The sequence below is a fragment of the Vigna umbellata genome, chromosome 6, assembly GCF_029865625.1.
Source record: "Vigna umbellata cultivar VRB3 chromosome 6, Vumbellata_1.0, whole genome shotgun sequence".
NCBI lineage: Eukaryota > Viridiplantae > Streptophyta > Magnoliopsida > Fabales > Fabaceae > Vigna > Vigna umbellata.
In genome coordinates this window covers 9,928,364-10,072,542 of record NC_142170.1, presented here as the reverse complement: position 1 = coordinate 10,072,542, position 144,179 = coordinate 9,928,364, and the positions used below count along the sequence as shown (strand labels likewise).

The window sequence follows — 144,179 nt, the reverse complement described above, 5'->3', positions numbered from 1 at the left end:
CTCGATGAAGTTAGAAGTGGAGGTTTCAATCTTCAAAATATTGGCGGTTTTGGAAGAGAGACCATGTAAGAAGTAACAATTCAATTGATTGTAACCCATCATTTTATAGTATGTGCATTAAAGACGTCCTCGACCTTCTCTTCCTCCTCCTCTAGTGCCACGTCTTCCTCTTCCTTGTGTGGCAACCATGACAGATGGTTCCACTAGTTCATGCGCTTCCTGAATTTGAGGTATCGGGACACGCAGAAGACGAGTGGTCAATATTTCCATGGAAGGGACCTCATGACTAGTCAAAAGTTGATCTCTAATATGATCAAAATCTGGATGTAGGGAACGAAGGATCAAGACCATGTAATATTTTTCTAATTTCTTCTTGTTATCCTCTAATGAGTATGTTTCCAAAAACATCCTTAGTTCTTCAACAATAGATTTGGCTTCAGTCATGAAGAACACCATATCATGGCCTGTCATTTTAAGACATGTGAGCTTGTTTGTCGTGTCATAAAATGTTGAATATCATTGCATAATTACTTTGAGCTTTCTTCCAAAAGGAGTAACAAGTTTTGAAAGCTCTCAAAGATATAAAAAGTTTGGGTTCCACTGATTGTCATAACAGGGCACACAACTGGAAATCTACTTGTTACCGTTGATCAACTTTTTTAGCAAGCACATGACTTCCATCTCGCTCAAGGTGGTCATAATGCCCTTGGCCAAGGAACCACGTTTCAACAGTAGTAAACCACGATAGATAATTTTTCCATTTAGCTTCTCGGAAGTAATTGACAGACTTCTAGAGAATGAAAGAGCACTGCCATCTTTGAAGAAAAAAAAAATGCAACAGCGAGAAACAAAAAAACCCTTTGGGTTTAGACCACTTTCCTCAAGGGAGGCTACGTGACCCTTTCGAAGAGGAGTTTTGAGGGTCAAAACTGGGAGAGGAAGGATTGACGACCGTTGTGGAGGTCTCGCGACAATGATTCCTACAGTAGAGGGCGCGACATGTACTGTTCACGTGTCTGTTCATGACGCACAAAAATGGAGTGTGTGGCGACACGTGGAGGAGAACTAGACCCCGACATCGACGGGGTGATCGTCGCTCGGAGAGACGAACCAAATTTGTTGGTCGTCGGACAAAATTGTAATGGCGACCGGCGGCAAACAACGACGGACAATGAAGAGTAGTGGCTGATAGCGTTGAAGAGGACGAACAACGATAAACAACACCAGTCACCAAACAGATATTACGAGACAGAAACCAAACCAAGATCAACCCGCTCTAATACTAACTTGAAAATTTAGAGGACTAGATTGATCTCTCAAATAATCTTAGAATAAATATACAAAATACGTAATAAATAAAGTAACCCTAAATATAATATAATCATATAAATAATATTTAATAAATATAATCACATTATAAATAAGGTAAATATATAAAGTTGTATTTTTATGAAAGAAATAGGAAAAAAAAGAGAATTTTTTGATAAAAAGTTATTAAAAAATTAAAATTGAATTGAAAGTGCTGCATTAAATAAAATATTAAGTAAAATATTAAAAAAACCTCACACCCAATCAATGAATTTTTAACTCCTGTTTTTAAGAACGGAAAGACAGAGGTGTGAAAATACTATGAAAGTGGGAAAATCGATGCTAAATGTACAAAAATCAATGCATAATTTTTAAACTTTCTGAGAAAAACTTGCGAAAAAAGGGTTACCCTTTTACCGTACCTACTAATATAATAATCATAATTAATTAAAATAATTAATATTGAAAATATTAATTTATTTAAATTTTTATAATTTCTTTTAATATTCTAACTTAAATTTATATTTTTTAAATGTATTTGTATATTTAATTTATTTTAAAAATTATTATTTAAATATATTAATATATTGATCAAATGATCTACCATCCTTTTTAAATTTTCTCTTCACTTCCTCACATTTCTCACTGTTACTCTCAATCCAAACAAGTATGGTTGTGATATTTTTATTTATTTATTTTCCTTCTCCGTTCCCTAAAATTTACTCTCTCGTGCCATTAGGATTCTGTATCGAATATGAAAAAATCATTTGTTATAAATTCTAACATTAAAAACATACTAAAAACCCCATTTGTATGAAAGACAAATGTCGAGTAAGAGAAGCTGGAAATTAGAAAGTAAAAGACAGGTGAACAGTTGAGAAATATATTGATAACATTATGAATTTTAAGTCTAGAGTTTTATGTAAAAATTTATGTTCGTCACTGAAGATCTTTGACCGTTGGGTTTTCCTGTGGACTCGGTTGGAACTGGATTCTTTCATTTGGAAAGAATTCCAGTTGAGGACCGAGCGTCTTCGTTCTGTAATATCTGTATATAAGCTTTCAACCAAGGATATTCGTTCTTTGGTGTTTGATGGTAAACTTAAGTATATCTATATGTATTTGTATATTTCGTTCGTTTGTGAACACTATTTAAATGATATCTTATTATATTTATCAAGCCTTTCTTCTATAAGTTTAGTAGTGCTCGGTCTTACACCAAGCGCTCGTACTAAGTGTTCGGTCTTACACCAGGCGCTCATTCTCGTTTCCGTAATCTATCTTTATAATAAGAGCGTTCGTCCAAACTCCATAGAGTTCGCTCTCTACAGTGCTCAGTCTTCAACTGACATTCGGTTTCCTTGAAGTTTAGCTCATTAAGAAGCTAAGTATTTATTGGCGATCGGTTTCTTCATATGATTCCGTCAAGTACTATTATTTGGTGTCTTATAGTACCTATCTCAATTGGTTTCGGCCTAGAGTCCTAGTACTCGGCCTAGAGTCCTAGTACTCGGCCTAGGCTTTACGGTGTTCGGTTTGAACTTTCAAGAGTCAGTTCATTAAATTGGCTCACTTGGTAAACAACATTCGATTATATTAGTCTCTGAGAAGTATTATTATATTCGGTCCTTTTCACAACTAGTGAGTAACTCTCTCAATTTGATTATGTTTGAGTTGGAGACATCTCGGCCTCACTCCAAGTGTTCGATCTTGTTCTGGATTAAAAACTAACGTGCGGTATTTGGTATCCTAAGGGATCATTATTCAAATTGGTTTAGTTGAGGTTTTAATAATGAAAGATGATAGAATACGATATGGATGAAATGACTTTGGTTATGGAAGAGTGTTCCGGGAAGGAATATCTCATGATTTGATATTGGAATGGTAAAGTATGAATGTGGGCACGCTAAGCTAGTGGTTCATCCTGATATTCCGTGATTACTCGTTTCTCACGTAGAGAAGGGTAAGTCATGTGTGGGAATGACAGGAGGTCCTCGTCCTTATGGTTAATTTGGACGGAACGGACTAACCTCGAGTGGCAGCTGTTGAGGGTATCCCAGTTACTACATCACCCGGGTGCACGAACGTCGTAACTACACAGAATTCATACAGTCCGGATAGTTAGAGGCTAGTATTAGGCTTTGCATGAAAGAGTTAATGAGTTATCTTGTTTAAATTGATTGAGTGAGATATATGTTGATAATTGAATTAAAGTACATAAGCTTACCCTATTTCTTATCTTGTCCGTTTTGTACGTTCGGTGGTTGTCCTTCTGTTGCAATGATCATCTGTGTGGATGTGAGCAGAAGGAGAAGCTTTGCTGGAAGAGGCGCTGAAGGAAGAAAATTTGGTCGAGGTAGAAGTTAAGACCGAACAGTAGAGTCGTTCGGTCAGTAGTTAGTTTTTTTGTGTGATAATCGTTCGGTCATCTGTTGTTTTCTTCTTTTGTAAGACTGTTCGGTACGTCTTCTGTAAATCGTTCGGTCTAGATTGCATATTTGTACAGTTTTAATTTCCTCGTTGTCTTGTAAGATCATTCGACCATAAGCGTACGTCTCATCTTTTATAAGACTGATCTGAAATATTATTAATATGTTATTATTCCCTTGTATAGTTTATATACTGTATTTTTTGGCATGTTATAGTTATCCACCAATAAAAATAATTTTAACAAATCTTATAATATAAAATTTTACGACTATAAATAATAACATAGTGTTACATTATTACTGGTTTAAACTATTCTTTTGTAAAAACTAATAGACGCTACAATTAAATGTTTAATTAAAACTATGTTACTTTTTAAATTACTTCTGTGAAAATTACTATATAAATGTAATTTTTGTTATAAAGTTTAAATTAAGGAGGATACACATAAAAAATCACCATTTCCCGTTATCACACGATATCATTTTGAGAAAAACTGTAATTGTGATGAATTAGGGATAAATTATGATTAAGGCCACTAATTGTTCTTTTCAAATATATGGTTTCACTTGTGGATTGGAATCAAGAACATACACAATCACTTGGTTGGAAGCTTGGAGGGTACAGTACAATTCCCATCCCAAAATTAAATTTTAGTAATTTCTGAAAAACATGTAAATAATTTTATATTATAAATATATAAAATAACTTGTATACTTAAAGTTTTATTTATTACAAACTATATTTATAACATAATAATAAAACCTTAGCAATTAAGATTCAGACGTGTCAATATTATTTTTCTACAAAAGTTCCTTTACTTTTAATCACTTAAAAGACATTTAAGGTAACAACATTTGAATTTCTAAAAATATATCATGCAATTTATAAAAATATAAAAAAAAATCATAAAAAGTATAAAATCTGTGAATGATTTCAGTAAAAAAGAATGAAAAAGTATTACTGAAAGAATTTGTTAAATCTAAAAAAGCATTCCTGGATGTCTGAACTTTGAGCATTTACCAAAAAAGTTGAAGGAGGATGAAGTGTAAGTGACACATATAAAAAAAAAGAAAAAAAAGTGGAACAGGAATAGGAGTATATGGACCAGGCGGTTCAATGGTGCCAGCAATGGCACAAAGTATTAGGTGGATGACTCAAAATTTTCTGAACGTTTTGAACTTCAATATAACAGTTATGCACTCTTCACATAACACCAATCTATATCTATATATATTATATATATACACCTCCACTTCCCCACAGCTTATACGATCACCGCTTCACAGACACACTCACTGTCACGTTCCCCACTTTCGAAGCAACATCGCCAGCCACCATCCATCATCCCCTTTTTCTTCCATATAAAACTTCCCCTTCATGATTTCATCGCAAACAAAAAAACCCTTGTTTTCCTTCTTCCTCCTTTTCCTTGTCTTGTTGCAGAAGCGATTCCAGATGGGTGTGCTCGACCGAGACTCTTCTCATTCCCAACCCAATCGGATCCTGATCCGTGAGGTCTGGGCCTCCAACCTTCAATCGGAGTTTCAGATCCTTCGCGACGTAATCGACGATTACCCTTTTGTGTCCATGGACACGGAATTCCCTGGAGTTATTTACCTCCCCCAAGTGGTGGCTCCGGCGGAACCCGCCCGCCGCCATCTTAAACCCTCCGAGCATTACAGCTTCCTCAAATCCAACGTTGATGTCCTCAACCTTATCCAGGTGGGACTCACGCTTTCCGATGCAGACGGTAACCTGCCCCACCTCGGGACCAGTAACCGTTTCATATGGGAGTTTAACTTCCGCGATTTCAACGTGGAGCGTGATTCCCACGCGCCGGACTCGATCGATCTTCTCCGCCGTCAGGGGATCGACTTCGGGCGCAACGCGGCGGAAGGCATCGACTCGTGGCTTTTCGCAGAACTGATGATGTCATCGGGGTTGGTGTGTAACGAGGCGGTGAGTTGGGTGACGTTTCATAGCGCGTATGATTTCGGGTATTTAGTTAAGATTCTGACCCGACGGAGCCTGCCCCATGGGTTGAAGGATTTCTTGAAGATTTTGAAAGCGTTTTTTGGAGAAAATGTTTATGACATCAAGCACATGATGCGGTTCTGTGACAGCCTGTATGGCGGTTTGGACCGGCTGGCGCTAACCCTGAACGTGGACCGGGCCGTTGGGAAGTGTCACCAGGCCGGGTCCGATAGCTTGCTGACGTGGCATGCGTTTAAGAGAATGAGGGATATTTATTTCTCGGAGGATGGGCCCCAGAAACATGCCGGTGTTTTGTTTGGATTGGAGCTTGCGTATTCCTCTAGTTGAGGGACTCAAAATGAAAAAAGAAAAATGATATATATAAATAAATATTTTATTCTTTATTTTATTTACTGGATAAATTAATTATAGATTCGGAAACTGCCAAACTCATCAATCTTGTCTTACACGGTTGATGAAGAGGATGAAATTTGACACTTGAAACGCACGCCATGCCATGCGTTGGCTCTTGGAACTTGGAACTTGAAACAAGCATGGGATGGCATTGGTTCACTTTTGTTTTCTTTTTAATAAATTAGGATAATTCACTTCAGTTTCTGAACCTGTGATTTAATTAATACTTTAACTCTGTATTTATTATTTAGTATGTATATATATAATAAAGATATAAGTGATACGTTATAGATCTCTTTTGTTTGGATTTGATTCTTGAAAAATTGGTCTACGATTCATATCTGTTTTTATTTGAGTCCTAGAAAAGTGAAATACATTTATATGGGTTGTTTTATTATGATGATGCATAGTTATAATATGGCTGAGATGTGAAGTGTAAGGTAGTAATTTCTGCATTTATGCATTTATGGATTGTTGTTTTTTGTTCTGCATGTATTTTATGAAAAGGCAAAGTCATTTTCAAAATAAATTTGATTTAGATATAGGATGATTTGAATCCTAGTTTTAATGGACTTTGTCATGCAAATAGTTTTTGAATATTAGTATCCAATCTACCAACAATATTAGGATCTCTTGGTATGATGTTTGGCTTCGCGTAAGAAACATATCCAATGTGGTCGGAGAAAAGTTTTATCTGAATCTCACTATAGACCTTAAATATTCTTATTGGTATGTTAAAATCAGGTCGGATGACCTAAAATAGCTAATGAATTGATAGTGATAACATGTCTCATTAATGAATTGAAAGTGTAGATGTCAGAATATTATTCATCTTTATCTTATAACTCTTTATTTTATGTTTTTCGTTGAGTTTCCTCCACCACCCTCCACCTTCAACCACCTTTCTCAACTTTCCTCCAATTTCTCCAATTTCAAATTCAAGTATAACAATAATTAAGTATGTAATTATTCTTTAATGATAAAAACAAATTCTTTAGTATTATGTATGCTTTTAGTTTCTTTTGAAGTAAAATTAAAATTTCTTCTTGTCCAAAACTTACACATTTTTGTTCTAAACTTTAAAAATAAATAAATTTAATTATTTTAACTTAATTACATAAACATTCACACTGTGCCCAACGGTGAAAAAATTTAAATGTTCACATAAAATACGTTTCACACATGAAAAAATTAACAAATTACATTAAAATAATATATATTTTATTTTTAAAGTTTGAAAATTAAAATTATCAAATTTTAATATTATATTAAATTTGATGGATTAAATATATTTAATTACCCATATATTATTGGAAAAATATGTATTAAGTGACGTAAAATAAATGTATAAGACAAAATAAAAACTAATTTCTTTCCTTTTTTTCTTTTCTCATACTCTTCATTTTAATCTTTGGAATTACAATGTAAACAAAAAATATTTTTTGTTAAAGTATTCTTTTAAATACAATTTATTACATTCATTACATCACTAACATCAGATCAAAATTGAAATTTTTATTTAAAATATTATTTAGGCTGATGTGAATATTATATAGTTATTGTTCAAGTATTTTTACGTGAAAAAATTATATAATTAAATTTTAAGTTTTTTATAATTTTTTTTTTTATTAATTGCGACTTCATTAAAAAGATTCATTATGTTATTATCTAAAACTTTCATATTTTTGAATGCATAAACCGAAATAACATTTAATTGAGTTTTTATTAAAAAAATATTATATTAAGTATCTAATTTGTTTATATTTTTTAATTGAGTTTCCTGACATTTGATTTTATTAGATAAAAATAAATAAACTTTGAAATCTTAACCAATTTTATCAAATGACATTATTTTGTATCTTTGTTTTAGTATTTAATTAAAAAATAAACAATGACATAATTTTATTGTGATATTGTGTTTGAAACTAAAAATCAAATATTCAAGTCACTTCACTTAATGAAAAAAATATTATATATATATATATATATATATATATATATATATATATATATATATATATTCGAAACATATAATGATTAAAAGATATAATGACTTTGAATACTCAATAAAAGAAATTAAAATAACATTAATAAAGATCGAGTATAAAAAATAATTGATTTTGATATTTTTAAATTATTAACAATTATTTTATGTCTGCAAAATTGTTGTATTTAGAAATAAATAAAATTGATTATATTTAAATTATTTTATCCAGAAAAACATTTAAAAATAATATAATTTTAAAAGAAATCAATTCAAATTTAATATATTAAAAATTGTTAAATTATCTATTCAGAGACAATATTTAACAAAAAAAATCAATACTTTATCTAAAAAAATTAAAATATAAACTATATTAGGTTTAAACAAAACGTTTTAAAAAATTAAAATAAATATAAATAATTTAAATATAATAATTTAAATTTCTTAAAATCAGAAGAATGATACCAATCTAAAGCTAATTATTTGAGTGTCTTACAAAAAATTTTATAACGCAAAACTGATACTGCGAAAGACGTGGTCACAGGAGCATCGTACTATGGGTGTAGCACCCACCCACGGAATTTTTCTTCCCCCTTTCTCATTTTCGTTTCAGTTTCAGCTCCCGCACTTCCATTTCTTTTTCTTTCCAGCTTTTTTTTGGTTTGAAAGCTTCCATTGCCGGTATAAAGGAGTGTCGCCGCTGTAGTGTGGAGGAGCGTCCAGAGCATCAACCAGTAGTGTGAGAAAGTATACATCAACAGGTGACATCTTCAACGGATGTCGACATCCGTTTTTCCTTAAACGGATGTCGACAACCAGCAGTGTGAGAAAGTATACATCAACAGGTGACATCTTCAACGGAAAGATGTTGTGTTTATTCGAATACGAGGAAGCACGACACACACTGCACCACTCCACGGCACTCTCTATAATGTTAAAATGAAAGAAAAGTATTTTACTCATGTACGAAGAAAGGTGTGGTGGTGGAAGGAGCAACACCCTCGTATGACTCGTGACATTTGATATTTCTCTTCTCATGATATCTCTCTAGTATCTTAAATTATATATAACTTCCATTAAAAAAAACTGAATAACTCTGATAAAACTAACTAATTCAAAATTCTGTTTAACAGACTAAATCTTTTCATCCATGCAACTAGAAGTGGATTGAGATATTAACTCGTAAGAAATTTAGAAAAAAATAATAAATTCAAAGTAAAATGAATTCTTTTAACTTTTTATTTTTGTAAATTAATTTAAACAGAAAATTTCAATTAAAACATCTAAAAAAGTTAATTTAACGTAAATTTTGTTTAAATATTATCTTTTTATTATTTTAGACAAATTTATAATATTATATATATATATATATATATATATATATATATATATATATATATTACAAAAATTAAAAACTTTAAATTTAAATTTTAAATTACAGAAAAAAAGATGAATCACACACACCCTTGTACAGCCCTAATTTGATAGAATATTTATAACAAGAAAACTACTTGGATCAAAATTTGAGATCTGTTTATTATAGTATTTTCAGGAGTAACATGATATATGAAAAAACTGTAACATTGATGCACAATGAATTAAATGAACTGTGGCATGACACAGATGAATGATAGGGTTACACTATAAAGAAGAAATGCATCAAATTTTGTTATTGAAAGAAGCAGCATTGGCGTCTGCGGCGTTGATATTCTTATTGGGGAACGTTTCGAGACAAATCTCCATGAAAGCTTGAACGATAACTTGGTGGTGACAGGCGGCGTTCAAGCGGAGGAAGCACTCGAGAAGGTCTTGAAGATCGGTTTTGGTGAAGATTTGTCTCTGGAAGATCATTTGGAGCATGGACTCTCGAAAATCCTTGTGCGGGTCCTTCGAATCCTTCTCAACCGCCACACTGTCAATGAGTTTTGAATTTGGTTTTCGAATGTTGTCGTTGTTAGGGTTTTCATGGTTTGTGCGAACTTCGAAGAAGAGTTTGTTGTCTTTGTCGCCGGAAGTGGTAGGGTTTGTGTTTTCTCGAATTGAGGTGTTGAGTTTTGGGGAGGGTTGGAGTACTTCATAGGATTTAGGGTTGCTACATCCACAACCTCCATTTGTTTTGAATAGAGCTCCCATAAACCTTTTTCTCTCGTTGGAACACATTGTGATTGCACTGAGAAATTACTCGCTAATTCTGGTTTTCTCTGCTAATCTTAATAAGAGGTTGCTAATCTCGTAAATCTTATTCTTCTTTTTCTTATATATTATATTTAACTTAAAGATGTAGGTAAAAAGATTTTTTTTTTCAATAGATCGAAAGTTAAGATAATTAAATTAAAAATATAGATAAAAGATGAAATTAGAGTGATTTGATATGGATAAAAGATTTTTCTTTTTAACTAATTTGTTGTGTGTGAAATGCAATTTCACAAAAAGATAGAATCTTATATCTCATAACTAATTAAAGAATCTTGATAATGTGAACCAAATCACAGTCACGGAACATTTTTGTTAAAGAAAATTTCACCTTGTTGGCAATAAACAGTTATTCAATATTTAAAGTTTATATTATTTTATTGGTAGAAAAATAAATAATGGTTTTTTTTCGCATCAAATCACATTCTTGTTAAATTGACCAATGTTGTTGGAAGTCAGACAAATAAATGATGCATACCTTATTTTATAAACAATTTTATGGAGTTGAATTAAACTTAAAGTCCTCTATTTTTTATGCGTATGACATTAATAAGATTATTAAAATAAATAGAAAAATAGTATTTAAAAGCATTGTCTTTTATAAGAAATTTTCTATGTGAAAATTTGCAGAAGTTAAACATTACTAATCAAAATCGGTTTTAATTAACTACCTACTAACTTTTCATTTTTTAGAAAAAAAGTAATATTTATTTATTTGTTAAAGTATTCTTTTAAATATAATTTATTAAATTCATTAAAGCACTAATATCATATCAATATGAAACTTTTATTTAAAATATTATTTAGGCTGACATGAATATTATAGTTATTGTTCATGCATTTTTACGTGAAGAAAATGACATGATTAAATCTTATTTTATTTTTATAAATTTTGTTTTATTATTAATTGAGACTTCACTAAAAATATTTATTATGTTATTTATCTAAAATTTTCATATTTTTTGAGTTCATAAACTGACATAACATTTAATTGAGTTTTTATTAAAAAAATATTATATAAAGTATCTAATTTGTTTATATTTTTTAATTGAGTCTCCTGACATTTGATTTTGCAATCTTAAGCATATTATTAGATATAAATAAATAAACTTTTAAATCTTAACCAATTTTATCAAACGACATTATTTTGTATCTTTGTTTTAGTATTTAATTAAAAAATAAACAATAACATATTTTTGTTGTGATATATTGTGTTTGAAACTGAAAATCAAATATTCGTGTCACTTCACTTCATGAAAAAAAAAATTCAAATATTAAATATATATATATATATATATATATATATATATATATATATATATTCGAAAGATATAATGATTAAAAGATATAATGACTTTGAATACTCAATAAAATGATTTTTTTTAATAAAAACTCAAACTAAAATTACTCATATTATTTACTACAAACTTAAAACTTAATTAACTAAAAAAAGTAACAACCTTTAGTAAGTGTATAAAATATTATATAATGTCGTTTGTGTGACACTAATAACATTTAATAGCATTATCTCTTTCAAAATATTAAAAGAAAGAAGTGGTATTTTGAAAGTGATGTTCACTAAATATTGATGTGAAGTAAGAGAGCATATAAAAGTTCATTGAAACGGGCTTATGCAGAATAGTTAGGAGAGACTCATTACGTTCAGGCCCATACACCAAAGCAGTACTTCATTCCCAAAGGAATAGTTAACTAAAACAAAATAATGGAATAAAATGGGATAAGAAATACATAGGTAGACAAATTTTCACTCCAACCACCTTTTAATTATTTCATAACGTGGATACTTATAATTAGATTACAAATTTTTGTTGTATTAAATATTTAAAATACTTTTTATTTTTGTCAGAGTACTTTATCATAAGATTTTACGTTGTTGTTACTTCGTCTCTTTTTGTGTTCAACTCGTCGATGAACTTTTTTTTAATTTTGTTTTGGTTTATCGATCGAAGTTAAGCTTTTTACAAAGATAATCTCTAAACTTTAAGGTCAAAGTTTTAATCTTTCGTCTTTAATATATCGCTGGGTGAGGTCGGTTATTATTTTGTAGAAAATACTCTGATGTTAAAGTTAGTATTTATTGAAATACTGTGATAATAAATGTGTGGTAAAAATAACCAATTACCTTAATATCAAATATATATTTATAGATTTTTGTAACGAATTTCTAGTTAGTATTGATTCAATTATGACTCATTCATTAATTTCTGATTTAGGATTAATTTAATTATTCTTATTTGTTAATCTTGTTTATGATAGAATCGATCTAATCGTTTTATCATTGGATAGAAGCTTTTGATGACTATTTGGTTTGTGTGTAACTGACGGTCATACATTACAAATTTAATTTTCATAGAAGAAATTTTGATAGCTTTAAGTATTTGTGAGAATATTTGGTGTCGAAATTTTGTTTTGTTTGGCCCACTTTTTTCTCTTGTATGTCTTAACTGTTGTTGTGGATTTAACAGTGGAGACAAACAGATGAATGCCTAATAGTTGAAGGCTCTGAATCTGTGATGACACCAAAACAAAAAAGAAGAGTGTGGTTTTTCTCAATAGCCATTGAACATTAGGCAACAAGCCAATTCATATGCTCCCTGTTCAATTCTTTCCAAACTCTGTCCAAATTCACTTTCAACCATTCACTCACTTTCATCAATTTTTAACTTCAATCACTTGATTAATCTGATTAATTATATCTTTTAGGCTCAACTAATATACATATATATTGACTTTAGAGTCATATAATTGTGTTTTAAACAAGGCAGAATAGGTAAATGGAAGAAAAGATGGACCAATACGAGTTAAACAGAGTCCAAGGAGACATTGGTCAACTACTTAGAAGACTACATCAATTCCATCAAATTCTAGTCAATTTACGATACACATGTTTCTTCTATATTCAAGTGCTGTCAAAGACCAAGAAGGAAGAAAGAAAAGGACACTTAAAAAAAAGTTTAAATTGAATACCAACACTGTCCTTAGAATATTATTTTAAAATATTATTCATATACTTTATAATAATATTTAATATATTTTAAGCTTTTTTTAATACGCCACACATCTTTCAAACATCGCTGGAAAAGTAGATCGGTAATCTCAATTTGAGTCAAAAATAAAAATGGCGTGCTAAAGTTAAACACAGTCGTAACACATGCATCGACCAGAGCAGTGAACAACCAAAACTATCATTTTCGACCATTCCTTTTCTTCTTCAGATTTACAGTTACATCTTCCACGAAAAACTCCTTGTCGTCATCCATTATTAAAAAAAAAATCATAACTAAAATCAAATAAACACTGTTACTGTTTTTTTGTTGTAAGAATGAAAAAGGAACGATGATATGTTCAGAATTAAATGATATTAATACGCATGCAACGAGTGGATCTATGACGTACAAAAATTCCTGTACAAATTCACGTAAACGTTTTCGTGTATGTAAAAGTTTAGAAGACTTTATCGAATATATTACTTGAAGAAAATGAACAGAGAAAGAAAAAGAAGGTACTTATGAAGAGGTGGTTGAGACTAACTCAGAGAAGGAAAGAAAATTTAACAGCTGCAGCGATGAAAGCAAATTACTTTGCTTTCGTATCACTACTGATTGGTAAATAATTAATAAACTAAACATCAACAATGCAACTTTGAAAAAGCTGAAACTTCACCGCCGGAGCCGCTACCCCGATGGCGTCCTCATCGTCACCGGCGAGTCTGATGTAGGCGGGGCAGTTCACGTTAATATGGTACCTTCCGGAGACCCAAGTCCCCACTTTCCACTTCACTCTGCCGTTGACTTTGACGTTGACCAGCACTCCTCCGGAGGTTTTGTCCTGCCGGAGAATCTCGAGGATGAAGGGGGAGACGGGGACGGCGGTGCCGTAGAGGAAGGGGGACCAGACGGCGGTGTCGCGGTGGCCCTGGTAGGTGGGGGGAAGGGCGGTGGCGAGGGAGACTTGCTGGCCGCGGTAGGAGGCGTAAGCATCGAGTTTGGTGTAGTAGACGCCGATGCGGTGGTTGGGGTTGAAGGCGGAGAGGGTGACCTGCATGGTGAGGGTTAGAGTGTTGGGGGTGGGGGCGGTGGGGGAGGGGATGGCGCCGCTGGAGGAGAGGTTGAATGCGTAGACGGTGGCGTCTTGGAGGACGAAACGGGGTTTGGTGGGGCGGAGGATGATCCAGATGAGGAAGATTACGAGGAGTACGAGGAGGATGAAGCCGAGGATGGCGGCGAATACGCGGCGGAGGAGCTGCTGCCGGTCCTGGTTGTGGTGGCCGCAGTCCTTGGTCATGGTGACGTGGGAATGAGTGTCGGGTTCGTTGGTATAACTAAATGTGAGTATGCAGTGGATTCAGCCTGAGGAGAATGTTTCATAAAGGGTGCATTATATAGGCAACGACAATAATTTAAGGGCTGCTACTAAATATGCAGAATAGTTTTCATCATAAATAGATAAATGTAATGAAAAAGAAAAGTGAAAAAGGAAGACATTTTAAGAAAATGAGATGGCATAAAAAAGAAAACAGAATTTGAGATTATAGAGAGAGTGATTTATTTTCGACAGAGACGTGATAACTTTGCTGTTGGGTTCAAACATGTGTCAAACCTTACGGAAAGTTGATTAATTTTTAATTTAAAATTAAGTTCAAGTGATATTGATTATTAGAGAAATTTTAATTTTGATTAAAGAGTAATATAAGATACATAAATGATTAATGTGGTATTAGAATGGAGGGTCCTTTGATTATTAATAAGTTAAAAAGTATGGCGTAGAGTTTAGAAATGCCAATTATATGACATAATCTTCCATACACCCACCGCCGACCAAACTATATAAGGGTTCTGCCAGCTGCTTCGTTGACCATCTAAGATACTTTTGTTCATAACAATTTTAGATTTTACTGATAATTTTTTCAAATATGATTATAGTTTTTGACATTTAAGATTTTCGTTCTTCACACGAAAACTTGTAGTAATGAAAACTGTCCAAATCTTATGATGTTTGTCACTGTGCTAAGCAAAAGAAACTATTTTACTTATTAAGTCTTCTATTAGCATGATTAAAACTCAATTTAATTAGGAAAACAAAAGATATAACATCTTACAACAGTCTTAATTAATATTAAACTTTAATATTTCTAAAATAACAGTCGGCATTCATAAGGTTAGTCATTCAGCTGTGTTAAAAATTACTTTTAGATTTCAAAATGATTCAGTCTATAAATTGGAAGATTATAACATTTAATATAAAAGTATATACATATATATATATATATACATATATATATATATGATTGAGTAAAGATATATTTTTTCTTGAAACTATTATTGTTTGGCGAAGATATAGTTGGAAGAATTATTGTAGATAAGTCTTTGAATACTGACAAGACTCATATTTACTAAGTGCTTTTTCCAAGTCTAATTTATCTACGTTCATACACTGTTACATAGGAAAATTATTCTATATTGACTTGGAGTCTCGGACACAAGTCTAAGTCCAATATGTACAAGAAATATATTTTCTATTTTATGTTTACCGACAGTTTCTTTTCCTTAAACAATTATTCAGATTTGAATTTCGATAAACTTATGTGAATTTCTGAAGTAAACATTATTTGAATCAAGAAACTGAGTTAATGTATAACTAAACTACAAAATTCAAATGCAATCATGTCAATCAGATTGGATAAAAAATAATAGATATGATTCAAAACAAGCAATATTTACAAAAATTTTCATGTATTATTCTAAGAAATGAACTTTAAATCAAACTAAATTCTTATGTAAAATGATATTTATATCCATTTATATATTTTAAACTATCTTTATATTTAGTTGATGTGAAATTTTCAATATATTTCTTATATTGAGATATATACATTTCGTACATGCAATTAAATATTAATGGATCGTCTGATAACGATCAGATAATGAATAAAATAATATTTCAATAAATCATAAATCTTGCTAAAATAAACTCTAATTTATAATACTAATATCATGTTAAAAAGTAGACTTTTAAGTCTGATTTAATTTCAAAAAATTGACTTATAAAATAAAATTTGTATTTATTTATATATTTTAAATTGATTTTATCTCTAATTTATACAAATTTTGTTCATATTAAATGAAAATCCTAAGATAATTTTGATATTGATAACAATTTTGTCTTAAGTTAAAAATATAATAATATAATAAGTTTGTTTGTAAAGTGAGCTAAAAGCATAGCATAAGACTAAAAAGTTTAGAGGAGTAGGGTGTAGCTAGAATCTCTAGATTTTAGACAAAATCAAATGAAATGGGTTGAAGAGAATTTTTATGGTACATTTTCATGGGAAAAGGAGAAAAATAAATTTAAGAAGGTTGTTTGGTAGGGAATAGAAGCAACACATTCCCACACCCACCAATAATTTTTATAAAGGTATTAGCATCGGATCTAGAGAAGAGTTAGTGGGGGCATTACTGTCACTAGGATTTCTCATGTCAAGGTTCATCTTTTTTATTTTTCATTTTTTTAATCTTATCATGGAAAAAAAAGTATTTTTAGTTATTTAACTTCTTTATTTTGTTCTAACCCTCACATTTTAGAATATTTTTTGCTAAATTTAAGAAAATTCTTTATCTATATTAATTATATATATTGTGATAACACAATAAATAAATAATTTTTACAAATACTTTGTTAAGGTAAAAAATTTACTACAATTTTAAAAGCTATACTTTAAAAAAGCAGAGATATGAATGTTTAATATAATTTTTATCTACTCCCTTCTATTATCTACTCCCTTCTATTCTCATTTTAGTCTTTCTAAAAATATCTTAATTGACTAATATTTTTATATTTTAATGAAAAGCTAATTTTTTTATAATCTGTCTTTAAATTAATTGGTCTATCTATCTTTGTCAACAGAATTTAATTATAAAAAAGTCCAACTACTTAAATAAAGTTGTTCCAAAAAAGTGAGCTGTGTATTGTTGCTTGTGAAAAAAACCACTGAACTTCAATGAGTAACTAATGATAAAAGATATACTTATTAAATAATGATGATACAAGTAAAAAAATATATATTGTATCTTAATACATTATTACGATGATATATAAAAAGTTTTCTTTAAATTTAAAGGTTAATTCAGAACCTTAAACTTATTATATAAACATAGAGGTTTAGTTTGATAATGGATAATGACATTTTGACAATATTTTTGTGACAATATTTTAAAATCATCTATGTGTCGTTCTGTGATTGATCCAAAATTACTCCACGATCAATAATAATAATCATAACCAACATAAACCAATCACAGAATGACAAATAGATGATGTTAAAATATTATTATAAAAGTGTTGTCAAAAGTATCGTTATTATTTGATAATAATCATAGGAAGATAATTAAATTTAGTGTACTCTTATTATAATCTAAGAGTGAAGAGTCATGTGTGTAAGGTCTTTTCGAAAGAAGCCACAAAGTTTGATAAGGTTATCTCTTATGCAGCCACTTCCCATTATTTCTTTTCGTTTTTGTGCTTGTTGTAATATTTGAAATGCAGAAAGAATTATGAAAGCACTTTTGTAGAAAAGTGATTTCATAAAATTACTTTGCCCATCAATCAGTTAATTAACTGTTGTCGAAGATGGTTGTTTTTCTGGTGCCTTTTTTACTTTAGTTATGGAGTTTTGGTTTTGACATTGAATAACAAAAGGGTTAAGACAAGGTGAAATGAATAATGGAAGTTGATTGAAATTTGAAGTCACATTCAATGTCAGCGTAGCCATTGGAGGACATGCAGAAAGAGATAGAATGGAGCAACCTTTTCAATGGATGCTAGGAATGTTGTAGCCTTAAAGGGGTGCCTTCTTCCAACACATGATGAATCAAAGCGTGAAACTCAAACTGTTTAGCTTTTTGAGATTGGATGTAGTGGATACTCAAATTCTAATATTTATTAATCTCACTAACAAACTTTGATTAGATGGAGGTAGACAGCAAAACCAACCTGTGGGACCTTGACAACCATATAACATGTTAGATTAGATTTCTGATGTTTTAGTGTTTTTGTGATTATTAGTATTATTGTGATATGATGATGAAAGTATTAGAAGGTGGTTGGAGGTGGGTGATGGATAAGTTTGGGAAAACAACCGCTTAGTCCCAGATTTCAGATTTGCCTTATCTTTGAAGGTACACATGTAGGCCTTTTCAAATTTCTCTACGCAAAAATCATCTCCTCCTAATGCTTACCCACTCTCTTCGTCATTTTTTAATCTTGTGTTCATAGTGAATTTTGTCTTATTTCTATTTAAAGTAAGATCTTCAACACATAAATACATCTTAAACATAGATTAAATATTAATTAATAATTCAATAACAATATAATAACAGGTCAAACTAAATTTAATAAATAATAAATCTTTTCATAAGATAAATTTATTGAATAACAAATCTTATTAAAATAAATTTAAACTCATGATTCTAATATTTAGTTAAGAGAGGTGAATTTTGCTTTATGTGAGATTTCCAAGAAAACGGTTGCATCTCCATTTCTATCTTTGTAGTCCCACCGCATTTTGGCACTTTTTTCGAAGAAAAAATAGTTTACAAAACGTTGTTATGCGTGGTGAAGGAGAAGGAGAAGGAAGAAGAAAGATCAAACGAGGAAGGTATTTAGATATATATAAATGGTTTAATAGCTTATTTCGTCTCCAAATTAAGAGATGAATTTCCGTTTAGTACTCGGTTTTAAAAATGAAAACATTGAGTCCCAAAATTATAAAAATTGTATGAATAAAGTCTTATCCTTTAAATTGATAATAACGACGTTAACTTCACGCTTACGTGGCTGAATTTTTTTTTTCTCTCATCTACTCTTTCTGCCAGCATTTTTTTCTCTCTCATGCTTTTCGTGCCAACAAAGTTCATCTTTTTCACCTACACACAGAGAACCCAGAAACCCATACACAAAAAACCCAAGAACCTACACACAGAAACCCTTCTTCAATCTTCATTCATCAATCTTCATTCATTTGTATTCACGAACACGGTCCAGTTTAATCCTACTCCCCATTCTCTTGTACTCATCCTCTGCAGCAGTGTGACTCTGCCGCTTCTTCAACTCCTCCGCCTTCCTCTTAGCCTCCGCCTGCTCCTCTTCCCGCTGTCACCAAATCTCGACTTCATCGCAAATCCAAGCCAAGGACAGTCTCTTCCATCAGGTTTGTCATTAATCCACCGATTGATTTCGACTTTGCACCTCATTCTTCCCTTAGATCTTCTTTCCTTCATCTCTGCCCGATTAGAATCTCATTTACATTCCATTTCACCGATTGAAATCGGATTCTAGCCACTTCCACCGTTTAAATCTTCCTTTGCTCCGTTTAAAAGGTTTTCCTCCGATCAATCTCTCCTTCCCACCGTTTAATCGGTCCATCTTATGGTCTCTGCTTTATTTAGGGTTTTGCACCGATTAAAACATCCCAAATCCTCAACCCTAGAAATTACACTGAATAAACCTTTAATCTAGGGTTCACCGTCGCGATTTGTCTTAGGGATTCTGAATGTAGCTCAGATTTGGGCGAATTGATTTATCTGGTTGCAGGTTTCTAAGCGCGATTTGGATGAAGAAGTCGCTATTGCATTATGTGGTGGAAGAGATTGGCATCGCGGCGGGGTAGTTGCGGCTGTTGGTGACACTATTGTGTTGGTTTCATGGCGAAGAAGATGATGGCTCGCGCAAGAGGAGGCTCGCGCTTTGAACTCACGGCGATTTGAGGGTTGCTTTCGCGATTTAATGATGGAGGTTGTGGATTTTGCTCTGGGTGATTCTCTGCGGTGAGTTGATGGCAGCGATGTGTGGTGGTGAGATGAACTCGTGGTGTTCCGACGATGGTGAGTTTTGCGGTAGCAACATTGACGATTGTGGATGGTGGTCGTGGTGTGTACGACAGCGGCTGCAAGCTCCCTAATGTAATTTTTTCATAACACATAATTTTTTCATTTTCTTGCCACGTCAACTACCCCAACTCATTGCCACGACCACATTTCTTGCACACCTCACATCCACACTCAAGTCAACGTTTTCAATTTTAACGCCGTTTAACGATGATGACTTAAGATACACAATTTTCGTAAAATGGGGATCGAATGTCTTCATTTTTAAAACCAGACACTAAACGGAAATTCAGCTCTTAACTTGGGGACGAAATAAGCTATTAAGCCTTTATAAATCATAAAAAAGGTGGAGAGATGAAAAGGGCTTATATCAGGATGGGCTATATAAGGCTCACTCAAACAGGGTCTAGGGCTACCCTCTTACACCTTCAATATCTCATTATGTACCTTCAAAAATTATAATTTTAACCTTCTAAAATCTCATCCTGCATCTCTAACTGTTTTTAAAATTTCATTTTGGATGTTTTATCTTGCACCTCCAACACTTAATTCTACATTTTTAATTTTTTTAGAAAATTTCCTTTTTAACTTTATTAAATTTTCTTTTAACTTTTTTTTATTAAAGTAACCATACATCTCTTTAACACTGCATCCTCTAACAAATTTTTAAAACTTTGTTTTTATTTATAATTTAATAACTATTTAATTTAATTTAAAAATCTAATATAATATAGTGTATATATTATATTTAAATAACTATTAAAATATAATTTATATTATTATAATAATAATAATTAAAATTATTATAAATTAAATTACATATTTATTAAATTTAAAGATCTAATATTACTTAATATATTTTCATATTTTAATATTTATTAAAATATAATTTGTATTATTATAATAGTTATATTAAAAATTTAAAGTTAAAATTAAAATAATTAAAATAAAAGTAAAAATAATAAAAAGAAAGAAACAAAAATAATAAAAATAATAACATAAATCTGATTTAATAATTATTTTTATTATTATTGCTTTAATTTTAATTTTTTAATATTATTATTATAATAATATAAATTATATTTTAATAGTTATTTAAATATAAAATATGCTAAATAATATTAAATTTTTAAATTAAATAGTTAATAAATTATAATTAAAAAATAAATTTTTAAAAACTTTCTTGTCGGAATCGAAAATCCGATAACTATGTTATCGGATACCGATATCCGACGATTATTTTTTTTAAAATTTTATTTTTATTTAAAATTTAATAATAATTTAATTTGATTTAATATTTTGATATGATTTAATATTTATATATATATAGTAAATTAGATTTTATATTATTATTTTGCTTCTTTTTGTTATTTTTATTACTTTTATTTTAATCATTTTAATTTTAATTTTTTTATATAATTATTATAATAATACAAATTATATTTTAATAATTATTAAAATATGAAAAAATACTAAATTATATTAGATTTTTAAATTAAATTAAATAGTTATTAAATTATAAATAAAAAACAGTTTTAAAAATTTGTTAGAGAGATGTAATGTTAAAGAGGTGTATGGTTACTTTAATAAAAGAGAGAAAAAATTAAAAAATATTTACTAAGGTTAAGAAAGAAAATTTCTAAAAAGACTTAAAAATATAGATGAAGTGTTGGAGGTGTAGGATAAAATATCCAAAATGAAATATTTGAAAAAGTTAAAGATATAAGATGAGATGTTAGAAAGTTAAAATTATAATTTTAAGAGGTACAGGATTGAGATATTGGAGGTGTAAATGAAACTCTTCACATTTAAACAAGCACAACTAATTTAGATCCAATTCATGGGTCCACGGATCTGCTTACTGAAGGGCCCACGTGCCTACTTTTTATATTTTACCAGCAGAATTCTTAATTTGTGTGCTACCTCAACCCAAGACAAGTCGAAACGATTGTTTTCTTTCATTTGCCTTTTAAATAACCTTTTTTTTTCCTTTCAAAAATTACAATTTTATATAAGTTAAACTGCAGAAATGACCAAATAACTTGGAAGAGTTGCAAACGGGTCCTACTTGGGCCCATACTAAAATGACCACTAATCTTGGACTTTTATACTCAATTGGGCTGGCCCAAGTAGGAATGTCCTGTCCTCTCCAAGCCCTTCAAAATTTTGTATACAAAACCTTTATTCTAGCTTAACATTTCTGTAGACATAGAAAACACTTCCTTTCCGTGATGAAAGAGCCTTAAGAAAAGTGTGTAAGCTGGTATTGTTAAAGAAACAATGGCAGATAAAAATGGACCAAAGTTATTCGGAACAAACAAAATGTAGAAGCAATATCGGAATAAAGAAAAGGCAATCGAATGATATTCCTTTATGGATGAAAGATTCCGATTGCCTGCTATAAAATTCAGAGGAAAAGCATATGACAATGTTACGGAACTTGTAGGAACAAACCAAAACCTGCGTGCGTATGCATGAATTAAGAAGCCAACCCTGTTTGTACTATACCAGATTACCTATTAATGTGGACACAAATGCATGTGCAGCAAGCATCCATATCTATTCGTAAATAAATGGGCCAAACACATCTCATCAACAAAGAAAGAAGTATGGGGAAGCCAATCACCACCAAAAAAATGGCAAGTCTTCAAGGCATTCAATAATTGCATCAGGACGAGACCGTTGCCAAACCTGCTAATCTTCAAAAATATTTTAAACAAACGAAAGAAGAAATCTATTGGCTGGTTTAACATTTCACTCCATTTGCATTTTTCTGATCCCCACTTCCAAACAAGTAAAACCATAAACAGATTTTTTTTTGTGCACAAGGGTCAACAGAATATTCACGAGTGTCTCAGTACATAAAAACTGCTTTGTTTTAAACTAAAAACTAGATGGACAAATATTGGTGAATGACAACGCAATTCTTGAGTCCTTGACACAATATCTAAGTGAATATGACCAAAACAAATAGCATCACTTTCTGCTGTTTCAAACAAGACACGTACATCAATTATGACACTTGCTGCTGTCAAGGCTCCAATGGTTCAAGAGGAAAGGTTAGGCCTACTCATATACAACATGAAAGGGGGCAAACTAAATAAATCATAAGGGCCCAGTGCACGCTATAATATAGTGTAAGTACTTTTGTGACAGAAGCGCAAATACAGGTTAGTTAGATTACATAAACAACGAAATTTTATATTGTATTTGTATGTATTGTAGTTTGTTTCAGTACAGGTTCGATATCTACCAACAGGAGATTAATCTCCCCTTTTGACCCTATCAGTCCACAGATCCAATTAGAACTAAACAAGACACAATTAGACAGTCATCCATTAGATTAGAAAAATGTCAATGTCAACAGTTTAATGAATCAACTTTATAGTACTAAATAAACCCAACACAGATCCAAAAAAAAAAACTCTATTTTTAACCCCTCCCCAATTGGCACCAGCCTGTACCACTTGCAAACCGGATCCAACAAAGTGAAATGACCCAGTCCTCCATGCCATGCTAATTCAAGCAGTTTCTAGACTTTAAGTAAATGACTAGCTAGCTTGTAACTTGGAATGTTGTCATGAACAATTTCTAGGATTTTTTTGATGAATACGATCTTTTCTTGGCAGAGAAACAACAAACTTGCCTCATTTAGAGTCATAAATTTCTTAAATAAACAAGTACTCAATGAAGAAAAGGTCTTAGGTATGGACTTTGGATACTCAGAAACACCTGTAAACCCCTAACCAACATATTTATATTTATCCAAGACATAAAAGGTGGAAATGTCATAGTGTTAGATTAATTATTATATGATCACAAATATACTAGGTACGAAAATATAACAAAAAGATTAAAAAAACACAAAAAATTGTGTTTCTTTCAGAATGTTTTACCATGGCAAATTACATTAGTCATTATAATATCATCAACCAGAATCTATGAAACAATATAAAGAAACAGCCAAACCAGAACTAGAAAGATAGACAAGCTGTTAAGCATTCTGTAGACTCCACAACTCAAAATGCCCAATATAGCACCTATTCAGAGAAAATACTGGATGATGCAGGCGTTTTGACTTGAACAACATTAACCAAGTTTGAATGCTCAAAGATGAATAAAACTCTAAAGCTTTTGTGTTGTCAGTTTGAATTGAAGAGCCTATATCATCGAGTTAGATATTTTAAACACCATTAAAGTGAAACATCTTAAAAACTATGCTTCAGTAAGACAACCGACTGACAGGTAATTTACTCGGAATCAGTATCTTCACAAGACTAGAGTTGAGTAAAGGTTTGTAAATGAATGTTGAGTAAGAAACAGATGAATGAATTCGTCACAATCTGAACAAACTCATTAACAGAAAAATGCGAACAAAAGCATCCGGCAGTAGTACTTAGTTCAATATTTGTCCTGTGTATAAAAAAACCACCATTTGTTTCTATTATGATTTTAAAAAGTGCAAACAACAACAACAACAACAACGTAGCTTTTCCTTGTTTAGCCCGATCAAAGACCAAAGCTTCGGAGATGTTTTTAAAAATCAACATTATTAATTAATTTGAAACATCTTTTCCTAGACAATATCCGTCATACTACACATATATTCAGTAGAACAAAGATCAGTGAAACAGTAAGTCAGTGATATCCAAAATAAGATTAATATCTGCCCTCTTTGATGCCTCCAATAATCATACACGTGCAAACTTCCAGCATCAAAAAATTTCAAATCTCCACTGATTTGAAGTCAGGTGTTCTAGAAGGCCAGGCAAATAACATAAGATGTGATGTGATGTGATGATAACTATCTACAGTCATACACTACCAACAAAAAATTCCATTCAAAACCTAAACCATATAGCATAAACATAGACCGTTGAAAGTATCAATTGCCCAGACAATCAGAAAACGAATCTCCAATCGAACCTAGGGTTTTTACAAAACATCGCCCTGACCAAATAATTCACGTCCAAACCTGACATTCCCGGTCTCCACCGACCAATTCGCCGGCACTGGAATTCGAGGAAACACTAACGGGAACTTTCTGGCAGAGAACCTTGAGGAAGCGCGTCCGGAACCTCCAGGAACCGGAACGGAAGGAGGTGGAAGCGACAATCTGGACGTCAAAGAGGACGGAATTGTCGGCTCGTTCGGCGTTGAGATTGTTGATGAGGGACGGTCCGAGGTAGGAGCTGGCAGCGACGAGGGTGGCATTGAGAGTGGTCTCAGATTTGGTGTCCTGTTTGAAGGGAGCGAGTTGGGAGTTGGCGACGTCGGTAGCGCGGTAGAAGACGAAGGAGCGGAGGGCGTTGTAGGTGATGGTCATCTTCTTGTTGCCGTTGCGGACGAGGAAGGCGAGGTGCCACGTGGCGGATAGGGATTGGGAAGTGGTGGAGAGGTTGGTGAGGGAGACGGTGTGGAGGGTGAAGTGTGGGAGAGAGGGGCGGAGGACGAGCCAAGTGACGATGAGGATGACGCCGAAGATGACAGCCAGGCAAATCATGGTGGCGAAGAAGGCGCGAAAGAAGGAGCGGGAGGCGTAGGATCGTGGAGGGGGGTAATTGGGGTTGTAGTATTGGGGCTGGGGGTAGGGAGGGGGAGCGGCGGCATATGGATATGCGGTGGCGGTCGGCGGAGGTTGAGCGCCGTTGGGGTGGGGGTAGGGCGGAGCTGGGTAGCCGGTGGCGGGGCGAGAGGGATCTTGCATAACGGAATGGAAGAGTAAGCAACGTAAAGCGTTGTTTGTGTGTGTGTGTGTGTGTGGTGGAGTGAGTGAGAAAGTGAAAGGTTGATGTTTGGATACGTTGTTGAGATTTGTGCTTGTCGCTTTTACTAATCTTCAATTTTGGCTTTCTATAAAGAATAATAATACCTTTTATTTTTCCTCAAATTCATTCATTCTAATATCGTTTTCAATCCATGCTTAAGGATTAAAAAGATTTTCATTGTATATTTTTTTATGATAAATAATTTATCTTTTTTTAAAGATAAGATTCCCTTTTCTCCATCCTCTAAAAGTATATTAATATGGTTTTATATTTTTATTTTTTATGATAAACAATTTATCTTTTTTTATTATTCATACCTAATTTGAGCATATGATTTTGACTTTAAGCTGACTAAATAGATTTGGGTGAAGAGCGAAATGCGTCTAACAACGTGCTCAACGTGGGCACAAGACAAGGGACGCAACCATGTTTCATAAGACACCAATTGTTGGTTGGGTTTGTTGTGCTGAGTTGGATGAGACACAAAAAGTGAGGTGCCAATGCTTAACTCCGTTAGACCAAGAAGGTGAACAACATTGGAGATACGAGAAAAAAAAATGGTAATTTTGACGGAAAACGTTAGTATAAGGTTTGACTAGGTTCCATGAGGATGACTTGCTCGCAAAGACAAACCTAAATTATCTCACCATCATCGTAAAAAGCAATGTCCTTTTATACAAAACATTTGCGATAGTTCAAAATTTATAATAATTATAAATAATATTAAATTATTATAAAAAAATATTATAAAAGTATATCATCTTTTAAAGAATTATATATCTTTTAAGGCACTTTCTATAATATTATTTTCCATTGTAATTCTTTTATTGGTAAAAATAATAAGACTTTCTTTAACGAGTGGTGGTGTTGTTGTTTCCAATTTATTGTGCCAGCTTTTAAACAACTTTGGTTTGAATGTTTTCTGATTTTTAATTGAAACTTATCGCTTCGTTTTTATTTGTTTGGGTTTTACTGTCTTTTGTAAAACCTTTTGAAAACATACTATGGTTTTGTAATTAGAGATGAAAACAAAAACAATATTTTTTTCTCAAACTAAACAGAAGCTAACATTGCATTATACTAACTTGATTTTCATTAACTTATTGACAACTTCTGGTTTATCAAAGTACGCTTCTTTATAATAATTAAAGTCCGGTTTATGTATCATTGATCAGTATTGACTTTTTTTTTTCTCTAAATGGTATTACTATATCTTTTTATTAATTTACTTAACTAGAAAATAAAGTAACTTTGAAATACTTTACACTTAACTTTAATTTTTCTTTGAAATTCCACTTTATCATTTTAAATTTTTTATGTATTTTATCATCTCAAATTTCAATTATATATATATTCTCATATTTTTATCTTTTAAAATTAGTGCTCTCCCTCTTCATTTAACTTCAAATATCTACTACATTTTTGTTTGTTTTCAACCTTTTAAATTTACTCAATTTAAAAAACCCACATATTACACAAAATATATACCTCCTCCACACGTAATTATAACTTTTAGAAAATTGTATATATCTATAAGAATCCTTATAGTTGATTTTTGAAGTACCTTTAAAAAAATAATTTTGAAAAATAAACAATAACATTAAAGATCAACCTGTTATTTTTAACTAACTTTCTTGTTTATTAACAGCTAACAATGTTGGAAAATGAATAAAACTTGAAAAACAATAAATAAATATTAGAAGAAATTTGATACACTAGCCTTTTAATATATATATATATATATATATATATATATATATATATAGATATAATTTATTGTGCACGAAAATATAATTAATTACATCTTCCGCATAACTAATTATATGGTAAATATTTTTTTAATCACTAAATTATTAATGAGATTTACACTATGTAAAAACATAGAATATAAATTATGTTGTTAACTCCTTACTAATATTTATGATTCTTATCATAATACAAAATAATTAAAATAACATTACTAATATAATTATTTTTTTTACTTTTTTTTCTCTTTTTATCTTTTCCACTCATACTTTCCATTCTCCAATTAAAACAAAATATTCTTAAATAACGTGAATTAGTTGAAAAGGTATTATAAACAGGGTTAGGGAGTAGTATTTTTTTTCTTTCTTCATAAATGAGTATTTGTTATAAGTTATACAGAGGAATCATCAAGACAAATATAGTATATTTTACCTGACGCTTTCCATTACTTAAAATAAGTATAAAACGAATTTTATGTATTTAAACTAATATGTTTTTAGTAAATACTTTGTACTTTTTTGTTAAAAAAATAAGCCCAGAATATTGCATTCGCTAAATTTCTCCATTGGGTTCTTATTACATCATAATTGGAGTTCACGACGTATGTAGAACACTGAAACAGCACATAAATTCTCAATATGGCCTGGCAAGAGCATGTCCACACAATTGATCGTAAGTTGATGTTATTCATTCGTATGGTAACTATTTACAACAGCATAAAAGAATTACAAAATAAGTGAAAGAAGAGATAAAGCCTGTTTGTTCTCTCAATTCAAGTGGCACTTGAAAAGCTATAAAGTAGAAAAGTAATTGAAAATATCAAACACAAGCAAACTTACCATGGATTTAAACACCCCATTAACTGCGTCCTCCACTTTCGTCAAGCATCAGTCCTTTTAAACTCTTGGCTAACCAAATGGCTGTTTCCCTTGGGGAAACTTTATCTTTTCCAAAAGGCTTTAGAACAACTGCAAGTTCCTCCAATCTATTTTGCTGCAGCAAATCTGCAGATAACTCTAACAGTCCTTCAAGGGCCTCAGCTCTCTGCCTTGAAGATTTAACATCCAAAACTTCCTTTGCTGGTGGTTCCCCTTCAGCTGTAGGAGGGTATCCGGAATACTCGGGGGGATCAAATTTAGCAACAAGAGAATCAGGATTTTCCACATCTTGTTCCCTGACACCAGGATTGTCAGAAAGACTTGATTTCATGCTCAACGAGTCGGTGAAACTTGAAGATTTTATGTTAGGAGGATTATTCAAGTTTCTAATTTCCATATTTTCAGAAATATTTGCCTTCAAACCAATAGCTTCTGAGCAACTAGAAGATTTTAGGGTCAAAGGAGTGTTCACGTTTCTCATTTCTATATCATCCCTTACAATGTTGATAAACTTACCAACATCTACATTTTGAACTCCCATCTCCACGGATTCCTTCACTGGCTGCTCACTCCCCACACGATAACTGCTATGGCGTATGACATGAATGACATCATCAAAAGCTGGAGGAAAATGACCAACAGCTGGCCTTTCTGGTGCCGAAACTGTTCCTTTCTCCTCTTGCAAAACTTTCTGGCTTGAAATTTTAGTAGAGATAATCAAAGGAGAAGTTTCTTCCGCTGATGACAGTCTTCCCCTCACCATAAATTTGTCATCACTGGAGAAGCACAGAAGTTTTGGCTGGCTAACTTTATCAAGCCTGTTATTTGGCTTGCTTGATGGACCGAATTCTTCACAAACAGACTTTTCTCCGGACATGGGGAGAGGCTGTTGAGGAGACTTGGTTGAAGACATCTCCTTAGAAACATCTTCTATTTCTTCTGTGATTTCAGCAGAGGATTCTACAGATGTATTGTCACACCTGGAGCCAGCAGATGTGATCCTCTGATTTATGGGAAAACTATCATCAGAAGCAAACATTACCTTAGCATCTTGAACTGAATGATCTGGAGATAAACCGGGACCTACTTTCTCGTCATTAGTCATTATCTTCTGAAAGTGTGGCGTAATGACAGGGGCTTCTTCAGACAATTGTTCAGACATCTCAAAATGCGAATAAGATGCAGGTGAACCGCTATCTCCTCGTGATTCCACATTTTCAGCGTGGTTTAAACTCTCTTCAACAAGAAGTGTTGTTTCACTTAAGTCAATAAAAGTGGTTGCAAAATCAGAAAGTTCGAATCCTTGAATAGAAAAAGAAGATGAGACAGAGTTACTGCTGTCTGTTTGCATTCCTTTGGAACTGCTTTCAAAAGTCTTTAAAGGCTCTCGAGTAATCTCTCTAGAAACAAGTGGTAGATGACTCTTGGTCAACTGGTTATGGCTTACCTTAGGCTCCCTAACCATTTTGTTTGGACTTGACTTTCCACTATTGTTTGCTGCATTGGGAACATCAAACCCAGCCTGCCTAACATGTCCTGGAAAAGAAGGTGGTTTAAGTAAGCTTGGAGGAGTCTTTTGCCTTGGCTTAGCAGGAACTTCACGACCTTCTACTTGTTTGGAAGGACCCAGTGGTGGAATCACAGTATGTCGAGGTTTAGTTTTTGGTGTGGATTCAATCATTGGTAACTGCCAGCATGCATCAGTGTACCAGAAATAAATTTCAATGCTACGAAGAAATCTTTAAAAGTAACTAATATTACACTAAAGCATTTATAACGGTAATGTACCTGATGCTTTGATGTATGTGATCCTTGAAATCTTTTAGCAGGATCAGGAGTTGCTTTTGAAGATGCAATAGTTGGCACCTCCAAATTCGGCTTCAAATCACAAGCACCAAAATTGGGTTTGGGCAATTTGGACAATGTCTCTGTATTTATTTTATGCGTCAACACACCACCACCCTTTATGCTATTGCCTCTTATCGGAGAACTTGTCTCCCTAAGTTTTCTATTTCTTAATGTTGTCACCACATTCTTAATTGCTATTGGTTGCTTAGGTACAACATTAGAATGATGTTCATTATTAAACTGCTTTGCCACCTCTTGATCAATGGTTTTGGCGTTGACTTTTATAGAGCCATTTCCTTCTTCATCAGGCTGGAGTTGTTCAGAGCCATCATCCTCGATTGAGGTCAAGTCTGGTTCAGTACTTTTGCTATCACACTTCTGCACTGCATTTGCAGTGTTTTTCATAATTGACATCAAACTATCTTTCTCTGTACTTGAACTACTACTGTTTTGACCTTCTGGCTTATTTTTTCGATGATGATGAACAGCAGAAATTGGTTTTTCAGGAGAACTGGCTGTTGGAGTACAGAAAGATGAACGATATTGGTCAACATAAGGTAATAAATAAGGATGCTTTAAGACTTCAGATGCCTGTGAAATTATATATTGAAATTGCTCGAGATTAGCAACAGTAGGAAACCAGTGTAACACATGAAATAAGATCATTTCTCACATAGAGGCTTACCGTTGGACGATGCTCAGGATTTTTCCTCAGCATGCCCTTTATCAGTGTTTTCCTGTATTTATGAACCAATGTTTAAGATTTCCAGTGAACATACATGAGAAGCAAGAAAAGAAATATATATATATATATATATATATATATATATATATATATATATATGCGTGGATACAAATGTATATGTATGTATATCATCCTCAAAACCTAGACAGATTTGAGCTTCTCTTATTGCCAGACAGAAGCCTTCATGCATTTCTATATGAATGGCAGCAAAAGCAAAAGACAACTTATTTAGCCTGAGTAGTCACTCGCTTCCTATCAACATAATGATACTAGCCTCAAAAAAGCAGATGATACTTACAAAGATGGGGAATAGCAGGGAGGCAAAGGGCCAATAGAGGAACGGTTTATCTTACTTATCAAACCTGCCATATCCTGAAACAATATTTACCATGCTTATTAAGGAAAAGAAAAAACACGATGACAAATTGCATTCTCACATATAACATATCAGACAAGATTGGGTCTACAACAAGCTTAAGTTTAGAAGTTCGAACTCCACTGATATCACAATAGCAACAACCTTAAAATAGGTCATGATAAGGATTCTGGAAGGGATAGTTCTTTGATCATGCCAAGGCTTTTATACGTTTTACCCTTCTAGACTACGTTTTACCCTTCTAGACTACTTACAATGATGGGTGGGCAAAAAATCTTCCAGGCCCAAATTTTTGTTTTACTGATCCAGTACATTATACATCGATTTAATTAGATCATATTTTAGTTCCGCTCAAATTTTTTAGTTGCTCAACCCAGATGCTGATTTTTTTCCATGTGGATTTTAGAAATTGGAGAACTCGTAATAACATTTCCCGCTAAGTTGGCGTTGAACGAGGAGACCAAATAGGAAATCTGATTCACTGAATCACAGTCCGTATTCTTCTTCACACTTCAATTCCAAAAGTCCAATCTCACAAACCCCAGTTCATGAAGAGGGGAATCTTATAATCTTCTTTCTCTCATCTTCATTTGCAACATTTCTTCAATTAATTTGGTAATAACTATTATTTTCATTTACTAATTCATTCTAGCTCAATTTCTCATACAATTCTCATTTTTCATTTTTTTTTTTGCATTAAAAAATTTCAAGTTGCTTCCAACGAAGCTTCTGATATGTTTGTAAACATTATGGCATGCACTCGTAATAAACTCAATTTTTATACTCCCTTTAAAGTAAATTTTCTCCATCGAGCTCTCCTTGTGTCAACCTCAAGTGCCTAGAGCATTAAAGCAAAAGCATTACACTCATGGAAATGGAATTATATCCTCAATACTGATCTCAGATTTGGTAAGTCCAATGCCTATCTTAAATTGAATATGTGCATTTGTTTTTTCTTTCATTTTGATGGAAAAATTAAAAATACACACTCCATTCTTTGATATGCATGTTATTATTATATATTATACCGGGAAATTTGTGGAGAATTTCTCAATGATCTCGTTCAATGGTTGAATAAATTTCTATATAATTTTATGGATGAAAAGCCACATCATGGAGAAACGCCGGCTACAACTTTGAAAATTTCATGTATTTTTCCCACATAGATTCCTTTGGTTTCTATATCAAGAGCCATTGGATTATGGTGGAATGATTACGAATACCAAATGAACTTCCTATGTGTCTTCACATTACAAGAGACATTCTTTTGGTATGTAACTCAACCATGTGAGATATTGTTCAGATCAAATTTTGAGGATAACATATTAAAAGAATGAACAAATGATTGTAGCATATCTATAAATACTTCGAAATAAGTAAAATACAATATATATATATATATATATATATATATATATATATATATATAGGAACTTCATAAGACCATTATGCAAATCAACACGTTATCCTTTCTGTTGAACAAAAATGCATCTTTACTATCTTTGTTTGATAAACAAATGTGATATTACATTTATGTGTGACTTCATGACCGTGCATTAGATTATAAGTAAAAAAGAAATCAATGGAAAACTTACAAAAGCTTTAAAAGCTGGGCGATGAGCAGCCATCTCATATATACAACACCCTGAACAACGAAAATGCATTTTAGCTATAGCAAAACGAATATCAGATATTCATTGCGTAAAACATATACCTAGTGACCAAATATCAGATTTGAATCCATAAGGAATATCCGCAAGCAGTTCAGGACACATATAGTTGGGAGTTCCTACCACCTGCACACAAATATTTACAGAAATTAACTTCCTCAACCAGTAACTTCACATTTATAAAACATGCAAAACTAATCACATAATACCGATGTCATATTATAAACCTATAGTAATTGAAAAATATTAAAACAAGGATTGTATCTTTCAAAAATGTGAAAGCTGATAAATACAAGCCCATTACAACATAGTCTTCCAGCTGAATCATATTGAAGTAGAAAATTCGATTAATCAAATCTGAAGCAAGGAAATTAATATATAATTCACTCATACAACATTCAATTAGTAAATGTCACCTTAGCCTATTTTATAGTATTTCCCATTACTACTGCAACCTTCTTAGTCATCCCTATTGAACTAATGTAATCTCACTTTGAAGATATATCACATCACATATGGATAGGTTTAAGTGTCTTGTTATCAACCAAGAAAATATTTATAGTAATTAGAATTAGACGAAAAAAAAATATAAGTTATTTAAAGGATTTCAAAGTTTATTTCACCTAAAACTAATAGACCTGCAAGTAGATGTTTTATATGAAACAAAAACAAATCCTTTTATGTCAAAAAACATAATTAAGCAATCTTATTTCTAGCAATCATAGCATAAGTGTTTTGCTAAGAGCGTACATATAATATCATCGTAATAACAAGAATGGGGAGTATGGTGTGATGTGAAGGAAGGAAAATCAACCGAACAACCAGAGAAATTTTAATTGAACATATTAGTGAAAGTGGTCTTTAGAGACGCTAACAAGCGTAGTAACAAAGTGAAGCTTTCTGTTCTCATGGAAAGATACTCTATGATACTAAGTTTGATAGGCTGATGCTACGGAAATTGAATGATTATAAGTAAACATGAATGAATATTCTTGGAGAGTAAGTACAACTAAATATGTCCAACTGAGGGAGAAAGCGAGAGTGATGTAAGGATGAAAAACCCCAAGCTCTAACTTGGTTTTACAGCTGCTCAGCTTATGATATGGTTCAACGATGCTGTAAAAACTTGAGAGAATTTCACATCATTCAAACAAAAAAATTGGATCTAAAGAAGAAAAAAAAGAGCAGAAAGTCCCATTTCTCACATACCGAAGAAGCCAAATCATCCGCTTTTAGTGTCTTAGCAAGCCCAAAATCCCCTATATAATTGTCAGGAAATTACAGACAAAATTCAGGATGAAAACATCATAATCTATCCCTAAATAAGTCAGATACGGTAGATGAACTCACCAAGTCGAACATCTTGATCCTTGGTAAGAAAGATATTGGAACACTACAAGCAGAGTTGAAAAAAAAAATTAATTCATTTTCAAATTGAACATAAAGGAGAAGAAAAGAAGCAGCACGTTTACATATAAATTTGTCTCATAATTAATACCTTTAGGTCGCGATGTAAAACAAAATTTGAATGCAAGTATTCCACTGCCAAGAGTAATTGAGTAAACCACTTGCAGAGTTTCTAGGCAATGCCAAAGACATCCAACGTCAGCAACCAAAATTCTCAAACGACAATACGTGAATTACAAAAACGGAATATATTTGTGGCAAAATACCTCCTCAGGAAAGCAAACCCCATTTGACTTTTTCATCAATGCAGCCCTGTTAAACACAACAAAATAGTAAGTAATCAGGCATACATAACTAGAACTTCACACGACACTAGTTGGAGTTCACACTTCAAAGATATTACTCACATGTCTCCACCTTCACAATATCCAGTAACAATGCAAACATAGCAACCCTGCATCACAACCAAAATATGCTTAGCCGAAAAATAAGTCATAATATAACAATTGAAATGGTGTGCTGTGTCTCACCTTCTCAACCCAAGCCTCTTTGAATTCCACAATGTAAGGATGCTGAATTCGAGCAATAAGTGCCATCTACAATTCCCAAAACAGTTAACAAAGGTCAAATCTCAGAGCACTTCACAAATCAACAAACAGGTAACCAAAATCCTACCTCCTGATGAGCAGATCTTCTGCATCGTTCAGTCTGCCGCGCGAGCCTGATTTTCTTCAATACGTACCTGCAATCCACGGACCAAACGAAGCCTCAGTTCTCAAAATTCAAACGAACACAATCCAGTTACACACTCAGTCAAACGCAAAAATCAAGGCGCAAAAACAGCGCGCACTTCTTCTTCTCCGCTTTGTGGTTCACCAGAATCGCGGCGCCAAACGCTCCGCGACCGATCTGCTCCATGATCTCGTAGTGATCCATCCGCGACTCCATCGTGCTCCCGATCCAATTGCGATAAACCGGTTACGCTCAGAACGAAATCCACCCTCCTAACTCCGGCGACGGCGCCTAAACCGTTTCTACATTGCTTCCGCAACCGAACCACGTGCGACGCTATCGTTCTCCGCTTATGACCATCCCTAACGTGTCTCCGCAATCAATGCAATAGTGCCTCCCCCACACTCACTTCTCTCTCACACTCTCACAACGCAGTAATGATAACAATAATGCGAATTACACAGCGCAATTATCTTGCGCAGAAACTGCAATGATGAGGTTACTTTTTTCTTGTACCGAAAATGAAAACGAAGAACAGGAAGAACTAAGAAGAAAGAAAAGAAAAACTACACACACACTCTCCCTCTAAGATGACGCGTCTAGAGAGAGAAAGAAAGAGCACACATACGCCGACAGTCACAGCTGGTCTACCACACCAACTTCTCCCCCTCGATTTTTGGTCTTTACTTGTATATAATAATGTAGTATATATACGTATTTATTAAGAGCATCAAGTGATGGGTTATTTTTCTTAATTTTGTTTAAATTAAACTAAAACCCACAATTACGTAAAGAATTAGATTAATCTCACTCTCAGGTTTCGTTAACTTCAAAAATCAGCATCCATTAACATGGATTACAGTGGAGTGTGTCGCCATCGTGGCGGAAGTACCAGTATCTGTTGCTAATTAACAAAATAGAAGACGCCAATTATGTGTAGAAAGTAGAACTCAGTAACAGCAGAAGCTACAATTGCAGGGTTGCAACAGTGCCCAAAGGAAATTTTTAGGACAAAATAAAAAATACCCTTACTTTAATATGATTTTGGAGTAATTTTTATTAACATCCATAAATTTATTTGAGATAATGCCTTTTTACTGGATGAGGGTATAAAATATTTTTCAGTATCAGTTAATTATTTGTTGTATTTTAAAAGCAATTAATTGATGATCATGTAAGAAATTATACTAAGTGTGCTAAGTATACATCAATATGAAACTCATAAATTTATATAAATTTATATTAGTAGTATAAATATTTTTATGATGTAAATCGATTGAAAAAATATCTTTTACACCAAATGATCATCCAGTCATAAATAGATTAAATGATCAATTTCAGTCACAAACTACTCGCAATTCTCGTAAATCAGCAGGTGATTTTGTATTTATTGCGTTATTAATACTTAAACTGCCGAATCATTTTTAATTTTAGTATCAAACTTAACAGATAACCTCCAAACATAACAAACGAACCCCAAAAATAAAAGTGAAGACACCCTTTACGACTTTTAAGATAATAGATTGTTGACTCTGATTCTACACCCATATTTTAATATTTTCCGTAAGATATACAAACTAACAAATGTATCATATAGTATATAATGTCAATGAGTTATTGTAATATTTCTAATTAAATAAAAGAACGACATATGATATATGATATAGTATATAGTATATCCTTCTGTTGTGCTCACCTAAAAAAGGTTATTGGGTTGTCGTTACACAAAACATACCTTACATGGTAAAGGACACAACCTTTGTCAATGAGAGGAGGCATTCGTTACATGTGATTTTTAAGTTTTTTTTTTTATTCCTATACTGTTTTCTTCTTCATCCTTAAGTTTTATCCGAAGTGAGGTGTTGATGTTTTTGAAACTTATAAGAGAAGTAGATAAGTTGCGTTCTGATACGAGGGTGAACTTTTTTTAAGGTTATTTTTCATATCTTATAGATTATAGAAAATAGGTATGATTTAAAAATGCTTTTAGTTTTATTATCAAAATAATTTAAAAGTTTTTACTTTTATTTGATGGGCTTAGCAGAACAGTAAAATTTATATGTATATAAACCACTAATATAGAGACAATGTTCTTTATCTGACGTATTTTTTTTACCTAAATTTATTAAGTAGAAGAAATCATAAAATAGTGAGTTAAGAAAAGTAAAACTTTGTATTTTCATAGCATTGAAGAAATATCGTTCATTAATAATAAAGGAGTAGAGTCATTCATTGGATCAAATTTTTAGAACACTAAAAAATAATCTCCCAAGAAAGATACTTAATACTTGTTAAAATCATGTAATTTTAAGAACTAAAAAATTATTTAATTGGTACAAATCCATAATGTTTATCTAGTTCTTGTTGAATAAGTTGATGAAAAACACAAATAAAATATATTTCTTGAAGTACGTAGATTTATTCTCCTTAATTATTTATAATTGATTTGTTGCTTAAGTTTCTTTCCTGAATATTCTTAGAGGATCTCAATTAGCAGAGAGTTCTAAAAAATTAAATAAATAATCCGAGATATTATAAAAGAAATATAAGAGAGAGAAAAAAAACAAGATAACGAGAGAGAATAAATGAAAGTGAGAAAGTGTTTTTTGAAAGAATCATAAAGCCTTCTTTATAGATGAAAGATGCTATTGTGATGGGCTAAACCCATGGTATCTCGAGGAAATTTTGCAACTAACCTAATGTTTAATTTACGAAGGAAAAATCTGATCAACAACAATGCAGTATGTTCTAACAAGTCAGCACCACATCCAAAAAGGAATGAGAAGCTTGTTATAAAGACCCTGATAGTTGTGGCACATCTCGATATGCAAGGATCCAAAGGTGAATCCTTATCTTTGCAATACACTTTGTTTTACAACTATCTCCTATGTATTGCAAAGGATAAGATATAAAAGAAAAAAAACATAGGTCTCATATAAGATATAAAGCATCAGAGCTGATATAACAAGTTATATGAGTCAGTCCTAGACTGAGAAATTTAATACACAATGTAGTTGGTATAACAGACTATATGAACCAGAAACATTTGGTGTGTGCTAACGGTTTATCGATTATAATCCACCCCCACAATTCTTATTGTCAACATTGTGTTGCACTTGATGGGTCATACGCATGCTCAGTATTCCTGAGTGTTTTAGAGATTTTGCAAGAATTTCATGTAAGCGGCCTCACACATTCATATAGGTGATTTTATCAAGTATATGTTGAAAATTAAACACTACTCGTAAGAGATATGAAAATCATTAAAGTTTTGTTTAAAAAAAAATCTTACACCACATAGAATTTTAATTATAAAGTTTAACTTCTCACTAATACAGTCTCTAGCATTTTCACACACATCATAGAAATGAACATAATTGATTTAAAATCAATTTAGTGCTAGCTATGAGAGCTACTAAGTGACTTCTTTTTACTCATAACTTTATTCATGATATCTCCTATCACAAATGTTGGATTACCATCACTTGTTTTTTTACAAGTGGCTAAAGTTTTATTCCCCTCCATGCTTCTTCCCAAGGGTTTTGTCATAGGATATGCTAGATTTCATTCTGACTTCACATTGTCAATGAAAATTGTTTCATTATTTAGTAGTTGCTTACCAAATTATGTCTCAATTGTATATGTTTGTTCTTTTCATTGTAAATTTTTTTAGCTATCACAATGTATTGACACAGATAAGATTGGTTTCATTCCTAGTGGAGTGTTTGCTAAGATGAATTAACCCTAACAATTCAATTTGATCTTTTACAGAGTGACAAGTTTTTTTTGTTAATTTAGATTCTACACATATATCACATTTACTAATATGTTTATCATGCTTATTAATTAATCATAGTCATTGCAATTTCATAATATACGAAGAACTTATATGTCCTAATCTAGCATATCATACATCATACGAATTAATAATATAGGCAGAAGAACAAGATTCATTAATAATTTTGTAAATATTGAGTATAAATAAACATTGATCACAATATCTCTTCTCCACAATCATGTTATTCTTTGTCATAATAATGCTAGATTCAAATGACAATTTAACCCCAACTTTTTGCAATAAGGTTATATATAAAGATTAGATTCTCATTAATGGCACAAGTAGAACATTACTCAAGGTTACAGTCTTCCCAATTGTGAGCTTTAAAAGAATTTTCCCTTTTCTTAGAACAAAAGTTATCTTGTAATAACCAAGATATACATGTTCTTCTCCATCCCCCACACTAGTGTAGGAGATGAAAACATTTTCGTTTGCACAAATGTGCCTGGTAGCACTAGAATCTACCATATATTTGATCACATTAGTCACAAGATTTATTTCAAAAACAACCACAATAATTATATATTCTCATTGGTTATATTTATCTTAAGAGGATTGTTGTTCCTAACTCTATTTTCTTTAAAAGTGGGGTTATATGCATTGGGATGAGATTTTTTAACGTTAACTTACTCATCAACCTTTTTCTCGTACCTTTTTGGAGCTTGAGAAGACAATGTCATAACCTTTTATAGTAGCATACTCCTTAATAGCTAATATTTTCAACTTTCAAAATATTTAGAAAATGTTCTGCAAACATTACCTGTATTTTGAAAACATTGTTTGACTTCTCCAATGTAGAGTTGATATTGTTGTTCATATCGTCAACCTCTAAGTCCATAAGATTATTGTATAAGCTGACGAAAAACACAAACAAAGTAGACTTCCTGATATGTGTAGATTCGTTGTCCCTTAATAATCTATCCGTAGTGTATTGCATAAGTTTCCCAAAATGTAACAAGAACTTCCCAAATTTTATGAGAATTTCAAAACTAACAAGAAATTTTCAAAAATTAAATAAATAACTCAAGATATTATAAGAGAAATATAATTAAGAGAGAGAAAAAAGAGGGAACAAGATGAATGAGAGTGAGAAAGTGTTTTTGTGAAAGAAGCGGAGAGTCCTATTTATAAATCGAGGATGCGGTTTGTGATGGATCAAACTCATAGCATGCAGAGAAAAGTTTGAAACAATATGCAATCTATTGCAACAAGTCAGCACCACATCCGAAAAGGAATGAGAAGCTTGCAAAAGACTTTGATAATTGTGACACATCTTGATCTGCAAGGATCCAAAGATCCTTATTTTTGCAATACACTTTGTTTTACAACAATTCTTACAACAAGATCACGATATTTTAAACACATAAAATACTCTTTGAAAAAAAAACTCTAATACATCTTGATTGTAAAAACTCAAATCAACATTCTTCCAATGTAAAAAATATTTCAAAGAAAAACATAAATATTTCTTTTTCTCCTATTTCAACCCAAATAATTAATAAAACTATAATAGTTTTTTCACATTCTTTTTTAAGAATGAAAATATGTTTTAACGGATTTGTTATAAAATAAATAGATAAGTACCAAAAAAATGTAAGTAACAAAACAAAGTGTAAAGATAAAAAGTAAAAATTCACATAAAACATATTATGAGTGATATATATTCTATTGATAAGAGAGAAAAAGATGTATGAGGTCTTTATCGCCTATTTTAGTAAGCTAAAAATTATTTTTCCATCTTCTTTTATTCTTTGTAACACATTGTTGTTTTCATTCTTTCATGTTCATGGGTGGAACACATAATTAAACACAACCAATTCAAGTTTATAACACTAAATTATGTTTTTCTGTATTTTAATAAGTTTATGGCAAACATATTTGTAAGGTAAAACAACTTTTTCTTAAAATTGTTTTATTGAGATAGACTAGAGATTGACCATATTCGAAGTATGAATTGTTTGTATAAGATATTTAGATCACTTTTAACATAAAACCTTTAAGATTTAATATTTATGAATCTTGCATTAACAACCTTATATTTTACTTTTATATATATTTTAAAAATGTTAGACCTATACTACGTACAGTTGCAAAATTATAGTAATCTCATATAATTTGAAATATTGTTACAGTGAGAAAACATACATAATTGTTCGACATACCAATGTTGTTATGACGAAAAAACATAGGTTCTAAACTTAGAAAGATTATACTCTAATATAACAAGCATATATTAATTTTAACGTTGAGGTGTTAATTTCAATGGACAACAGTAATGTGACAAAAAAACTTAAGAAAAAATAAAGAAATATCTAGATAAAGAAATCAATATACAGAGAGATGATTTATAAATACATTTTTTAAGAAAAATATAAATATAAAAGCATATTTTATAAATTAAAATTAATTTATACACAAATTAGTTTATAAAATCGGTTCAATCTTTAATTTTAAATATGCTCACATATATATATATATATATATATATATATATATATATATATATATATATATATATAAACAAATTCGTTTTTTATTATTTTTAATTTAAAAATCCTTAGTTCAAACAAATCCTTATACTTATACCAATTCCCGTAAGTTCTTTTAGGATAAAGAATACAAGATAAAATTAACTAAGTATGTCAATATTAATATACATACAAGATAAAAAGTAAAAAAAAAAACTAATATATATATATATATATATATATATATATATATATAAATTTTACTTTTTAAATTTATAAAATTACTTACATAACTAAATATATTAATATTTCATTCTAAAATTATATTTATATTTATTATTATATTTAAATGTAATATTTTGTCATTAAGAAAAATCTAATAATGATTAAAAGAGCTGATTAATTTTTCCTAAGATAACCATTGAAAAAAGGAACAAACAATGAATGCACTTTGTGTATTTCTTGTAAACTAGCAGCTTTGGTTCCAATTCCACAGTTTTGTTTTCTCTTCTGTTACTTCCTTTTCTTAACTCTTAGCATATGACAAAGAAAAAGGAAAATGAAAGACAATAAAGAGAGTATCAGTAACTTTAATCATTACCTGGTGGTGGTCAATTACAGGCTATATAGGGTGACCTTTATATTAACTGATTAGCTGATTGTAGGTCAATCACTGTATATTTAATAAATTATTTGTTTTCAATATGAAATTCTGTTTTAAAATCACGTTATAAAATAAGAGAGAATTAAATATTTAAACTGCGTTTATACAAAATATGTATATGAGTTCTATAATATAATATTATGTTTGGTCAGTTTAAACTGGAAGGTTAACTAATCTATAATTTAATATATAATCGATGAAACGGTCGGATTAAAACTGAAGTTAATTTTAAAAATAATTATATTAATTTTAAATTAAATTATTATTAATTAGATCATAATTAAATTAATATTATCTAAAATTTATATCGAACTCTATAAATAGATGTTATAATAGGTTGATTACTTGTTAAATATTTATTAATTTTAACACAAGAGCCTTCTGTATATAACTTCTTAATTCAACCTAACCATAAAAAAAACTGTTGTAAAAAGTAGACTTCGCCTCAATTCCTTAAACTTAAATATAAACAAACATATCTTAGTCGAATGGAAGGTGGTGCTATTACTTGTATTCACCTATCCAACAACGATTAAATGAACCATTAATTTGTCACCTAACGTAGCATCTCCAACAACGATTTAACGCCTGATTTTCAATTCAATGCGTAAGGTAAGTATACAATTATCGTGCAGGAATAAACAATGAGTAGGACAACGTTGCATGCATTGCATCTTGTTCTAGTTTAAGAAATAAGGCTGAACCAAAATTTTGTGTTTTCTTTTATTATCGGAGATTCACATTAAAGATGAAAAGATTTTATAATTATAAATAATGTAAATTTTATTTTGTAAATCGATTTTTAAAGATTTAATATTAATTTTTAAATTAAGTATATTAACATCATGGATCTAGGAAAAAAAAAAGGAAACGGAAAATATAGATGTGTATAAACTACTGCTAAAATGAAAATCAGAATTGTCTTGAATGCTCTGTTGCTGAAAAGTTGTGTAGGCACATTAATGCTTTGTTTGGTAGAAGGAGGGAATTGTGATGGAGAGTGATTCGAAGAAAAAGTGAATAGAAGTAGAGATGGTTTAGTTTAACGGAAAGATAGTGAGTTTGAGAAGAAATTGATTGATAAACATTAATTGATTTAATTTAATCGAGAGAGGTTAGTGAGTAGTGTAAATTCAAAATTGTCTTTTTAAAAATGTATACATTTTCTTGTTATAAAAATGATTATATAAAAAAGGGAAAATGAATTATTTGTTAAAAAATAATTATTAATATAAAAATATCATTTATTAACTGACAATAATAATTAAATAAAAACTAAATAAATAAATAAGTCCAAAAATCCCTTACTTTCTCATGTAATTTTCTCACTCCAAATTTTTTTTTGAAGTCCATTCAAAACACATCTACCACATCTTTAAAATCCTTTCATAAATAGTAAATTTATTGCACCAAATACACCATTAATGAAAAAAAAAGTTGGAGGGTAGGATGCTACTCATAGAGGGTAGAAAGTTACTTTACATAAACTCAAATACATAAAGTATATTGTTTTAATAAAATGGAAGGAGAAAAATAGAGCACAAAATATACGAAGGCAAAAACCTAACTACCCATTCTAAAATTTGTCTTATAAATTAGTTTGTATCTTGGGCTTGTTTAGGGTGGTAATAATATTTTAGACATCTATAGAGTTTGATTGAAAATTTTGGAGAATAAAAATCAGAAATAAATTTGGAGAGAAAGTTTGAAATAGAATTTTAAGTATTAATTTAAATACAATTATATATATATATAATAATTTTTATTTCAAAACTAAAAAGAAAAAAAAGAAAAAACCCCAAACCCTTACCCATCTCCTTCATTCCTCTCAACCCTTTCTCTTTCATTTCTCTCACTCCAACATTTTCTCGGTCATCCTATGGTAGTCCCAATTGAAAAAAAATAAGAAACACGGACTCTTAAACAATCTTACAAAAAAATGATTTTATAATGAGTTTTCATTTTATAATTTTTGTCTTATCTAATTTTATCCAATTTTCACAAGCATAAAGGAATTAGTAATTGACCTGGAAAAAAATCAGAAATACTTGCTGTTAAACCATTTCTTACAAAAAAATGATTTTATGAGTTTTCATTTTATAATTTTTGTCTTATCTGATTTTATCTAATTTCACAAGCACAATGACATCAAGGAATTGGTAATTGGCCTGGAAAAAAAATCAGAAACACTCGTTAAACAATTTCTTACAAAAAATGATTTTATAATGAGTTTTTCATTTTATAATTTTTGTTTTATATAATTTTATCTAATTTTCACAAGCATAGTGACATCATAAGGAATTGGTAATTGGCCTGGAGGGATTTTTTTAGAGATGATGATTCAACATATGAAATTAGAGAGGTTAGTGAAAATGATGAAATTGAAGAGATCTTGAATGAACCTTGTCTGAAGGTAAATATGTCAATGACTCAACTTTTTACAAAGGAAAATTGTTTAACGACAAGTGTTTCTGATTTTTCCAATTGGGACTACCATAGGATGACAGAGAAAAGGTTGGAGTGAGAGAGATGAAAGATAAAGGATTGAGAGGAATGACATAGGTGAGTAAGGGTTTGAGGGTTTCTTTTTTTTTTTTAGTTTTGGTAAATACCCTTAACCTTAAAACTTAGAAACCATGATATAAGGGTATTTTGTCTACTAAAACCCGGTACACATTGCTAAAATGTACCAACTGAAAAACAGACGTACGCGCGTTATATATATATATATATATATATATATATATATATATTAAAGAGAAAATTTTGGAGGAGAGATGACCTGACGCCTTAAAAAATATTATAGTCACTCGTTTACGTTGTTTTTGTATCGAGTGTTGATGCTGTTTGTTTTGACGAATTTGCAGCGAAATGCGAGTGCCAATTTGGAAGTAACCTTTACAGAGATTCTACGCACAATTGAAGAGATGGGAAAGGAAAGTTAAATCAGTCCAAACTAAATTACCTATATGTACTTGTGATTTTAACCTATATAAGTGAAATCATTTAAAAATATAATAAGAGAATCGATTCTCCTCTTTTATTTAAATATGCAGAATCGATTACGATTGTCCTCTCTCGTCAGTTACATATAACCAATTCAAAATTACTGGAGAATAATAGTAATAATGTAAATAAATAAATAAATTACTATTATTATTATGGTTAATTATGCTTTTTTTTCTTTAACTTTTAATGAAAATAGATATTAGACTCTCTTCAAAACTATGGAACAATTTAGTTTTTACTCTTTAAAAATGTATAAATTTAATTATTTCAACCAAATTTTCATTGAAGCATAAATGTGATGTTTCTTAACTAATATTTGAAGCGATATAAACAACTTAAATATTACTATGAAATAAATTTAAAAACGTCAAATAAACTTAACAAATTCCAATTAAAAAAAAAGTAAATTTACACATTTTTAAAATGAAAAGATAAATTAGACTAAATTTTCAAAGAATAACTAATTTCAAATTTTACTAAATTTAAGAAACAAAAATATATTTAACTTTTGTTATTATATTATCACGAAACTCAAATAAAACCACATTATGAGTAACATATTATCTCAAAATCGATTTTTAGAGCATGAAAATGTTTTTTTAGTTAGGAGGAAAGTAATTTCCACTTCTTCACATTTGTTACAAGAAGTTTCTATCGATAGATTCATAAAAAAGTTAAAAAAATAAAATAAAAATCCCCTTAAAAATTAAAAGAGTAATTGTTTAGATGAAAAACATATAGTAGAAAGTTTGTAATTACTTTGACATATATATGAAGAAATTTACCAAATCACATTCACTTTCTTCCGCTTCTTCTCATTTGATAAAAAAAAATCATATAGTCACATAACAGACTAATTTGTTATATTTGAATAAAGGAAATAATTGTTACTTGTTAATCAGTATTCTAGTTAAAACTTATTATATAAGGATAGTCAAAATTGATTATAAAGAGATAAAAAGAAAAGAAAAGAAAAAGAGTAATTGTTTAGATGAAAAAAAGATAGTAGAAAGTTTGTAATTACTTTGATATAATAAAATATTTTTGTATATTAACATATTTGTAAAATAATTTTTTAAAACTAGCTTTATATAGAAAATAATTTATAAAAAATTTAAATTAGATTTAAAATATAATTTAAATAAAAATAATAATACATTTTAATAAAAAAGTTATATTTAAAAAATAAATTAATTTTCTAAATATCAATATTTAATTAATTAATTAATTTTACTATGATCATAGTTTATTACTTTAAATATGTGTTACCATATATATTTTTTATTAAAATGTATACTTTTATATTTAATATATGACATTATAATATAATACAATAGTAATATAATTATTACAAACATTCTTTTATGAATGTAAATAATCAAAATAATATTTTTAACTATAATTAATTATGTTAAAAGTATTTTATAATTATTTACAAAACAATTTCAATAACTAATCACGCATACTTTATTACCAAATTCTTTGGAATACAACCAAGAAAAATTTATTTATTAATCTTATTAATAAATAAAATTTGGTTTTTTAACTAGTGGCAAATCTAATTGCTTAGACAAAATTTTTTAAAATTAGGTTTATAGACGAGTTGCTTGTAAAAGTAAAAAAAAAATCATAAAATTTAGATTTTGTTAACAAAAATTTAATCTTTCCATTATCTTTCAAAAAGTTTTATTTTTTATTTATCAGAAAAAAAAAAAAGAAGGTGATGTGATAGAGATTTTGCATGTTATGGTGCGGGAATGAATTAAAGATAATGATAATGGTTAGATCTTCAGAAGGTCTTGTTACTGCAAACGCATCTTCAGCCCAGCTCCATGAAAATCTCACTTTTGTGCCAAAGATGCCACCAACCACATCAATCAGTCATTTCATCTTTTCAAAAAAATTTCCTTTACTATGACTTGATCATGTTGTCATTGGATATAGATTATCACCCAATTCAATTCAAAACCAAAAATCATACTCAAAATCTTCCCTTCTCACTCTAATTCTGTTTCCACCAAATGCCAAAACCCATCATCACTACGTTTACCTTAAACTGCACACACACATACGTAAGTAAAAACTACATTTATACTAAGATTTTTTAGTTTAAAAAACAACTCATTAGTATTTCGATAAGAGCCATTAGATTTCTGTGTGTGTAGTACAGATTCTTCCCATAATAGACACAATGAGATAAATCTGTAGCAGACATATTCATATGTTTCGATTTGAATCTTATATTCTTAAAAAACATTAAATATTATAATTTTAAAAAATAATAGGAATAAAAAAGGAAAAGCATATCCTCGTGAGTTTATTTTGGCATGATGCATTAGATGGACACTTGCATTGTTGGCACCTGCCACCAGGTGATTTTCAGGTGGCTCGACAACCACACAAGACGGCGCTGTCACAGAGATAGCAGTGGTATCTATGGAATGTGTTTTTCAATAATTAAATTTTAGCTTTACTTTCTTTAATCATTTCTTTTTAAAATGGCTGCATGAGCCATCATTCTAAACTTTGAATCATACCACTATAAATAACTCCACACCATTCTCATCTTCACCTCACAACACACCTTCCTCTCCCTGTGCAAAAGTTGCACCCCTTCCTTCATTCTCTCAGGCTTTTTTCTCTTCAATGGCATCAAAGTTGATTTTTACCACTTTCGTTTTACTTATGCTTCTGTGCTTGCTTCTTACGAGGGAGCCTTCTGGTTTGTCAATGTTCTTTTTTCTTGTTAGTCGAGGAACAAAACAAATGCATGGAGTAATAACTGTTTTATTCATGTTTATTGCTATTGCAGGTTGTGGTTCTGCATATGAATGCTTTGGTGCTAATGCAGCTGGTCTCGGGGACATTCCAAACAGGAAGGTCTGTCACACTTAACATATATAAAAGTTGTTCACATTTCAAAGGGTTTTTCTCTTTTTGGCACTTAATTTTATACGACCATAACATATGAGAATGATGTTTTTGGAACATATCTTCTGGGATGCGTATATGTTGTTCTTCATTTCTGTAACTTTAATTGCGTTATGCAGGCGCTGACTCTTTTGAAGAATAAGAAAACTGCTCTAAAAGTTTTGCAAGGATCATCAAGCATCAAGTATGGTGAAAAGCCACTGAGTTGGGAGTTAAGGAAGGTTCCTTCAGGTCCAGACCCGCTGCATCATAATGGTGTCAACCCCAAAAAACCTCAAACTCCTTAAACTCACCACTTGAACCTGCTTTGCCCTAGTTTTTGTTATCAGTGTGAACATCTATGGCATATGTTTATTGAAAAAAAAATATATAAACATACACTCGTTTTCTTTTTTATTATCTCTTTGTATTTCTCGTTTTCCTTCACCTCAGCCACCCCATTTCCTGGTGTATGTTTATGGGTGCTCAAATGTATCAGTACTTTGACTTGTAGTAACATTAGTTATATATATCTATGTATGTCATGTTTTTGTACTTAGCTTTGTTGATTAAGTAGTATTCAAAGCATGCATCCTTCAAAGTTAACTAAAAGCAGTGAATATGATGGATATATACTTTGGAGTAAAAGGAAAGAGAAGAAAGCCAGTGTTATTTATGATGGAATATTTTTTACCTGCCAAAACATATCGTGCACACAGCTCATTCATGGATTGGACATGAACAACAGTGACATGATGTGCTCTGGCTCCTTTCACCCGAATACCACAAAAATATGTATATGCAGATATGCTTCTGCAATAACTAACCTTGAGCTTCTATTCATATCTATCTATGCTCATGCTGACGCTAGTCAGTTGGATATGACAGCAATGTCACAAAGATGACGAAAGCGAATCATTTCCATTTTCAAAAAAACACCCAAATATCTAACTTATACAACATAGTGAAAAAACCTAGTAATGGGAACAAAAAGTAACCGTGACCCATAACCAAATCCAGTAAAATATTATCGGACCGTGTTAGCGAAGGCATGCATGTTTTAAGAAATATATATAATTCGTGAAACATTGTTTATAAAGTTGAAAACAGCTTCGCTGCGTGCATATGGTGTACTTGTTAAGATGATGGCTAATCTTCGCGAACTCGTGCCTCTCTACACTACACTTCTCGACGCTTGCTCTTCCGCGAAGCACTTAAAGAATCTAAAACAAATCCATGTGATGACCATCACCTTAGGCATTTCAAGCAATGACTTCATTCGAAGCAAGCTTGTGTCATCCTACTCTTGTTGTGCCCAATTGCACGAATATCCTCTTCTCCTTCACCAATCGCCAACCCGTGTCCTTTGATCGTCACATGTTATCCGTGGTGCTGAAATCTTGTTTATCGGACTGCCGCTACATGTTGGAGAACAGAATGGTAGGACGGCTTCATGTGGAGGAAAGAACACCGATCATTGTGCCTACACGCCCCGGATCATTGTGTCTACACGCGCCGATCTTGAAGTAGAACGGGCAATTCACCGTGACCTTCCCCGTCCCAAATATCGATGGCAAGGGCTCCGCCATTGCCACAACCACAAGGTTCAGATGTGGTTTTACTTCCTCTCTTTGCAGAAATGGGGATGTTAACCTTTGTTTAAAAATAAGAGAGGGAATGTCTGAGACTGAAATAAAAGGAAAAGACGAAAATTAGAGTAAAATTAAAAATTTAGATTATTTTAACTAAATATGAAATAGTAAAAGGTAATATTAATAATTTCATTTTATATTTTTATATTATTTATAAAACTTTTATTGTTATAGCTACATATTGTGTTTGTAAAATTTTTATAATTATTTATATTTTTAAGTTTCTAAACTAAATCTTGGTGAAATTGGAATTGATAGCCTCCTCAAACTTTTATACATTTTTTATCTTTAAGTTTAAAACATAATAGATGTACTCATTTTAATATAATGTGATATTAATTCTTTTTTATTAAATGATATTTTATATCTGTTATTTAATTTGAATGGTTTTAAAGGATATAAATAATTCAAACATTTGACACTAATTTTTTTTAACACAATTAAATTAAAATGATTATATATTTTTTTAAATTTAATTTTAAAATATATGAAAATTTTGAAATAGAACGAATTTTTAGATGGTATAAGTTTAAAAACTAAAAATATATTTAGTTTTTTTTCTCTTGTTATTTTAGAGGTTATGTTTAATTAAAAATATTTATAATTAAATTGTATAAATTAATTATTTTATACTTTTTATAATTTAATACTATTTTTATTTTAATGATTCTCATAATATATTTTTATTTTTCATTATAGTAAAAAGTTGATGTATATATGTGTTACTAGTAATTATAATGAAAAATATACCTTTTAATAAAATATAAGATAAGAATATTTTTTATTATACATGAGATGTCAATAAGTAAGGATGGTTGTAAATTTTATTATTCCATCTAAAATCCAAAATAAAAGTTAATGGATTTGTCCTCCACCTAAATACACCTTTCTACTAATTCATATATAAAACGTGATGTTTTTAATTATTCAATAATTAAAAGAATATATATTTTTTATCCAATATCAAAATGGAGAAATAAATTATAATTATATAATATTAATTGAGAGTATCATTTAGACTACTGATGTCAATCTGACTCACCACATGTTCGGGTTAGGTTAGATTTGAAAAAAAATGTAATTTTTGATACGGGTCAATTTTCAATCCGACCCACTCAGAACTCAGTTCACTTAGCCAAATTGACTCACCAACCCATCTAATTTAATTTATTTATTTATTATTTTATGTTTCAATATATATTAATTAACATTTTTTATTGTATTGTAGATGAGGATAAAGAAGATGTTTCGAGAGAGAAAAATATTATGGGTTTATCCATCTAAGACTCTATAATCTTATAAACGGATAAATGACACAAATATTATTATTCGCTTTTTGTGTTTGTTTTTGGATTTCATTTAGATTGTATGGTACGTTTTTTTATTTTGAATTATTTTTTGAGTTTAAAATCATTTTAGAATGAAATTTATTTAGATTTGAATTACAATGTAATTTTTTGAATTTAAAAAAAACTTGTAATTAAATGAGTCGACCCGTTTAACCCATTAATCTGTGGTGGGCCGGACTGAAATTGAAATTTTTCGGCTTACTAATAAATGAGCTAGGTTTTGACAACACTAATTTAGACTTATAATTATATAAATATTAATTAAGAGTGTAACTCTTTTTTAACCAATGCATAAAAACATGAAAAAAAATGTAACTTTTTTTTAACTTGCAATCTCGTGAAGAAAGTGTTAAATTTTATATATAACTACTTATCTATGTTAAAACAATTAAATAGTTAATATTAAAACATTAAATAAAATATAATTAACTTATTTACATTTTTATAATTTATTTTAATATATTTTAACTTGAATATTTCTTTATAGTTTTTATTATTCTTCCCTTAAAATGACATAACTAATGGAAATAAACCATTTGGATTATGTTTTCCTTCTTTTCAATGAGTTGAACACAAATATTTTTTACCTAAACTTATAGCCTTTAATTTGAAACATAAAATGAATGTAAATGTTTAAAAAAAAGTAATTGGAATTAGGATTAGGTTAGCATATGGTTGACAATGATTTAAGAAGGGTAGATTCTTAATACAAGAGAGAGAGGTTAAAGGGTGATAGAAATTATTTCTGTGTGATATTGTATCTTTTAACATAAATCGTAATTTCAAATTGTTAACATGAGAAACTGGTTTGGTTGAGATGTTAAGGGGAAGACTTGGATCTTCTGCACAAAAGTACGCGGTGGGTTCGCATTACTTGCTGTTTTCAACTTTTAGCTCACATCATCTGCATAATATTATATAAAGTTCATGGTGTATTTGTTAAGATGATGGCTAATAGTCGCGAACTCGTGCCTCTCTACAGTACACTTCTCGACGCTTGCTCTTCAGCGAAGCACTTGAAGAATATAAAACAAATTCATGCGATGACCATCAAATTAGGCATTTCAAGCAATGACTTCATTAGAAGCAAGCTTGTGTCTTCCTACGCTTGCTGTGCTCAATTGCACGAAGCCAATATCATCTTCTCCTTCACCATTCGCCAACCCACTTTTCTTTTCAACTCTCTCATCAGAGCAAATTCATCTCTCGGCTTTTTCGCTCGATCCCTTTCCATCTTTCACGACATGGTGCTTGCTCACAAGCCCTTTGATCGTCACACGTTACCTGTGGTGCTGAAATCTTGCGCTGGTTTATCGGCTCTGCGGCTTGGGCAACAGGTCCATGGGGCTGTTTTGATTAATGGGTTTGGCTTGGACTTGGCAAATTCTAATGCTTTGGTAAACATGTATGCCAAGTGCGGGGATTTGGTTAGTGCGCGCAAGGTGTTTGATAGAATGTGGCAAAGGAACGAGATTACGTTTTCAACCATGATGAAGGGTTATGGAATGCATGGGAAGTGTGAGGAGGTGTTCGAACTGTTTGATAAATTGGTGGACGCAGGGGAGAGGCCTGATGGTGTGACTTTTACTACGGTTTTGAGTGCGTGTAGTCATGGTGGGTTAATAGACAAGGGGAGAGAATATTTTGAGATGATGGAGGTAAGGTTTGGAATGAAACCTGAGCTGCACCATTATACGTGCATGGTGGATATGTTGGGGAGGGTTGGTCAGGTTGAGGAAGCAGAGAAGTTAATTTGGAGAATGGAGGTTAAGCCTGATCAGGTTTTGTGGCGTGCCTTGCTGGCAGCTTGTAAAACTCATGGGAAGGTTGAGGTGGCTGAGAGAGTAGCAGAGAGGGTTTATGGAAAGGAACTTAGTATTGCATCTTAATTAAAAAATTTTGTACGTGGATTTTGTTCATCAGAGAATGCATGCAGCTTAAGGATAAGCATTTTCCAGTCTTGCATGGCCATACTTTAGATATTGTGTACATTCTTTCATATATATTCAATATTTTTTATGGCCTTTAATATGAGACGCAATAACCAGTGTCTTCCAAATTTTGTCCCAGTTTATAAACAGTTTGAACTGGTATATGTAGTTACAAAAGAGAGAGCACATTTGTATAATCGGTTACTTTCTTGAACTGAACTAATACGTCTGTTACAAAATTAATCGTCCTCGTAACATTCTTTTCCAGAGAAATCTGGAACATAGCCACATAATTGCAGCTCAAAAGACAAAAGTTTCAATGCTGCGTAAATATGATCTTTCTCTTCATGAGATTTATCTCCAGCCACAAATTTGTGAATGCTGGAGTCAATCTCAATAGAACTAAACCCTGGTATCTTTTGTATCCCACGTTCCTTCATTCTCCTCCTAACCTTGCTCGCGCCATCCCACTTTCCAACTGCTGCATATATGTTAGAAAGAAGCACATAATTGGAATCTTTCCCTGGGTCCAATTCAATAAGATATTTCATGACATTTTCAGCCAACCCAATGTTCCCCTGAGTCCTACAAGCTGCGAGCAGTGACCCCAAAACAACTTCATTTGGCCTCATGGGCATATTCTTCAAAACATTCCATGCCTCCTCTAACCTCCCAGCTCTACTATAGAGATCAACTAAACAACCATAATGCTCGATTCTAGGCGAAATCCTACGAACTCTCCTCATATTTTCAAAGATTTTGAGTCCCTCGTTAATTAAGCCTGCATGACTACACGCCGTTAGAGCACCTGTGTAGCTGACTCCGTCTGGTTTGAACCCTTCCTCCTGCATTGAATTGAAGTGATTCAGAGCCTCGTCCGCAAAACCATTAACTGCAAAACCCACAATGATTGAGTTCCACGTCACTAAAGTTCTATTGGGCATTCTATCAAACACCTGACGAGCTAACTCTATGCATCCACATCGAGAATACATGTCTATCAAAGAGTTGGAAACTCTAACATTGTTCCTGAAAGCTTGTGTCATCACAAGTCGGTGCACCCACAAGCCAAGACCGAGTGTGCCCAAGTTCGCACACGCCGCAATAACAGCAATAATAGTCACATAATCATATTCTACCCCAGCTAGCTGCATTTCTCGAAAGCACTCCAGAGCTTCCTCGTGAAAATCCTTCTTCACAAAACCACCAATTAGGGCAGTCCAAGAGACAGCATTCTTCACAGGCAATTGATCAAACAATTGGAGGGCATCTTCAATTCTCCCATTCCTCATATACCCATTAATCATCGTGTTCCAAGACACCAAATTTCTGACACCCATTTGATTGAATGCCAACCTTGCGAAATCTACACGATCACATTTACCGTACATGTCAATCAACGCAGTCCCAACCATGACATCGTTCACGTGCAAGCCCAATTTGCACGCATGTGCATGTACGGCAGTTCCAAAGGAAATACTACTCTGCGAAGGATGATGAGCGCAAACAGAGAGGAGTGTGATGAGAGTGATATGATTAGGTTCAATGTTAGCTTCTCTCATGCGCACAAACTCGGAGGCAGCTTTAACGAAATGTCCACCTTTGCAATACTGAGCTATGGAAGATGTCCATGCTACAATGGGGTCAGCGTATTTTGTAGTGTGTTTTAGAGACAGGCTTTGATTGGTGTTGAAGTGTGTTTGATTTGGAACTGAAATTGGTGAAGATGGTTTTGGAGGGTGGGGAAGCTGAGTTGGCTTAATCGCGCACGCAGGAAGGATCATTCTTCTTGAGGATCATCAATTTTTTGAACAGTGCTTCTTCAAGCATATAAATAGTAGTTTTAGCTGTTGCATAATTTCACATTTGTGTGGAATGTTAACATTTGGAGTGTCCAAGAAAACTGAGGCACATGGGTTGACTCGCCCTTTTTTGAGCTAAAAGACTGAATTCTTGTTTAGCTGCACCCACCACACTAAATAGGTAAGGTGGATTGAGTTACTCTCATTTATTGTTGTTAAAAAGAAAGTTGTTGGATGGAGATAAGGAACTTAAAATTTGTATACAAATTACTTTTTCTATAATCTAAAATTAAATTATGCCTAAAACGTGTAGTTTTCACTGTTTTTATTTTAATTTTAGAAAGAGAATCAAGTAGTTGCACTAGAATGTTGTGTCATTACATTATTTATGTGAAGAAAACACTTTCATATAGTGTGTTGTGCATTATATTATCAAATGACAGAATACATGAAGTGGATCACAAAAATACATAATTAACAAAGCTTCAGACACGAGTGTGCATTGAAAGAGAAAATGTATCAAAAGTTTGACAAAAGAAATTACGGATACTTCCAAAGAAACAAGCTCATCCAACTTAGTATTCAAACTTAAATCACCTCTGTAGTTGCTCCTTAAAACTAAAAACATACTAAAAATGTAACATTAACGTAGATAGTCCAAAAATTTCTAAGAATTCTGAACGTTGATGGATTTGGCAAGAATCAAATGTCATCAAAGAGAAAGAGTTTAAGTATTAGTATGGCAAATGAGTAAAGCTCAAATCATTAAAGAGCAGTTGCAGTTGAGTTCCTTAAAACCAAAAATAGTTTTATCTATCAAACAACTTTATCAATGTGATTCCACGACTGAAGGAGTCTGCTGTAACATTAAAGGAGAAAATTACCAGTAGAAAAACCAGGAAATTATCTTATCACATTAGTTAAGCAAGTTTTGATAAGAAAAACGTACGACTCTATTTTCTTGTGGCAAGTAATAGCATAACAGAGACTGGCCTCTATAATGAAGTTTATTAATTTCAAAACTTAAAAGAAGATTGCATAGCCAATGGAATAAACAAGGACTTTGAACACAAACCACAGTAAAGCAAGCCTATTATGAGGCTGAGAGAAACAAGGAAGTCGTGCTAGCCAGGTAGCTAAGAGATGCATTGCAAAAGTAGCAGCTGCTAGCTACAATAAAGACAGACAAGAAAATAAGAATTCTCAAGCATAGAAGCTTCTATGAATTCTTAAGTTATAGTTTGTTTTCACCATATTGTACATTTTAGAATTCAAGTAATTGAAAGTCACAGAAGAGGAATGATTGAATTTTCCTGAATTGAACTCTATTTCTCTCCCATAAAATCCCTCACTGTTGAAACTCAGTCTCTCCTCAGTATGAACACAACAAATTTCAAGTGACAAATCTGACAAATTCCTAGCCTTTTGTTATCTATCAAAAGGCTTCACCCCTCTTTGGATTGATATAACATAGGGAAAGATTCAATGAGAAGAAAAGGCACAAAAGAGGCTACCAAGACTTCATGTGCCTAAAAATGTGTCACCATATTTAATTTATCAATGCAGGTGGAAAATATCATGGATAAATTGTTCTGCTAAGCATTTCAATGATAACACCTCCCATAATAAGATGGATGGGATAACAACATAGATGAATGTGACTTGTTACACAGAATCATTACTATCACGTAGAAATTGGTGTTCTTGTATATAAGACAAAATAAAGAGAAAACATGTATAACTTATCTACATCTTCCTATGGTATTTTAATGTCCAAAAACAGAACAAAATCCAGAGACATGATTTTTGCCTCTTGGCTGAAGAAACAGACGTGGTGAATCCAAGTGAATTTGAATAAGGATACAACAACAGGATCCATAAATTGCACTAAATAAGCCTAAAGATCATCTTGCATCAGCAGAAGTAAAAGAGTCTGCAAACCCAGTAGGCCTGGCTGCAATACTGCTTCTGCTGTTGTCAAGACTAGAAGCATAGCTGAACTCTTTGCTTTCTGCTTCCTTCCAAATCTGCAACATCTGAGGAAGTGGTCTTGTGTAGTCGATGCCAGAGTAGCAGTCTAATTCATCATCAACTGGTTGCCATTTTTCCACTAATGCTGATAGGACATTGACTGCATGACCCATATCTGGCCTATGATGTGCTTCCCTTGCAGTGCAATGTCCAGCAAGTTCAGCTACAATAGTTATGCTGTCAAAAGTTTCTTCAGATGCTTCCACAACTGGATCAATGGCAGCCATAAGCTTCTCCTTGCTTGATTTAATTCGCCAAAACCATTCAGCCAAGTACCGGCTCTCCTCTGGTCGGCTCTCATCAAGTGCCACAAGTCCAGTCAGAAGTTCCATCAAAACCACACCGTAGCTGAACACATCAACTTTTGTGGTGATTTTCCCCATCACTGAAACACATCGATACATAGTATGAAAAGCTAGGCAGGCAAATCAAACACACTGATATGATAAAACGTCACACATTGCAATGGTATGACCAACTGTTAGATGAGTGACACAAGTACCGCATTGCTTACAAATTTGAAACATTATGACATATAATTAGACATCATTCCTTGTTAACTTTTACTTTTTCAAATACAGACAGAAAGAGAGACCTCTTGCACACTACTAAGATGTTTTCATCTAAGAACAATGTAACTGAATATAAATTAACATACAGAGAGGGTATAATGATTCCATTTGGCAGTTATGCTAAATTTCTACATATACATCATGGCCAGAAGAGGTGATTTTAAGCAAGTCATACCTGCATATTCAGGGGCAAGGTATCCAAATGTCCCAGCAAGCTTGGTAACTACAGACTTCTCACTGTCTGGGGCATGCTTCACCAAACCAAAATCTGAAACTTTAGCTCGGAAATCATCACCCAATAAGATATTAGAAGACTTAAGATCTCGATGAATAAAAGTCTGACGGGCAAGACTGTGAAGGTATTCTATCCCTCTGGCAACATCTAGTGCTATTGCAAGCCTCTTTGACCAAGACAAAGGCTCCAGGTTCAAGCTTTTCCAATGAAAAAGATGCTGGCTTAGAGCTCCACGAGACATATATTCATAAACCAAAAGTCTTTCATTGCCTTCAATGGAATACCCCAACAAGGATACCAGATGGCGGTGCCGTACCTTGGAAAGAACAGCTATTTCTGCTTGAAACTCCTCTATTGCCTTACTGGTAATAACCCCATGCTCCATTCTCTTCACAGCTATTTTTGTCCCATCTTCAAGTTCCCCCCTGTAAACAGTCCCAAACCCTCCACGACCTAGTTCATTTTCTGAAGCAAATTCATTGGTAACCTTGCGTAGTACTTGTATAGAGATGACAAGGTTTCCATCCTCAATCATGTGAGAGTTTTGAGTTTCACCACTGATGTTACTCAGAGAACTTGTACCAGTCTTTGTAGACAAACTTCCAGTGGCGGTCGAAACTGCAATTTTAACTATGTTGTCTGGATCAGATGGATTGCGAGGGTGGACCACAATGGAACTTGGAGCATCTAAGGAGGCTTTTTTCTTCTTCCTACAACATAGCAAGAAATAAACAACCAAAAGTGCTACAAGAGTAAGCAATACAACTCCAGCCACTATTGCTGCTGTTTTGAATCTTTTCAATTCATTAGGCTTGGATTGATTTGCTCTTGAACTCTGATCTGGAATAGGTGGCTTATGAGAGGATGGAGGCTGTGATGGATCTTGTGGTGAAGGTGGGCTGTTAATGGGCATAGGACTGGGACTTCCTCCAGTTTTATTCAGAAGAAGGGGATTACCCGTGATAATAATCTTCAAATCATCATGAAAATTTGGAAATGGAGGCTCAAGATTGTTATTACTTAAATCCAACAACTCCAAAGATGTTAATTTGGTGAAATTAGTAGGAACAGAGCCGGTTATGTTATTTCCTGAAAGCCTAATTTGACGGAGTGAATCTAACTTAGCAAGTGAGGGACTTAGTGTACCATTTAGCTTGTGTCTAGGTAGATTGATAATAGATATCTCTGAGTTGGAATTGCAGCTCAATCCAAACCATGACCCTGTGCTGCGCGTGCAAGGTTCATCACCAGACCAATCAGAAACGAGAAATGAAGGGTAATTCATCTTATCTAGAAAATCCAGCAAAATAGTAACTTGATGGCCACATTCAAGTCCGGGCTCATTTTGACAAAATAAATTGTAATCATAAGAAACATTGGCAGCCTTAAATTTTGGTATTGGACCCATTAGCATGTTGTTATTTAACACAAGGATATCAAGATCCATAAGTGCCAGAGACTCTGGAATCAAGCCAACAAGTTGATTGCTATTGAGATTGAGTTCCTGCAAGGAAGTTAGATTTCCAATATTCTGAGGAATTGACCCAGTTAATCGGTTTCCATGTAGCCAAACCTGTCTAAGGAAAGGCATTGAAGCAATAACATCAATAGGACCACTCAACCCACCACCTTCTTGATTATTCAACCACAAAACCTGGATTGAAGACTGTGCAAAAGTTGCAGGTATGGCACCAGACAGCTTGTTACCTGAAAGCCTCAGATTTGTGAGAGATGGCAATGTGCCGAGAAAATCCGGTAACGGTCCAACCAAGTTACATTGCACCAGAGAAAGGTTGGTTAACTGCACTGATTTTTCCAAATCCATGGGAAACAACCATCCACTACTCATATTCAGTGGATTTTCTTCCAAAGACAAGACTCTAAGGCTGCTAAGCCCACTAAAGAAATCAGATGGAATTGAATCAAATTTATTGTAATCCAAGAAAGCAAATTCCAATTTGGATAATCCACTAAAAGAGGGCAACACCCCACTGAGGTTGTTGCGTTGAAGACCCAAATTGTAGAGTTCTGAGAGTTGGTTAAAGTTTTGAGGCAATGACCCTCTAAGACCAAGATTCTTTGCCTGAATCTGGTCGACTCTGTCTCCAGAACAGTACACGAAAGGCCATAAAGGAGGACCACAGGGATCATCTCCGTCCTCCGGCCACTTCAAAAGCTCAGGATTCTCCAACCCTTTTCTGAAATCATTCAAAACTTTGACATCATTTGGGTTTGTAGCACCAAAACTCACTGTGGCTATCAGACAAAAACAAAACAAGACGAAGACTTGTTCTATCTGAACACCTTCCATGGTTAGCCTAGTAAAACAGAAACAAAAAACAAAAGAGAGAATCAGTATACGAACTTTCCCAGTAAAATCAGAACCCCATTATATCAGAGGCCCAAATGAGAGACACTAGCCACAAGACTTAGAAAAATGACTAATGACAAGCTTAGAACTAGAACATGAGTGTGAATGTGAGAGTGCCTGCTTGGTAGTTACTCTTACCTATAGGTATGCATAAACAAAGAGTCTTTTGTTGAGAAAACGTTGAACGGATCAGGAAAATGAAGTTCCCAAAATTGAGAAAAAGACAGGAAGGAGAATGTGCCAATGTGGAATGTCTCTAACTTTTCACATTTTACGAAGGAAGGAAGGAACCCTAAACAAAGTGTCAGGCCACTTCACAAAGATTGTCCCTCTCCAAACCCTCTTTTCCTTTTCTTTTTTTTTTCCTTTTTCTTTTTGCCTCTTACCATTGGTTGGCCTATGATTTCTATTAAAAATTTGTGAGGCAGTAAAAAAGAAAGAACTTCACAATGATTTTGTCCCCCATGTTTTGATTAACTAGTAGCAAATGGATGACATGTAGAATCATGTGGGCTTGGAATTTCATTCATTGAAAAAAGATTATCTTTCTAATATTTTATACATTTCCAGTCAACTGCATCGTATTTCCATATTTCATAAATAAATGAATTTAGTGCTCAAATTTTAAACAACAGACAAACTTATTTTTCCATCTTTAAACATTCCCAATATTTATAAAATTAAAAGATTTGATCTTTATAAAGTTTAAAGCTCAAATTCCATACAAAAAATAGAATCTTTGTTCTCATTTAACTGAACTACTAATCCAAAAAAAAAAAAAGCTTTTTTATCTGGTATTCACAGTTTTGTTGGTTAAATCATAGCAAAAATGTTAACACTGTGAAGGCAACTGAAGTTGTAGTGAGAGTAGAAACAAGATCTAAGGTTGAAGGTAACATATGCTGTGAGGTTTGAGGAACCTGGTGATGTTGCAGAACCAATGGTTTTGTTTTGTCGGCATGCAAAATTGAAAGACAAAACCAAAGGAGTGGGTCCTATATTTAGGAAAGTTCCATAGATTGTGGTGGCGGGTCAATTTAGGAAAGTGTTCCGCTAATGTCGGTATGTGATTTTTCTAACAAAGATCTACACTCATCCTTTCAAACATGAGTATGTTTGTTTGATTAAACTTTCCATATAAATTAGTTATTGAAAAGAACATTATCTCCTCTTACATAATTTTTTTATGAATATTTGATAGAAATATATATTTTTTTAAATTAAATATTTGAAGACTTATATACATTTTTCATTCAAATATAAGTATGTTCGTTTGATTAATTTTTTTCATAATAATTAGTTATTGAGAAATTTATCTCCTCTTATGTCATTTCTTTATGAACATTTGATAGAAAATATAATTTTTAAAATTAAATATTTGAAGACTTATATACATTTTTCAATTTCTTATTTATATAAATTTTCTACCTAAAAGTTCTATCATCACGTGCACTCATCTTTCAAAACATTACCCATAATTATTAAGTTTCTTCAAAAAAGAAATTCATAAAAGTTTCAAAAAAAAGTTTAAAAAAATGTAAAGAATTGTCTTGTCATTTCTTATGTAGTAAGACGAAACAATAAACTACATAGATGAAAATGAAAAATATTTTAAAGACTAAATATAAATATAATAATTTTTTTTAGTAAAAGTTCAACTTAAAAATATCTAGATTTATTAAACATTAAATATTTAATTAAACCTTTGTAGATGTCAATGATATGGGTGCATTATTGGTCATAGAATTAATTAGGACATTAACTTGCTAGGACTGAAGAATGACCCACTTACAATAAATTAACTCATGCACTGTTTAAATGTGTCTCTATTATGTTGTTTGGAATAAAGACCTACACATGCATATGCTAATGGAAGTTTATTCTAAGTGAGAAGAAAGAGAATTTTGAACCACAGCACATGATATTGTAATTTAAGCAGAGGTTGGAGTTAATTAGAGAATTTGCACATAAATATTGGAGAATGGAATTTGGGATTTTATATTCATTAGACATTGGTTATTTCAACTTTGAATTTGGTATTCCTAAAGCATATTACTTGACTTTGGTTAAGTTTTGGTATCTTATGCTAATAAAGCACTATTGCATAGCAAATAGCTTCAAAGTATAATGTTATTATTAAAAGAATGTTGGTTAAGGAATTTCAGCAACAATATAGATTTAAGCAAAATAAAGTCATACCAATTTTCACCCACTTTCCGCGGCGTCAATTGGCATAATTTTCTAAGCCTAACTTCAAATGTCTGTTTTACTTTACATTAAAGTGGACTTCGTTTGTTGATGCCTTTTTCATATTCACTCAAAAGTTCTTATGCTTATGTTTCTTTCTGGTGAATTTATCCTTTTTCTTTCTTCACATAATCATGTTTTATGAAATATTTAAAAATCTATAGATAAAATAATTTTATAATATATAAATGTGTGTAAAGTTTTTTTTAATGGTTAATTTTGTGGAATTAAATTATATTTTAAATTTCTTGAATTGAACCTCTAACATCAGATAGAAATAAAATAGATTTATAATATATTAATTTATAAGTGGGTGGATAATCAAAATCCATTTTTTCAGACATCATGTCAAAACAAACTAACACTACTACAGAATTGATCATAGATAGCGCTCAATAGATAGCGTTTTTTTAAATAAGCGCTATCTATTAATGCACGGAACAATAGATAGCGCTTATTTAAAAAAACGTTATCTAAACCTATGACCATAGATAGCGCTTTTAAAAAAAAACACTGTCTATAAATAATTAATATTATCTTTTTTATTCATAATTTAAAATAAGCTAAAAGATAGCGTTTGTTTTAAAAAACGCGGTCTATTTCAACACAATAGATAGCGTTATTTGAAACAGCTGCGTGCTCTTTTACATTTCTCTTTGGGAGCTTCTTTCAAAATTTCCCTCGTTTTCTAAATTTTCAGTTTCGCTTCGTTTAGATTCATCAAACCCATTCCCCCAAATTTGACTTCGTATTTGCCCCCAAATTTCAGTTCGTATTTGCCCCCAAATTTTAAAAAACCTATCACAATATCTCCTAAATCACATTTTCGCGTTCCCTCTACAACCACATTTTCCCTCTTCACAATTCTAATTTCTCTTCCCTGCATCGCAATCTCGAATCTCTCCAGAAGCTTCTTCTCACCAAAGCCATCTTCATCGACGAAGACACGTTCTCCAAAGCCTTCCTTACCGCTGACCAAGCCCGCTCCATCAAACTGCTCCAGCAACGAGTTGAGACATTGGAGAGAGAGGTTGACTCTGCCATCACCGCTGCCGCTCGTCCTCGCTCTGAGAAACGACAAGCTGAGGCCGCTCAGAAAGTCGCCGACTTGCACGCATTGGAGAGCTGGAAAGCGTTAAAAAATGAAAGCGCAATGGTGAGACCCACTCACATGGCTTTGGCATTTTCATATTATAAAGCACTCGCTCACTCCATATACAGACATCATCACAGTGACCTTAAACGACATTGTTTCGATCCAAGATGTCAGTCACGTCACGCCTAGATCTTCTCTTGTTCCACCATGCCAAACCCTAGGCTCCACCAAGCAATGCGGGATTTATCGGGAGAGGGTTAGCGTAAAGGTGCCAAACGAAGAAAATGCTTGTTTTCGTTTTCGTCGTTGTTGTCACCTTCATCTCCCTCTAGGAGTTTTGCTAGTGCCACGACCACGTTTACACGTTCACCACGACCACCTCTAGGAGTTTTTATTTAAATTGATTAATAATTTCTTTATAATAATTTAGTTATCAGTTTAATGAAGTGACAATGACTTAAGGTTTGAATTTTGAATGAGATTGGCCATGTTTAGAAAGAAGAAATTACTATTTAGATGTGAATAATGTTTGAGTTTGATCATTCTTTGTTAATGATTTCGGTGATGTTACGAATTTTTGTCAGTAATGTGTTTTGGAGATTGGTTTCTGGTTTTCTTTAACCTTTTCTTTTTCTTCTGGAGATTCATACGACAATTGAAATAGGACATCGGGAGTGAAGTTCATGGTGGCGCTTGATACCGGAAGTGACCTGTTCTGGGTACCCTGTGATTGCACAAGATGTGTTGCTACTGATAGCCCAACCTTTGCTTCGGTACGTTTTATTTTCCTTTTTTTTGTGACCGAAATGAAGTTGTTCCTATAGTATATTGTAGTTGATTGTAGGGTTTTTCTCTAATTGTCTTTTTAAGGGCATGTTGCAACCAGGACACTTCTTTAAACATTGCATTGAATAAATGATTTTATTATTAGAAGAAATGTATCTAGTTAGATGCGTGTGTGGTGTAGTGGGGTTTTGGTTGATCTATTTTTCATATCGAGTGTTTTGTTGCTTTATTTGTTTTATTTGATAAAGATTTTATTTGAGTGCCTTGTGTTTACGGTGGGTTGAAATGTTGATTGAAAACTAGAATGTCATTACACATTGGGTGATTGTATGTTTTATTGAAATGTAGTGTAAATGTGAGTGGTTTGAGTCGCACTTGATGAATTATGTAATTTATGTTAAATTCCATCAAGTTTGGTGTTGATGAAATGGTAAGTAGTTTGTGTTTGGGTTCTAGAAATTTTCATTATATGCTCTGTTTGGCCTGTTCATAAACTGATTTGGGAAAAGGGTATAGTGACGTTGAATCTATCAAGTGAAAGAGAGAGAGTGGGGGAAGTGGTTCTGTGATCTTGTTGGAAGTTTAGACGTCTTAGAACTTACTAGAATTTAAGTGCAATGCTTATTAATGGGTTTGAGTCTTTTTTTTCTTATTTCCTAGATGTTTCACGTGACTATATCTTTGGTTGTTTAAGTGCAGCCAGCATATGATGCCTTTATGTTTTCCTTCGGAGGAGTTATCTGTTTGGACTAAAGTATGGTTGAAAACTAGTAATAGGTTGGCGGAAAGTGGTTACAAGTCTGATTCATAGTATGTTGATTTAAAATGAATAATCTTATTATCCGATACATGCTTAATTGAACTAGATTAGGTTGTCTTAATTTATTAAATCTAAGAATAACAGTAATCATCTTATCTTCAATCTGTTTAATAACCATAACCTCAATGTGTTTTGATATGTGTTAACTGATTTAGATTTCATAAGTTAAGTAATGGGTTAATGAATTAGGTGCATTATTTTAAAAAGTTCAGACTGTATCTCCTGGTGCATGGGGAATACAATATTTTAGTACAAAATTGGTCACAATATCTCTACATCTTTACTATGACCGTGCATATAGGCCATGCTTCATAGTACTGCAGATCCTTTATGTTTTTCCCTTGAATCTTTATACCAAATCATACAACTAGCCTCAAGGTGCATCATTGTTCAACTTCAACATTTCGCTTTTTCTTTTCTTTAAAACAAAAATTCGATGGCAGAAGTGGGACAATCCTCTTCTCTTTGTTTACAATCATCTTCTCTTTGTTTATTCATTACAAGACTTTATTCTGACCAAGGCTTGGTCTTAGTCTAGTTACGGTAATAACTTTGTCCTAGTTCTAGCACCATTTCAATCAATTAAATATCTTCATTTAGTTACGGTAATAACTTTGTCCTTTAACATTTTTATATTTGTAACATACTGAATAATTACTACTGTTATACTAATAAAAGAACAGTATAAAATTATTTGTTTTGATGGAGTTAAATACATTAATTAAATTTATTGAATAACTATACAAATTGGAAATTATATGAAAAATTCAATTATTTATAAATATCAATGTTAATTGTGCTTACTTGTATAGTTATCCTCGAGTGAAACATTTTTAAGTGCTAGCTTTCTAATATGTGGAAGGTCAAAAACATTCTTACATTCTAGATATGCAAGTTTTGTGTCTTGTCCCCTGCTTTGTTTCTCAATTAAAAACGTTGTATTTGCAAGGATATATGTATAATTGTTACAGTTATTAGTTAATGGAGTTGGACTGAAAATTCACGTGCGGGTATGGTCTTTAATTTAAAAAAAAAATTGAATGTGTTATGATGTTAAATGCTTGATGGATGGATGTGGGGTGCTGTTGTTTAGTTAATTTTAAAGATTTTGGCATACTTTATATGTTATGTTCAAGTATTCCAGTTGTTCATATAGTTGTTGTGCATTCATTTCTAATATGTTCAAAAAACCATTGATTGTGTTTAAGTGGTTTAAGGCTTTTTGAGTATTGGTTGTTGATACATACATATATCCATTACCATGGGTAATGTGCTTAACTTTATATTAAACGCTGTTGTATATTGGAATAGAGCTATTTGGATTTTCATGTGTGGGTTAAACTGATTTGGTGTATTGAGTGAATGTCACGGTCTTGAATTTGATGCTGATATTTTTCAAAGGTTCTACTTTTGTTGGCAGCATTTGTAATGTGATGCTTTCTGATGGGATGCCTTTACACATTGTTACATTTTTTGTCAGGATCAAAATCAATGACAATGATTGTGGATATTACGTGTGTCGATGTATAAAAGAAATTATCACATACTGTGAAGGAGGAACAATTCCAACTGATGTAAGTTATCTTCATTATCATAATTAATTTGTAATAAAAATTTAATTGACTAATTTTATATTATCTTTTTTGTTGCAGTATTTTCATAATTGCATATATCAACCATATCGTGACAACATATTATTGAAGTTAGGGAAGAATGATGTTTACATGTAATTAGTACATGCTTATAGGTTGTTATGGTGATGTAAATGCTTATAGGTACAAGGATATATATGTTATGGTTGTATATATTGTCTTTTAAAGCAATGTCATGTCATGACACGTAGTTGACACTCAGATTATATTTTGAAATATTATTATATCAATAGTTTTTATTTATATATTGAAGTATTGTATATTCTTTTTGAGACCTTTGTTTTCATCATATTTGTTTTAATACTTTATATTTTTTTTTGAATAATAGAACTAATAAATAACACAAGTTTGTATATAATAAAACAAATATTTTATATTTTCTTTTAAAAGATAATTTCATATTTTTAAAATATTTTATTAAAAATTATTTTTTTTTATAAAATTTAGACCAATAGATAGCGCTTATTTAAAAAAGCGCTATCTATTGTCTGATACCAATAGATAGCGCTTTTTTAAATAAGCGCTATCTATTGTCGGACACCAATAGATAGCGTTTTTTTTAGAAGCGCTATCTATTAATAGATAGCGCTCTCATAGATAGCGCTTTTTTAAGCGCTATCTATGATAAAAAAAAGCGCTATCTATGCACTTTTTTGTAGTAGTGTAAAGTGTTGTGCAATGGAAGAATTTGAAGAAGGCTGTTTCTCTATCAGTTAATGTGTGGTTTCATGTGAGAAGTATGAGTGATTAAAATAGTGTGGTTATAGAAATAGAATATATACTTGTCAAGGAATAGATAAAGATAAATGGGGCAGAAAGTTCTAATATATCTTTCATAAAAAGGTGCAAAAGAAAGAATGAATGATGTCAATAAAACTGCCAAAATTGAATGATTGGAAAAATATGTCGTTATATAAAAGTGAGAATTTTATAATAACTATTTTTAATACAGATTTAAATAAGATAAAACTACAGACATACTTAAGAAAATATGAAATTAATTATAATTTAAATCACTAATTTCCAAATTAATGATTATTATTGTATTATATCATCTTTGTCACTTAAAAAAGCGTAATTTTTTAATGTAAAATATAAGTTATTAATATACCCATTAAACTAGCATAAAAAAATAAAATAAAAATCCAACAATAACCCTCAAACTCAACTAGATAAAAAATATTACATTTATAAGATAATTTTAAAAATATCTTCAGAATTATATATAAATCTTGAAGATATCGCTATAAATTTGACGTTTGAATTAGATTAATACTTCCAAATCTATTAATCATTTGTCATTATATAAAAATCACATAAAAATTTATTTAAAAAAATACAAAAATAAAAGACCATACCAGACTCATAATAAAAATAATTACCTGATAAATATCAACCTTTCTTATCTCTATTAATTTCTTTAACCAATCATTTACAGTTTTACTTTTCCCACATTTAATGACATAAAGTTTACATAGCCATATAATTAAATTGGATTGAGTAGTTGAATCAATTGATTATAATAATATATTTAGGTAATTTAAAATTAAAAAATGAATTTCTTTTCCTAGAATTGAAAAACAAGGAATTACTTAAAATGTGAGTCCAATGGTGGAATGTCACAAACACAAATGTATGTCCTAAATGGCATAATACATGTCCCAAATAATGCTAATAAGCATTTCATTATTTCTATATTACATACATTGTGCTGAAGCAGAATAATAGGATTAGTCAACTCAATTTTAATTGAGTCAAACAATATAAGTCCAACTCAATTTGCAGAAATATAATTGAATTGAGTTGGGTAAACAGAAATTTGGAGGTGAATCTCATACTCCTAGGAGGAAGAATCTTAAGAGTTTCTCCAGAAGGGCACTTTATCTTTTTGATAATTCTTAATGGCTTCTATAACTTTGACTGAAAATGTCTCGTCCTCTGGGTACCCTCGTCCTAGAGGATCTGACAGTAGAGTGATAGGAAGGTTGAGAACCCCCTCAAGTGTTGCATGTAAACAATATGCAGAATATGTGACATGATAACCACCTTCCTGAACAATTAGAAGCCGCCCATCACTCTCACTTTTCGCAAGAACATGAACAATCCGTCCAATTTCTCTATAGCCCTCCATTGTTAAGCACTGTCTTCCGTTGGGATCAAACTGAGGCACACCAGGTTATAACATAAGTAAAACACATATTTTTAGTACTGTAACCTGGATTCAACATTACAACATAGCCACATAAGGTCACTGTTGTAACCTTGGAACAAACAAGTGAGGTGATTAATGCAACGAAACAAATAATGTGGATCATGAAAAATTAGTGTAATAAAGTTGCAACTAGTAATTACAGTATGCAGATTATTTATAAGTGACATGCAGTCAATCTTTGAGTGATTGAAAGGAAATGGAGCATTTGATTATTTATAAGTTATAACATACTATAATTTATCAGAAAACAAAAGTCCACGAGAAACAGGCAACAGTGAATTTGAAAAGACCGCCTAGTTAACTTGTCCATTTGTCCAAGGGATAGTTCTCAGTGCAATGAGTGTGAGGATACTCAGGTCAAAGTTGTTCATAACAGTTTATTAAAGACTAAACACCCGAGGTAATGTCCTTTTCATATAATCAATTGATCACCCTGACATTAGAGCTTTGATTTATTAAATAAAGGGTTAAATATGTTTTTGGTCCCTTACCTTTTAGTGAAAATTGAAATTAGTCCCTCTTTAAAACTTTGGCCTAATTTAGTCCCCAAACTTTATAAATGTGTGAATTTAGTCCTTTTAACCAAATTTTGTTAATTTTATTTGATGTTTTCAGTGCGTTTCATGATAGCATTTGAGTTGTTTATACCGTTTGACACATTTTTGCTTCAATGTTAATTGAGAAATGCGTTTGAAACATCAAATAAAGTTAACAAATTTTGGTTAAAAGGATTAAATTCATACATTTTTAAAGTTTGGGGACTAAATTAGTTCAAAGTTTTGAAGAGGGACTAATTCCAATTTTCAGTGAAAGTTAAGGGATCAAAAACATATTTAACCCTTAAATAAATCATGAAGAAACTCACGTGTAATCTTTTCAAAACAAAGAGAGCCTAAAAGCTATTGACAGATTTGCTTCTGTCGAATAACCGCTTACTGAAACATGATCTTGGGATTCGTATTAGCACGAAAAAGTTTGCTTTTTTGGAGTGTACAATATTTCAAAATTCAGAAAAGTATTCGTTGGATTGATGGGGATATCAAACTCAAAAACTTGTTTCTACACTCATTTTATCTATTTCGTTCCATGCTACTGTCTAAGTTTTCAAACCATGGTTAACAAACTATGGATGTCCCTTGAAAGTCACGTGCCACTGCCATTATGTTACCACATTTTTATTTATCCGTGAGCATGAAATCAAGTTTATATAAACTTGGCAATAAATATTAATGGGGTAGAGAAGAAAATCATAACTTACTGCACTAGAGTCTTGTCCAGCAACCAAAACTATCATATCAGGTCCAAACTTTTGGATTGATGGAACAACCAACTCATTGAAGGCACATATATAACCTTTGTCCCCAGTTCCATTTGGTAGAGGTAAGTTCAAGTTATAGCCATAACCTTCTCCTTCGCCCAGCTCATCAACTGATCCATTTTGGGGATGAGATGGACCCCATGATCCATGATTCATATGAAGAGAGATGGTAAGAACCTTATTAGATTTATAAAACCCCTCTGCTGTGCCATTTCCATGATGAACATCAATATCTATAACTGCAACCTTCTTGCACCCAGAATCTAAAGCCAATTGCACTGCTAGACCTGCATTGTTAAGGAAACAGTAGCCATCAACCTGAGAAGGTTGAGCATGGTGACCAGGGGGCCTAACCAAGGCATAAGCAACTTTTCCATGGCCATCCAATAAATGCTTCATTGCAGAAAGTGTAGTTCCAGCAGCAAGAAGTGCAGCATCCCATGATCCGGGGTTCAAGAATGTCCCAGCACAAAGCTCCTTGCCCCCTTCTTTATCAGCTTCTAAGAGTTCATTTACGTATTCTAGAAAATTACAGCATTGCAAACCTCATCATACAGTTTCATATCAATCCCCAAAGTATCTCCAACACAGCTATATATATATATCTATATCTATTAGAGGATTAATTTAAGAAAGTATAACTCTTATTTTTTCATCTTCTTAAATATCTACTTTAGGTATTCTCTTGCTCTCTTGATAAACAATGATTTACAACATTTGAAAACCATTTCAATACATCGTTTCACACCAATCACCAAATTATCTCCAAAACAATTATGTATCTCTATTTCTATATTATAACTTTGCAACTCTTATTCTTCTTATTTTGTAAATTAACTTTCTTAGCCTTTTCTTACTCTCTCAATTAACTCACTTTAGGTGTTGTCCTGTTCTCTTGATATACACAGTGGCTAACGCCAAGAACATATGAAATTGAAATTGATTTTTCTAAAATTTTACAATCTTTTTTATAACTAATCATTGCTATAAGTATGCTATTATTTTTAAATATAAATTATGTAGCATTCTACTTTTAATTATAACAATTATTATTTTAAAATTTTAAATTAAATGATATGAATTATTTGTTGATATAATAAGTATGTTTTATTTATAAATTTAAATCAGATCTTATTATTTTAAATTCTAATAAAATTTAATTACTCGGTAGGTCCTTAAACATTTGTAATTTTTAAATAAGTCCTAAATCTATTTTGTTTTTCAATTGGGTCTCTAAACTAAAGAAAAGGTTTCTAAATTAACTTTTTTGACAATTTAAAACATACTACAAATGACACCTTGTGACAAGTTAAAAAAAATTCAGCGACCAGACATAAAAAATTTACATGATCAAATACCCAAGTAAAAAGGAAAATAATTTGGAACCTACTCATCAATAAGTCAGAGACTTACCTATTATTTATCCCCCCTAACAAATCCTGCCATCTTTAAATTTACATATATTTTTATATTAATTTCATGTATTAAAAATTATAATACAATTTTATTTTAATTTACATAATCAAATAACTATTGATATAAAAAAAAATATTTGCTCGACGTATATTTTCGCAGTTAGAATAAATAGAATACTAGTTTAAAAAGAGAAAACACATTTATCATCCCAAACCCAAGCCCTAAATTTTGTTTCTAATATTGTGTTTGGATTGTAGTCACAGCATCCAAACCAACTTTCACTTTGTATTAATCCGTGGATCAATAAATTTGACTTTTCTTAATCCAGCTATAAGTAAAATAATCTCAAACTCTGTTAAATTCAAAGCTATAACATCTCTAATTAAATTGAAGTAAACTTAACTTGTTAACCAAAATCCAAACGCACTTACTTCCTAAGCAAGAAGGACAAAACCAAATCAATGAAATCCCAACATTTCTGTCATGCAAAGCACGAATTGTTTACCAAAATCCCGTCTTAATCCTAAAATGAAAATAATAACAAGTAACAGCAAACTCAAGCATGTGTGAATACACTGAATTAAGGTGAAAATATAACGATGATGACGACGATGATGGAGAAAGAAAAGAGTACCAGGAGTGTGAAAGGAAAGAAGCTCAGAGATGAGAGCGGATCTACCAGAGTTCCAAGAAATGTAAGGAGCGATGGGACCCTTTTTCAGGATAGAAACCATGTTCCGAACTCTGTCGGAATTTTCAGGGTGCTTCTCCAACACCTCTAAGAACCCTACTTCCATTCCCGTGTCAAATACACCGATTCCAGTATCGTGCTTCAACATTCCTTCGTCCCAGAACACGTCAATTTTCACACCTGCACCTGCATCACCCATGCTGCACCCTCCTTCGTTCTCACTTCTCGTCTCTCTGCTTCACACTCGCAACTACAGTGTTCCTGAATGGCCAAGTGGGCTAGCCAGTACCTGCATTTGTCAGAAAAATTAAACCCACTGGATCTGTTATGGGCCTCTTTTCTTCTGTTACTAGTTGTTTTTTATTTGAAATTACTATTTGTCACCGTTTTTCGCTATGTATATCCCCTTGCTTTTCTTTAGTCTTGCCGGAGACACATTTCTAACTATTCAATAAGAGATCATGAGATGTTTTTTTGCACATTGATTTGTACTTATAATGTTTCTTTGCACATTGATTTGTACTTATGATGTTTTCTTGCACATTGATTTGTACTTATAATGTTTTTTTGCACATTGATTTGTACTTATAATGTTTTTTTCTTATAAAAAACTATTTGTTTATTAAAATACGAAGGTAAACAAAACCTCATCAGCAAATTGAAAAGCTTTCGTGTTTAATTTTGGTTGTACACATACAATTTGAAAAGACAATAAAAGTATGGTTTCGAGCACCCAAAAGCATGAAAACGATAGAATATTCCGTCTTTATATGTAATTTTTAGGCCAAAGTAAACATCAACTTTAATACTTTAACGTATTTCATTATTCTTCAATGCAGAAACTCATGTCACAAAATTTTATAGGTTTGTTAGTTCGTCAGCAACTTGACAAATATTATTAAAAATCGTTAATCTATGTCTATTAGAATAAAAGACATTAACTGAATCATATAAATAATAAGATTGTGCAAGGTTAACAAGTTTTAACAATTCAACATGGTCCTCTGTTTATTAAGCTGATGTGCATTAAATCTTGATTTAATTATATTTTGAATTTACTCTAGAATAATAATCAAATTTTTACTAACGATAATAAAAATTTTGGGGTTTAGGATTGTGTAACCCTCATCTCCTACTTGCGCCATGCTTCCATCTAATTCACCATTTAATTTTTTATCTTCTATTTCAGAATTCAAACAAATCATCATATACAATAATGACATATATATGTTTGAAGGTTCATCGAGACATTTTTAGGATTAATATACTATTTTTTTAAAAAACCGAAACTCTATAACGTTTTTAACAAGCGTATTGTCAGACCTCATTAAAACGCACCCAAAACTCATCTGCACGGACGCCAGGTGTTAAGCAATTAGGATTCTGAAATCAGATAGTGGAAGGCAGATGTCGGCAGAAGAGCGAACGCTCATTTGGACGTGGGAAGAAAATGATTGTTTCTGAAACTTCCGTCCCACTCTCCTCTACATGCACCCTTCTTCCCAAACTCTGATCTTTTCATTTTCTCCTCCTTCTCACTAGAAACTCTATCCTCTCTCTAAGAAAACTCACCCTTTCTCTTCTCCGATCATCATTCAGAAACCGTAGAAGCGTTCCCGGGGTCATAAGTTTCACTCTGAACCGAACAGTTCCGAGTTCTGAAACTGGTAAGTCTTTTGTCCTTAGTCGTTCGCTCTATAGTACATGCAAACCAAGTCTCGGTTGCATGCTGATATCTTGTCTGATCCACTTTTGGTTTTTGACTGTTGGTTAGTTTAAGAGTTGTGGAACGTAAGGGTAGAAGAGATTTTAGTCAGACAAACCATACTTCTGCCTCTAGGACGATCGCTCACACTAGAGGTAAGGGAAGCTTATTCAATTTAATTCGTATGTTTTTACTGTGATGCATGGACGTTCTGTAAGTTATATGAAGCATGACTTTGTGATAATTGATTATTTGATATATGATAATGATTATGAGTTGATGTATGAGGAATATGAAATGTGCTATGATATGAATGTATGAAATTATGAAGTTATATGCTGAGAAATGAATTTGAATGTAAATGAATACTGAATATGAAATTCCCCTATGATATTGAACGTTCGGCATTGAACGGTCCTTGACCGTTCGGTGTTTCTAGTAAACTTCTTTGAAATTGAATTCTTTCATTTAGGAAGAATTCTATTTGAGGACGAGCGCCTTCTTGTAATAGTGCTACGTTTGAGCGTTCGACCAATCGTAGATGCAGCTGAGTGTTATGTGATGAACTGAAAATCTCGTAAACTTGTATTTGTATATTTAGTTATTTCCTAAACTCTGTCTCCATCGTATCTTATTATATTATTATTAATGTTTCTATTATAAGTTTAATTAGCGATAGGCCTCACCCCAAGCTCTCGTAAAGAGTGGCGCTCGATATTATACCGAGCGTTTGTACTCGTTTCTAAGTGATCAACATTGATAAAACAGCGTTCGTCCAATTTCAGTAGAATCTCCTTTACCGTGCTCGGTCATTGACCGACACTTGGTCTTTATATATATATGAATTATTCTACGTATGGTTCTTTAAAGTCTTGACACATCTACATTCATTGTCTCCGACCTAGAGTTCCCGTACCTGATGTATTATTTGAGTGTTTGTTGGAGTTCACGAGAGTTAGTTCATTTAACTGATTCATGTTGTAAGTAACGTTCGTCATATATTGTATAATTGTACTCGATTTATTCTTAAATCTAAAAGTAACCCTTTCGGTCTTATTCTATTCTGGAACGGGAGATTTCTCGGTCTCGTTCCTAGTGTTCGTCCTCATTTTGAGTGAGGACTGAACGTTCGGTTTTTTTTTTTGTTAGTCGAATTGGTGTTAAAGATGAAATTGAAATGTTGGATAATAAGAGATGGAGAGTATATGAGATGGATAAATTGTTGTGGAATATGAACGAGCGTTCCGGGAAGGAACGACTCATGAGTGAATAATTGAAATTTGTAAAGTATAACTGTGGTAATGCTAAGCTGTTGATTCATCCTGATGTTTCGTGAGTACTCGTCCTCACGTAGAGGAGAGTAGGTCATGTGTGGGAACGACAGGATGTCCTAGTCCTTAGGGGTACTTTGGACATATAGGACTAACCTCGGGTGGCAGCTGATGAGAGTATTCCAGTTACTACATCACCTGGATGCACGAACGTCGTAGCTACACAGATTTCATACAGTCCGGACGGTCGGTCTAGTAGTAGGCATTGCTTGAAACGTATTGTTAACTTTATCTGTGTGTTGATGGTATGAATTGTATGTTTTGTAACTGAATTAAATTACATAAGCTTACCCTGTGTTTTCCTTGTGTTGTCTCGTCTTGTACGTTCGTCTTATCGTTGCAATGATCATCCGTGTGGATGTGAGCAGAAGGAGACGCGCTGCTGGAAGAGGCGCTGGAAGAAGAGAATTTGGTAGAGGTAGAAGTGAAGACTGAACAGTAGGACGTTCGGTTAGTAGTTTAGTTATTTTGTAAGGTGGTCGTTCGATCACCTTTTTCTTTCGTTTTGTATGACCGTTTGATGTTGGTTTTGTAAACCCGGTCAAATATTGCTTATCTTGTGCAGTTAAGTTTGTAGCTCTATGTAAGGCCGTTCGGCCGTAAGCGTACGTTGTTTAGTGTAAGACTGAACTGATATATTATTAAATGTAATTATTTCTATTATATGGTTTATTACTGTATTTTTAGGATATTACACGTATCAAAAGGAAAAATAAATAAATTATGTAAAACTATTAAATATAATAGAACAATAATATTTTCAAATTCATTGATATTACATCTGATATAAAATATCTTTTAATAAAATGAAACATAATCTTACAAAAAGTATAATTTTAATGTGTAATAATATAAATTAAGAATTGAATCTTTAATATCATATAATACAAAGATGAAATTATTTATTATTTATATTCTGAACAAATATTATAATACATAATTAGTTGGAAAACATTTGATTTCAATGCATAATCATTATACATTATCTAGCTATATATATATATATATATATATATATATATATATATATATATATATATATATATAAATTGATTCTTTTCAACATTTCTAATCCGTTTAAATTTTAATTTGAGTGAAAAAATAACACAAATTTTCACCAGTCAAAATAATATTCTCAATGATTTTATATAGTTCACAATAATATATTGAAACAGAAATGGAATACTTTCCAAAATATTTTATAGATACGAATGGTGACAATTTTCACTCATTAAGGTGATAAGAAATTTGATGAGAATATAATATAAAGGGTAAGTCTTGAATAAGTCTATTTTTATAGAATCATTAAATAAGTGGGTAAAAAAAGTTTCAATTTCCAAAATTTCTTTTGATTTAAATTATCCAGAAGATATTTCATCTTTTTATATAGATAAATATAAATATTATATAAAAAAATAGACTAATTAAACTTATTTATCCATTAAATAAAAACTCAATTAGATTAATTAAATAAGATCCTAAATAATGAAATGTATTTAAAAAATAGTTTTTACGTCTATTCCTAATCTAAATAGAATGAAAACAAATATCTATTCCTAATCTTAAATAGAACGAAAACAAATTTCTATAAGTAAACATAATATTTATTTAGACACGTTGAATGAACTCGTAATAAAAATGTATATAACCACGTTTGGATTAAATCCAATAAACTTAAAATAATAGAATCAACTCAATCACCAGATTTTTTATTCTAAGTTCATGATCCTAACACATTCTCATTTTAGACAGAGCATATCTACTTTTTTTTTTTTTTATTTCAATTAAGGTAAGAGACTATAAATTCCTCTAAATCAGTTCATCTAAATAAGTTTTACACCTCCTTTTATTTTCTCTGTTTTAAAGTGTATCATTTCAAATAAATCTAATCTTAAAATGAGTTATGTCAAATCAAAATAAATTTGATCCTATTTCACTATTTCAATTAACTTTTGAATATGATTGACATAAATACATGTAATAAATACATATAATGAAATTTTTATTTAATTTCGTACTAAAAATCCTTAATTTGTATTATAATTAAAAAAACTCATAATCTTATTTTAATTAAATAAGATTTTAAAAATGGACTACATTAAAAGAAGATATATATATCCTTAAACATCTAATAGTCTTCAAATTTATGTCCGTCCAAATTACTATCAAAATAATATAAGATAATCATATAAATACATTCAAGTGAGACAACTCCATCAAAATTCCATTTTTTGAAATAATTTTAAACTTAACCTTTTAAGTGGTCAATTTTCACAAACAGAATACAAATGTTTTAAATGCGTTCATTCATAGTTACTTGCATATTTCTTCTTTTTAATCAATATTCTAATATATGACCTAACTTATTAGGTGAAATAGTTTTTTTTTTATTATCTAAATAAAAGTAAAATGCAAGATACTTTAGAAAAGTTGGCATAAAGTAATTTTAACTTTCCAAAAATAATTTATTTGCATATAAACTATTAAAAGACTATTTATTCAATTTTCATGAAATAAATAAATAAATCAATATTTGTAAATTGTTGTAATATAGAAAATAACATAAGTAAAATTTTAAACATTTATAAATTTAATTAAATGTGCATCTACTATAATGTATATTCCCAAGTATACTCTTCCAATGAAAAACATTAAATATTATAGATTAATGTCACTTAATTCACTTTCAAAATTCAAAGTAATTACAAGTTATACTTAGCAAAAGTATTATCTTAAAATTTTAATATCAATATAAATACTTTTAAAAAATCATAAATTTAAATGAAAATTTGTATGTTTTTAAGACAAAAGCGATGCATATAACTTTTATTAAAACGTTAGCTAGTGAAATACATATATTCTAAAAAAAATATGAATATAGATGAGCTATGTTTTAAATTAATTTCACAATGATTTTTTTTTTAATTTCAAAGCATAATTTTAATTTTTTATTTTCAGCGAGTTGAAGTCGGGATGATTGATACAATTTCATTTTATTCGCATGCATTCTGTTTTCTTTACCATTGATAATGTAAATGGAATAGATACATTTCTTAAATATTTATTTTCAATATTTTTTATTTATAAAATAATTTTCTTTTTTAAATCTAATTTAAATTTGATTGATAAAATATTTTTTATTAATCGAATGAAATTTGATAAAATTAAAAAATTAAGCAAAATAGGTTGTTCTTCAACTAAAAGAAATACAAACTATTATTTAATATATATAACGATGTTAAACAAAAACTTAAAAATTTAAAAAAAAAGTATATTTGTGAGAGTTTTTGGTGCAATTTGGTCCTCTTATTCATTAAATAGGTTGCTTGGTTCATGTTAATTAAGTCTTTATATTATGCCTTGATTTTAATGAATACAACTCAGGACTCTGAATGCTATTTATGTAAGTGTCTCAAATTGAATTGCATGCATTCCTCTAAATAGATAGGGGACTACCGTATTTAAATAATTAAATCAATCACCAACATCTCACAGACCTACCAAATAACAACAAATAAAAAAAAATTAAAAACTTATGGTACAGAATTTTTACAATTTTTTTTCTATTTTTGGTTAACGTATATTAATTTTAACATCCTTCTTTACTTTTTCTTTATTTTCTCAAATTCCATATTTAATTGATAGAATATTTTAATTTATTAACCAAATTTAAAGTGCATACAAAGAAACATAAACTATATCAATCTAAAAAAAATTCTTTACTGCCAACAATTTTTAGTTAACAAGATGGTTGCATAAATTTTGTAGAAAGAGGCCCAGCTTATTATCTTTTCTTGAGACAACATCTATTAAACAAAATTTGGGGTATATCAAGAAAAATTGAATATTAAAAAAAATGAAATTATTGACGAAAAAATTTTATTAGTGATAACAAAATTTTATCAGCAAAACAAAATTTTTTATATAAAAAAAATTGTCAGTAAAATATTTGTTAGTAAATTTTATTAATAAGAAAGAAAATTTCTTCTCCAATTTTGTCACCACCTCCTTCGGTTTTGTTGTAGTCACTTCCTCTGACTTCACCCCTCTTTCTTCTTTTTGTCACTTATTTCTAATTCATTGATGAGACATATTTTTGTCAAATTTGGCATACTATTTAAAACTTATTCTATCGATGAATTTCTAAAAAAATATAAGATTTTGTCATGAAATGGTACAAAGATACAAAATTTGACATTTATTTTATTGATAAAATTTAACAATAAATTATTAAAACAATCAATTTCGACGTGTTACAGTGGCATCCCTTAAATTCATCACCAACGTCAATTGCATACATTCCTTTTTAATAGATAGGAAACTAACACATCTAAATAATTAAATTTGACCGACACCTCATAAACATACCAAATAACAACAATAATAATGAAAAATAAAAAAACATATTTTGTATCCCTTTTAGCTGAACATCCTTCTTTACATTTTTTTTCTCAAATTCCATGTTTAATTGATAAAATATTTTAATTTATTAATCAAATTTAAATTAGACACAAAAGGCGAAAATTCTCTCAATCCAAACTTATATGTTGTCATAGAATATTTCGAAGTCAATTAAAAAATAAATTATACTAAAAGGTTTTTCGTTTACAATATTTTATATTTTAACAAAATCATTGCATAAAATTTGTAGAAACAAACAACAAATAGAATAGCAAAATTTTGTTGGTAATAATAAAATAAATATTCATTACCAAAATATCGAATAGCAAAAGTTTGTTTGTGATAACAAATTTTTTCTAATATTTTCTTTCTACGAAAAAACAATAAATTTTATCACTGGGTAAGAAAGTTTTGTTAATAATTCATAATTTGTTAATCCTAATTTTTTTGATAGTTATGGAGTGTAATTATCAAATTATAGTCATAAGTAATTATTGCAATTTGATTTTTTTGTACATGCTCATATTTATTTTCTTTTTATTATTCTTTATATCCTCTCTTTTTATTTATCATTCGTCTCCAATTCATTTATATAATATTTTATTATTAACATATCGTTGCATAATATTTGTAGAAAATGTTGTTGATTGTCTTGTTTGAGACATCTATTAAAATTTCATAGACATAAAAAAAAAATTGTCCACTTAAAAAATAATAAAAGTATTCACAGACAAAAAATCTATTAGTAAGAGTAATTGTTTTTTGAAAAAACAATTTTCTTTTATGAAAAAATAATGATAGAAAAATCCATCCATAAAATGTTTCAGTAAATTTTATTGACAAGTACGAAAAAATTGTCTCATTTTTTTTCTTTTACCCTACTTTTATGGTTATTGTTACCTCTTTTGGTTCTTTCACCTTCTTTGACTTGTTTTTTTTTCTTTTTATTTTTAATCATCTCTAATTTATTTATAAAATATATTTTATTAAATTTAACAAAAAATTTAGTATTCATATTATCAACGAAGTTTATTGATGTTTTTTATTAACAAAATTTATTATAAAATGTTCAAAGTTCAAAGTTTGAACTTTAACATTGAAAATATTTACATACATATTATTAAAATATTTAATTACCAAAAATAATATATGTTCTTAACAAAAATTCTAATGGAACAAAGACCAAACTATTCTCGAAAAAGTTATAGGTTAAAATTCTAATGGATCAAAGACGAAATTATTTATTGATAATAAAAATTTTAATTTCTGTAAATAAAATTTGTTTTATTAATTTACTTTTTCTCATTAATAATTATTATATATGTTATCTTTATTTTGTCAAAGAAAAGATTTACTTGGAGCAACCTTACAAATTTGTTGCCTACGAAAGTTTTTTGGGTTGATATTTCGTTTTTTACGTCGTCTTGCAAATTATTAGCAATTTGGTGTCACTCCAGTGCAAAAGCAAATATTTTCACTAAGACTTGATTAATTATATTAGTAGCAAACTTGATACATATGTACCAGCTTGAGAGGGAGTGTTAGATATATTATCTTTATTTTATATTTATCTTTTATCTTTTGTTAGTTTGTTATTATTTCTTATTTGTATATTGAGCTTAGCTCATATTTCTTCTCTTATAAATAGAGAATCCTATGTGTATATTCAATATAAGAAAGATTAATCCAGTATATAGTTTTTCACTATATTCAACAATAATTAAGAAAATTTTCCCTTAATAATTACGAAATTATTTTATATGATTGCATGTTAATTAGAATTTACAAGCTCCTCAACCACTTATAAGAAATAGTTACCATTATCATGCTTAAGTTTTTAGATTTCCATATCTAATTACGTAGAGTTTTGAAGTCTCTTATCATGCTTTAAGATTTTAGATTTCCATATCTAATTATGTAGGGTTTTGAAGTCTCTTATCATGCATAGGTTTTTAGATTTCCATATCTAATTATGTAGGGTTTTGAAGTCTCTTATCATACTATCATGAACTTAAAGTTCATACGACATTTTTTTATTTATTTTAAATCTATCAATTTACAAGAAGTTGATTCAAAGAGCCGAAATAAAGATGATACAACACTTGGAAAAATTTTAAACAAGATCCTAAATCTTAATTTATATTTTTTTAATCAATTTGTATGTATTAAGTTTCTTTTGTTTTCCCGTTAAATACCTACAATGAAGATGACAACATTTTATAGCTTACATAAACTACATTATTTCCTCCGAGTAGATAAGGGACTACCACATCTAAACAATTAATGCATCATAACATCTCATAGACCAACAAAACAACAACAATAACGACAAATCAATAAATTTAACTTATGGTACAAACTTTCACAACTTTTTTTCCATTTTGGTTTAATATCATCACTAGTTATAAATTATCTCAATCCAATGGAATGTTGTAATAGAATATTTTGAATATTCTTCATTAACAACATTTTATTATTAGCAAAAATGGTTGTATTATTGTAGAAATAAGCGTTGCTTATTGTCTTTTTGAGGCAACAACATCTATTAAAAATTTGTCAGCATAAAAAAAAGTGTTCACTAAAAGAATAATAAAATTATTGATTGAAAAAAATATGTTAATAATACCAAAATTTCATTGTAAAACAATTTTTTTATGAAAATTTGTTGATAAAATATTTATAAGAAAATTTTACAAAACATATTTTGTTAGTAATTACTAACAACCAAAATTTATCAATAATTACATATTCTTCTTCTTGGTTTCTCCTTCTCTTCCTTTGAATTTGTAACATCCCATAATCTCACACTTGATAGTTTATAGTTGATATATTGTAGCATTACACCACCATTCACAATGAATATAAAGGATTTCATACATGATATATATATATATATATATATATATATATATATATATATATATATATATATATATATATATATGTTTTAAACTCAGATTTCAACTACAAACTCATAAATATAACTCGAACTCTTCTAATTTATTCTTCTATCACTTTTTTCATTGACACTGAATCGGACGACATTCTTTCATCTGCTCCCGTATAACGAATTATACGATCATCACACAAACACAAACACAAACAAGTAGGGTGAGCTAACATCCAACAAATCATTTATAAAACATGCATAATTACTTTGATACACTCAACAAACATCATATAATAATTATGTCAGACACCCTCATACCATCATACAACAATCGCACCATAGACATTCATCCCATCATACCACAATCCCCAATAGACACTCATCCTATCATACCACAGACACTCATCCCATCGTACCACAATCCCCAATAGACACTCATCCAGATGATACGTTGATGAGCGCTCACGGGAGGTTATGCATTTGTGATTACCTCTACTTCTCCTTACAAATACACTTTCGAAATACTCCATACCATCCACAAGGTTAGTCCTCAACACTATGTCCAAAACCGACACATAGACCAGGACCTCCTGCCCCTCTTACCACATAACTCATCCTTCTTTACTTGAGATCGGATGATTATTAGAGTATCAGGATAACCTCCAACAACAGGACCCTCAACATCAACATATACACTAATACCATGTCATTACAGAATCTCTCCACGAGACTCATATCATGCTCATATTCCTCAACTCATACTATACCATTACAAAATCTCCCCATAATACTCATATCATGTTCAGATACATAAATTCAAATCCAATATAATAAAATACAATCATCACAGAAATCATACAAAATGAATATATCACAAAATAAATTAACAATAATAAAATATCACTATAAATGGTCACCGGAGAAGAATCAAATGTTTGACGAATCAAACTCACCATAAACGCTAGTACATATGACTAGTCACAACTTACTAGATTTGACCAGGGTTGCTCTATGATAAGGGATGTACCAACTCCGGTTTTTAAGATTCCTCTATCCTACCATCACAAATATAACCTTAATATAAACGTTATGGGGAACTAAAAAGTTGAATTTGGCATAGCCGGTTAGACATCTTCTTATCCTTCCAGAAAGATGAATCTATCACATATTTTATATCAATTGAGTATATTGCATAATAGTTTAACAATACTTAATCTGTTCAATAGGATTTAAGTTAAAAACCTATCAAGTAGACTTCCAAGAAAGAGAGGTGTGTCACAATGGACAACTTAGTACCAAGCGTAATATAAAAGTTTAGAAAGGTTGAATTTTTTTTTTAAGAATTTTATTCACCTAAAGCTATTTTGTCTTCTTCTTCAATCACGAAAGTCTCTTGTCCACTTCTTATTTTCAATTCCATTTATTTATTATTTTTTTTATTAATTTATTTATTTTATAAAAATATATTTTTAGAAAAATGTATTTTACTAAGTTTGAACCCATATCCTAAATATTACAAAGTCTTTATCATCTGAACTACTGTAAATTTTTTTTAATTTATTACGTTTTATTTATATAAATTTATTAATTATATTTTCTATTAACTAATAAATTTATTATTATTTTTAAGGTGAATATTTTTCATGGTCTTACCCTAATCTATGCTATCTCATTCAGTGATTCAGTGATGTGACCTCCTTTTGACTTTGTCTGTAAAATTCGTTTTTTCCAACTGGTTTCTTTTCCATCAATTATTGTGAAAATTCTTATAATGGTTGCACAGAATTTACAAGCTCTTCAACCACTTATATTATCATGCTTAAATTTTTAGATATCTATGTGTAATTAATGTTTGGAAGTCTCTTATCAAACAGTAATTAACCTGAAGTTCATAGCACATATTTTTTTTATTTCGAATCTATCATTTACAAATTCATTTAAAGAGCCCACATAAAGATGAAACAACACTTTGAACAAAGTTTAAACAAGACCCTAAATCTTAATTTACATTTTTTAATCAATTTGTATATATTAAGTTTCTCTTGTTTTCCGTTAAATACCTACAGTGAAAGAAAGCATTTATAGCTTCTCCTAACAAGTTAGTTTAAAGAAAAATAATGGGTATTTATTTATTAAGATATTCAGTTGATGCATCATTTGTATTTTTAACAATTAATATAACTAATAATATGTTACCTTTTCTTAATATCCAGACAAAAGTATTGAAGATGTGGATTCAAATGACAAACTTTTTTTTCTTTCTATATCCGTTTAGATCCCACTAACAAATTTCCAAGAAATTAAAATATCTCAATTTCACCTTCACAGCTATGAAGTCATTGAGATATATGATAGTAAAACATCTTTAAATAAAATTGAAAACAAGTGTGATAAAATTAAGAAATATGATACTATTACACATATTAATCTTTTATATTTATTTGACATTATTATTGTTTTTTAAAATATAATTTTTTATAATATATAATATAAGTCAAATAAATATAAATATGTATTATTTTATCATTATTTTAAAGTTAAATCACTTGAATAAAATCAATATAAATATAAGATTGAGACATATTTAAATAATTTTAAAAAATATAATAACAAAATTATCTCATACACCACGCAACTGTGTTACTAAGTGAAAGTAATAACATTATCTGTTGATTATCTGCCTACAGCTTTGACCAATTTAGTTAGCAGGTCTTTCTTCTTAATCATTGTGACGACTGTCATTCAGCAATGGTGATGACATGAACCGCACCATCAGTATCGGGAATAGGTTGAACTGTTCCTCGATGGAGTATCTCAGAGGGCTCAAAATTTGCAAGGTTTGCAAGTTCCTCAACAGCTTCACAAATTTTCTCAACACAGAAAACTATATCAATCAGAAGTGATGCCACTGTAGCTGCTGGTATTATCTGCAGATGATCAGCTCCTTCCCACGGGTTTGTTCTCAGAACAGATTTAAGAGATTCAGAAGCATTTTTAGCATTCGCCACATGGGGATTTGCCATTCCTGACTTTGCAAACTGTTTAAGCATCAATGATGATTCCTTAAGAGCCTTCCCAGATTCCATTATGATGTTTGCGCATGGCTCTTCAATCCTGCTTCGAATTTCATATGGGGTCTGAAGGAAAAACACAAAAAACAGTGTTCTTCAATGATCTTAAACTATTATAGTCCCAACTGATCTTTACTTGAAAAATCCAGAGGATTTGAAGAAGAAATGTGAAATGTTGTACGTACTTGATCAGAACGTAAGAGGAAGACACTGAGAGCTTTAATTTTGTAAGCACACAACCGAATTTGGTTTCCGAGCTTCAAGTATTGCTTCCATGGATGGCGAAATCTGAACCTGCCATGACGAGGTTCCCATCTTGCCAAAACAGCCTATGCATTCCAAATCAAGTCAAACATAGCAGATAGTTAACGTGACAATCTTAATTTTCTGGACAAAAAACATTATGTGAGAAAACATGATTAGTATAGTTATTGGTGTTCACCATTGTTTCTTCATTAGTTTTTGAAGAGAGGATACTTTCATATCTGTGGAGAAATGACTTATCATCCTCAGCTTCTGCTGTCTTCCCTAAATTGTTGAAGTATTCATCTCTAAATCCTGCGGATTGCCACTTTTTCGTTAGTTTTTAAATTTCATCAGCAAGAACATTCATAATTAGTGAAAAATTATTAAATGAAGTATGATGAGTGTCCACATATTAGTCAAAAACTCATAATTCTATTACGCATCATTCACAAAGACCAAACCTAGGTATTAATTACTCAAGAGTTGGGAAAATATCGAGTCAAGATTTAGGCATGAAAATGAATACCGGTAATTATTAGGTTTGATTGAAGGGAAAATTAAAGCAGATAAATTACCTTCCAAAAAGTCGGCGATCTTTACAATATTGGAAGCAATTTGATTGTGAAGATCCTGTCCAATCCAAACGGGGCATATACATATACATACCGTAATAGCTATGCAAGTCCCAATTATGATCGTTAATAACCTCTCTTGTGCAACTTCCAACAGTTCATTCTCAGTAGTCTCCGAAAGAGCTACTATACAAAAGGTCAAATTAAAAATAATCATCCCGTAATCATACTTCGCCTTCAGTCGCGGGGAAAATCTCAGAAACGTCACCGTTCCAGCTGTGAAATCAAACGCCTTTGTAAATTAATTAACTTCGTCTCATTCTAACTATTGTTAAACTAATTAATTAGCACTGTAATTACCTACGAAAAATACAGAGACCGTAATCATTACGACCTTTCCCTTATCTCCAAAAAAACTCGCTATTTCGCGGAGTGCAACAGCAAGACCACCAGCAAACGCCGTCGCCAACACCCGGTTTAAACCTTTTCCGAGTGTTGCACCTGAAAAATGTTACATTACATATCACATTTGTTAACAAAACGTTTACATTGATGATAGAAAAATAGTTAAAAACTTGGTTAATTACTCACCCACAGAAAATTCCAGGACAAAAACGACAGTGATAACGGCCCACATTATGTTGTCACCAAGAACATAGAAGGAGGGACGAAAATATTGAAAAATAGTGATTAATACCAGTGCGAATCCGAACTTAAGGGAGTGAGTAATCCTTCTGGGGTCATCTTTTCCAAGTTTTACAACCATGTTTTTGAAGTTAACTAACATGGTTTGTGGTTTCTCGTACAAGGTTCGCCATGTACAAGTGCAACCTGGGTTCTCCATTTTTGCTGTTCTTCCAATGAGCTACGTAATGAGATTGGAAATAACAAAAGAATGCACGCTTGGTATGGTAATTCTAGGTTCATATATATATTGTGTGTGCGTGCGTTGTTTTGGAAAAGTGAAGAGAAATGGACAGTGGTATAGAAGGACAATAATCATGTTCCATGACGTTAGCAGAGTCATATATTTGAACTGTGATAAGAAGTTCGTGAACCATACATGTGATGCACATAGGTAGCAATTGATGCCTACTTTTACTAATTTTATCTGTCATTAATATTGTTTTTAATTCAAGGGAAAGAGTAAAGAGAGTGAGAAAATGATATATAATATATATGGTTCAGATTAAATTAGCACAGTCATAATTTATGACCCACAGTTAATCATAGGGTTCATTTTGGAAAAGGTTACATTTTTTATTGGATAATGTGTCTATTTCTACATCGAAAACTTATTTTCAAAAATATAAAAGCTGATGTAGTTTTTCCTTTTAATTGCTGATAAAAACTAAAAATAAAAATGTCTATTATTTTTTTACTAGAATAAGAAGGGAAATGACAACTTAAACATTCCTTACAAAGCCATAGGTATTTTGTAAAAAGTCTTCCACTTTACAAATTTGTAGTTGGTCTTGTTTTCTAACTTTTCTTTGTCTTATTGGTACTTGTCTTTTATAGAAGGAATAGGTGTTGTATATGAAAAAGATTCTTTGACACTCAAGTCAGTGCTTATAGTCAAAGATTTGGTTAAAATGTGATTAAAGTGAAAAATAGTCAAAACTCATTTAAAGTTAAACGGTTCGTTTCGATTGACATGGATAAATGTCGATAGGCACCAAGTTCTGGTGGAAAATATTTAACACACGGTTGGAAGAACACATTTATCAACAAACAATGATTGGTTTTTGGTTGGAGGTATACAATACTCGACACCCAACACTTGGCATCAAGTACTAGACACTTATCATGTAGCATATTGTGCTTACTATTTTGACAGACATGTGTTAACCTTTTGGCAAGCAATCATCAGTTTTTGGTAGGCAGCTTAACCTTCATGAGGTATCTGATAATCAACATGCAACCTTTATTGGATACAAGGTATACGATATCTAGTATATGTTGAGCAAACAATTGTCTTTAGAGATCATAGTTGACATGGTCAAAGGGCCACATACACTACAATTGTCCCCAGTCTTTTTCATGTCTCAAAGGCATGCGAAGAGTTTCAGTAGTTGGTCTTTAGTTGAATTGTAAAATTACGATGTCAATACTTAGTAGTCGGTGTGCGTGGTTTTGCAAAGAAAATTTGTTATCTTTTGTCATAACCTTATAGATGTAGTAGCCCTCAACCTCGAGAAGTGTAGCGATGAAGAAATTGGAATGATGCAGTGTGAGATCTAACAAGGTGTGAGTAAAGAGAGTAAATATGGTGCAAAAATCGAAGCAATAGCTTGGAAAGCGAGAATAAGGTTCGAAAATGAAGAGTTGTCTTATAAGGAAAGATGTGACATGGAAGGTAAAACATTATTTTCGTAGAATCATTTTATGGATCAATTGAAATAGATTTTGGTCCATTAGGTAAGAGGTGAATCGTCATCCAAACATTATTTATGAAAGTTAAAGTTTATTAATATTGTTTTTAATTCAAATGAAATATTTAAAAGAATGAGAAAATAACATATAATATATAAGGTTTAGATTGAATAAGCACATTCATAATTTATTACCCGTTAAGTGAATCATAAAGTTACGTTTTTTATTAGATAATGTGCCTATTTCTATATCAAAAACTTATTTTTAAAAATATAAAAGCTGATGTATTTTTAGTTTTATGCTGATAATAAAAAAGTCAACATTTGTTTTTAAACTAGAATAAGAAAGGACAGCTTAAATATACTTCTATAGACAGAAATATGGGAATTAAAGTGTAGATATGTTTCTATACATTGTGAATATGTATTACATGGAACCTATAATTGTGGATGAATTTCTTAATTTGTGGATGAGAATTAAGTATGAAAATTAGATGTGGGTGACCTTTTTCGTCGTTTTGATGTAGGATAGATATGGAAAGATCCAATTGAAGTTCAATGTAAATTTAGATAATTAGACTGAATTTAATTTAATTTAAGTTGAAATAGTTATATTTACATTTAGCTAAACTTATACTTTTAAATAATTGAATTTTAAATTTAAATTCAATTTTTATATAAAAAAAAAAAAGAAGTTGTGTGTTTATTTGTTAACTTTTTAAAATATTAATTTTAAAATAATATCATACTTTGTGAACATCATATATATATTAATATCACACACACGCACACACAAATTTGGATTCCAAACCAATTCTTTGGATTTAGATTTAATTTAATCCATTTATTTAAATCTATAATGGGCTAAGACAATTCATTAATGGAGCATATTGAATTTAATGGATGTTTGGTCCAGCATTTTGGGTGTGTTGAAATCAAGAGCATCTCCAATGGCAATCTTTTAATGGATTCCTTAACTTGAAAAAATAATTCTTAAAGATTTTATCATTGGAAATTTTTTCCGCCACACATTCAATTTTTTCAACTTTAAGAAAAATAAATTGTATAAGAAATTATTCCTTCTTAGCAAGAAAATGAATTCTCTTAAAGAATTTTCTACATAAAATTTATTTGAAACGTAATTAAGTGAAAGTAAAAAATGTAAAAATATGAAATTTTCAAGATTCTTAAAAGAATTCTACCACTTGGTGCAAAGTTAGGCACAAGTTTCTTAAAAATGATTTGACAGGAAGAACACTAAAAAATGTGGTTTGAGAAATTTTGCAATTTAAAGAATTTGGTGAGAAATCTACGTTGGATATGGCCTAACTAAAACAAAAGGAGAAGGTGTAGTGTGTGCTTCGCTTCGCACTTTTCTTTATTTTTTTTTTCAGAAATATTTTCGTATTATCCATTAATCATTTTCTTATTCAAAATTTGTTTTGTTTTGAAAATTATTTCAAAAGAAACGTTCCAAAACAGAAAAGAAAAATAAACAAAAAGATAGTCAATTTTTTTTTGCCTGTTTTAATTAATCTATTTATCTTTTTTTATTTCTTTTTTTTTCATAAATTAAACATTCTAGTTTTATAGTTTTATGAGTTAAATATATTTTTAATTATTTGACACAAAATTTTGATTATTTTCGAAACTTTAATACATTATAATCTTTCACATTTTATAAAGAAATTGGTATAATCCTTTTAATTTAATTATATTATTTTTTTAACTTACCAAAATATATTTTATATATTAAGTTTTGTTTATATTGTTTCACACATCTATTTCAATATTAATTAAAAAACACATTTAATATGTAAAATTTAATATAATTAAATTAAATAAATTATATTAATTTAATTTTAAATTTAAAAACTAAAATATATTAAAATTTTAAATAAAAAAAATTCAGATACTAAAAACATATTTAATCTATAATTTTATTATACTTTCCAATACAGTCACTAATTTCATTCACTCTAAAATCACGTGCTATTTATTTATTTATTTATTTTTGTCGCATTTTCATAACTTACACTTTAAAAAATTTAGGGCAAGTTATAACCAATTCTTTAAATGAATTATATATATATATATATATATATATATATATATATATATATATATATATATATATATATAATTTTTTTCATTTTAGATATAATTTTGTCATTTATGAAAAATAAAGAAACTTCAGTTACGAATCTTAATATTTTATACAAATTTATTGCTTTAAATGATAAAGAATTCAATTTAAATTTTTAGTATTATAAAATAATAATATATTTATTTAATACTATTTAATTAACATCAATAAACCACATTGTAAGTAATTATAACAGGTTGAATCAGGGGGAACTTTAATGGACCTTGACTCCCAATTTTTTTATATATATTTATATAACTTAATATATACTTTAAATTAATTTTTAATTTTAATATATTTTACATATTTAATAGCTTCAAAAAAATTATATATTTATATAGAAATTTTGAATCTCCTAAAATAATTGTCGAAGATGAACAACGAAATAAAAATTGATTGCAAAAACATGGAACCGCGTATATAACATATTGTGTTTAACAAATTGTTTAACATGAGGTGTTGTTGCTTATCCAACATCCTTAATTAACGCTCTATTATAATTAACTTACCAAAATCTGGCTTGTATGAACTCGACAATTTTCAACTTGCCAACTTACATGGTTGAAATAAACAAAGTAATTGATTTCAGCATATACAAAATATCAGAATGACATACAGACATGTATAATATCTTCTTTCTTTTTTGATAAAAGATTAGCCCGACATAAAAGAAAAGACATATGTAAATTATAAACACTGAATCGATGTTCCAAAAATCGATGCCTGAACATACGGAAGAAGAAGAAAAGAAGAAGAAAAATGCTTTTCATTTAGGCCTCTTAATTTCAATTACCAGCCAAATTAGTTGTTTATGGATTTTGACCCTTCTCCTTTGGAACAATATAAACTTGAACTATCATATCATGTTAATTCTTAGATCATGAAAGAATAACACCATGTACTTATCAAGATTTTCTAGACTAAATTATACTTAACACTCATACGATTTTATAAAAGAAGATTTTTAAATTTAATGAAATTTCACAAAATCAACTTCTCAAATTAATATTAATATGAGTTTTCTTATTTATTAGTTTGTGTTTATTGAATTTATGTCTTTTCTTTATTTATTTAAACTTTTACCTTTTCATTTAGTGTAAGATTTGTGTGGTTAAACTCTTTTATTTTCTTCAACCATTCATAAATTTAGCTGTCAAATAGAAAGACGTACAAGTTTTTGAGAGTAGATTCATGAACAAGTCTATCTAAAATATTATTGTTAGAAATTTTCTTAATTTATTCCAATTAAAATTTTTGAACAATGATATTAGAGTTGATTTATTTTGTTGTGTGACTTAGACAAAAACAAATATATATCTTGTTCTAGTAAGACATAATAATTGTGAGAGTTAAGATAAGAAGTATGGTATATTCTATTGTAGTAAAAACACATAATAAAATTCAACTCATTTTTGAGAAAGAGATGGTTAGAAATCCAAATATAAGTTCAAAGTTTCACATTAAGTAGAGATGACAAAATTAGGTAACATATAAGAAAAAGAATCTACAAATCCATATATTTTTAATGTCAATTTATACGAAAAGTGCATTTTTCGACATCCAAAACCTTAACAGTGCCACTCTAAACTCAAACATTCGTTGAGCGAAGAGGACATGACCCAACGATAGTAATGTCGAAAAATATGTTTTCTCCGATGTCAAATTGTCCCATTTCACATACAAAGAACACTCCCTAGACTCCCGCTAAACAGGAAGGGGTGTGCTCAGTGTGGTAGGACTTCTAAATTTAATTTGTTTCCAACATCAATTAACGTTTTTTTTATTTTCTAACGTCAATTAAAACGGATATGATCTTGATGTTTTCTTTTAACGTTAAATATAAAAATAACAAACTTCAAAGAACATATTTGTACTAATTTTGGAAGAATAATCCAAAAAAAAAAAATAATGACATGTGATACTCACCAACCAATATTAATGCTAATTTAACTAAAATATCAACGTTATACATTTTAAATAAAATTAAAACTCGATTAAGTTAAGAGAATATTAAAAATAGTTATATATATATATATATATATATATATATATATATATATAATATAATATAAAGACCAAAATCTCTAAATTCACCTTATAATTCTAGATAGTGTGAAATGGTTGCACATGTTTACACTCGAGGGTGTTGACATGGTTTCTTTCTATTGCTAAACACAGTTTCCACATTTCTGATTATTCTTAATTACATGTTTAAAAAAAAAAATCTTTTTTTTTTTCGTGAATGGTTTCTGAAATTTGCAACCAGATTTGGGAGAATTTGTGGTAAGAGACTATGGTGGTTTTCTTTTGTCTGGCCAGCTATTTGACTAAAACTCGTGTTAATTATGTTACTTGTTGAATACAGAGAGCACAAATAATAACAAATGTACCGTACACTCCGTAATTCTTTGACATGGCAAGAAAGATCCAAACGATGATATTTGTATATAGATTTCAATCAACAAAACTCTAAGCTTGAGATAATGGAATGAATGAAGACAAGAAAAGAAAAAAAAAGTATAAATAGGGTAAAAGATAAAATTATTTAAATTAAACAAAAAAAGTGAAAACAAATAATAAATGTATGATAAAAAATTTTTTATTGATAGTGTTGTCTGTGATCAATTGTATAAGTAAAATATACTTTAAAATACTTTTTGTTTTTTTCTGAAATATAAATGTCATTGTCTTTTCCTCCATAGTAGTCAACATAATTGGTCTCTTCCTTTTTTGAAAATATCTTCAAATATTGTCCATAATTCAAATGAGTACGTCTTTACATGCGCACCCTTCACTTTTTTTGTGCACGCTTGATCCTTGATACAAAGATATTCAAGTGTGTTTGGTATGAAAAGTTAAAAGAATTCTATTTTTTTATAAAAAAAAATTGAAATAGTTTATCATAAAATATATGCTACTTAGATTAAAGAAAGAAGATTAAAACTTCAAGAATTTAAGATAATAATTTGATTACTAGTAATTTTAATTACTTAAACTTTATTCATTTTTTATTTTTATTCACTACCTTTTCAAGATAGCAAAATAATAAAACTGTTTCGGATAATAAGAATGAGGTTAACAGTCTAACGTCCAATAAATGGTCTAAGGGTCTAAAATTGTTTTCAACTCCAAGTTTTGTTGTAACGTTTGAAAGATGTTTCTAGAAAACACTCTCATGTCAAAGTGAGTTCAATGTGTGACAGTTTAGATATTAATGATATAGTAAATACAATTGTTAATAATCATACCTATATTTATAGATTTAGATTGAACTTTTAATTAGAGACATCCTAATTACAGTCCAATTGTTAGCAATCATAGTTTACCTTCAACTTGTTTTGCATTAAAAGTAATTGTCTTGACTATTGACCAATCGGTTCGAGTCCTCGATCGTCCAGTCCTAGTAAAAATAATAACATATTAGTTATAAATCAATTTTAATTTTATTTAATGTGTATAACTCTTGGTATAATGCAATCGGTTAATTGCTAAACCTATAAGGAAAATTAAAGTGAAAACACAAAAAATATCTTTGGGTATTTACTTTAAAACTTGAAGAAGATTCCAATAAACGGTCAAGAGAAACAACCAAAAAAGTTCAAGCTAATACGGGAGAGAAAGGAGAACATGGCTGTTCTACGAAAAAAGAATGAAAAAGTAGGATTTTGTTTAATTTTTCAATTAGCGCAAAACTGTCTTTTTATCAGGACTATGGAGGTACAAAAAGAAAAGGCATTTGTTGTGCGTTCAGTATATTGGTCTTTAGGCAGTTGCTCCCTCCACCACCATCGAATGCTCCTTACATCACCTCATACCAATTTTGCCCTTCTCTAAAACGGATGTCAACATCCGTTTCACCTTCAACGGATGTTGACATCCGTCCGTTCACATATTTTATATTTTAATTTATTGTTTTTATTTTAAAAAAAAAAATCTTCAACGGATGTGGCGACATCCGTTAACGGATTGCCACATCCGTTTTAATATAATTCTTAAAACTATTTTGATTAATATTTAAATAATAATACATAAATTAAATTAATAATAATTATTTTATTAAATAAAGTAAAATAAATTTATAATTAATTAAATAATAATTTTAAAAAAATTAAATAATATTTATATATTAATTTAAAATATAATAAAATAAAAAACTAAAAACTTTAAAAAGAAAAAAACTTTACGGATGTGAACATGCGTATCCATTCTAATAAATTTTTAAAAATTATTTTAATTATTATTTAAAATAATAATACATAACTTAAATTATAATAATTATTTTATTAAATAAAATAAAATTAATTTTTAAATAATTAAGTAATAATTTTTAAAAAAATTAAATAATATTTATATATTAATTTAAAAACTTAAAAAAACTAAAAACTTAAAAAAAAACTAAACGGATGTGGGACATCCGTCGAAGAATTTTTTCTTCAACGGATGTCGACATCCGTTCAAAAGAAAAGGAGGAGGTGTAGGATATTTTAAAATATAAAGGATAGTTTTGGAATTTAAAAAAAGTGTGGTGGTGCAGAGAGCGATGTGTGGTGGTGTAGGGAGTAACCCTCTGGTCTTTATATATATATTTGGCATTTGAGTATTGCTCACTCTACCATCACTAATTGCTTCCTGTATAACCTTATTTTTAATTTATTCTTTATATAAAACGGATATTAACATCAGTTTCATCACTCCATATGCAATTTTTAATTAATTTATAATATAAAAAATTAAATAATGTTATATATTAATTTAAAATATAATAAATTAATAAATTGAAAAAAAAAATTTAGGGATGTGGTCACCTCCGTCCGTTTACTTAATAATATAAAAATTACTATAATAATTAAATAATAATTATTTTATTAAATAAAATAAAATTAATTTATATATAATTATATAATAAATTTTAAAAAAAATTAAATAATATTTATATATTAATTTAAAATATAATAAATTAATAAACTAAAAAAAAATAAAAAAACGAAATATTAAATTAATAAACGAAAACTAAAAAAAAAAACTTGAACGGATGTAACATATCCATTAACGAATGTGACATATCCGTTGAAGTATTTTTTCTTCAACGAATGTCGACATCTCTTGAAGAAAAAATATAAAAGTATAGGATATTTTAAAATATAAAAGATAGTTTTGGAATTTTAAAAAATGTGGTGGTGCAAGGAGTAACGTGGAATGGTGTAAGAGTAACCCTCTTGGCCTTTTGTGTCTTAGAACTTTGGGCCTTTTGCATTAGTTACAACACTAAAAGAAGGCAGTTTCGTCCTTCACCTCCATAAATTCCTCTCTAGTTTTCTTATAAATGAATTTTTAATTTTGTTTCTATTGTAGTCATTTTCGAATTGTGTCATCTTAAAACCAAAAGTAACTTTTATATCATATAATTCAAAAAATATTTTTTTTCTTGAAAGATAACTTTTGAACTATTAGAAATTAAAAATAACTTTTAAATTGTATATTCCGAAAAATGATTTCAGGACTATACAATACAATTTTTTTTTAACTTATGGAAGTCATTTTTAACATCTAAATTGTATAATACTTAAAATCGATATTTGAATTACGCAGTCTAAATAGGATAAAAATAACTTCTTTTTATAAAGAAGCTGTAGGGAATTTATGAAAAGGCATGAAGGAGCTGCCTTAAAAGAAATTAGGTTTAATACCTCTTTTGGTCCCTCGAAAGGGGGCAAATGTTCAATTGGGTCCTACCTTTTTTTAGAAGTTCAATGTGGTCCCAAATTTTGTAAAAAGTATACAATCAAGTCCTTTTTGGAAACGGCGTTGATTTTTTAACGGAGCAGCTGACAGGGTGGACTGAAGTTAGCTACGTGGCTGTGAGAGGGTAATACGTGGTTGTGTGAGGGTGATACGTGGCTGTGTGAAGGTGATACGTGGCATTCATCTTGTTCTTGTCACCCAAAATGATCACGGCATTCAGGAATCATGTTATTTAGAAGGAATAGAATCTGCTAGCCGAATTCCATACGCAAACATACAGAGATGAATCTATTGTTAGCAAACATAGTATACTTGAATTTTTTTTTTTGCTTGAGTTCCCCTCATTCCAAGACCAAAGACCGCCGCTGAAGGAATAAACCAGAAGCTCCATCCTTCGCCGTCGACGAACCAGGTCGAAGAAGTCGAACCATACCGCGAGGCCAGCCCTCCACCTGCAGAAAACCAGAACCAAAAACAAAAACCAAAACCCAGAGATCCAGCGGCCAACCTCGGCGAAGTTTCGTTGATCTCCGCAAACCTGTCGCTCGAGACCCACCGCGCGAACCACAATCGAAACCCCAAGGGTCGCGCCTCTGCCGCTGTGTCGCTCACAAGCTCCGCCGCCACGGACCACCCCAAAGCTGTCGCGAGTTGTCCCAACGTGAGAGAAAGGAAGCTGCCATATGGTTGCAGAGCAGCGCCGAAGGAAAAGAAGAGAAGGAAAAACTATATCTTTCCCTCACATGAGCGTGACGAAACAGACATAAAAAGAAGAGGGTAGAAAGAAATTGGGATTTCCAATTTAGGGTTCATATATATATATATATATATATGACATTATTATTAGAAATCTCCGGAATCTCTCCCCATTCATCATGATATTCCACTCAAATTGGGACAAATATAACATGTTCTAGTAAGATCCAATAGTAGTTAGGGTCAAGAAAATTGTGTTGAAGATAAATAGGTGAGACAAGTAACTACTATTGTGGGAGAAACTCATAGTAATATCCAATTCACACTTGAAGGGAGACTTTTAAAATCCAAAATATAAGTTAAAAGTGTAGAAATGAGAAAATTCAATAACATGGGAAAAAAAAACTACAAATCTTAAGTCTTAAGATTCTGTGTCGAAAATGATATTGGTATGTCCCTGAAAATTTTCCTACAACTATGACAGCCTCTACTACCTAAAATCTTAAATGAAAATAATTATACACCTAAATTATTTATATTCATTTGACACTACTTTACTTACCTTCTACTATCTTCTTTATTGAAAAAAATACAAAACTTAAGACTTTTTAGACCATTTAACTCTTACATCATGTCTCAAATAAATGTAAAAGTATATTATGATACCATTTCTCAATCTTAAAACATTTCCTTGTACGTTTCTTTTTACGAGGTAATACTACTTGCGTAAAATGGTTGCAGTAAAGGGTATAGAAACGGTTTCGTCCTATATATATACCCTGTAAACACAGTTACTTGTAATATTTTTACCAATGTTGAGCTAGCAGATTCTTCATCCCAAACTTAATAATAATAAAAATGTTTGCACAAACGTATATAAACCACAAGTAAAACTCATAGCATATAACATGATTCAAAACTTTAAAATTCACACAGTATACATAGTTATAACTTATAAACATGTTACAAAACCTTCAAAAGGGTAAACAAGAAACTGTGTAGCAAGCTAACGAGCACATAAGGCAGACCCTTCTTTCCATATCGTAGAATATCTATACATCTTATCTGAATCACAAGAACAACTGCTTCGGTATTAACCCCACACAATTAAAAAAATTTGATGCAGTCATCTAAGAGTTCAGTGTGTATCAGTAGACAATGCCAACACAGAAAGAAAACATTGTGTTACAACATAGGAATAGACATGTTTTCCACTACCTAGTACCTAGACACTCTTTTTCAAAATGAGTTCAGATATGAGATGTAAAACAGTTAGGCAAAGTTAAGTCCACCTGAAAACTTAGATTGGATTTGATGTCAGTCACTGCAAGCGCATTCTGTGCTTGCTCTCAACACATCCACACTAAGAAAAGATGAAACAGGTGGGTTCATTGCAAGCTACTAGGCCTTCCAGTTGCTGGTATCTGTGCAGCCTGTGGAAAAGTGTGATACACCATGTTATCAATTGCATTGGATGAAGATGCTTTTACCTTCACCGTTTGCTCCAAAAGACGAACCAGTGACATGAATATTTCCATCCTTGTTACATCCCTGTTAGCCTGCAAATTCAATTTATAATTTATAACTACATTGGATCATTCCTTATCCTCATGCTGATCATCTTCGCTTTCAAAGTGCAGAAAACATCAAAAACACGCAATCTGTAAGTAGTATTACCTCAACAGCAAAGCGTGCCCAGATTTTGTCATTGTGAGCTTCCATTACCCCTTTCAATATGGTTAAACCCAATCCTCTGATTAAGTCCGCTATTTCCAAAAAGAAACCTCTTTTCTCACAAAGCATCTGCAGAAATAACCAAGCAAACAGATTACAGAGGTGATGATGAAATATATATATATATATATATATATATATATATATATATATATATATATATATATCACTCTAGGACCAAAAGAACTTCAAAAAAATCCACTACCTCCACTAGCATTTGACGAGGAGGGTTCAGATCCTCAACTACAATAGGACAAACCATTGATTGTGAGCCAACTTCATATGCCCATGTAGCTCCTCCCTCGAAGTTGTCTTTCAAAAGCAACCCACCTTCCTTATTAATAATCTGCATATTTAACAAAGGATTCCCCATTTTTTCATTCTTGATAATTCTTCAAATAACATTGTTTTAGCTTAGGCTGTCCCTTACCTTAGACTCGCCCGTTTGTTTTAGCTTGTCAGCATGCTTTGTCACACTTTGCAAGAAAAGCATGTGCTTAATTGTCCGTTCCAAAAGTGCATCTATGCTACACTGTTAGTCACAGAGAGACTCAGTACCTGAACAAGATATATAAATTAATAAAATATTGGAATGAAGTATAAGTAAGGAAATACTTTTGCTCCGTTTGGCACAATTTCTCTTAATTCTTTCACTCGATCTTGAATCATTTGGCGATCTTTGGGGCGAGGTCTGGGATTCTCTCCTGGTTTAAGCCTCTTACGATTGGGTTTGCAAGCCTCATCTGTCCGCTTTGAGTATCCAGTAGAAACACTATTCTCACGTTTAACACTCCCACTGTTCTCAACCCATGAACTAAGTTGTGAGCCATAAGTAGAACTAGTTTGAGAACAGTTTCCGGCATCTTCCTTGTTACCTCTGGACCTAAGAAAACTAGCTTCTGTGGCACCTGTTTTACCACCATTCTTAGGAAAATCAAATAATCTCCCTTGGAAATTACCAGACATAACCGGTCTGCGGGAAGGAGAGGGAACAGAGGAAGTACTGTTCCTTGTCAATGTTGTCCTGCAAGACATGTCATCAGAATCCTGTTTTACAACAGATTTGGCTTTGGAGACCACTGCATCCAAGAGGTGGTCTGTTCCCGTCCCAGAAAATATGCCACTGTCTGATATTGCTTCTTTAACTGAATATATATCAGGATTTGTAGTTGTGCCCGGCATATTCATAGGTTCCAACTTTTTGTCAATATTTTCTGTATTTGCATCCAATTCGTCTGCAAAGTGTTTATTCCAATTTCCATTCAGCAATTTGTTTTTCAAATCTACCCCTAAAACATCAAACAGGTCATCACCTGATGGAGGTTTAGCACAATCTAGTTTGAGTTTAGGATTCATTGCCATCATAGATTGAATACTATCATCTTTGCTAAGACAATCATGGGCCAGACCAGGGATTTGACCACTAATGGGCACACGTTGCTCAACATGAAAAGTGGGGAGGTTACGGGCCTGATGCAAATCATAGTCTATCTTTTGATTAGTTGAAACACACTTTAAATCTACAGGGAGCATCTTGTGATTAGAACCTTCTACATGCATGTGAAAGGTACTGCATTGATTACTCGAAATAGCAGAAGAACAACCTCTTGCTTTAGTTGAAGAATCAGAATTTTGAAGTCCAATCCCAACTTCTCTGGATAAATCAGCTGTGGATGCTTTGGGAGATTGTGAACCAGGACTAGTAATTAGATTTGACCTCAAAAGAGTACTCATACCACCGTGTATTGGGATTCCTCCTAGTGGGGGAGCACTGCTAGAACTCGTACTGTGGCCAAGTATGTAGCCTCCATCTGTGTGTAGATGAAGCATGTTTAAGGTACTTGACACATTAAAACAAGGATTAACATTATCTCGATTCCCAATTGCTGAGATAATTTGTTGCTCCATTAATGTTAGATGATCCTCACTTTGACCAGATTGACCAAAAGACCCAGAACCAGTCAAGTTATCGAATGTAGATCTAGCATTATGTGAAACAGAATGTTGCTGCTGACATGAATCAACATCTGAGATTATCACTTCAGCCTCCATAGCTCCATTCCGTTGTTGGCCAGAAAAGTGTGTTTCACTCATTGGAATAACATTTGGTTGGTAATGGTTGCTGGGTATCTGGTTCAGTTTACAGGTTTCCAGTGTCAGTGCAGAACCCTGGCATGCACTTGTCTCCGCATTTAAATGGCAAGGTGTTTGAACAAAAGGCCTTGAAGTATGAAATGAATTACTTTTCTGATTGGAGGCATTAGCTACTGAGAGAGTGCAATTTGACGTAATGACAGGTGGATTGATAGACACTGGCACACCAGTAATGGAAGGTCCAGCAAATCGTTCAATAGAGAGATTTGCCGAATAGTCTTCAGATAGAAGGGCACCAGGAACACATCCTAATTGCAAGATCAAGCTCTTCACATCATTCACAAATCCCATATTCTCATTTATCTGTGACATCAAGTATTCATTAGTTGTGGGACATTGGAACAGCAGACAGAAAGGCTTCTTAAATGATGGTACAATCACTAGAATGCAAACTAGAGAATTCCTATGGTCCTCTAGTAATAAGCAAAATTTGAGTTCTGAAGTTAATCTAGAAGATTCACTCCTGATCCATATATTTACTAGGTGAAGATTATTTGTCCTCTCGCCATAATTCAGTGCTCTAGCACTATGAAATCATTGAAGATATTATATTACATTACATCTCTACAGAATTACAGAACAATAGAAAGAAAAGGACTTACGGGTAAGAAAGAACCAAATTGACAAACCCCGTGAGGAAGTACAGGAATAACTGCTACTGTCTGCAAAAACAATATGATAGTTTATCATGAACAGAAATACAAAGTTTACAACCATGCAAGGAGCATAAGTAAAATTACAAACCTGTATTCCAGCTGAAAATTGGTGATGCACTTCAGGGTATAACTAAAAAGGGAGCACAAATATAAGAAACCAAAACAAAGTTCACAAGCATATATACTCCAAAGTCTCTAAACTTCCCTACAAAAAAAAATGTATTTAACCTCTTGAAGCCAATAATCAAATTCATACCTCCTGTGGATATATATCTTTTGTGAAACTGTTCAAAAGAATCCACTGATGGCTGCCTGTAAATGCAGCCCGTCCAATCGTACTGAATAACAGAAAAAATAGCAGTTCAGTAACATGGGATAAAGAACAAAATCACTTCAAAATTTGCGGAAACCTGAGTTAATTGTGCAGATAAACGAAGACGGAAAGCACTTACCCTTCACCTGCAATGATAACCGAATTGTTTACAGTCATTTTGTTAATCAAAAAATTGACTCGGTCCTCCTCTTCAATCCCAAGTTGAGATGGCTGAGAACCGGAAGAAAACCAGTGTCCTCCCTCATTCTGGTAAGGCAAAGCTCCCATCCCAAACATGGGTGGAGGGGATGGCAAAGGTTCATAGTAGCATTCTTCCCAGATTAATAACCTGCCAAATCAAACCATACTTGAGTAACTCAACTAGCTTAAACAGAGATACTTAATCAGCAGCAATCAGCAAAAAATCACACGCTTGATAATTCAAACTCCATTTTGGGTTCTGAGATCATTAGACAAGCACCAAAGATTCTTTCATGTATTTACTCAATAAACAAAAGAAAAGGCTGAGAGGATCAAAACAAGGAAATAGAGATAAAGATAACATATTTTAATTAAGATTTTTGCATGACAAAATTGATCAGCTGATAAACCACTCACTTACTGATGAAAATTAAAAATAAAACGAAAAGCTTTCTATCAGTGGAAAAGTAAATAAAGCCAAACCGAATCAAAAGACAAAGACAAACTCCGAATTAGCAGATTCGTGCGAAGGATCACAGACCAATAATCCATTTGGTAGTGCGCCTGGTAAACCAATGGCAGATAAACTTATTTTTAAATGAATATTATATATGTATAAACTAAGATTCTTGAAGACAAAACAGAAGCAATCAAGGCACAAAGTTCCAAAGTAGAAAAGAGTATATTGCAGGACACGAATACGAATCAAATAAAAGGAAGCAGTGGCCCATAAATAAGACCCCAAAATGTCTATCATATCTTGGAAACAAATCATCTCCAGAAACAGAATCTAAGATGGACATGAAATTCCGTATGAGTTCCTCATATACGAGGTCCTGATAAAGTACAAGCACCAAAAGCAAACATATAACAGCAAATAATGAACCAAAATTGATTTGGAAATTCGAACAACCAGAATTTCCATACAAAAATGTTAACTGCATCCAGATTACATTCCGTGAAACAAGAAATAAACACGAAATAACGCACAACACAAGGAAGATGAAACAAGCATAAACTTAAAAAAAGTAAAATAATCTTTTTACTTAGAATTGTGGCAACCGATCTTCCAGAACACAGCGTAAGACCATTGATTCCGACCGCAGAGAGTCCTCAAAGCTTCTTTCAACAAAAACCCCATATCAAAGCACGCGACAATTTTCTTGCTTTTTTCTTTTCTCCGACCTAATGGAGGAACAACAGCATGCACGAACAGAAAAACACAAAAGGGCAATTATCAAAGCCGGAAAGCACGCATTTTCCGGCGAGTTTATATTCTGGGTCCTAACTACCACGGCACGATCCTCTCCCGGCCTGTTTCGTCCTCAACCCCCCACTTCTCTTTCTCTGCGGATCCAAGTTCCCAACGACAAGTTCCCGGCATGCCATCCTCCAGCAGAAGAAGTTGTAGATAGACAAGAAAAAATAAGGGAAAGTAAAACAGATAGAGAAAAGAAAGACTCAAAGAAAAGTGTCTAAATTATGCCACGAGCTTCGAGCTTGTAGAGAACCAGCATCTTCTCCATTAGACAGATTGTGTGTGTGTGTGTGTGTGTGTGTGTGTGTGTGGTATCGCTCGGAGGAAAAGAAGAGACTGAAAGATGAGTTAAGGTGAGGAAGTGTTGAAGATGAAGAGGTTAAGCGTGTGGAACTGTGATATCATTCTCTCTGGTGGGTTTCCATTTGCGAGGAAGAATAAATGGAAGTGGTGGAAGTGTGTGTGGTTTCAGAAAGAGGAAAAGTTTTGGGCTTTATTACGGGAAGAGCCACTGGGCAGGAGAGAGTGAGAGGTGAGAACTGCGAAGGGAGGAGGCAGAGGTTGCTTTGCTTTTGTCGGGTTCTGAAACAGTGTCGGGAGTCAGATGCAGATAGAGTCTAGAGAGAGAAGAGAAGTATGTTTTGTGCTGTGTTGTTTTGTTTGGTGAGTCAGAGAGAGAGAGAGAGAGAGAGAGAGTGAAACTGTGGCAGTGGGGTTGGGACTTGAGAAGAGAGTAGTGGCCATAATCCATGGACTAGTGCGGGTTGACATCATGCTCGCATCAATAACGTTGAGTGAAATTACATTACAATACAACAACATGGTACTACTTTGCTTTGGTTTGGTTTTTGTAGTGTTACACTGTTTCTGGAGAGCTAGAATACTCATTAGACATGATTGACGACTGAGGTGGGAAAATCATTATGTGAAAAAAAAAACAAAAAAAAAAACTTCTCTCGAGCTGCCGTAACCTCAGAAACAAATGTTGGGTTAATCTAAAACCTCAATCATGCATTCTATTGCTATGCTGGCAATTGAGGCTTGAATTCATCTTAGATTACAATATTAGAATCTATGCATTTTAATGATTACAATCATGAAGGTTAATTGCTACTACTTATAAGTTCCTATAACATCACCATGTAATTTTCTTATAGTAAATTTTCCGGATCTGCATGCCTCTTTCACTAAAGTCATAATCAATATGTGTTAATTATTGTACCATCTTGTTCTATTGGTTAACTGACCTAGCAAGAGTAACTGGACGGTGAAAATGCAATCGCAACGATAATTTAAAAAAAAAAAAGAGATTAAAAATATAGTGAAAAAGGTAGATAATAAGCCTGGTTGAGAGTGATGTGTTTGCATAGTGATTTGAAAGAAAAAACAATTAAGTCGACATCCCTTGGATGCTCACATTATAACTGGAAAGGAAAGAAGGAAAGTTGTCTAATTACAAATATGTCTTTTGGGTCAACTTCAAAGTTAAGTCGGGTTGATGGATGAAGACCATCATCATCTTGAAGCGTAGCAATCAAGGACCACTCCGACGACAGAAAATAAAATGGCTCTCGCACAAATACAAAATCGATACATAATCCATCTTTAGCTTTCCATTTTAAATATAATTTTTAAACTCTTTATAGTATAAAGTAAACTAATCTAAAACACATAATTAGTGGGTAAATGTAGTAGATGATGTTTCAACATTCTTCTACCAAACTTGTATTGGAGACCTGAATCTAGAGAGGAACCAAACTCGACAAGCTGCATGCATTTGCCACCTTCACTAAAAAATGCTCCCTGCTATAATTCAAAAGAAGATACTTTGTATGTAAAGATAAACGAATTCAAGCACGAGTATATTGGTGCTTACCAGTTTTTTGTATTATCCTTTTATAATAGTCAAATGCTAAAAATATTTACAAATTACTCGTAAGCATTGATTAACTAGCCGTTAATTATACACATGAACTTTATACCATTCTTATAAAGCAAAGGGGTTTGAACGTCTTAAAGTTTGTTTTTAGTACCTTAAAATGTACGTCACTTTCAGTTTTCAACCCAGGTCCCCATAACTTCTCTTCTTTTTTTATAGAATAAATTCTTTTCTTTCTTCTCTTTCAAGCTTTATCTCTTTGAATATCTCTAGAATTTCAACATTAGATTTTGAAAGAATTTCGGCTATTATATTCCAAAACTTACCCTAATATTTTACATCAGACTGTTTTGATGCCTACATATATCGTTATCCTAGCAGTAGCACTTGACAACATATATCATGGTCTTTCGGTGGTAAAACAATTAGGGTAATACTAGATTTCACGTACTTATACATATTTTTTTAATGAAAAAGTAAAAAAAAATGTGTTAAATAAATATGGGAATGTGTGAAAGTAATTTTTTCAAAACCATTATAATTCTGTGTTTCGAAATCACAAGTGTTTTGGTATCTATTTTTTTAAAGATTATCTATGCGTATATTTTAATCCTGACAGAAATAACAATTCTTCGTACTTCGTAAATTTCTTTTGTGTTTTTATATACTATAGATGGGTAACTGTGCTCTTCCTTCTTTTCAAAGAAAAACATTGTTAAATTGTGTGCACTGTTCTGCCTGTAATCAAGTACGTGCATGATGCACCTATATGAATGAACCTAACCTGAGACCGACTGAAGAATCAAAGCATAGAATAACATTACAAACAATATATATATATATATATATATACACAAATTCATATCTTCACACGCAACTTTTTTTTGTTAGTTTAATATAAAGTTAAATATGTCTTTCAATTTTGATACAAAATTAAAATCAATTTCTTAAATTTTGATAAGATTTTATTATTAAAGTTAAATATGTTTTATCTGTAAAAGTTGAAATTAGTTTATTTTTAAAATTTTAACTTAATTTAGTTTTTAAACTTTAAAGATGGTGGATTTAGGTAATCAAATTTTGTTCCGGTTTATTTAATTTTTCGAACATATTTTATAATCACATTTGAATCGTTTATACTATTTGACATATTTTTTTAATGTTAGTTAAAAAGATACGAAATCTCAAATAAAATTAACAAAATTTGATTAAAATAACTAAATTTATATTATCTTAATTATAAAAGACTAAATTATTCTAAAATTTCAAATAGAAATTAATTTTAAATTTTATTTAAAGTTAAGAAAACAAACACAATATTTAATCCAATTTTAAAAATGAATATAATCCTTATATTAACTTAATTGTATGATATATTTTTTACGTGTTAAAGATATATTTTTTAAATATTTAAGTTGTTTATATTATTTTACAAGTTTTAATTTAAATATTAATCTAAAACATTGTTTAATAGTTAAAGATATCAATATTAATAAATTAAAAAAAATTATATATATATATATATATATATATATATATATATTTTAAAAAAAATTGAAAACTAAAATGTATTGAAAAATAAAAACAAATTTGAATTGCATACAATAAACTTATTTAACCTTTTAATATATTATGTTAATGGTTTATGATGCCTTCATGGAATCGATAGATAAAGAGGAAACACGTTTCTTTAATATGAAAATCGTGATTATAATAAAAATAAGAAAAAAAGTTTATTTAACAACTTCTTTTGAGAATTTTTTATAATACGATAGTTTGTGATTAGTCGGTTATATATATATATATATATATAAAAAAATAAAATAGTGGCATATAATTTATTATTAAAAAATTGTTAAAAAAATTATTAACTTATAAAAATAAGAAAGAAGTTTATTCAGGTGATTTTAATTGTATTATAATGATAGGTCAGTGTTTTATTCTTTTCCTCTCCTAGTGCATTTTTTCTTATTATAGGTAACTGTCCCTAGTGCAATTTTTTATTAGGTTTTGTGAGACGGGTTGGCTGACACCCCAGTTATTGTCCCAAACTTTTTCATTATATTAATGCATAAAGTATCTTTTGCTAATTCAGACGCTTAATTAACTTTCTTGAGCGGTTGAGTACATTGATTTTTTTAATATCTTATGATCATTCGAAATTATCACTAATTATGAATCTTAAACAATTAATAGCATTGAATGTCGAAGCTTAGGGTATGTGGTCACGTATGAGAGGTTCTCATGATGGATTGAAGAAATTGATTAAGCCGTCTGGTTAATAAAAAAATGGGGCATTTGTAGACCAAGCAACCAGGTGGCATTGAAAATGGCATTGTAGATGATTGGTTCGTCACTGTTTTCTCTTTGTGACAATTAAACAAACAGGTGAAAGGCATAAAAAGATGGAGCACTAGTTGGAGACACGAGTTCGCGTGTCTTTACGTCGTTACTTTGCTACTTTTATTATTTCACCTAACTGTGGGATAAAGTAATTTTGTGGGGAACGAGAAAAAAAAAATAGATTCCTACTCGCAAAGATTCTAATATTGTATATTTACAAATATAATTTAATGTAATTTTAATACTTTAAAAATATATTAATTCTATTTTTTATTCATGAAATGAATTATTGTTCTCCTTGTTTATAGTCACTTAATATCTTCTAAATAAAGAGCCCCATGATTTAAGAGATAAAATTTAATTAATGAGCTCTTAAATCTAATATTATCTATACCTATATATAGAAGTACACATTCAATTAGAAAAAAAAAATCTCTCAAATTTTATGTGTTGATTGAGCAACTTTAATTTTCAAAAAAAAAAATTAAAAATTTAAACTAAGAAAAAAAAAAGACTGAATCAATCCTCATATATAAAAATATATTTTTTTGCGTTCATATTTACTTTGTTTTTTTTGTGTTTTCATATTTACTTTTAGAGTTTAAAGTTTAAGATTTAAGTATAAATTATAATTTACTGCATATTTTGAATTCATTCAAATTAAAAGTTATATATTTATAAACAATTCACTTTAAATGTATTTAAAGTTCCACAAAAACATTTGATGTCAATAATCTAGTAAAATATTTCATGTACATTCTTCGAATCATCCTATTCGTTTACTCACATCATTAATATATTAAAAAAAACGTTGAGAATGTGATATCTTAAGTATAATACTTTTACAACATCAAATCACAAATGTGACTTCTACATGATTCACTAAAATAATATATTAAAAAATAATTCTCTATTATTTATTATTAATATAATTACTCACAATGTATTATTAATTTTAGTTCCTACTATTATAAGAGATTGATGTAAAAAAGTTAAGAATGATATTAACTATTTTGATATTGAAAGTGACTGCAAACATATAAATAAATTATACAAAATCTTTAAATAGCAATTAATTTTAAAGATCATAAATAATTGGTCAATATAATTTAGATATTATTTATAAACTAAAATTTATTGATCTATAAAATATTAATAATTAATTTATATAGTAATTTCTTTAGTAAGTCAAAACCTTAATAATTAATGATAGTGACTAATTTAGAATCTAACTAATAATTAATTATATATTTATTGATAATAGTGATTATTTTAAAGATTAATAATTTTTAATTTATAAATTAGTATTTAAGTTAGTCATTAATTATAATATTTATTGATAATAGTGATTATTTTAAACATTAAAAAATTTTAATTTATAAATTAGTATCTAAGTTAGTTATTAGTTATAAATTATTTTTTATCTCTTTTATTTAAATTTTTTTATTATAAATGATACTTAATTTTTTTTCTTTACCTAAATTTTAGGCTTTTATGTTACATTTGTATTAAATCTCATAATTTTGGAACTCATTAAGTATAAAACTCTAACATCATATCATTTTAATATGTACATTATCACTTTTATTTTAATAACAAACAGGAGGTCAATCAAACTTTATTAATATAATTATTGATGAGTGCATATTTATGCTCATAATTATGTTTTTAAAATTCAAAATTTTGATGAGATTTTTGTGCGTGATTTAAAGTTAAAATGTGATTTTTAATTGCATAAATTATGTTGGATATTTTAATGTTTATTTATGGAGTATAAATTTTATTCATCAGTCATCTCACTTTTATTTTACCATCTATTTCACTTCATTCATTGAGAGTTAAACTTCTATGGCTATTAAATTTTAATTTTATTATGGATTCTGAGGTTAAGTTGAATTAATATATTTGTTTCTTTTTATTACTGATTTGAGTTATCTCCTTTTTGTGTCTTTCATCTCTTAATCACGTTAAAAAAATGATTTTTGCATAGGTGTTTGAATCTAAATGCATATTGATCATATGAGTTTAAGGGGTTTGAGGTTTGACTGAAAATATACTTTGATTGAATTTAGGAACTTTCATATAATTAAACGAGTTTTTGCTACTAATTGAGAATGTATTTTGATTAATGGTAAGAATTTCAAGTATGATTAATTGAGAATTTACTTTGATTAATTAAATTTTAATTTGATCAGGAGATTTAAGAATAAACATGATTAAACACAACAAAATTTGATTGAGAATATACTTTGATTGAATTTATTGTGAATAATCTAGAAAGAATATCTTGGAAAAGCTAACCTATTACATTATAATCTCATTATTCTTCAATTAAACTCACGACATTCTTCAACATCAAATTCATTACAAATTCATTAGGATAAATTTTCATTCTTATTTTTTAATCATTGCATAACATTCACTAACCTTTTGAGAGTCTTTATAAGAATCAAATATTAAAAAACAATTTTGTGTTTGTTGAGAAACGACTCAACGTTACTTTAACTTTATCTACTTTCTTGACAATAATGAAGTTATCTTGTAAAGTAGTATTAATTTGATAGTTTTAACGACAACGTATCACTTATCTTCGTGGTATATTACTGATTTGATGATTAAAAAGTCTTCTATATGTAAAAACGAAACTTTATTCCTTTGCATGTATTATTTGTATACATTGTTTTATAACCTAATCATTTGTTTAAGTTTTTATTATTTAACCTAATATTTTTATTAACATCAAAATTCATTCTAAAGATTTTAAATTATTGAAATTTTTCTTTATTTTATCTCATGTTTAATATAAATATTTAATTTTTTTAACTGTTACTTCATTTAAATGTTGTATACAAGAAAAATTATCTTAAATATGTATGTTTAATAAACATTTTGAAATATGAAATTTTAGAATATTAGGTTATCCAATAATAAATATAAGTCTAACGTTGATTAAAAAAAATTAAAATAGTATATGTCGATTAAGACTCAATGTTCTAACCAAGTTTTGTAGTATTATTAGGATTAATCATCTTTTTTTTGAAATATTGTCTCTTTTTAAATGTGAAATCTTATCACGGTCTTGTCGGTAAAAAATGCATTAAAAAATGAAATGAAAAAGAAACATTTAAACTCCATTAACCTTAATTCCTAAGTACGTGAAAGTATTTGGTGCACCAAAATAAAACTCATAATTTTTAAGATTTTGGATTATAAATAGTGTCAATCTTTTTATGCATAGATTTAACTCATGTCTTATCGGTGTTATGATAATCTTCATTTGAAAGATCCAGTAGATAAATCCTAAAAAAAATAATTTCATTTGTAGAAAAAAAAGTTATTTCTCATGATAGCATGATTATTATGAACTTCAATGGATTTGCTTGTTTTCAAATTGTTGTCTGACAAAATTACTGATGACAAGAATAAAACAAAAGTAGAGTATTATAAAGAGAGAGATATGTGAAAGGAAAGTTTGAGAATCTACAATGGCCTTTTGTCTCCATTTACATTGAGATTTGGGGTGGGAAGCAGACCTATTAAGTAAGTACCTGTAGCAGTAACACACTAAAGCTTAGGCAATTGAACACCTTTCAAATTGTTTTGCTTTCTGAATTTTTAATGGAATTGTGTAGAATACAATGACCTTTCATGTTCGGATAGGGTTTACAGCTCATTATTAAACAAACTACTCAATTCTAAAACTCCAACAACTTATGTAGCCCTGCTCCTTGTTTGCTGTCATCGTGCACTGAAAAGGATAGCACAAGCTCTTTCTTCCATAGTTTTGGACAAACCTAAATTCCACCTCTAATCCTTTTATTTTTAGGCTCACCAAAAGTTATACTTTTTTTTATGTAAATTAAAACCAAAATCTACACATTTTATAACTAAAGCTAGTAATTTCAAATTTTAGAGAATATATAAAAAACGAGAAATTCAGTATGAAGTACCCAAAAACAATTTTAAAATAATTGTTTTAGGTGCAAATGTTGATTATTAAAAAGAGGGTTATGTTTTATTTTAAGATTTGTGAAGAAATAAGGGGAACTCCAAAATTCTCCATTGTATTCCTAGCATATTTTCTATACTTATAATGATGATGTACAATACCTAAGATGGACCCAAAATCATCAAGAATCTAAGCGTGATGACCAAAGAAACCTAAAAAGGGTGGACGAAAAAATTTCCAAATTAAAGGTTAACTAGAAGTCAAAACTTCTTCATATCCTACGTACACAATAATAGGAGGAAAACAAAAGGGAAATAAGAACAAGGAAGAAATAGAGACACGGAGATCTTTCATTTGGATTTTGCAAGGATTGTAATTTGCAAATTGGTGATGAATGGTACCAAAAATGGGGATTTTGCAAAGATTGTAATTTGCAAATTGCAAATAGAAAATAGAAAAAAAAAAAAAGGATTTAAATTATTTACAAGAGAGTGATGATTGAACCAAAAGGCACAATAAATTGTCGAAGAGAAAGGGATAAGCCCATAATGGGACAAATAAGCTTGACATTCTTGACTCTCCCTTAATGCAATGCTCAAAAATAAATAAATAAATAAATATATACATATATATATATATATATATATATATATATATTTGAATTTTTAAATAGTATTATTTATTTACTAATATTTTATGATTCGATTTGTGGTTTTTAATTATACTTAAGTTAGGTTATGTCTCTCCAAAGAAGGAGGATTGAACTTTTAAATGTTAATTTTAAAATTTATATATTGTTTGAAAAATCTTAAATTTGAATTTTGAGATTAGTTAATTGGATAAAAGAACGTAAAAGTTTGAAAGCATGAAAGTAATTCTTTTAGCTAACGTACAATGATTGCTTGCATCACTTTTAGAACAATCATGAATAGGGAGATATGACAACTTTCTTCAATTATAAGAATTGGTCTCGCTACTATGTTTTTTACAATATTAAGTAAAAACTAAATAATAACTATAATTATATTATATTGTTACTAAATATAGTTAGTAGGCTTGATTAGGCATCAAATCTACTTTTAAAAATTTTAAGAATCAATTAAAATGAGCACAACATTTGTAGAAGTGAAAGATATTGATGCATTTTATTTTATAATATTGATGTTTTAGGGATTGTTTATTGAGATTGTTAATTTATTTCTAAGTGTAAAATCTTGTAAAGCGATATGTTGTTCCTAACCAATTTTATAAAATATATGAATTTTAAATAGAGTTATATTTTGATAATTTTATAAAATATATAAAATCAGTGATATATTGATGTTATACTAATTTTTTATGTTAATATAAAACGATACATTTATTGACAAAAATAACGACTTAAGATACATATAACAAAATTATATATTTTAACCCATGTAAATACAAACCTGTTAGCCATTTACAGAACTTTATCGTATATATTAAATTTTAAGGTCATAGAAATATAAAACGAATTTCAATTTCGGTAATCTTTAATTTTTCAAATTAACTTTTAGTTATTTAATTATGACATTTTGAACACGTTTTTAGAGAAAAAGAAAATAGCAACAGTGGTGATAACTGTACGATGGAAGCATGTAGTGTGAGGTGTGACATGAAATAGTTTAACATATGAATCAGAATTGATACCGTTGGTCCTACAAAATTCCGTTGATAACGGCTTCTTTCCCCCAAACCTTAAGCTCAAGCATGGAACTCATGCCTCAATCAATCATTTCCCACCATCCATCTCTCACACAACATATATCATTTTTTTTTCTTTTATATACTTTTATATCATTTAAAAGCTTAAATCAATTATAAATATATATATATATATATATATATATATATATATATATATATATATATATAATTTTTTTCTCTTCTCTTAATTCTTATATACAGAGTTTTAAACTTAAAAACAAAAAATATCTAAGGTGATTCATTGTATTTATGTCTATTAAAACTAAGAGATGGATAAAAATAACAATATTATTTTAGGATTAAAATACAAAAAAAAGGATGAAATATTAGTTTGTTAATTAGTTTTGTTTTTATCCAAACCAATAATTATATTAAGAATAAAATCCAATAAATTTATTTAAGACATTTTATTTATGAATAAGTCTAAACTTATACTTAGACCATATTAATATATTAAAATAAAATATAAGTTGGTTATTATTTATCATCATATTAATTACTATTTATTATATTGTTATTATATTTTTCATTATTCTAATAAAAACATAAACTTACAATATAGGTCCACAAGTCATATTAATCATATAAATATAATTAATATTTTTTAAATAATACTTATTTTTTATCATTTTCATTTATACGAATCTCATTCCCTGAGTAACAATAATTTCTATATAAAAAATATTCTTCATCAAATACTCACACCAATGAATTTGAGAAGTTTTTCAAAAGATTTGAAAGATCAATATTATGGATAAGCATAGATTTTAATGAGATTAATTAGTGCATTTAACATAAGTTTTATTTATGTTTGGTGGAACGTTGAGGAAGGAAAAAAAAATAAATGGATAAGCATGAGGCATATAGAATAGGCATAAATAAGGATGTGGAACCTCGAGGAGGGGATAAATGCAATGCTGAAAGGACAGTAGAAATTGGTGCTGGTTTAATGTGTGGCAAGGATTATTCCTCTATATATCAGAAAAAAAAAACATTATTGTACTTGTGTTCTTTTAAAAGGTTTTAGGTTTATTTAAAACATAATTATAAGCATATTTATTCTTATCCAAATGAGAATAATGTGTTATTGCGTGCAAGAGGGAACCATCTCACCCTTCTTATTAAATGGAGGCTAAAGTTTAGTTATTTTCTAAACAACGTACGGCTGCATTATTAATAAGGAAAAATGCGTTTTCCACTACCTAAGTACAACATTAAAACTTTAAGTACAATTCCTTTAGAAGATTGAACTCATTTTATCCAAGCGTTAGAGTCCTAATTTACATTTTTTCTTTATAAAAAAAGAACAGACAAGATGTGGTGGAAACAACTATTGAGGAACATTCAACACATGGCAAAAGACGGTATGGATTTTTTTTCCTTCTTAATGATTTATTAATAATTTTATCTGGCTTCAACAACTTTTCTTTTTATAAAGCATTTTTTATTTTGTGAAAAAAAACAATAATATAAGTATTACGTACACAAGAGTTAAAATACATTTTAATAAAGTTAGAATTCATGATAATCATATAATATTTTTCGTAATAAGTTTGTAAGTTTCTGAATTTTACTCATTTTCTCTTTTTCATAACCTATTTTTCTTAATAATTTTAGATACATGGTCACTCTTCTTATCTTAAGTAAATCATAATATAAAAAACAGGTGAGATTACACATAAACTATTTTTCCTTTACGTTAAAAAGATCCACAAAGAATATTATGATAGCGCGTCAACTATAAAAAAAGTGAGCATAATTAATTAATTATGTGTCCAAACGATATGCATAATCATTATGCGAAGCTCATAATAATGTAACCAATATTTTGCTGGTATATTGTTCGTCATAGGCAAAAGTATTATTGGTACAACGTTTTTTAATTACTAAAATAAGTTGATTTTAAAAAAAAATTCAAAAGTAGGTAAATTGTATTAAGGTAGCACAATTTCACTGTAAAGAAGTTATGATTGAATGATATAATTTTAGTTCAGAGTATTTTTAAAATTAAAAGTCATGTCAAAGTAAAATTACTTAAATTCAGAATATTTTAATATGAAATTGTATTATCTGACATAACTTCTATAAAATTTGAAGTAAAAGTTGTATTATTTTAGAACAATCTCAGTTTAAAATACACTAAAATAAAATTGTGCCATATTAGCATGATCTCAACTTAAAAGTGCTTTACACTAAAGTTGTATCACTTGATATGTATAATGGATTTTAATTAGTAATAGAATCTTCATAAATCATTCATAACTCTGATTCTTTTTTTTGTGTAAATATAAATTTTGATGATTTTTAATATATATTTTTATTGAATTTTGTAAATTTTAATAATAATTAATAAAAATATTTAAAAAGATGTTTTTTATTACAACTTGTTAAGGTCCTTGTATTCCCTAACTATTGTGTTCGCTTGCGCTGATTTACTTGTATACGAGAATTATCGAAGATAGATTTGCGTGAGAAACGTTGTTCGGCTTGGGCTGATTTGTGAAGAATGAAAAGTAGGGAAAAGCATGGATTTGCGATATTGGATTACTTTTAGCATCTCACAATTTTGCAAAGATTTGCGATGATTTATACCGAAAAGTCCTTGTATACCCCTGTGTTATTTCTATAATTCCATGACCATTTTAAAGGCATGCATAGATAATTTTGGTGAGTGTTAACTGAACGTTTGGACGAGGAAGAAGGCGGTTGATGATGAGGAGACAACCGGATGAAGAAGACGAAAGCTTGAAGCAGAAGAGATATTCATATATTCGGTTCCACTGTTACGCGTATCTGGTTCCAGCTTTTGGAAGAATTTGCGAAGGAGGTGTATTCGGTTATATGCTTTGCGTATCCGGTTCCAGGCAAGGTTGTTATAATTTTGGCGCCTCGGGTCTGCGTGCTTGGTATCCAGTTCTGCGGAGGGCACCTCTTTGTTCCGGTTCCAGTCACCGGTTCCCCATACCTGGAATACTTGTTCAGTCGCCATAAGTGGGTTAACAGAAGCGTGTTTACGGTCGTCGATGCAGACATAGACATAGGTGGAGGAAGGGTGTGAATGCCCTTTGAACATCGTTGGAGGGAGTAGATCCGGCCGTAGACGAGAGGAAGAGGATGGAGTCGAAACGCAAATAGATGTGGAGATCGCGAAACTCTCCGTCGAGATCTGCAGATTCTGGACATTCTCCTCAATCTTTGCTAGAGGCGTCGCCTGTTCCTCCATGAAACCGAAACATTGTTTGGTGCATAATAAACATATAATAATAATAATAATAATAATAATTCTAATAATAGTAATAATAATAATAATAATAATACTAATAATAATAATAATACTAATACTAATAATAATAATAATAATAATAATTATAATAATAATAATTATAATAATAATAATATTATTATTAATAATAATAATATAATTTATTTTTATCTTAAAAATTAATTTTTCTCTTCTTTTTCTCTTATAATAATTTTTACAATTATATATAATATTAACAATTATAAAATATCGATAATAAATTATATTACAAAAAATATTAAATTTAAAAATAATTTCATTTTACTAAATTATAATTTTTTTTACATTTTTAAAATAAATTTTAATAATTAATATTAATGTTTTACTCTTTATAAACTTTTTTACAATTCAATATAATATTAACAATTATCATTTTATATCACATTAATTTCTAAGGGTATTTTGGTAATCTTCAATTTTAACAATTAAATAATTTTTTTTATCTGTCACATCAATCTAATCCTACACTAATTATGACAAACTTTACTTCCAAATCCACTCTCAATTACCTATAAATCCACTAAAAAAACAACAAAAAAATTACCCTCAAATCTACTCAAATCCATTCAAATCATCCCCCTCAAATCCTCTTTCCCCCGAATCATCACAAAGAGAACAAAACATAAGTCTTTGTTCGCAATGAATGTTCAAATAAATCTATTTTAAAAAAAAAAAAAATTCAATTTTTTTAAGTTTTTCTAACAACAAGTTAATTTATAGTTATATGTATCAAAGGATACTTAGTTAACGATTATTTTATCACAAGATACTCAGCTTTATAATGAAACAAAGTGCTTAACCTTATAAGTGGGGGCATTTAAATATTTTTTAACATTTAATTATATTTTATTTTTAATACAAAGACACTTTGATCATTTTATAAATATTATAAATAAAACATCACTTTTTCACAAGTAAGGAAAGATGAAAGAACACACAATTGATGTGTTAATGTAAATATATGTAATTAGTTTAATAACACAGCTCAGTGTTTTTCTTGCACTTAAAAATGTTGAGTAGATATCTTAACATATATATTACCATCAATATATGAATAAACTCATGACATATTCCACGGCCATGTACTTTGCAGACACTATTTATCATAGAAATCATAGAAGCGTTGGAATCAATTGCATTTTCATGAATCTAGTCAATCAATTTCAATTACGTAAATTAAGGAATTTATATTTTTATTGTTGTAATTAACGACAAAATCATGGACACAGGAATTCATAAGACGTGTAGATTCATTAATTTTAAAGATTTATTTGTAAAGTCTTTCATAATATATCATAAACATCTCAAAATTTTCCAAAAATATCAGAATTAACAAGCAACTTTAAAAAGAGTAAATATGTCTATGATAATAGAAAAATAAGAAAAGAAAGAAGACACAATACCAATAAGATCTGAGTCCAACCATATAAGGGATTAACACCAGTTTCTATTCAAAACCTTAAGACAATGTGTTAATGGGTCTTTCACCACACTTGGATTTCCAACGCACGAGTTCATTTTGTTTTGTAGTTATGGACATTTTTCTTTTTAGTAATGGTTAGGAATAATATGCACTAAAGATAAAATCGATTGTGAAAAATACTTGAAAAGAAATTTAATAATAACGGTGGCTCGATTTATATATATATATATATATATATATATATATATATATATATATATATATATGTGTGTGTGTGTGTGTGTGTGTGTGTATGGGGTTTGTTAATGCGCGTACGTCTATTTTTCAGTTGGTACATTTTAGCAATGTGTATTGGATTTTAGTAGACAAAAATACCCTTATATATCATGGATTCTAAGTTTTAAGATTAAGGGTATTTTAATAATTTTCATTCTCAAAACTAAACAAAGAAACCCCTAAATCCTTATTCACCTCTCTCATTCCTCTCAACCTTTTCTCTTTCATCTCTCTCACTCCAACCTTTTCTCTGTCATCTCTACTGTAGTCCGAATTGAAAAAATCAGAAACACTTAATTTGCCTTTGTAAAGAGTTGAGTCATTGACATATTCACCTTCAGTCAAAGGTTCATTCAAGATCTCTTCAATTTCACCATCTTTACTAACCTCTATAATTTCATCATCTGCATATGTTGAATCATCATCTCTAAAAAAACCCTCTAGGCCAATTACCAATTCCTTCGAATGTCATTATGCTTTTGAAAATTAAATAAAATTATATACGACAAAAATTATAAAATGAAAACTCATTAGAAAATCATTTTTTGTAAGAAATTGTTTAACAACGAGTGTTTCTGATTTTTTCCAGGCCAATTACCAATTCCTTTTATGTCATTATGCTTGAAAAAATTAGACAAAATTAGATAAGACAACTTATAAAATGAGAACTCATTATAAAATTATTTTTTTTGTGAGAAATTGTTTAACCGCGAGTATTTCTGATTTTTTCCAGGTCAATTACCAATTCCTTTATGCTTGTGAAAATTGGATAAAATTAGATAAGACAAAAATTATAAAATAAAAACTCATTATAAAATCACTTTTTGTAAGATTATTTAACAACCAGTGTTTCTGATTTTTTCAGTTGGGGCTACCATAGGATGACTGAGAAAATGTTGTATGAGAGAGATGAAAGAGAAAGGTTGAGAGGAATCAGGGAGGTGAACAAGGGTTTAGGGTTTTTTTTTTTTTTAGTTTTGAGAATGAAAATTATTAAAATACCCTTAACCTTAAGACTTAGAATCTATGATATATAAGAATATTTTTGTTTACTAAAACCCGGCTAAAATATACCAACTAAAAAACATACGTACGCGCGTTAGCAAACCCATATATATATATATATATATATATATATATATATATATATATATATTTGGTTTTAATTTGCACAAAATTTTCATGATCAATTGCAGCCACCAACTCTATACATAAAATAAATATTTTAATTTTAGATTCTATTCTATTTAAATATCTAATTTCCTTTTTAATACTTATTTTCAATTTAAAAATTACAAATTTCTCTCCTTACCAATCCTTGAACCATATAAGTTTTCTAACTCTTTTTTTATTTTATCTCTCAATATTATTATTTGCATTTTTACGTAGTTGAATGTATATCGTGTAAAAATTCTCCAAGTGTTTCTAGACTTTAATTTTCAAAGTATTCATCTTCCTTCTGAGTTTCTGAGTGTTCATTCTCCATAAGATGAGTAGGGATTGTGTCTACAAAAGACATTTTGAAAGTGAGTCTAACACGTCAACAAGCAATAAATGCGATGATTAATGAAACGTAATTAATATACATTGTAAGATGTGCTATTTATACTTACTATTTATGGGCTTTTACTTCGATGAGTTTGGGCCCATTAGTTGAAATACTTGTCGGCTTTTGAAGTAGAGTGATGCTTCCTCCACCACCCCATCTTCTTCCTACACCTCCCCAATTTTTTTTTTAATTTCAAATTTACCCTTTTTACTTTTACCAATTTTACCTTTTATTTTTTAAAACCCTAATACTTTCCCTTTCACTCTCAACAGCAAGCCCCCCTCCCAATTGTCATTTTCTCTCTTTCTCTTAATTTCTACTTCCGTTAACACAATATTTTCCATTTTCTTTCAAATTCCGTGAGATTCACCGAACACCCGTGATCATCGAAGAGAAGTTCAACTCCTACGACCTAAACAGTTTGGTTTACAATGACAAGGGTTATCTCCTAGTGGTTCAGAGTTTCAAATTTAAGCATAAATTTTCAAGTTTGGTTATTTAAAGACAAGGAAGTGGGGAAGAAATTTTTAGCAAATTATATTATGGAATCATGATACTTCAAAACTCATTAGAAGTTATAAATGTTTTAAATTTATACCATGCATAATTTGCTTTTTCTATCAAATTTTGTGTTAACGGAAGTGAAAATTAAGGATATAGAGAAAGTGACAGTGGGGGTGGGGGCTTGCTGAGAGTGAAAGGGAAAGTAAAAGTGAGAAGGGATTGGAATTAGGGTTTTAAAAAATAAAAAGTAAAATTAGTAGAAGTAAAAAGGGTAAATTTAGAATTTAAAAAATTAGAGAGGTGTAGGGAGAAGGGGTGGTGAAGGGAGCATCGCTCTTTGAAGTATGGTAGTTAACCATGGACCATGGTGATAAAGTATCTTGTGTAATGTTGTATTCGCCAAATAGGGATGAGCTGAGTACATGTGAACTTGGTAATTTGACATATATTCGTCTAGGAACAAGTCATATATGGGTATGGTCAAGAGGTACTGGATCACATAAAGTACACCAGCCCATAAGGCTTAACATGTTACATGTTAAAGGTTTGCAAATCGGTCTTGAATATTTGGCTTGTTGTGCCGATGATGTGTTCCTGGCCTTAACTGGCCAGATCGTGCCTCTGATGCTGTTACTTTGAACAAATTATAGTGCTTAAAACAAGTCTATTCTCTAGATAGATTAGTATGAAATAACACTAAAAAATTATGATCCTATTGTGTTGGCCTCAGAATCTTAGTAATGATTAACAAGGAAAGTCAGGGGCATTCATATTTCATAGTCAGAATTGAAATTCTTAAATTCATTAAAGACAAAAAATTGCAAAAGCATTTTCCAATGATGTTTTCATTAATAAGAATGAAAGTTGGGGACTCAAAGACTATTAGATATCATCCTAGTCTCAACCATAAATGATGCCGACCATGGATTAATGGGTGTTACTTTTATGACTCCGCTGACACCTTATGAGAAATCAAAGTCTTTGGATTTTAAGGGGAGCATGATTGTAAGGCTAAAACTTAAAGGAATTGGCGAAAGGATACCACTAGGAGTGGAGCCTGCAACTTAATTTGGTTTAACACGGGAAAACTTACTAGGTCCAAACATAATAAGTATTGACAAACTAGAGAACTTTCTTGATTTATGGGTGGTCGTGCATGATCGTTCTTAGTTGGTGGAGCAATTTGTTTGGTTAATTTTGTTAATGAACAAGATCTCAGCTTGCTAAATAGCTATATGAAGATAACTCTTTACAACTAGCTTCTTAGAGGAACTATGACCACTTCTTAGAGGAACTATGACCGCTTAAGCCACAAAAGTTCTGAATCACAATTGCTATACTAGACCACATAAAATCGTCACATAATATCATAAAATGACTCTCAACAACAAAAATATGGAATGAGAATGTAGATAATGAAATTCATGATTGTATAATTAGAAAAAAAAGACTCACCATATAAATGAAGCAATCCACAATTCATGATCTAAGCAAAATTTTATTGACAACTTTATAAATTATATGTAACCATATTAAGTCCAACCATATTAAACAATCTTTTCCACTTTCCATTCGAAATGTGTACTCAATCTCTTTTTGACACAGGCTGAGCGCTCTCTATCATATTCTTACCCAATTAAGTTCTAACACTCAACACATATAAAAGGTAAGTTGGTTAATTAAATACATAACAAATTATATTTCATTATAATAAAAGTTATTCCAATATAAATAAATGGGTGCTTTAAGAAAGAAAAGAGTAAGAGAGGATAAGTTAACATGGGTGCTTTTCTTTATGAAAAAGATATTTTGAGATGGTATAACTTTGAAAATTTTCCTTTATGAAAAATTACCTGTATATATAATTTAGAAATTAAAAATGATTTTTAAATTATGAATTTTGAAAGTATTTTTTATATATTCATTCACTTTTGGGATGTGCAATCAGAGTTGCACAATCTCACAAATTTTCAAATTGTAAAATTTAAAAAAAAAAATCTCTAAACTAGAAGGGTAAGTAAAATTTTTATGTATATATGTGTTGCAGAAGGAAAATGTAAGGTCGTGAGAAACAATTCTCCTCACACTTCGCTAAATTGCTTTGTGCACCCCAACAAATTCCAACCTGCACTCCCTTTAAACGTATGGAAATGTCATAATTACGCTTATGAGTTTTCAAATTTGCAATTAATACTTTTCTCTGTTCTCCTTCACCTGGTCTTTCCGCTGGTCTTTCCGCAGCACCGCTTTTCAATGCTCTTATCTCCCTTTCCTTTTCTTCCTGCATTCGATCACGCGGCACTGCTCTGCTACTTTTCCACAGCATCGTTCTTGCACACAGCCTGCACCGAAACACTCATTCACGAATTTATCTGCGGAACTCAGGTACACGCTATTCTCTCACTCTCACTTCACACACCACAAATGTAATCTGAATATAGATCTTTGGAAGGGATTACTATGTACTCTTTTTTTACAATAAATTTATGTTTTCATGCTATTTAAGAACTGAAAAAGAGAAACCCTAATCCGAAAATAGGATTTCGGAAATTATGTGTACCATGGAAGGAAGAAGCCCAAACTGGTCCAAAAGCTATTAAGGAAACGATTTTTCACGAAAAGGGGAAATTGATAATTCTCCTTAACCCATCCTTACGCTGCTTTTCTTGTTTCTTAGTTTTGCGGTTTCGGTTTTGGACTTGGTGGTCAACACAGTCTAATATATTATCTTTTATATCTTCTTCTTTAGCTGTTGATTCTTTGCAACTTTCTTAACTCTCTTAATTAATCCATTGCTATCAGTTTTGATCGGAGGAAAAATGGCGGATCAGCTGTCGAAGGCCGAAGAATTCGAGAAGAAAGCTGAGAAGAAGCTCAGTGGCTGGGGCTTGTTTGGCTCCAAATACGAGGATGCTGCAGATCTCTTCGATAAAGCCGCCAATTCCTTCAAGCTCGCCAAATCATGTTTTTTCTCTTTCTCTACTTTTTTTCTTTTTTAATTTCATTATGTTTTACAGTTATACGATGATTAACTTAGACACAGACGATAATTTTATTGTTGTTGTTAGTAGAATCGGCGAGTGTTGATTCTGGGTGTTCGATTTCCGATTCCGAATGCTGAACTCTCCTTAATCAATTTGTTTTTATCTGATTTTACTGGATAGAGTTTTGACCTGTTTTTTCATTTGATCAGTTACTCGAATAGAAAAATTAGAGTTGTAGAAGAAGTGGTTGATACTATGATCAACTGATTAACCATACTCTTTGTGTTATATTGTGACTGTTTTCACTTTTAAATTGACGACTTTTTATTCGCTTTATTTTGTTGAATGTTACTGACTTTATAATTAAGGATGGAATAGTGAATAGTTCTTTTGTTTGTTGTTCTTGATTTGATCTATTCTGTGGTATTACAGGGGACAGAGCTGGAGGGACATACCTAAAGTTAGCAAATTGCCATTTGAAGGTATCATTCAGGGTTGGGGTTTTTGGGTGGGGTTTATAGTGTTGAATCTCTTTTGCATCCTCTAGTTCTCTATGGAGCCTGCAATGACATTGTTGTCTTGTCTTTTGTTTCTAGTTGGAAAGCAAGCATGAAGCTGCACAGGCCCATGTTGATGCTGCACATTGCTACAAGAAAACTAATATAAATGGTATGCATGCACCAAGATTCTCTCTAGTTTGTGATTTCTGATTTAAACGAATATCATGCTTCCCCACAGCAAGGCCAATTCCTTTTAGACTCTATATTTCTCTGTATTGACATCAATGCAAATCATATAAATCAGTTGCTGCATTTATATGCTTGGACAAATGATATGTGAAAGATATTTGTTATCTCATTGTTCAATCTTTCCATATGTATAAATGAAACACCGACTTTGTATTTATAAGCTCTAAGGGTTCATACTTTTATCTTTTGTGTAAAGCATATTAAAATTAACTGGCATATTGGATATCAATATTTTGATTTGCTATTTGTTTCAATTATTAGATTGGAACTTACGATTATAATCCGAAGCAGAAGCAAATAAAAACTGGTTTAGCCTATCTTAGTTTTTCCTCACTCGAATTAGTTAGAAGACATCTAAAGTTCAATTTTCTCTTTGAACACAGAGGCTATATCTTGCTTAAACCGTGCTGTAAACCTTTTCTGTGACATTGGAAGACTCTCTATGGCTGCTAGATATTTAAAGGTAAACATATACACATGCGTGTGCACACACACAAATGCATGCACACACTCACATTTTTGCTTCATAATATTTAGAAAACGCATATTTGGCTATTTGTGGTATATAATGTATTGGTATCCCTTTTTAACTTGGTTTCACCTGTTTACAAATTAAATACAGGAAATTGCTGAATTGTATGAGTCTGAACAGAATATTGAGCAGGCTCTTGTTTACTATGAAAAATCAGCTGATTTTTTTCAAAATGAGGAGGTGACAACTACTGCTAACCAATGCAAACAAAAAGTTGCTCAATTTGCTGCTCAGTTAGAACAGTAAGATTTTGTATATTCTGCATATTGATCTATATTATTATATTGATGATGGTATATATTTCTTCAACTTAGATTCATTCTTTAATTGGTTAGAACTTAGTATTTTTTTCTTCAAACCATCTTTCGGGTCTTTTTTTTAAGTTCCTTTTTTGTCCAACCTACTCTCCTCTGGTTAGCATTAGCTTAGGTCACTGAGAATTTATTGGAATGGCCTATTATCTTAATAGAATTCTTGCATGTTTCTTTCCACAATTCATAATATGTTGACTTAGGTACATGGAATGAACAAAAGTAAGTCCATTACTGTATCTGCTATAGGTCACACGTTATTGTGTATGATTTGCTCTAATTACAACGGGAACTTTATTTTTTAAATGAAAGGAACTTTATCCGAACCTTCTTGCTATGTTAAATTGAATATTAACTGTTTCCATTTGATAATCTTCAGATATCAAAAGTCAATTGAGATTTACGAAGATATAGCTCGTCAATCCCTCAACAACAATTTATTGAAGTACGGTGTTAAAGGACACCTACTGAATGCTGGCATCTGCCAACTCTGTAGAGGGGACATTGTTGCTATAACCAATGCATTGGAACGATATCAGGTCTAATTTTTTCAATAATTTGAATCTAGAGACTGGACATATTACTAGTTGCTCAATTTTTTGGATATGTATTTTATTTTGCAGGAATTGGATCCAACATTTTCAGGAACACGAGAGTGTAGATTGTTGGCGGTAGGTGACTAGTTTTAGAGTTTCATTATTAAATTTTAATGGACAACTAGATTATATAAAGAATATGTGGACTTCTTCGAACTGTCTTCTGCATAAATATGTTTTATTATGTTTTGGTACATATATGCATATGTATGTATATATATATATATATATTATGAATACTTTTTTACTGATTCAGCTATACATTTGCCAGATGTAATACTGACATTTTTTTTTCAATCCTGGTGAGTAGGATATTGCTGCTGCTATTGATGAAGAAGATGTCGGGAAGTTTACTGATGCTGTGAAGGAATTTGATAGCATGACCCCACTGGTAAGCTCCAAAAGTTGTAAAATAGGAATACTTGTGTTTAACAAAAAATATTTCCACTGCATACACACACGCACACATATATATATTATCCACAATTTATATGGAAATATTTTCATTAGCTTACACCTGATTTAAATTTCTCCCTGAAAGTTAACCTCTATTCGATTACCGAGAGTGTAATTTTCGTTTTCTTATACTCTTCAAATTACTGCAAATTATGTATTGAGTTTAGGCAGTCTTGTTTCCATTGCTAAAATAATACGTAAATATGTAACCAAATTTGGTAGGATTTTATCATGTCAACATGTGGCTATGCGTAAAAGTAATTTTTGTTTTGAGCGATGCATGTCTAAGCGATGAGTTGCAATAGTGTTTCTGAAGTAGTTGTTTTGAGCTTACACTTTTTTCATTTCATCAAATTCTACAAATTCCTTGTCGAATCTTCTATACGTCAATAGAAAAACCAAGGAAAAGTTGTAATATGTTTCTTTTGTTTTGTCTGTCACATTTTGATTTTTAATTTCCTTTTCTTTTTCATTCCATTTCCGTTGCTCATGAACATTGGCCATGGACTTGTATAGGATTCTTGGAAGACCACACTTCTTTTGAGGGTGAAGGAAAAGCTGAAAGCGAAAGAACTTGAGGAGGATGATCTTACTTGAAGTATACCACTCACTATTTTGGTGGTTGGACCTATTGTTTGATGATTTACAGATGTACCATGCATGTCTATTCAGTTGTTCATTTTACACATCTACACATCTACTTACTGAGTGTCCTTGCTTTCATTTGAGTGTACTTTGGTTTCAATATTGATTTGGTCTGACTGAATTCAAGAAATGAGTTTTTAATATATTATTTGTAACAGATTGTAATTGTTTGTTACTCGACCCTATACTTCTGAATGATTCGGAAATTTTAGCACTAATAAAGCAACTTAAATCTAAAATCTTAAAATAATAGCTCTGCATATTTTTTATTTTATTTGGTAAAACTTTCAACTTATGTCTAAAATTATTGGCTTTTCTAATCGTTTATGTTGTTGGTATCTACTTTTTGAAAAACATAATAAAATGTTACTCATTATAAATGTTTATAGCAGTGAAAATATACTGTGAAAAAACTTAAATAAATTATATAATGTGGTCATTAAAACAATTTATTTTATATATGTTTAGAAATTCATTTTAGTTATTAATTTAGACCTTGTGAACTAACATATTAAATTTATATATGGAAGAATTAAAATGAATTGTTTATACATGTATATTTTAACGTCAACTAATCAGCTAATTTATACATGTATAATTTTAGTAAAGGAATATGTTTAATATCATTATTTTGTAAAACACTTTTATTTGAACATATTTTATATCACATAAAACCTAAGTATAAAATGTTACAATATAAATTAGATTCGAAGTCTGAAAAATAAATTTTAAAACTAAAACAAATTAAAAATTATTAAAAAGTGTATTTCTGAAAATCTTAATTATGAAATAAGAATCATAAAAATATGAAAAATAATATAATGTTGACCGGGAGAGCTAAACACTTTTTATGATAGTCCAAATCCAGTTAATTGTTTTTTTTATGGTGTTTATATGTTTCTGTTAAAATTAACTATTAGCTAAGTGTTAAATCTATTAAATATGTTAATTAAGAAGTTTGTTCTCTGTTTTAATATATAATAATGACATTCATTTGTGAAGAAAGAACAGTATTGAAGCTTTCTTGGAAAGTTAGAACATTAATTAAGTGAAATCAAGACTTCAAGCATACTAAATGGAAATGACTAAAGAGTAATTATTTCTGATTTCTTCTGTAATACCCGCACGTGTATTACCTTCTTTTACTGTTTTTTTTTTAAATTTTGATTACTATTAAATACTTGTTGTGTAGGTAAGATTCTTAGTGTGAGTGTGTAACCTTATATTAAGAAGTTAATTTTCTTTGGTTAAAGATTTAGATTATATGGAAATATTGTAAGTCTATATAATCTTATATTCTTAGTGTATTTCCTCCTAATTAAGATTGTTTGAAAGAAAACGAACCAGTATAAAATCTTGTATGTTTCTTTTATTTTTTATTAAAAAGATTAAAAAATTCATTTAAAACCATTTAATACGTCAAAACATTTCATGAAAAGTAAAATTAGTTTTAAACCAATTCATCCTAGTGGTTGAGATATATTGATCCTACATCCTTCAACCATGAAATACACGGTCGAAGAGCCACCATGCTCCACCTGATTTCAAACAACACCTATCACATGACTACTTAAGGGAAAAAAATACTATGATTTCTTAAGTAAAAACACAAACTACTAATGTGTTCAAATACCCGCAGACAAAAATATCGCACAAGAATATTAAAAAAAGCATAGAGAAATGTGTTTGTGAAGAGTAGAGTTTGTTGCTGTGTCTTAGTATTTATACAAATTCAAATAAGTGAATAAATAAAAGTGGGTAAAATAGTTAATAATGCTCAGATATGAATATTGAATAAAAATTTCAAAATTACTCGACCCGGTCCAATATTAATATTTGACTATTATAAGAGTAAAATCACTCACTTTTATACAAGAAACACCAGTAGTCGTTGATGCTCTTCCATTCTACATAATGTTGAGCAAAAAATATGAATCCAACAACATCCAAGAAAAAAAAAATAGTAAATAAATAAAAGTTGGTGAAACGAGTAATGGTTGGATATTAATATTTTTTATTTTTAAATTTTATAATCATGAAGTTATTTTTAGTTTTCCAATTTCATAAACCAAAAATTATTGTTGGTTTCAAAACTATACCAACAATTATTTTTAATTTTTTCAGATTTTATAATTCAAAAGTTAACTTTGATTTCAGAATTACATAATTTAAAAATTATTTTTAACTTTTAAATTGTTCAGCCATTTTAGCTTTTAGATTATATAATTGAAAAAAAAAGAGAGATAAAGTTAGAAGTTTTATATTTATAGAGGAAAATAAGGAAAATATGGAGGTGAAAGAAAAATTTGCTGAACTTACATTACCCAATTACATAAGTGACCCATACTGGTTGGGTTGGGTTGGGTTGGGCTAAGTAACTATTTTTCAAAAGTTATTTATTAACGTTTAACAAAAAATATAGAAATATCTTTATGCATTTCAAACGGTTTAAAATCTATTTTACATGGTAAAAACCTCTATTATAAAAAGATTAATATGAAATATATTTAAGAAGATAATTCCTATCAACAATTCATCAATTTTTTCTTTCTATAAATGGTGTGTTTTCCACAAAACTTAACTTGTTTATTTATTTCTATATCAGTTTTTTTCTAGAAGTTATAACACTTGAAAGTTCATCCGCCCTCTATTTTTTCAGAAAACGTGAAAAATTCAATTGTTCTAATAACATAGACATACATATAAATTGATCGTAAATTGATATTATTCCAAATACTCAAGAACTAAAATATTTAAAATTCATCACTTCTAAACGAAAGAAAACATGATAGAATGAAAGATATTCAAACAAAATGCTTTTACTCTTAATATCATTCGCTTTAATTAATGATTTGTCATGAAATTATTTTTTCAGGCTGAAAATAGGAAATTCATGCACTTTATACAAGGGTCAGTGTTATAGCTGGTAGGTAGGTTTTGGGTTATTTAATCAGGACTTAACTTTTTTGGTCAAACATGAATAAAAAGTTATTTATTCATGTACTCCTATATTTTCTTGCTAATGTATTCTGAATCACGTAATTCGAAATATATTTTAAATTCTTCTATTCAAAATGTATATAAAAAAATATTATATTGTAGATTGTGTAATATGAAATATACTGCAAAGATAAATCCATTTTGAAATGTATTGTCTCTCGTTTCTTCCATTCAAAACCATCTTTTACGCTATATGTAATGCAGAAAGAAAGGATAGGGGTGCAGGAAGTAAAGGTGTGAACAAAAAGAGTAAAATATTTTGGTTACATAACAAGATGGGCTGAAAAGATTGAGCTAACTCAGCCGAATTAAAACTGGGCAATACATCATATGTTGAACAACGAGAATAATGTTACAAATGAAATGTATACAACAACACATTTTGATTTAATTAAGATTTAATTAAGAAGCAGAGGAATTAAATGTAAAGATATGTTGTGATTAGCAGACCAAAACCAATGATGTTGTGAGTGGCTGATACATATTTGTTGGAGGCATCTATGATCCATCATTTGTCTACACTTTGTCAAGCAAAACCTATTATAGTGTGCCAACACGTGACAAGATACGCACTTGATGTGGTGCGTGTCAGATTAGGGAATTCCAACACACAAGTCATACCATTCATCATCACATAAATTTTATATGTTATCACTCAAGTCACATCCTTTTCTTTTTGCAGAAATTAATATGCAACAACACACCAACGAATTATCACTCAAGTACCATTTCCTATTTCTTTATCATAATCCATTCACGTAATTACCAAATCATATATATGAATCATTGAACCCTATAAAACATATTATATACACACACATGATCATCTTGCTCAAGCTACAAGACGGAATCTTCAGCATGTACCTATATAAAACGTTTCAACTGTCCTTTCACGTTCAATATCCATCAAATGTTACTAAAATAATGTCAGTGGTCACTGAAATTTCATATTTCTGACTAGACCTAACCAGAGGTCTGTGGAAAAAACTCTCTAAATGACAAAGTTCTAAAAGTTGAGGCGATTCAGTGTAATATATATATATATGTGTGTGTGTGTGTTTGTGGACCAACAATTGGTTGAAAATGACATCCTTAAAGAATTTGATGTTTATCTGATCCTCAGGAAGAACCATACAGCTAGGTCTGGTCCAAATAGGCACTTGCAGACATGGTAAAAACTTAAGTTCCCTTTGGTAAGAATTTCTGTATATTAAAATTAAGGTATTGCAGATGTTTCAGATTATGATCATGATGATGTTCAAATGATTCCAGCCTACGTAACCATGTTGATAGCTAGTTAAGCTTTTATACTATTGGAGTCTAAATATATACAGAAATGAAGATTTTGACAGAACGCATTACGCGTGGAAAACAATACAAGTCAAGTTTCTTTCAAATGAAAAGAGAAAGTTGTGAGCCTTTTCCTCCTCCAAGTTTAAATAAATACAACTTTATAGGTTCACGCACCAACATCATTCATCAATATTGCTGCTCTACACACCACTGACTAAAGCTAGCAATAACCATTCAACAAAGCCCTCTATTATTATACAACAATTTTTTTTAATATAGTTTCACTGTTTTTTTAGAAGTCTTACATCGACTAGAGATAAAACCAAATTATAATATATAAGTGGGGTGCAAACCTCTCCTTAAAAGTTGGTTTTATGCAGTTGAGTTAGATTTAAAATTCATTTCTTAATATGGTATCAAAGTCATCACGCTCGATATGTCTATACCTTGACATGAAGGGAGTGTGTTGAAAGTTTCACATCAACTAAAAATGAGATTAAATTATAATATATAAGTGGAGTACAACTATTTTCAGAGATTTTCAATAAAAAAAAAGAAAAGAAGTGAAAACAAAATTGCCATGTTTGTAATTGAAAGTTAAGAAAGAAAATCCGAAAGCAAGTGAGCCTTTTACTTTATAATGTAAGCATCAAGTCCAATCCCTTCCATTGATTTTTTACTTGCATGAATATTGGTGATTATTAATTATGATAATGAGAAAAAGCTAAAAGGAAAAGATAAATTATATAAAAAAGAATGAACTTCTATTTGTTAGTTGTCTTGGATGCTTATCCAAAAACTTTAAGTGCTCCTAATGACACAACTATCTCTTGCTTTATGGCTCGTGCCATTGAATGCTGATACATCTTACTGTCAATACAGTTGAAGTGATACAAAACAGTATACAACAACATCGGTTTTACAACTTCATATATGCAATTATCACACTTCGATATTTTGCAGACAATGTTAACTTTCAGTCACCGACATATATATTTATCAATTATCAAGCACTTGTGTATACTACTTACTGCTTCAAAAGAAGAATATACATTACGCATAACACAATTTGAAGCATTAAAAAAAAGAATTTAGTATTTCGATCTCAAAAATAATATTCCTACGATTTATTCCAATTTTAAGTCCTATGGTACACACAATAAAATTAACATTTAAGATATTATTCACGTAAAAAATGTTGTTATAATTTTACTTTTAAAAGATATTTCAAATTTAAATTACTTTTAATATCAACTGCTAAATGATATAGAATTATTAGATATAAAACACAATTCATTGTCACATTATCACATTTAATAAATATTCAATTTTTCATCACCAATTTAGTACTAAAAGATGTTTTAGAGCGTTATGGAATATATATATATATATATATATATATGTGTGTGTGTGTGTGTGTAAATTAAATTTTATCTTAACTCTTAAAGAATATAAGAGTATTGACTTTAGTTTCTTAATCAAGATATAAATTTCGATCTAAAGCCTCTTAAAAAAAATTGTTGACGTACATTTTTTGCTCTTAAGCTTGAAATTCTAACAAATTTTATTTTAAAAGCTCCATCTCAAAAAAGAAAAATTGAGCTCGATCCTTAAGTAACTAAACTATATTTGCCAATGTCATAAGTATACCATCCAATCTTCTAATATACGTATATATAATTCAAAGAAAGACTTTGGGTTAATTTATCAAAAATGATCTCAAGTACCACAGTCCACAAGTGGATTTGGTACTCTTCTGGTGATGTAGTTTAAAAATAAAATATATACTTAAATTGTTATCCTTATAAAAAAAGAGGTTACATTTTAAGAATATATATCATATCCCATTTATTTTATTCATTTTCAGTTAATATTTTAAAAGCAGTTAATATTCTGAAAGTGGTCCATTTTAAATAAAAACCGTTTTCAAACTTGTGGGTGTGCCATGATTCCCGCAACAATCTCTTCTAAGGTTATAAAAATACTCTGGTTTTTTGGAGCACTATAGAAAATTTCATATCACGTCACTGAGCCTACTCTTTACTTCATATACATCACCATCGTGTTTTAAGAGCAAGGGTTCAGAAACCAAAATTTAAGTAAGCATACAACAATGGCTGGAGGTTGGTTTTTCTACTGCCGCTTTCTTTCTTATAAATCTGATTATGATTAAATGTGCTTGTTTGAGATATTTAGATTTATCGAATCTTTAGTATGAATTATTTACATTTGGTATCATAAAACAAGCACATTTAATCATAATCAGATTTATAAGATCATAATCAGATTTATAAGAAAGAAAGCGGAAGCAGAAAGACCAACCTCCAGCCATTGTTGTATGTTTACCTAAATTCTGGTTTCTGAACTCTTGCTCTTAAAACACGATGGTAGTGTATATGAAGTAAAGAGTAGGCTTAGTGACTTGATATGAAATTTTCTGTAGTGCTCCAAAAAACCAGAGTATTTTTATAACGGTAGAAGAGATTGATGCGGGAATCATGGCACACCCACACATTTGAAAACGGTTTTTATTTAAAATGGATCACTTTCAAAATATTAACTGCTTTTAAAATATTAACTGAAAAGGAATAAAATAAATGGGATATGATATATATTCTTAAAATGTAACCTCTTTTCTGTATAAGGATAACATAAATTCCTATATTAGAAAATTAATAAATTTGATAAAATTAACTAAAATATATATTGAAGTTTAAAATTGATTATAATCTTGATCATTAATTTTTAATTGAAAATATTATTTTACTTTGTTCATTAATATACATGTTAGTGGAAGTGAAATGCCAAATGGTAAGAATATGCATACTTTTCAGAAATTTGTGAACTGAATTCTCTAATGATATAATTCTTGTTTGATTAGATAGATATGACCTAACACGAGACAAACGAACAAGGTCTATATTTTACACGATTAATTAATGGAATAGTTTAATTTTAGATTTAATTACATTTTTTTTATACATGCGTCATGTGATTTTAATTCCGTAAATTCTAATTATGCTAACTAGAGACATAACAACTAACATGCTAATATAACAATTTTGATGAACCATTTTTTTTAAAAATGATATACAATAAAGATGAAGTTGTATTTTATATATTTAGGTTTAGCTGTTATGTTTTGTAATAATTATTTTTAATAATCTATTTTAAAATATAAAATTTAATACACAGTTATACAACTCATTATATGTACACAATGTCTTAAGTTATAACTTATTCGTTGTTAATTTAGAAACAACATCAAATTACACATTAATTTTTTATTATATATTTATAATTGTTCCAAAATTAGTTCCAATTCTGTTTTAATAATAAAATTACTTCTAAAATATGTATTTATATATGTATGGCAGCAATTTATCTCTTAATTTCTATTCAGAATTAAATAACATAAAAAATAACTATACATTAACAAATTATTGTGGTTTTAGGATAATGTTGTTTATTTTTTAGGTGGTAGTAAATGAAGTTGCCTAACGGTTGTTTGTCTTGTTCCTTATTTTTGTTTGTTACATCACGACACTAATTGAATTTGAATTTGGGTTACGAAGTCATTAATTTTGATTTGATGTGCTTGTGCAAAATTACATGAAGTATATCTGAAATTATGTGATCAAAGTGACAATAAACTTGTTAGAATATCATTTTCAATTCACCATCTCTAAATAAGCTAACTCAACAAAACTATCAACTTTGGCATCACGCACAGAATTCCAAACATAAATATTGAATAGGACAGCATCATATTTTTCATATTAATTTATAAAACAAACATGTACCAGACTAACCTATAATATTATAAATAACTAAAAATGTTCCTTTTATTGCTTCTATTCTTTTTTTAAAAGAAAAAAGTACTTCTAGAATAAAGGTCCAAATTTAAATTTTCATAATAATAAAAATACTAAATATATTTAAAAAACCTATTTGTCTGTCTTCATAATCCATGTTAATATATATATATATATATATATATATATATATATATATATATATATATATATATATATATATATATATATATATATATATATATATATATTAAGCAAGCCTGCAAATAAGAAAACATAATAAAATTTAAAGTAGTTTAATACTTTAAGTTATACATATATAAATACTTAACAACAATATTTAATTATTTAATATGTGATTTTTCACTTCTCGTCTAATTTTTATATGGATAAAATTATAGATTCTTTTATACAGCTTTTACGAAGATAAAATTATTAACTTTCTAATACAATATTTACCATGATAAAGTTGCAAATTCTCTCGTGTGACTTTTATAGATAATTAATAAACTTTATTATGACATATAATTAATTATCCAAATCTCATGCACACTTCAACCTGCATTCCAAAAAATTACTAAGTTACAACGATAAGATTGAAATCAAAATTTTCTTTTAATAATATTTTTTTTGTTAGTGAGTGTTAAACTTTGCTTAAAACCTGATTAGATACATGGTGTGTGTTTTCTGAGTCGAATTTCCAGATATAAGAGTTTTTAGAAATTAGGGTGTCAAAATCAAATACGTATAGAGATAGTTGAAAGTGAGTAGTTATTTGAAGTTACAAAATTCTTAACATTGAAAGTTTCAGGTTGCAGTCGCTTCAACTTTCATTATCAATGTACATATAATTCAAACATGGAAACGAAAATGATAGAATGCCATAAATAGAGGATAATGCCACAAAACTAGAGTACCAACACAACTTTCATGGCCCACATTTACTTTGACAAAGGGATTCGTTTTTAATATTATATTTGGAATTTATGCACATTATCACAAATGTCACAAGACCAATTACAAACATTTGGAAACGAATATCATTTGGGTTAAAATGAAATTAAAATCCGAATGAATATAACGAGTATAAATAATTATTGATTAATTTTTTTTAAAAAAATATTAGTTATATTTATAATATATTTTATTAGATTATGTTTTTTAATACGTTTATTGAACTTGATACTAAAAATACTTGAAAAAATGTATGTGATTTCATAAATTTTACTTATATAGTAAAACATATACGCTGCACTAATACAAGAGAAGATGTTATTAAATTTTTTTAGTGGATTTGAAAAATTATATAGGAAAGCAGAGACAATTATTTTAATCCTTACGGATCTTGGCCACCTAACTTTTTGAAATAATCAATTAATTAATTATATATGTTATTTTTATTCACAGGATTAAATAATATAATTAAATTGTAATTTATTTTTCAATAAAATAGTGTACTCTTTAATTATTTTGTTATAAATATATCATTTATTTATTTTTAATATTTTTTTCTTATGTTATTTTATTATAATCAATATTTTTTAAAAAGAGTATAGTGTGTGGTCAAATTAATTTATTATCAACGTTTTATTGATTTGAGCAATATAAAGATTTATAACCTTTATTAATTGGTCTAATTTATATACATTATATACCTAATTGAGAACTTAAATGTGTTACCAATATTTATATTTTATTTATTTTGATTTTTAAATTTTCATTCTTTTCGGAACCATTTGTTATTTTTTTTCATTGATTTGAAATTATGTTCATTATTACACACCAAAGTTCATGTTTAATAAAATTCTAGAACAAACAGATTAGATAATTGAAAGTTTGTTACAATTTTCTTATAGCCTTTGCTAAGTTACAACTGTTATGAAATTTCTTTCATATATACGCATGTCAATATATTTATATTCTGTTTTTATATTTATATTCCATTTTTGTATTGTTTTAAACAGTTATATATATATATATATATCAATTGTACTCTCTCCTTGTATAATGGGATAAGATACATAATTTTCATCCTTTCTTTTCTCATAACATGGTATCAGAGCTATGGTTAGAACCTATCCTAGTGAGTTCTAAGTGAACATTCTATTCTTCTATTCCACCTGTTATCGGGCCGTTATCAGACCATCCAATTTCTACTATCAACTTAGTTTATAATTGGATGCGAACCTCACTCTACAAGCCGGTTTTGTAGGGTTGAGTTAGGCTTAAACCCATTTCATAATAATATACTATGAACTTATTTAAAATTAATATAAGTGATTAAATTTAGTTTATATTTTTGAAATATAGTTAATAATTATACATTATTTCTCGATCTAGCTTTAAAATTTAGTTAAAATAAAACAATTCAATTTTAATTTATACTATTAGAAATTTTAGGTCATATTACATAATTAAATTAAATGTGTTAAGACTATTATTTTACTAGTACAAATTTAAAATGATTTAATTAATATAAATAAGACTATTAAAGATATATATGTCATGAAAAATTAATTGCGTAGATAATATGTAAAAGAGTGATGATATTCACTAATAAAAACAAAGCTAATTATTATTTTTTTCTTTTCATTCTCATTAGAAGAGAATATTAAAAAAGGATTTAAAGTGTTTTATATTTAAAAAATCACATATCTATTGTCATCTTCATCACCTTCATTATTTTCATTGATAAATCTAAATACATTTGGTGTTCTATTTTCAACATAAATTGGAGAATGTAATTTTGATTACGTATAAAATACATATTCTAACTATTAGTATAGGAGCATATGATGTTCGGCTCTTCTCTATTTTATGTTGTTTTTTTTTAAGAAACCCTAATTATTAGTTTTAGGAATTTTAATTTTACTGCACTTATGAATGTTTTGGAAGAGGTGTGTTGAGAAACCAATTAAATGACGTGAATGGTTTTTAATTGCATGATTTTACATGTAATTGGAATCGTGAACAGTGAGTTGAATAGAGTTTTTCGTTGGTATTAAATGCAATTAATAATACTTATAATTGAAACCATTAACCACTGCTATTATTGATCAGTTTTTGATTCTGAGTGAAATTGACTGTTGTTTTACCGTTTGATAAGTGTAGGGGTGTTAGTTATTTTTACGTGTTTTTATGTTTTATATTTGATTTTATCTATGTATATATCGACTTCTGAATATATTTGGTTATAATACATATATATTTTATTATTTAAATATTACATTTTTTATATTAAGATTATTAAATTCTTCTTTTGAAGATAAAGTATAATTATTTGAAAATAAATGTCTATAAATCACTTTTATATAATTTTTAGTATTGTCATAATGGGTTGTAATTCGCGAGCAAATCCAACTCATCACGGGTTTAAGTCGGGTTGAGTTTGAAAAAAAAATAATTTTTTTATGCAGGTTAGTTTTCAACCTAACTTACTTAGAATTTAGCTTGTCTGAGTTGAATCCGTGGTGAGTCGGGTTGGCTCACCAACCTAATTTAATTTAATTATTTATTATTTTGTGTTTCAATATTATTAATTAACATTTTTTTATTATAGTGTAGATGAGGATAAAAAAAATGTTTTAAAAGAGAAAAATATTATAAAATTATCTATTCAAGACTCTAATATTATAAATAAATAACTGATAAAAAAATTATCAACATTAAAAACTTATTTGTTTGTCTTTTGTGCTTGTAAATTTATTTAGATTTGAATTAAAAAAAATTATAATTTTTTTATTTGAAAAAAAACTTATAATTGAGTAAGCGAGTGAGTCAACCCTTTTAATCCACTAACCCGTGGTGGGTCGAGTCGGCTTTGAATTTTTTCAGTTCGATAATAAGTAAGCCGAGTTGAATTGACTCACTAAGTGACCAACCCGTGGTGGGCTGAACCAGGTCAAGCCGGTTATCCGTTTTGACAATTATAATAATTTTCATGCTATACATTTGACGATTAATCGATGTCATTTGATTCTATTAACATTAATGATCATTGATAAGTTTAGTTATGATTAATATAATGATATCTATTTAAATGTTATGTATAGATGTAATTAATGGATAATATTTTTTAATACACTCAAGATACATAATGACAAATTTTAAGCTCATAAAATCTAACACAAATTATTTATATATATATATATATATATATATATATATATATATTAAATTTTCTAAATCACATATTTATTATTATTTTCATCACCTTCGTTATTTCCAATAATAACAAATTGAGTACTCTTTCATATTTTATTTTTAACAAAAACTGAAGGATGTAATTTTGGTTGTAAATAGGATACATATTCTAACATATACCTTTTATCTACCATATATAATAGCATTGTTAAAAAGAAAGCTTGAAAAACTTAAGGATATTATTTTTAAACGAGGGAAGAAAGTAGATATGGTTCCAACATGTCTATAGACCACGGTCTTGTGACGGCAATGATACATAATTCTCTACTTTCTCTTGTCCAACAAAAAGCTTGGTAAGAAACTTAAAGTTTAATTAAACCATATTATATTAAAGAATAGTTGTAATTGGATTAAAAAGTAAATAAACTGATCCAAGAAACAAAGTTCTTGGATTCACAGTTAAACTTGGATAATACATATTGTACTTTACAAATTAATCATCTATTGATTATGATATTATGTTAAAATGTAAATTTTAAAATTAATTTAATTCTATAAAATTGATTTATAATATGAAATTTACAACTATATGTAAATTAATTTTATATTTAATTATACGATATTTCCAACATGAGAATCTTATCAGAAAAGTATTAAAATATAACAAATTCAAACGTCAATTAATAAATTTTGTGTGTTCATACAATTCAACACAACCTTCAGGGTCTACCTTTCTGAATTTATATTGTTTTTTATTTCAACTATATACCAGATTTCAAGCTTCTACGTATCTTAAGTAACCTAAAATTCAATTAAAAGCACCTTTAGTTGAACACATTCACCAACTCTTGTTCTGGGTCAATATTAAATACGAAAAATTTATTTATTATTTAAAAAACTGAACTGAAAGATGTCGAAGAAACAAATATAGTGATTGTTTTATGTATTTTGAATGGAACTTGATGTATATTTTGACTGGTGAATTTTAAACATAACATTATTTAATCAATTTGGAAAACAATTGAGATCACATTATTATGGCGGAATCAAATTTGCTTCTTCTTAAAAATCAAACAATTGAATTATTTATTTAAAATTACAATATAAATATTTTTATTTGAACAAATTTAATATTTTTGTGAAGCCTACATCAAAATATGGGAAAATTTTCGTTATAAATATTATTATATTCTAACTTAATGTAAACATAAATTGGTTATCAACAATTATATATATATATATATATATATATATATATATATATATATATATATATATATATATATATATATATAATATGTATGTATTATGTGTGTATATCAATAAGTCTTGTTTTTTCAAAGAAAACATTGTTAAAACAGAGAAAAATTTATTTACGGAATTAAAAAATACAAGTCAAATTTTTGAAAATGTTAGTTGTGAAACTTAACGTATGCCTAGGAATAGACCTTTTTCATATTCATCTATCTTAATCAAATATTTATTAACATGTTGTAGTCTTTTGGGGTAAAGATAGTGTTGTAATTTAACTTTATACCTTTTTTTTGAATTGGTCTTCCAACGAATTTGGGGTTTTGTTTTGGTCTGTAATATTTGAAATATATATATATATATATATAACTGTAGTCATTTTCATTATATAGTTTCATAAAATTTTGTTAAGAACTCATTTAATTAACCTCATTACAAACTCTCCTCTTGTTACTATATTGGCTTAATATTTCCTTAATATGTTTTTATCTCTTTTTATTTCTTAGTTTTGGAAATGAAATCAGAATCAAATGATAAAATGATATCGTAGGAGTGAAAGAAGGTGGCACACCATCCATGGCTAGAGTTTAGAACTTGAGTACATTAATTAACCACAGATATAGCAGTAATAATAAATTTGGATACATAATTTTTAGAAATTAATTTATGAAAATTTAAAATTCTAAATAAATCACTCTGAATTAACAAAAACCTTTCCATAACTTTATTATCACTAGAAAGGAATACTAATCTAGTTTACTTGGCTTTCAGAAATTAAATATACTAGCGTGAATGTTCCATTCTTCTATATCATACAGTAGAATACTCATCATTAGTTGTTTTGTAAATATATTAAGCCATTTCATTTAGAAAATAACGTTATTCATGTTATTCATCTATTCTGTTTAATATCCTCGAAAAACAGTACTTAAAATCAAAGTGAAAATAATATAAATTATATTAACTGACATTTATATTACATAATTTAGCACCACGAAAATCTTCATCATACCACGTCAGCTCAAGTAATTGGCAATGAGATATGATAATCCCAAATATTCTTTCAAAATTATCATTTTCTTCCAAAAACAAACAAGAAACAGAAAAAACAATTGTTTTTTTCCTTCTTTTCTTTCACTCCCGAGGCCCCAGAACGACCTCATTGGCTGCAACATTGACCTATGAGACAGCGGCATGGTCCCAGCCAATTTCGCGGATTCACACACTGTGCATCCAAACACGCCCTTCCTCTTCTCCCTCTCTGATTGATGATCCCTGGGACCCGCACGCGCGAGTGCACGAATCTTACGGTGGGCCCGCACTCACGCGAACGGGTCGCAAATGGACGCGTGTTTAAGAAGTGATTATCGACTCCGGGGCCCGCGAATAGAGGAAGCGTCGTTCTAACGACACGTGTCGATGTCTTTAAGCTGCGGGACCCACCGCTTTCTCTAAAGTCCAACAACTTTCGAAAAGTCACGGTAGCTGGCACGTGGGGATAGCGTGGGACCCGCTTCACTTGCCTAACCTCTTTCATTAGTGCGTTTTAAAGCGTGGCTACATCTAAACCGCTCTTTCTGTTTCGCTAAGGAATATTATTTCAAGGTACCACCCCTGTACTCTCCTCTCATCACCTTCTAACCTTTTTCAGCGAATTCCTTACTAGTTTTTGTGTCGATCAAAAATTCAGAAACAAATTTATTCAAATATAATTTTTTCAATATATTCTTTTTAACTATTTCATACTACTTAATTTCATCTCTAAATCATTGTTTTTGCTATTATTTTGAGAAATGTAAAAATTATATAATTCATTTAAGCATCTAGTATACATGTGTTTGCATGTAGACGAATTTTCTAAGCTTAATCTCGAAAAGCCTCGCGTATTCTATAGCCTTAGGCTGTTCATAAGTTACATTTGAACGAGTTTCTTTTATTTTAAAATATACAATTTATTTATACACCATTTAATTTTATAATATTTTTTGAAATTTTAAATAAATTATCCTTAATTTCTGAAAAAAGAAATGTTTTAAGCTCGTTGAGATGTGTCGTAATAGAGACCTATATACAGAGCAGACATTGGAATTTATGAAGTCGTAATCAATGACAGGAATGTGAATTGTTTGTAACATTTAGGGTAAGTAACTGTACCCCCCTAGTAATTGTTGGAAAAGTTTTAATCTTAACAATTTTGAAGAAACAGAAGTAGGTTTTTCAATAGCAGTGATTTAAAATTCTTGGTACATATCACCATCTTTTGGGGCATAAGTCTCGCTATCTTGTCAGAAAACATGACACTGCCTAAGTAGTAACGGAGGGTTCGGCCACCTCAAAATCTTCGAAAGCCATGACGCGCGTCACGAGTTCACGAAAAGGAGTGAGCGAGAAGGTTTGCTTAATACGCAGTTGATGCAACGCAAATTCCACTTCAGAAAAGGCTTCTTGATTTAATTCATTTCAGTGCGCAGAATTTCAGTTGAAAAGAGATATGGAAGAAATCTTGTTTTTCCTATGTGTTATTGGTGGTTCTTAATTCATATGAATTGTTGTGTAAAGTGATGCAAGATATTCGATTTTTTTATGTCTTTATTGATGTGATTTTGGATTGACCACACACACCATATGTTTTAGCAATGTCATTCGTGCTTGATGCTCGGATTGGTCCATAAGAGAAGTAACTAATGACATCACTTTAAATTGGAAGATGAAGATAAATCATGTTATTTTTGTACTCATTGTTTAATCAAATTAAAACAGTATAACCCCGAATCCTAAATACAAATTCAAAATTAAGTTCAATTATTTAGATTAGTTTATTCTTATTGGGAGACTCAATGATATTTTGATGCGTCCCAACAAATAATTTTGTTAGAAGAAAGTCAATTTTTTTAAACCCTAATTAAAATAAGCATAAATGAAATTGATTTGAGTTGCGTCTAGTGCATTGATTTTTTTTTTATTAAGGTTATGTGTCTCTAAATGTTTAAGTATTTGATTGTTAGCTTTAATTTGTTTGTTTAAAGTTTTACATTAGATAAAATAATTTTACAGTATATAAATATGTATCAATTTTTTATGGGTCAATTTCGTCAAATTAACTTAAATTTACAGTCCATTTTCATGATATAATTTGATTTTATTTTTAACCTATGTAATATCTTTAATACTACGAGGATTTTTTTTTCTTAATTTAGTAAGAGAGTTTCCTAGCGTTTGAAATTGAGTGGCTCCTCTTATTTTGTAGGGCTGTGATCTTTAAAGGACAATTGGAGTGATTTTGGGAAATCATCTTGGGGTGAGTTGTCAAAAAGGTTTCTTGAATGTAAACAAAAAAATTGGTGTTATATATGTAAACTCTAATTGTGAAAAAGTATAGAGTGGGAGAGTCAACACTTATCGAATTGTTGCCATGTTTTGATAATATATCTATATATAATAACGACTAATCAATATAATTAATGCGACTAAAAGATGTATTTTTTAATTAGTGTGTCCCATTATTTTGGAATAGAA

The 144,179-nt window shown here is 30.2% G+C and overlaps 12 protein-coding genes and 2 pseudogenes across 13 annotated transcripts; 4 read left to right on the top strand and 10 right to left on the bottom strand.

The window, feature by feature from the left end:
- The first annotated feature begins 4,732 nt into the window (after positions 1-4,732).
- On the top strand, positions 4,733-6,121 carry LOC124833493 (putative CCR4-associated factor 1 homolog 11). Its single transcript, XM_047307988.2, has one exon. The coding sequence runs from the start codon at positions 5,116-5,118 to the stop codon at positions 6,058-6,060; it is 945 nt and encodes a 314-aa protein (XP_047163944.1). The 5' UTR covers positions 4,733-5,115; the 3' UTR covers positions 6,061-6,121.
- Positions 6,122-9,769: 3,648 nt separating this feature from the next.
- LOC124833485 (transcription repressor OFP4-like) lies at positions 9,770-10,270 on the bottom strand. The gene has a single exon (XM_047307980.1). The coding sequence runs from the start codon at positions 10,268-10,270 to the stop codon at positions 9,770-9,772; it is 501 nt and encodes a 166-aa protein (XP_047163936.1).
- A 3,581-nt stretch (positions 10,271-13,851) lies between these two features.
- Positions 13,852-14,718, bottom strand: LOC124833481 (NDR1/HIN1-like protein 1 pseudogene; annotated as a pseudogene).
- A 10,134-nt stretch (positions 14,719-24,852) lies between these two features.
- Positions 24,853-26,029, bottom strand: LOC124833484 (uncharacterized protein At1g08160). Its single transcript, XM_047307979.2, has one exon. The coding sequence runs from the start codon at positions 25,910-25,912 to the stop codon at positions 25,169-25,171; it is 744 nt and encodes a 247-aa protein (XP_047163935.1). The 5' UTR covers positions 25,913-26,029; the 3' UTR covers positions 24,853-25,168.
- A 2,347-nt stretch (positions 26,030-28,376) lies between these two features.
- On the bottom strand, positions 28,377-36,058 carry LOC124833483 (serine/threonine-protein kinase Nek5-like). 2 transcript variants are annotated; one of them, XM_088092665.1, is made up of 14 exons: positions 35,494-36,058; positions 35,319-35,385; positions 35,174-35,239; positions 35,051-35,097; positions 34,910-34,955; positions 34,735-34,815; positions 34,587-34,629; positions 34,446-34,495; positions 33,281-33,362; positions 33,162-33,211; positions 31,489-31,562; positions 31,131-31,182; positions 30,386-31,036; positions 28,377-30,284 (listed from the first exon to the last, which is right to left on the bottom strand). In XM_088092665.1, exons 1-14 carry the CDS (start codon positions 35,589-35,591, stop codon positions 28,578-28,580), a joined length of 3,114 nt encoding a protein of 1,037 aa, XP_087948791.1. In that variant the 5' UTR covers positions 35,592-36,058; the 3' UTR covers positions 28,377-28,577. The 2 variants fall into 2 exon arrangements, with proteins under 2 accessions (XP_087948791.1, XP_087948792.1); XM_088092666.1 differs by lacking the exons at positions 34,446-34,495; positions 35,051-35,097; positions 35,174-35,239; positions 35,319-35,385; positions 35,494-36,058.
- An 11,942-nt stretch (positions 36,059-48,000) lies between these two features.
- Positions 48,001-48,572, top strand: CLV3 (CLAVATA3). The gene is made up of 3 exons (XM_047307981.2): positions 48,001-48,076; positions 48,167-48,234; positions 48,405-48,572. Exons 1-3 carry the CDS (start codon positions 48,001-48,003, stop codon positions 48,570-48,572), a joined length of 312 nt encoding a protein of 103 aa, XP_047163937.1.
- A 3,472-nt stretch (positions 48,573-52,044) lies between these two features.
- Positions 52,045-53,222, top strand: LOC124833492 (pentatricopeptide repeat-containing protein At1g03540 pseudogene; annotated as a pseudogene).
- Positions 53,223-53,360: 138 nt separating this feature from the next.
- Positions 53,361-55,232, bottom strand: PDE247 (Tetratricopeptide repeat (TPR)-like superfamily protein). The gene has a single exon (XM_047307986.2). The coding sequence runs from the start codon at positions 54,978-54,980 to the stop codon at positions 53,436-53,438; it is 1,545 nt and encodes a 514-aa protein (XP_047163942.1). The 5' UTR covers positions 54,981-55,232; the 3' UTR covers positions 53,361-53,435.
- A 1,342-nt stretch (positions 55,233-56,574) lies between these two features.
- Positions 56,575-60,649, bottom strand: LOC124833490 (receptor protein kinase TMK1-like). The gene is made up of 3 exons (XM_047307985.2): positions 60,346-60,649; positions 57,777-60,154; positions 56,575-57,414 (listed from the first exon to the last, which is right to left on the bottom strand). The coding sequence occupies exons 1-3, from the start codon at positions 60,357-60,359 to the stop codon at positions 56,903-56,905; spliced, it is 2,904 nt and encodes a 967-aa protein (XP_047163941.2). The 5' UTR covers positions 60,360-60,649; the 3' UTR covers positions 56,575-56,902.
- A 7,732-nt stretch (positions 60,650-68,381) lies between these two features.
- Positions 68,382-72,728, bottom strand: HDA08 (histone deacetylase 8). The gene is made up of 3 exons (XM_047307983.2): positions 72,389-72,728; positions 70,279-70,859; positions 68,382-68,969 (listed from the first exon to the last, which is right to left on the bottom strand). The coding sequence occupies exons 1-3, from the start codon at positions 72,642-72,644 to the stop codon at positions 68,664-68,666; spliced, it is 1,143 nt and encodes a 380-aa protein (XP_047163939.2). The 5' UTR covers positions 72,645-72,728; the 3' UTR covers positions 68,382-68,663.
- A 12,639-nt stretch (positions 72,729-85,367) lies between these two features.
- On the bottom strand, positions 85,368-85,894 carry LOC148196771 (aluminum-activated malate transporter 8-like). The gene has a single exon (XM_088092604.1). It carries the CDS (start codon positions 85,856-85,858, stop codon positions 85,511-85,513), a length of 348 nt encoding a protein of 115 aa, XP_087948730.1. The 5' UTR covers positions 85,859-85,894; the 3' UTR covers positions 85,368-85,510.
- A 62-nt stretch (positions 85,895-85,956) lies between these two features.
- On the bottom strand, positions 85,957-87,505 carry LOC124833488 (aluminum-activated malate transporter 2-like). The gene is made up of 5 exons (XM_047307982.2): positions 87,253-87,505; positions 87,022-87,162; positions 86,665-86,937; positions 86,286-86,401; positions 85,957-86,172 (listed from the first exon to the last, which is right to left on the bottom strand). Exons 1-5 carry the CDS (start codon positions 87,503-87,505, stop codon positions 85,957-85,959), a joined length of 999 nt encoding a protein of 332 aa, XP_047163938.2.
- Positions 87,506-98,495: 10,990 nt separating this feature from the next.
- On the bottom strand, positions 98,496-104,623 carry LHW (transcription factor-like protein). Its single transcript, XM_047307910.2, has 10 exons — positions 103,725-104,623; positions 102,617-102,826; positions 102,421-102,502; positions 102,253-102,294; positions 102,111-102,170; positions 99,970-101,811; positions 99,785-99,886; positions 99,560-99,700; positions 99,298-99,423; positions 98,496-99,179 (listed from the first exon to the last, which is right to left on the bottom strand). The coding sequence occupies exons 1-10, from the start codon at positions 103,817-103,819 to the stop codon at positions 99,009-99,011; spliced, it is 2,871 nt and encodes a 956-aa protein (XP_047163866.2). The 5' UTR covers positions 103,820-104,623; the 3' UTR covers positions 98,496-99,008.
- An 18,473-nt stretch (positions 104,624-123,096) lies between these two features.
- On the top strand, positions 123,097-127,318 carry LOC124828205 (alpha-soluble NSF attachment protein 2-like). The gene is made up of 10 exons (XM_047301443.2): positions 123,097-123,273; positions 123,691-123,852; positions 124,305-124,354; positions 124,469-124,541; positions 125,005-125,084; positions 125,244-125,395; positions 125,844-126,003; positions 126,088-126,135; positions 126,371-126,451; positions 127,033-127,318. Exons 2-10 carry the CDS (start codon positions 123,708-123,710, stop codon positions 127,111-127,113), a joined length of 870 nt encoding a protein of 289 aa, XP_047157399.1. The 5' UTR covers positions 123,097-123,273; positions 123,691-123,707; the 3' UTR covers positions 127,114-127,318.
- Positions 127,319-144,179: the final 16,861 nt, after the last annotated feature.

Excerpts from the sequence above, each read along its gene's own strand:
- LOC124828205 (XM_047301443.2), top strand. The coding sequence starts at position 123,708 with ATGGCGGATCAGCTGTCGAAGGCCGAAGAATTCGAGAAGAAAGCTGAG. Across the intron at positions 124,355-124,468 it reads TAGCAAATTGCCATTTGAAG|TTGGAAAGCAAGCATGAAGC; the intron begins GTATCATTCAGG and ends TTTTGTTTCTAG. Across the intron at positions 125,396-125,843 it reads TTTGCTGCTCAGTTAGAACA|ATATCAAAAGTCAATTGAGA; the intron begins GTAAGATTTTGT and ends GATAATCTTCAG.
- LOC148196771 (XM_088092604.1), bottom strand. The coding sequence starts at position 85,858 with ATGGAATCTGGGAAGGCTCTTAAGGAATCATCATTGATGCTTAAACAG.
- LOC124833483 (XM_088092665.1), bottom strand. The coding sequence starts at position 35,591 with ATGGAGTCGCGGATGGATCACTACGAGATCATGGAGCAGATCGGTCGC. Across the intron at positions 33,212-33,280 it reads ATCTGATATTTGGTCACTAG|GGTGTTGTATATATGAGATG; the intron begins GTATATGTTTTA and ends TTCGTTGTTCAG. Across the intron at positions 31,183-31,488 it reads CCCTGCTATTCCCCATCTTT|GAAAACACTGATAAAGGGCA; the intron begins GTAAGTATCATC and ends TCATAAATACAG.
- LOC124833484 (XM_047307979.2), bottom strand. The coding sequence starts at position 25,912 with ATGCAAGATCCCTCTCGCCCCGCCACCGGCTACCCAGCTCCGCCCTAC.
- LOC124833493 (XM_047307988.2), top strand. The coding sequence starts at position 5,116 with ATGATTTCATCGCAAACAAAAAAACCCTTGTTTTCCTTCTTCCTCCTT.
- LHW (XM_047307910.2), bottom strand. The coding sequence starts at position 103,819 with ATGGGGTTTTTGTTGAAAGAAGCTTTGAGGACTCTCTGCGGTCGGAAT. Across the intron at positions 101,812-102,110 it reads AATTTGGTTCTTTCTTACCC|ATAAATGAGAATATGGGATT; the intron begins GTAAGTCCTTTT and ends TTGATGTCACAG. Across the intron at positions 99,887-99,969 it reads TTGTGCCAAACGGAGCAAAA|TGTAGCATAGATGCACTTTT; the intron begins GTATTTCCTTAC and ends TGTGACTAACAG.
- LOC124833488 (XM_047307982.2), bottom strand. The coding sequence starts at position 87,505 with ATGGAGAACCCAGGTTGCACTTGTACATGGCGAACCTTGTACGAGAAA. Across the intron at positions 87,163-87,252 it reads TGTCCTGGAATTTTCTGTGG|GTGCAACACTCGGAAAAGGT; the intron begins GTGAGTAATTAA and ends AACATTTTTCAG. Across the intron at positions 86,402-86,664 it reads GATCGCCGACTTTTTGGAAG|GATTTAGAGATGAATACTTC; the intron begins GTAATTTATCTG and ends GGCAATCCGCAG.
- LOC124833485 (XM_047307980.1), bottom strand. The coding sequence starts at position 10,270 with ATGTGTTCCAACGAGAGAAAAAGGTTTATGGGAGCTCTATTCAAAACA.
- LOC124833490 (XM_047307985.2), bottom strand. Across the intron at positions 57,415-57,776 it reads CCTTGCCCCTGAATATGCAG|TGATGGGGAAAATCACCACA; the intron begins GTATGACTTGCT and ends GATGTGTTTCAG.
- HDA08 (XM_047307983.2), bottom strand. The coding sequence starts at position 72,644 with ATGGGTGATGCAGGTGCAGGTGTGAAAATTGACGTGTTCTGGGACGAA. Across the intron at positions 70,860-72,388 it reads TCTTTCCTTTCACACTCCTG|AATACGTAAATGAACTCTTA; the intron begins GTACTCTTTTCT and ends GTAATTTTCTAG. Across the intron at positions 68,970-70,278 it reads CTGGACAAGACTCTAGTGCA|TTTGATCCCAACGGAAGACA; the intron begins GTAAGTTATGAT and ends GGTGTGCCTCAG.
- PDE247 (XM_047307986.2), bottom strand. The coding sequence starts at position 54,980 with ATGATCCTTCCTGCGTGCGCGATTAAGCCAACTCAGCTTCCCCACCCT.
- CLV3 (XM_047307981.2), top strand. The coding sequence starts at position 48,001 with ATGGCATCAAAGTTGATTTTTACCACTTTCGTTTTACTTATGCTTCTG. Across the intron at positions 48,077-48,166 it reads TCTTACGAGGGAGCCTTCTG|GTTGTGGTTCTGCATATGAA; the intron begins GTTTGTCAATGT and ends TTGCTATTGCAG. Across the intron at positions 48,235-48,404 it reads GGGACATTCCAAACAGGAAG|GCGCTGACTCTTTTGAAGAA; the intron begins GTCTGTCACACT and ends TGCGTTATGCAG.